Source organism: Muscardinus avellanarius (assembly GCF_963383645.1).
Source record: "Muscardinus avellanarius genome assembly, chromosome: 10".
Lineage (NCBI taxonomy): Eukaryota > Metazoa > Chordata > Mammalia > Rodentia > Gliridae > Muscardinus > Muscardinus avellanarius.
In genome coordinates, this window is record NC_137796.1 from 79461226 (window position 1) to 79602283 (window position 141058).

General features: G+C 50.2%; 8 protein-coding genes and 1 pseudogene across 9 annotated transcripts; 3 read left to right on the top strand and 6 right to left on the bottom strand.

Moving 5' to 3' along the window:
- Positions 1–8979: 8979 nt before the first annotated feature.
- Positions 8980–9582, top strand: LOC308268283 (integrin beta-1-binding protein 1-like; annotated as a pseudogene). The gene has a single exon. The product of its transcript is annotated as an integrin beta-1-binding protein 1-like (transcript).
- Positions 9583–15558: 5976 nt separating this feature from the next.
- AP1S1 (adaptor related protein complex 1 subunit sigma 1) lies at positions 15559–19369 on the top strand (the record flags this gene model as incomplete). Its single annotated transcript, XM_080704289.1, has 4 exons — positions 15559–15737; positions 16868–16976; positions 17905–18042; positions 19322–19369. 4 exons carry the CDS (start codon positions 15559–15561, stop codon positions 19367–19369), a joined length of 474 nt encoding a protein of 157 aa, XP_080560415.1.
- Positions 19370–21710: 2341 nt separating this feature from the next.
- Positions 21711–23540, bottom strand: VGF (VGF nerve growth factor inducible; the record flags this gene model as incomplete). Its single annotated transcript, XM_080704447.1, has 1 exon — positions 21711–23540. The coding sequence occupies one exon, from the start codon at positions 23538–23540 to the stop codon at positions 21711–21713; it is 1830 nt and encodes a 609-aa protein (XP_080560573.1).
- Positions 23541–51346: 27806 nt separating this feature from the next.
- Positions 51347–54360, bottom strand: MOGAT3 (monoacylglycerol O-acyltransferase 3; the record flags this gene model as incomplete). Its single annotated transcript, XM_080703869.1, has 7 exons — positions 51347–51501; positions 51586–51788; positions 53019–53193; positions 53469–53673; positions 53838–53908; positions 53995–54102; positions 54258–54360. The coding sequence occupies 7 exons, from the start codon at positions 54358–54360 to the stop codon at positions 51347–51349; spliced, it is 1020 nt and encodes a 339-aa protein (XP_080559995.1).
- Positions 54361–54906: 546 nt separating this feature from the next.
- Positions 54907–56702, bottom strand: LOC308268001 (2-acylglycerol O-acyltransferase 2-B-like; the record flags this gene model as incomplete). Its single annotated transcript, XM_080702993.1, has 6 exons — positions 54907–55061; positions 55269–55453; positions 55575–55749; positions 55916–56120; positions 56230–56408; positions 56624–56702. 6 exons carry the CDS (start codon positions 56700–56702, stop codon positions 54907–54909), a joined length of 978 nt encoding a protein of 325 aa, XP_080559119.1.
- Positions 56703–60309: 3607 nt separating this feature from the next.
- Positions 60310–67316, bottom strand: PLOD3 (procollagen-lysine,2-oxoglutarate 5-dioxygenase 3; the record flags this gene model as incomplete). Its single annotated transcript, XM_080704201.1, has 19 exons — positions 60310–60465; positions 60621–60746; positions 61053–61199; positions 61693–61797; positions 62907–62975; positions 63140–63253; positions 63339–63480; positions 63756–63881; positions 63979–64083; positions 64293–64414; positions 64524–64649; positions 64834–64935; positions 65120–65217; positions 65728–65791; positions 65962–66074; positions 66207–66370; positions 66476–66612; positions 66744–66835; positions 67202–67316. 19 exons carry the CDS (start codon positions 67314–67316, stop codon positions 60310–60312), a joined length of 2223 nt encoding a protein of 740 aa, XP_080560327.1.
- Positions 67317–68212: 896 nt separating this feature from the next.
- Positions 68213–72981, top strand: ZNHIT1 (zinc finger HIT-type containing 1; the record flags this gene model as incomplete). The annotated part of the gene is made up of 5 exons (XM_080704290.1): positions 68213–68234; positions 70013–70183; positions 72493–72572; positions 72698–72867; positions 72960–72981. 5 exons carry the CDS (start codon positions 68213–68215, stop codon positions 72979–72981), a joined length of 465 nt encoding a protein of 154 aa, XP_080560416.1.
- Positions 72982–77015: 4034 nt separating this feature from the next.
- Positions 77016–81996, bottom strand: CLDN15 (claudin 15; the record flags this gene model as incomplete). The annotated part of the gene is made up of 5 exons (XM_080704704.1): positions 77016–77112; positions 77194–77307; positions 77409–77490; positions 78398–78562; positions 81780–81996. 5 exons carry the CDS (start codon positions 81994–81996, stop codon positions 77016–77018), a joined length of 675 nt encoding a protein of 224 aa, XP_080560830.1.
- Positions 81997–84101: 2105 nt separating this feature from the next.
- FIS1 (fission, mitochondrial 1) lies at positions 84102–88340 on the bottom strand (the record flags this gene model as incomplete). The annotated part of the gene is made up of 5 exons (XM_080702107.1): positions 88239–88340; positions 87022–87154; positions 84961–85037; positions 84440–84545; positions 84102–84199 (listed from the first exon to the last, which is right to left on the bottom strand). The coding sequence occupies exons 1-5, from the start codon at positions 88281–88283 to the stop codon at positions 84102–84104; spliced, it is 459 nt and encodes a 152-aa protein (XP_080558233.1). The 5' UTR covers positions 88284–88340.
- Between the last annotated feature and the right edge of the window lie 52718 nt (positions 88341–141058).

The following is a 141058-nucleotide window of genomic DNA, read 5'->3' on the forward strand; positions in this document are numbered from 1 at the left end:
ATCTCCGGAGGCTGGCACTCCACCATCAAGCCCCTGTGGGCGCAGGCGTGATGGGGCGCACACTGCCACCTGGTGGCTGCCTGTGCCCCACGGCTCCTCTCCTTTCCATTTGATGGATTAAGGCCCCTGCCAAGGTGATCCAACTGCAGCCCACCTTAGGGGACCGAAAGGATGGGGTGGGTGAGAGCGACTTGATTGGGCGAGGACAGAGCGGTTTCAAATTTTTCCAATATATTTAGGAGCAGAAATGTGAGGGGCTACATGACCTACCAGGACAGAACTTTCCCCAATTACCGGGTGACTCACAGCCGCACTGGTGACTCACTTCAATGTGTCATTTCCGGCTGCTGTGTGCGAGCAGTGGACACGTGAGGGGGGGGGGTGAAGGAGCCAGCTCGGACTCAACCACCTTAGTTAGATAATCTTTTTGAAAACCTGCTGGCTGGGGGTAGGGCGTGAAGGTCCATTTACTAAGACTCGCACATGGGCGTGAAATGAATGTAATCCAGTAGTTGCCTCCGCCTCCCTCCATGCTGTTCCCTGAAAGAAAATCCTCATATTTTGTTTGTTTGTTTTTTCATTATGCACTGGACAGTGACATTTATAGTACTCATAGGGGTCCCTAAATGGGGGGCCAAATGTTTTTGAAATTGTGATGAATTATATGCTTTTTCACTTTTGATAGATAAATACATTTAAAAACTGTTTTGAAAAAAATAATAAAATGAATACAAAAAATGTGCCCAAATGGTCTCCGTATTCACTTTCAATGTTTCACATGGTTGAGGACTCAAAACCTTGTTGGTCTGTAGAGCTCCCCGCGGCAGGGGTCTCTGTGAAACACACCCACCTGCTTGTGGACCTGTAACCGCGAGTCCGAGAGGGATCACCACAGCTCCACAACAGGGCCCCAAAGACGTGTTGTGGGAGGGGTTGGTTTTCTCAGAAAGGAAAAGGGGGTCTGGAGGTGTGGCTCAGTGAGAAAGCACAGGTTTGACATGCACGAGGCCCTCAGTTTCATCCCCAGCAACCTAAAAAAGAAAAAAATTGCTACAATTGGGCTAGGATTGGGTCCATGACAGAGCACTTGCCTAGCACACGTGAGGCCCAGGGTTCAACCACCAGCCCAGGGAGAGAGACACTAAACACCTTTCGCCCACCCCAGGGGGCCTGGTCTCGTAGGTCAGCTCCTGTCATTTCCTTCTACCACCAAATGTCCCCAACCAGCTGCCCTCGCTCCCCATTGCTCCAGCCCCAGATGGAGTTCCACTTCTTCCACCTAGGAGAGCCCCTTGGATCCAGCCATCATCACCACTCTTAACTTGCTGGCCTGGCCTTTCCCTGGTGTGTAACAGTGCTTGCACACATGTGTGCTCTGTACATTTGTGTGTGCTTCCTATCTTCCCAACCACATCTAGAAATCAGATTCTGTGAAAACAAGACTCTTTTGATATATATACTCTTAATAGTCTCCTTAAAACAGCTTGCTGAAATACCTTTCATATTCTTCTTCTAGAGGGTGTGTGTGTGTGTGTGTGTGTGTGTGTGTGTGGTGCTGGGGATTGAACCCAGAGTCTCAACCATGATAGGCAAATCCTTTACCACTGAGCTACACCCCCAGCCCTATTTTGTGTGTGTGTGTGTGTGTGTGTGTGTGTGTGTGTGTGTGTTACTAGGGATTGAACCCAGAGGCATTCTACCTCTTGAGCTACACCCTTCAGTCCTATTTTTATTTGGAAACAGAGCCTCACTAGTTCCAGAGGTCCTCACAAAGTTGAAGCTGGCTTCAGACCTATGATCCTCCTGTCTCAGCCTTCCAAGTGTTGGAGTTACCGGCGTGTGCCACCATGCCCAGCTTTTGTTTTTTGTTTTTTGAAACAAGGTCTCCCTAGGTTTCTGAGGTTGTCCTCAAACCTGTGATTCTCCTGTCTCAGCCTCCCAAGTACTAGTATTATAGGCATGCCCCACCATGCCCAGCTTTATTTTTATTTTGAAACAGGGTCTCGCTAAACTGCTGAGGCTGGCCTGGAACCTGTGAGCCTCCTGTCCTGGCTTTCCAAGTACTGGGATTACTGGTATACCACACCCAGCAGATAACTTTAAAATATGACTAAAAGTCTCTGTGAAGAATCTTCCAGTTCTAAAATTGTGTAATTCTGATAACACAAACATTTTCAAATGGTACCAAACAATCAAAAGTGTTCATTTTGCCTGGTGAGAATCTTGCCTTTTCTCAAGCTTAAATAAGACTTCACAACTTTCCTACATAAGCCCACTGCTGTGAATAAAGATGGATTTTAAACTGTGAACTAAAAGAACCTCCACATTATCTTCTTCTCTTAGCCTTCCTTGGAGCGAATTCTGATTATAATGCTTTTGAGAATAAATTCAGAAAGGGTATTCATTCACTTATTCCTTAATCATCTCTACTTAAGGCCTCACCTCCCCACTCATTCCTGCTTCCCTCACAAGGGTCTTTGATGCTGCCAACATGATGTGTAAAGATGGTTAAAGGAGAAAAGGAGATACAGCCTGTGAATATCCCTCCTTAAGGAGTCCTATTTATTTATTTATTTATTTATTTATTTATTTTGCGGGGGGCACTGGAGATTGAATCCAGAGGTATTCCATCTCCAAGCTATACCCCTAGCCCTTTATTTATTTTAAGCAGTGTCTCACTTTTCTGAGGGTCTTGCTAAGTTGCTGAGGCTGTTCTCAAACCTATGATCCTCCTGTCTCAGCCTCTCAAGCACTGGGATTACAGGTATGTGCTATCAGGCCCAGCTGATTCCTCTTTCAATGTGTCTTAGTCGAGCTTTGTCTTCTCCCATTAGACTAATGTAGTAAGAAGGTTCCCCAAAGACCATTGTGGCCTGGAAGGGGTCTTCTCCCTTAGAAAGCCAGAGAGAACCAAGGCAAAAGGACTAGACTAGGTTGTTCCCTTAAGTAACTTCCAGCTTTAGTGAGAGATGTTGTCTCTTAACTTCATGAGTTTTCATCTTTCCTCTGTTACTTTCACTGTGCAAGTGGTAAGCTTCATAGGGCTAAGATATGATTGAAGAACTAGAAAATTGGAAGGCCATAAGGACCACAAAGCCTGCGTTTAGTTTAGCTCAGAGATGCAAACACTGGAAGTGGCCCAGTAGGTCCACAAGACAATTCTACACTGGGATTTGTGGCCCAAACTTCATCCAACACTGAACCTTTCCTCTTCTTGCCTACACTCCTATGCATATCCCCCTTTGGGCTCACAGTGGGTAGCTTGGGTCATGAAGGCCATAGTCTAAGAATTCAGGGACACTGACACCAGGTATATATTTTTACCTTCTTCTAGTCCTGAAAATACGACCATTTCTGGGCCTGGGGCCAATGGCTGCGAGTGACCCATTTGTAATGTATTTTCTTAGGATCCTAAAGAGACTCCTTTTGTACAAAATGCTCCAAAAAGCAGGACAAGTTAGCCCTAATTCTGTAGTATACAGTTCAAAAACTGTCCATGCACGCTGAGAAGGATCAAAAGAAATGAATTCTTCAAAGGGCCCCTCACCACAGAGGAAGTTTGCACCAGGAACTGCCCCATTTAAAAGCACTCTCGGCTTCCCTCAGAAACTGTGAGGATGAAGCTAACCGTGGAGCCTCACAGCAGAGGCCTGCCTGCCCTCTTTGACTCTGCCCTGGCCCCCTTCCTAGGCTGTTCAAAGTTTTTCTTCCTTTCTCTTTTTCTTTAGAGATGAAAAACTAACAAGCTCTGCCTCCAGCCACCATTTCTGCAGATTTCTTATAAACCTCACACAGTGAAATTATGTATCTGACCATGGGTGGGCAGGGAGGATGAATGTTGTAAATGCCTGATGGTAAAAATATTCTAGCACAATGAAATTGGTCGAAGAGATACTATTTGTCTTCCGAGTCTTTCTTCTCCCCCTTCCTTTCTTTCTTTCTCTTTTCTTTGCACTGGGGATTGAACCCAGGGTCATTCTACCTCTGAGCTACACACCCGGCCCTATTTTAATTTTTTTGAAACAGGGTCTCACTAAGTTATTGAGGGCTTCACTAAGTTGCTGATTCTAGCCTTAAACCTGCAATCTTCCTGTCTCAGCCTCCCAAGTCGGGGTTACAGGCATGCCCCACCACACCCAGCTTCCAACCCATTTTTAAAGTGGTTCCTCGAGAACATTTCCTCCGGATAGTGGCAAATATTGATATAAAGGTGAGGAAACCTAAGACGCAGTTTGAGTAACTTGATCTTTTTTTCTTATTTGACATAGGGTCTCACTATGTTGTCCAGGCTGGCCTCACCTCAAACTCTTGGGTTCAGGAGATCCTTTTGCTTCAGGCTCCGGAACACCTGGACCCCAGGTGTGTGCCGTTCCCCCATTCAGTGGGCTTCTCTCTGCTTCCTGCCAGTCCCTAGGGTTGCCTCTCTGTGTGGCATTTGTGAACAGAAACAAGTCTCCCTGAACACCAGGAAGGGCTCAGAGGTGTAACGACGCTGCCCTCACACGTCAGACCCCAGCACCTGGTGCATTTACACATCCGCCCCACGGGCCTCAACCCCGGCTTCCTGAATAGAGCCTTTTATCCCCCAACCACCAGATGTCGCTTTGACTCTAGTGGAAGGCTCTTCTCTAAAGGAAAGCACCTCTGGCTTCAGCCAACATCTTACCAAGTTTGAGCTCCTTTCAATTTAACAGGAATCTATTTAAAAGGTGAACTTTGTCTTGGGTAGTATGAAGAATTTTTTTTAAGTACATGTGATGCTTCTTTTGTGTGTGTGGGAGGCGGTTGCTGGGGATTGAACCCAAGGGCGTCCTACCTCTGAGCTACATACCCACACCCTTTTGATTTTTTTTTTTGTTTTGTTTTGTTTTAAAACTGGGTCTCACTAAGTTGCTGAGGCTAGTCTCCATCATGTGATCCTCCTGACTCAGTTTCCCATGTAGCAGGATTACAGGCATGCACCACCACGCCCAGTCAAGTTTTGCTTTGAACCAGGGTCCCATGAGGTTGCTAAGAGTCTTGCTACCTTGCTGAGGTGGTCCTCACACCTGCGATCCTCCTGTCTCAGCCTCCTAAGTACTGGTATTACAGGTGTGTGCCACCATGCCCAGCTCCAAGATGTTTCTTGATACCAAGGACCTAAGGAGAACAGAAAGCTGAAAGGCTAAGAGAATCACTGCAGGCGTGATTAAAAGGAACATTCTAGAAATAATTCCTGTAGTCTGGATTAGAACAGAAAGGCTCATCAGAAGAGCAGCTATTTGATTGAAGCCTTAAAAGATAAATGAGGTAGTTTGGGGTTTATCTGAGGGAGGGAGTGATGGAGCATTCTAGAAAACAGCATGAACCAAACGACAAAGAAGTAGGGTAGAGTGGCACATGCCTGTGATGCCATTACTTGGGAGGCTGAGGCCGGAGGATCACAGGCTGGAGACTAGCCTCAGGAACTCAGCAAGACCCTCCGCAACTTAGTGATACCTGTTCGAAGTAAAAAATGAATAAAGCTGGGTGTAACTTGGAGGTAGAACACTCCTGGGTTCTATTCCTACTACTACCAAAAGGGGGGAGCTGGGATGTCTCCAGGATTAAACCCCAGAAACCTACCCAAAAATTATCACAAAGGAAAAATTAGAGCAGAAGGCAGGTTCCAAGGATACATGGAAGATGAAGTTCCATGCTCCTGCGTTGGCTTCTACTGCTGCCCCCTCTCTGGCAATCCAGCCTGCGCCCTCCATCTCTCTAGCATACATCCTCTCTCCGTCTAGTTGTGCAAGTCTTACCCATGAGCCCTGCTTTCATCTATCTGTCACGTCCCGGGGTTAGAGCCTGCAAGTCTGGAAACAGGCAGTGAAATTAACCACAGTGGGAAGCCAAGAGGCAAGACGGTTTCACAGGAAGCCGGAAGGAAGTGATAGGTCATTGAGTGTGTGTGTGTGGGGGGGGGGTACTGGGGATGGAACCCAGGGGCATTCTACCTCTGAGCTACACTCCCACCCCTATTTTATTATTTTTTGTTGTAAAACAGGGTCTCACAAAGTTGCAGAGGGTCTTGCTAAGTTGCTGAGGCTGGCTGCAAACCTGTGATCCTCCCGTCTCAGCCTCCCAAGTACTGGGATTGTAGCTCATTTTTGACATGTGAAGTTTGAGATGACAAGGGACTTTTCAAATGGGGGAATCCAGGCCTGGTGTGGTGGTGCACACTTGTAATCCCAGTACTTGGGAGGCTGAGACAAGAGGATCGCACAGGTTTGAAGCCAGCTTCAGCTACTTAGTGAGACTCAGCAACTCAGTGAGCCCCTGGTTCAAAATAAAATATAAAATAGGTCTGGGGCCGGGCGTGGTGGCGCAGGCTTGTAATCCCCATGCTTGGGAGGCTGAGACAGGAGGATCGCGCAGGTTCGAAGCCAGCCTCAGCTGGCTTAAGAGACCCTGTCTCCAAATAAAATATAAAATAGGTCTGAGAGTGTAGCCCGGAGGTAGAAGGCCCCTGGGTTCCATCCCCAGTACCACCAAAAAATAAAATAAAATAAAATAAAATAAAATAAAATAGGTCTGGGAGTATAGCTCAGAGGTAGAAATCCCCTGGGTTCCATCCCAGTACCACCAAAAAAAAAAAAAAAAAAAAAAATGGTGGATCCAACATACAGTCAGACAACAAATGTTGGGTGCCAGTTTCATGTCAGGCCCTGTGCTAGGCCCAGCAGAAATAACAAAAGAAGGCTGTTTATCATCTACCAGGAAGAATAGATACGAAATGTGTCATATTAAATATGAAATTTGAATTTAGTATACACTAGGTAAGTAGTAAACAACTAGATTTTGTAACTGTCTTTGTCCCTTTTCTGTTGCTATAACCGAATTCTTAGGACTAGGTATTTTATAAAGAACAGAAGTTTATTTGGATCTGCAGTCCTGGAGGCCAGGAGGTCCAGGAGCATGGTCCTGGCATCTGTTTGGCTACTGGCCAGGGCCTTGTGCTGCTTCAACTCAGGGAGGGAAGCAGAAGGGCAAGCAGGCATGTGCTTGGTTTGAAGCAACTCACTCTCTCCATAACTAGTCCAGTCCCTCAAGAGTGAGAAAGGTGTTAGGCTGCCTAAAGACCTAATCACTGCTGAAGGGAGCCACTCCCAACACCGCCACAGTGAGGAGTTAAAGAGCCCATGCACAAACTTCTGCGGACACACTCAAACCCCAAGAGCAATCATCTACACAGAGCATATGAAGCTAATCAACAAACACTGCTGGGTGGTGGGAAGAAACTAAAGATGTGTTCACGACACAGTCCCAGAGAAGCCTGCTAGTCAGCTGAAGAAATAGGGCTGACTCACAGCTGAAGAAATGACGCGGATAATATGGCATGATACGGAGTTTGCTAGTCAGTTCTCATTTGCATGCAACAGAAAACAACTTTGGCTAACTAAAGCACAGAAGGAAATTAGGGAGCTCAGAGAAGTGCCAGGGAACCAAGTCTCATACTAGAGGCAGTGCCCCCCAAATCACACCTGCACCTCTTATTCATCCCCTCACTGGAAACAGGATACAGTCATCAGTGCCGTCCCACTGACAGCCTAGGAGCTTCCCCCAGCCCCTTGCCAGAGTCTAACCCACCCTCCAGTACCTCATTCCCTCCTAGACCAAAGCCCAGGCAGATGCAGGGATGGCTAGAGCCCAGCAGATATGCCCATTCTATGCCCACAAAGAAGGCTGCAAAATAGAGGACCTGGAAATTTCAAATGCTGTACTGAGATGGTGGTCTATGTCCCCCTAGACTCAAGATGGGAAACCCTCCAACTAACAAGTTAGGTTTAGAGCCTGGGAAGCGAAAACGGATAACAATGTCTACCACAGAAAGTATTCAGATGTTCAGGATGGCAGATGATAAGGTCCCATATGATTTCTCAGTTAAAAAATAAAAGTTAAGCCCGTGCAGTGGTGCACACCTATAATCCCAGTACTTGGGAGGCTCAGACAGGAAGATCATGGGTTCAAGGCCAGTGGGTGGTAACTTAGTGAGACCTTCAGTAACTTAGTGATTCCCTGTTTCAATATTTAAAACATTTTTAAAAAGGGCTAGGGGTGTCACTCAGAGGTAGAATGTCTTTGGGTTTAACCCCAGTACCAATAAATAAACAAATAAATGTTTAAAAAAAACTGCAAATGACATTGTCAAGGAACTACTCACTACTTCTTTGGTCTGAGTGATGGTATCCCCTCCAAAATTCATGCTAAAATTTAATCCTGAATGTAACCATATTAAGAGGTATGGCATCAGGGATGTGACTGAGTGATCCTCATGATAGGATTAGGAGCCCTTATAAAAGGGCCTGTTGGAGAGAATTTACCTATTTACCTATTTATTGTCCCTTTGATCTCTTTCACTATGTGAGGGCACAACTGTCAGTTCCCTCTAGAAGACACAGCAAGAAGGTGCCATCTTGGAAGCAAAGAGTAGTCTTCCTACACCAAACCCGCTAGCACCTTCATCTTCAACTTCCCAGCATCTAGGACTTTGAGAACTAAATTTCTGTTGCTTAAAAACTACTTGGTTTGAGGCATTTTGCTATAGCAGCATAAATGGAGTAAAACAACTACTTAAAGAATGGACCAGCCAAGCATGGTAGAACACCCTTGTAATCCCAGTACTTGGGAGGCCGAGACAGGAGGATCACAGGTTCAAGGCCAGCCTCAGCAACTTAGTGAGGCCCTCTGCAACTTAGTGAGACCCTGTTTCAAAGTAAAGGATAAAGACCTGGAGGAGCTGCTCGGGCGCGGGTGGCTCTGCGCTCAGATTCCCAGCTAGGCGCAGGCGGTTCGGGGATGGGCCCGCGGCTGCGAGCTACACTGCTCATCTGACAAGAATGGAGCACGTTGGAATGGAGGAGAGCCGCGGTGCAGACCGCCCTCGGGAGAGCCTCTGAAGACAAGAGGATAGTGTTCCATTCCACAGGGATCTTCTTTGGACCAAGCTATAGTGAAAAAATGTTTCGGAAAGGCAAAAAGCGACACAGTAGCAGCAGCTCCCAAAGTAGTGAGATCAGTACCAAGAGCAGGTCTGTCAATTCCAGCCTGGGCGGGCTCTTGTGGTCCAGCACGGTGGCCAACTTGAATACAGACTCCACCAAAAGCTCAGGACAAAGCAACAGCAATTCAGATACCTGCACAGAATTTTGGGTCAAGTATGTAGGTGCCATTGAGAAACTGAAACCCTCAGAGGGAAAGGTCTTGAAGGACCACTAGACCTGATAAATTATATAGATGTTGCCCAGCAAGATGGAAAGTTGCCTTTTGTTCCTCTGGAGGAAGAATTTATTATGGTAGTTTCCAAGTATGGTATAAAAGTGTCAACCTCAGATCAGTATGACGTTCTGCACAGGCGCGCCCTGTATCTCATCATCCGGATGGTGTTGCTATGATGACGGCCTGGGCGCAGGCAAGAGCTTGCTGGCCCTTAAGACCACGGACGCGAGCAACCAGGAGTTCAGCCTGTGGGTGTATCAGTGCAACAGCCCGGAGCAAGCACAGGCCATCTACAAAGTTTTATCCACCGCATCCGACTCCGTGTTGACCTCCAAGAAGCCCTGATTCTGTGACTGGTGGGTGCCAGCCTCCTCCGGGAGTCCTTATGAGGTGATGAATTATTCCAGAAGCAGGAAGTGACGTCCTGCTCCGATTTTCTGAAGAAAGTGCAATGTATAAAATATTGACCATTTATTTTTATATTAAAAGGTGTCATATTAAACAGCGAAAAAAATAAAGGATAAAATAAGGCTGAGGGTGGAGCTCAGAGGTAGAATGCCTCTGGGTTCAATCCCCAGTACTAAAAAAAAAAAAAAGAATGGACCAAAAAAGGGGGCTCAGAGGACTTGACAGGAGAAGACACGGATCACAGATCCATAAAGATACCAGGCTTCAGAAGCCATCCAAGTACACTCCCAAATACCACAGGAACCTCCTCTACAAGCACATGAGGGAGGGCCTGAGGAGGTGCCAGAGTAGTGTGGAAGACGACGATACCATCTCTGGCTATGAAGAATCTCACCTCTTCTATTTTTTCCAGTTAGTCAGAAGGAATCACTAATCCTCCAGGTTCATCTTTGATTCTTCACCTTTCTCTTTCCCATTCAAATGATCAACTTTGCCAGGCGGGGTGGCGCACGCTTGTAATCCCCACTCTTGGGAGGCGGAGACAGGAGGATTGCGCAGGTTCGAAGCCAGCCGCGCTGGCTTAAGAGACCCTGTTTCCAAAAATTAAAAAATAAGTCTGGGAGTGTAGCCCGGATATAGAAGGGCTTCCAGGAACCCCAGTACCACAAAAAATAAATAAATAAATAAAAATAAAAATAAGAATAAATGATCAACTTCGGTTGACTGGTCCATCATAAATATCTCTGATTTTTCCCTCTCCATTTCATCCTTGTGCCTGAATCCCCAAAATGGCTTCTTTGATGATCTTCCCGACTTCTTTTTTCTTTTCAAATTGTCTCACATATTACTACATGATTAATGTTCAGAACAGTTTTCACTAAGTGACTCACCGACTCAGACAAACATAATGACTCCTGACTGCCCACTGCATCGAGTCTGAAGTCACCTGTGTGCACCAGCTGCATCAGATCACTAACTCATAGAGTCTCTACATCCATCAGTCACTAACAAGGAAGAAACCCAGCCCACCATCTTGTAACTAGTCTCAGTCGTTGAATGCTATTATTGCATGAGCATAACCCATATTTCAAACAATTCTTTCATTAATTTTATCTTTTTTTCAATTAGACATATCACACTGAGGTGAGGAATCTAGAAGGTGTCAGCCATGCAAGTAGTAGGAATTTACCTCTCCAGGCGTCCAAACTTCAGCAGGCTCTCAGCTCTCTATCCACACCTCACTGCTCATTATTCCCTTACACGCAGCCTTCTCCTCTCTCCCAGGGGCACATTTCTTTTTACCTGTTATTCTATTTCTTCTTTTCACTCTATAGTGATTCATCCTTTCTAACTCTAGTAACTTGCTTTATTGATCTTATTTTTCACCTACTAAGTAATAATACCAAGATAATTCAGCCAACTATTTATGCCATTGGCAAGATATCCCATTGGTATATGCCATGTATGTTAGACTGTGTCATTAGCAAGCATAAGTATGTTTATGGATAAAAGAGAGAGGGGAATAAAAAATAAAAAAAAGAAGCCAGGCATACGGCGTGGTGGTGCAGGCCTGTAATCCCAGTACATGGGAGGCCGAGACAGGAGGATCGCTGGTTTGAAATCAAATGAGCAATTTAGAAAAGCTCTCAGGAATTTAGCAAGACCTTGCTTCCAAATTTAAAATAAACCAGGCATGGTGGCACACACTTGTAGTCCCAGTACTTGGGAGGCTGGGACAAGAAGATCAGAGGTTTGTGGTGAGCCTCTGATGCTTAATGAGGCCATCTACAACTTAGTGAGACCTTGTTTCAAAGTAAAGAAAAAAAATTTTAAAGGCTGAGGATGTAGCTCAGAGATAGAATGCCCCTAGGTTCAATTCCCAGTACTGAAAAAAAGAAAAAAAATCAAACATAAAATAGGGTTGGGAGCCAGGCATGGTGGCGCACGCTTGTAATTCCAGTTCTTGGAAGGCTGAGACGAGAGGATCACACAAGTTGGAAGCCAGCTTCAGCTACTTAGTGAGGCTCTCGGGAATGTAGTGAGACTATTTCCAAATAAAATATAAAATAGGTCTAGGCATGTAGCCTGGAGGTAGAAAGCCCCTGGGTTCCATCCCCGGTACCCCCACCCCCACACACATACACACACGAAAGAAAGAAAGAAAGAAAGAAAGAAAGAAAGAAAGAAAGAAAGAAAGAAAGAAAGAGAGAAAGGGTTGGAGTGTAGCTTGAAGGTAGAATGCCCCTGGGTTCAATCCCCACCACCACAAGAAAAGAAAGGAAAAGAGGAAGAAAAAGAAAAGGTGAGTTGAGAAGAGGAAATCTTGGATGCCATTATCAAGTGTTCACAGTATGTAGAGTATATACGTTACCCCTAATCTTTAAAACCACTTTGCAAGGTACCTACCACTGTCTTCATTGTTTAAATGAGGAGATGAAGGGAGGGTTCAATGGCTCACACAAGGTTACACATTTTAGTAAGGGCAGGAGATGAGATTCCATCCCAGAGTGAATTAGGCCAACCCTCTTGACACTAGAACATTCTCTACACACATTAATCACTAACAGGGTAGTAGTAAATGGTTATCAGACCAACTGTGGCAGTACCACAATGTTTGTACTCAAGTGACCCAACCAGTATTTTATTAAATAATTGCACCAAAGTGCAAGAGTAGTGATGCTGGCAATTTTATTATAGTATATTGCTATAATTGTCCCATTTTATTATTAGTCATTATTGTTAATCTCTTACTGTACCTAATTTATAAGTTGAACTTTGTCATAAGTAGGGATGAATGTATAGGAAAACAACATAGCTTATATAGGGTCTGCTAATGTCCCAGGTTTCAAGAATCAGTTAGGGTCTCGCATCCCTGAAGAAAAGGGTGGACTCTGGTTATTGATTTTTCAACATAACAAAATATAAGACTTTTCTCTTAAATCTATACTCCTTTTCTACATAGACACACAGAACTAAAAGCTCATATTACAATTTACATCCTCTTCATCCTTGCACTTAGGACTAGTTTAATCTGTCTCTATTCAGTTTTTTGTTTTATTTTGTTTTTGGTGCTAGAAACTGAACCAAGGGGCATGCTACCTCTGAGTTACACCCCTGGCCCCATTTTACTTTTTTATTTGTAAACAGGGTCTCACTAAGTGCTGAAAGCCTCACTAAATTGCTGAGGCTGGCTTCATCTATAATCCTCCTATTTTAGCCTCCCCAGTACTGATTGAGATTACAGGGTATAATCTACCAGATCTAGACCCTGTTTAGTTTTGACCTATGCCAACTTTTTGAGAGTCTTTTTTTCTTCCCCTTCATGACTCTCCCCATTTTTCTTACACCCCTTTTATACTGGCCCCTTCCTCTTCTATTTCTCAGTGTGTGTGTGTGTGTGTGTGTGTGTGTGTGTGTGTGTGTTTTGTGGAACTGGGGATTGAACCCAGGGAATTCTACCTCCAAGCTACACACCCAGCCCTATTTTTTTTTTTTATTCTTTTAGTTTGAAACAGGGTCTCACTAAGTTGTGGAGGGCCTAAGTAGCTGGGGCTGGCCACGAACCTGCGATCCTCCTGTCTCAGCCTCCCAAGCACTGGGATTACAAGCATGTGCCACCACACCGGGCTCCTCTTGCTTCTTACATATTTCGTTTACTTCGGTTCTCAATAAATACTTAAGCTCTCATTCCCCTCATGCCCCACCACTACTCTTTGTTTTCTTTTTCCCACATCATTTCACCTCTCCTACATCTAATTCTCACCTTGCTCCCTCTTACCGGCCCACCTCCTTGCTTAGTCCTCCCAGCTTCCTCGCAAACTCCAATGACATCTCTCACCCCTTTTCCCGCCTTTTTCCCCCCAAGGCTCCAAAGCGCGAGGACCTCATTGTCCTCTTCCCCCATCCTCCAACCAACCCACAAGACAGCCTTGTTACCATGACGACGAAGCCTCTCAAAGCAGAAGTCAAGGACCTGGTTGCCATGGCTTCCGCTTCTCCGCCTCCAGCCCCGCCCGCGCGCCCCGCAGCGTTGGCGCCTGCGCAGTTCGTCGCTCGCTGGGCCTCCCAGCCAGGGCGGAACGGGGCGGGGCTTCAGCCGAGAGGGAGGGAAGAGAAAGGATAAGAAAGGGAGTGGAGCTGGAGCCTACGGTGGCCGCTGAGGGACGCGCCGAGCCGAGACTGCAGGATGGTAGGCTGTGCGAAGAGGGAGGGGAGGGGGAACGAGGGGCGTGGGCTGCACCTGCGGGGGTCCTTGGGGGCCGCCCTCGGTGGGAGCTGCTCTCTCTTCCCTCTGGTCCGCAGAGGTCCCACTTTCCTGAGCCGGCCTCGGGAGGAAGAGCTGGAAATGGCACTCGGGAGAGGGGCGGGAAGGGGGCGCATTTGTGGGGCGAGAGGGGACTGACTAGAGGACGGCGGGACCGTCCCGAGTCCAGAAAAGCTTCTAGGTCTCGGGTCGCGGCCGAAGGGACCCTGGCCACTGCCGCAGGGAAGCCGCCCGGAGGACAGGGGCGCGGAGGTCTCTCCACCGAGGGAGGGAGCAGAGGTCGCGGGTCACGGAAACGCTCTTTGGTGCAGCCCAGACGCGAGCCGGGCCCCAGGGCGAGCGGGGTGTGGGAGAGGGTACTTTCTGGGCCTGAGGAGTCAGTGTCCTGCCCGGATTCCTGGCCATCTCCGCCCAGAGTCCGGGCTGAGGTGGGAAGGCAGAGTGGCCTCGAGGGCTTGCCCTCGGGAACCCAGGCTTTGGGATCGCTGGCTCCTGTGCCCTTCCCTCTCCGCCCCCATTCCATTCTCTTTCCGGAACTCAGGCCTTCCGTCTTCCTGCTGGCTCCCCACCTCCTTGTCTTAGGCGCCATGGGCTCTGCTTGGCACCTGTCCCTCGATTCTCTTTCCCCCCACAACCTCCCCCCCCCCAAAAAAAAGCACGTTTCTTGAATTTCAGTTTTATCCTACTATACTAGTACTGTTGCACACACCCAGGGATTCCAGCCCTGGTGATGTCCACTCCACAGACAGGAGAACTGCTGGGAACAGCTGAGTCCAGGATGTGGCCAGGGGCCCCTGGAACTGGAGAACCCGGGTGCACGGGGTAGTGATGGCTCTGCACCCCAGACCTCTTCACCCAGCTTGCTCTTTGTCCCACAGATATTCCCCAAGGGACCCACCCTGGGTGGCCATGTCCTGTAAGTGAGGGCCTGAAAGTGAGATGGGTCACCTGTTGTCTGGGGAGGAGTGGGTCTTAGCAGGAGGCACCCTAAAAGGAAGTAAACTTGAGAACACTGTAGGGACCAAATGCCTGGTTGCCTGGGGGAAAGAGGAAGGTGAAATTTGAGCACTCCAGTACCAAATGTGGTGTATATATGTGCAGAAGGATGCTTCTGGGCCTAGGACTATTAGTGGAGGACCTTTGTTAGGGACATCAGCAAGGGCTATGGCTAGGATGGTGTGGGAAATTGGGCTTGAGACAAAATACCCCATCTCAGCATAGTGGTGGATCGGAGCATCAAAAAGAACCGGCATCTCTTTGGCATTTGCTATGCACTGCTTGGCAACTATGCTAGGCACTTTACCTCCTTTGGAAAGCAGGGTTAGGAAACAGGAAGCCAGGGAATACTCATAACTAACATCTCCATCTTATCAGTAAGGAAACTGAGACTCCGAGACAGAAAGTAATTTGTTCCAGGTTACCCCCAACTAGTGGAGTCAGCATTTGAACCCAAACTACAGACAGAAGCTACAAGCCTTTCCCAGAAGGAAAAGGCACCTGCTGGTGGGAACGCTGATTTGATAGCAAGGGGCTGGATTTTGAAGAAAGTAGGAGCTATGAGTGGAGTAGGGTGGGGGTGAGCTTGTGGAATTTATAAAGACTCAGAACCAGATCTCTGACCCTCAGCTCTGGTCCTCCTTCTCTTCCAGATGCGTTTCATGCTGCTGTTCAGCCGGCAGGGAAAGCTGCGGCTGCAAAAATGGTACCTGGCCACATCAGACAAGGAGCGGAAGAAGATGGTTCGAGAGCTTATGCAGGTGGTTCTGGCTCGAAAGCCCAAGATGTGCAGCTTCCTGGAATGGAGGGACCTCAAAGTTGTCTATAAGAGGTGACTCCCCACCTGCTTTAAGCCTGGATCCTGCCAGATTAGAGTTTGGCAATGGGCTAAAACGGCTTAGAAATAAGTGCCTCTTGGGTCAGGGAGAGCTGGGAGCTAAGGACATCTGAAAGACAGCAAAGTACACCAGCTTCTTTATTTTCCAAACTCCTCTTGAAGAAATTCCTGTTCCCAGCTGGGCATGGTGGCAAATGCCTTAATCCCAATACTCGGGAGGCTAAGACAGGAGGATAACACAGGTCAGGTTTGAGGATAGCCTCAGCAGTGTGGCAAGACTCTCATCAGCAACCTAGCAAGGCCTGTGTGTGTGTGTGTGTGTGTGTGTGTGTGTGTGTGTGTTCCAGGAATTGAATACAGAGGCATTCTACCTGAGCTATATACCCTCAGGCCTATTTTATTCTTTATTTTGAAATAAGGTCTCACTAAGTTGCGGAGGGCCTCACAAGTTGCTGAGTCTGGCTGGGAACCTGTGATCCTCCTGTCTCAGCTTCCCAAGTACTATGATTACACCCTCTGAAGACTCTTTCAAACAAAAAAGTAAGAAAAAATAGAGTTGGAGGTAGAATGCCCCCTCAGTTCAGTCCCCAATACCACACCAAAAAGAAGAAAGAGAGAAAGAAACAAAGAAGGCAAGAAAGAAAGAAAGAAAGTTAGTTGCTGTTCCTTGGTTGGTTTTGCTCAAGCTTGACACTTCCCTCGTGTAAATATCTCTGTCCCTGTTGGCTCTGTCTTGAGCTGGAGGACCACAGGTGTAGATAAGGCCAGCAGGTGTCCCTTACAGCCTCTTGGTATTCAGTGGCCCTGCCCCACTTTTCCCAACACATATGCACACACCCACACACCCACACACACCCTCCAGTGTCTTCTCTGAGCAGGTGAATTAACTGGCTCAGGCTTTTGTTTAGTCGACCTGAGCAGGTCAGAGGGTGGGAAGAAAAGAGCAGGCATCTTTACTTTTTCAAGAGCACTAAGGGGCAGAGTGAGTTCCTCTTTGTATACCTTGGGGCCACCCTGCCTGTGACCAGTCGGGGCACAGACCTTGGGTCGGTAGGAGATTTGAGCTCAGAACACGTGGGTCCCGAAGCCAGCTCCCAGCTATGTCTCGTTTGCCCCCTCCTCAGATACGCCAGCCTCTATTTCTGCTGTGCCATAGAGGGCCAAGACAACGAGCTCATCACACTGGAGCTGATCCACCGATACGTGGAGCTCCTGGACAAATATTTTGGCAGCGTAAGTGTACCCCCACCCGGTCCAGTATCCATGCCGGGCAATCCCCTCTTTCTGCTGAACTTTAAGGCCACGAAGTCTGTGGCAGAAATGAAGTTGAAACAGTAAGAACAGTAATTAATCTCCTTTTTTTAAGCTCTAAGCCTATTAGCCACATCCCTTAATCAGCCTGTGGCTGAGGCGGGGTGGGGAGAGGGCAGAATCTGGCACGAAAACTCCACATGGAGCGCAGTTCAGGCTTCTCCTACAGGACAGAAACCAGGTGGATATTTTGTTAGTGGTTTTGATCTGGCTTTGTGTTGTAATCTTCTAGAGAGTTATTTAAAATAGTAATGCCCAGGCTCCCATCCCCAGAAACTCTGAGTTGGCTTATCTGGGGTATAGCCTGAGTTTTGGCAGACAGCTCAGATCTTAGATCTTAGATGAGGAACAGTAATGAGTCCATAATTTGTTTCCTGTTTAACAATTTACAAAGCCCTTTTGGGCTCACTTGTTTGCTCTTTATCCTATAAATGGGTTTTGGTATCTCTTTTTTCAGGTGAGAAAATTGAGGCTCAAAGATACTTTATGATGTATAGCCACCTGGGCATTGGGAGAGCCCTTCTTGGGATTCAAGTCTTCTACACCCTGACCAGGATCTCCTCCCATAATGCCTGGGGAAGGAGGCCAGGCCAGCCTGTGGTGGGAACAGCTGGCAGATTTTAAGGGGAAGGCGGTAGGAACCACAGACAAGGGTAAACAAAGGCAACTAATATTTCATGATCAGGGAGAAGAGGCAAGAAGAAGGGAAGAAAAAGCCAAAACAAGTCCTCAAGTTTGAGGATTGGGAGGAATGAGACCCAGAGCAAGGACCCAAGGTGGGAGGAGTGGTCAGAGGACTGCCAGGGGGCTGGGGAGCACCTCAGCGGTCAGCTCTGCCTTCTCCTCCCAGGTGTGTGAGCTGGACATCATCTTCAACTTTGAGAAGGCCTACTTCATCCTGGATGAGTTCTTGATGGGAGGGGATGTCCAGGACACCTCCAAGAAGAGTGTGCTAAAGGCTATTGAGCAAGCAGACCTGTTGCAGGAGGTAGGGGCCAGGGACAGTGAGGAGGAAGAAGAGCACCCTCCCTCCTCTGGATATGCATCCCACCGCCAAGGGGCCCCCCCTCCCGGGGCCCCCCCTCCCTGCGGCGTCTGGCCCCCAGCACACCCAGCTGTCCAGCTTGCCCACAAGCCCTGAGCCCTTGGGAGATAGGAGGACCCATCGCCCACTTGTGCCAATTGTTCCCTCACTCCAAGTGACTGGTCCTCATCCCATCACCCAAGGTGTCTTGTCCCAGCCAAATTCCCTTTGACTGCGTAATGCTTCTCTTGGCATTAAGGTTGCTCAGAGAATTGGAGAAGACACAAGGTAGATCAGTCTTCTCTTCCTATATTAGATTTCTTCTACAGTTTTTAAAACACACACACACACACACACACACACACACACACACACACACACACTCAGAAGCCTCTGCTTCTCAGGAGCAAAAGGCTGAGGGGGTTGGGGGCTGGGGCCAAGGGTGCATAGATGTTGGTTCTCCCTGCTAACCAGCGCCCCCGCCCTCACCCCACCCCACTCCTGCCTGCCCCCTCTCTGATGTGCCACTGCTGAGCTTTGGTGCAGGGAGATGAGTCACCGGAATCTGCAGTGACAAGCAAGCTGGCCTGAGCCGGCTCTGAGGAGGGGGAGAGATGGGGAGGGGCGGGGGAACTCATCCCTGCAGGAAGAAATATGGTAAAGCTGGGCTTGCCCCATTGCTCGTCCAACTTGTCCAACTCCCCTCTACACACATATACGAACACACACACACACACACACACACACACACACACCCTGGCACACACTCCCCCACCCTACTTACTAGTGCTCCGCACTCTACTCAGACCCCAGTGACTCATCTCTCTGCAGTCTGGCTCACCTTCCCTCAGGGACCTGGTACCAACACTGCCTCCCCTGCCCTAAAAAAAAGGACCCAACCATCTGTACCCCTAGCCACCCGGGAAAGCAGGTGTCCCATCCCCTGTCCCAGCTTCACTCCTCAGCCTCAGGTGCTAAGGCTGAGCCCCCTGCTCACCCAGCTCCTGGCTTTGGGTTCTCTGGGTGGTGATGGGCCCTTCCTTGCCACCATGGGTCCCAGGGGTGGTGCCGGGAGGCTGTAAGCTCCCTGAGGGGCTCTCAGCACTCCAGCCTTGGGCTCACGTTGGCTTCTCTCCCCTGCCCTGTGTCTCTGTGCCCCCATCACGCCTTCCTCGTGGTTGCCGTTGTCTTGCCCACCCTGTCTGCCTCCCCTGGTGTCTCATCTCATCTGTCTCTGCCTCAGGAGGATGAGTCGCCGCGCAGTGTGCTGGAAGAGATGGGTCTGGCATAGCCCCCGCTGGCCGGGCCCTGTGGAGACTGGGAGCTGGGGGAGAGGCAGGGCATGGTGGCTGCTTCTTCCGCATGTGCCCCTCCAGGGCCCTCCTCTTGGTGGGACCCATCTGCCCGTCCTCTGCCACCTCACCTTTTTGGAGGGAGCTGTGGGCCCCTAGCCCTTCAAACATTCCCTCTCTCCACCCCTTCCTTCCCCACCAAAGGATTTAGGAGCTAGGAGGCAGTAAAATGTGACCAAGATGGGGGTGCTATTTGGCTTCCATTCCCTGCCTTTAAAGAACCAATGTCGCCCCAGATGTTCTCCCTTCTCTTATCACTGTAAATATATAAATATGTCAGGTTAAAGGGAAAAGGTTTTCAGGGCTCTTTTCTCCCCCATGCCCCAAAACCTACCTCTACCCCTCCCCCTAGCCAGCCAGGACAGCTTCTCTACCTGGGAGGGGAGCATCTTTTCCTCACCTGCCCCACTTCCTCCTTGGCTGTGTGGAGCCAGGGGAGGAAGACATAGTTAATTTTTTTCTAACCTTGCCACTTAGAGAGAAGGAAGGGCTGGGGGAAGGGCGGGCTTTCTGGACACTGGCCCTTTCCCTCCTCTACTCTGCATTCTGGGAGGCAGGAGCTAAGGGGGCGGGTGGGCAAAGTCTCTGCCTTTATTTCCTTTCTTCTGAAATAAAAGGAAAAAGCATTTCTCGACTTGGCCTGCCTGGGCTCTGTGAAGGAAGGCTGTCTTCAGAAAAAGGCCAAGGGCACACTGCCTGTTAGCCTTTTCCCGGAACTGGAGTTGCCATACGTAGGAATTAAAAGTAGAGAGGATACCCAGTGAAATTTGGCCAGATAGACAATGCTTAATGTTTTAGAAGTGTATTTCATGCAGTGTTTGGAGACACGTTTATTCTACAACCATATCCAAATTGGCCTTGGTGGGCATGCCTGTATTCCCGGTACTTGAAAGGCTGAGGCAGGAAGATCGCAGGTTTGCAGCCAGCCTCAGAACTTGGTGAGGCCATCAGCAACTTAGTGAGACCTTGTTTCAAAATAAAAAGTAATATAGGGCTGAGAGTGTGGCTCAGAGAGAACACCTTTGGGTTGGATCCCCAAAACACACACACACACACACACACACACACACACACACATCTATCCATTATTGATCTGGAATTCAAATTTAAGTAGGTGTTCTGCATTTGATCTGGCAGGCCTACAGCTTCCTCTCTGCTGTCTTCACCTCGGGAGGAGCAGCTCCTGAACACACATCCATGCTACGATTTCTGTATGGAAGACTTCATTTGCCTGGTTTAGTTTTATTTCACAAGAGATCGGGAGTTCAAGGACATCTGTGCTTACAAAAGGGTTGAGAAATAGCCAAGAGGAAGGTATTTCTAGGCTGCCAACCTCTTCTACCCACACTTCTTGTGAAATACCTAGGACCAGGGAATTCAAGGAGCAGTTAGGGGAGAGGGTGGATGAGGTGAAGGGGCTGTGGGAAACCACCAGGACCACGGAAAGTGCTTCCCAAGAGCCCAGAGCTGTGGCACACCTGACGCCTTTTTCTTTTGAACCGGAAGCCCCCTGGACTAACCCCAGAAGACTGGCCCTTACCGCATTTCCACGCTTGTCTCTGCCAAGTCTTGGGGAGGGACGACTTTAACCCCACTTGTCAAGCTTGGAAGTGGAATGTAGCGTCTCAGTGGGTAAAACATTCCCCTCCAAGTACGAGTTTCACGAGTTCCCCTACTCAATCCTGGCTTTGGCCTGGGGGGTGGAGGGCAGGAGGTGACAAGTTTTGTGGGTGGCGCTTCCCTCACCGCCCCTTGGGAAGGACCACACGGGCCCAAGGGGACGGGTGAATAACGGAGAACAAAGTCCTAATAAAATAGTCACTTTTATTTCTTAGCAAAACTATTTCCTCCGTGAGGGGTATTTACAGTGAAGGGAGAAAAGGGGCAAATTCACAGCGATTTGGAGAGGGCGGAGAGGTTCCGGGAGGCCCGAAGGGCAGGCAGGAGACAGACACACTTTTTTACACAATTAGAACTGCTTTTTCCGGTTTCCACGGTGACGTCCCAAGAAAGACTAGATGGGGACGGGCCCCTCGGGAGGGAGGGAACTCGCACAAACCCCTGCCTGCCTGGGCTGGTCCCGGGTCGCCCGAGAGAGAGTTTTCGGAGTTCGGACCGGGAAGGAGATCCGGAGAGTCCCGGCACAGCCCGGAGGCGGGGCCGGGCGCGGCCGAGGGGCGGGGCCGGGGCGCATGCAAACACCGGGAGGGCGGAGGGGCGACACGGAGGGGGGAGTGGCGGCGCGCGCGGCGGGGGCGCGCGGGGGCGGGGCCGGGCGAGTCACGGGCGCCGGAGCAGCACGTGCTCGATGTAATTCTCCAGCTCCTCCTGCTCCTGCAGCCGGCGCTCCTCTGCCTCGGCCTCCTCCTGCGCGCGCTGCGCCTGGGCCTCCCCGCCGGGATAGTGGCGCGAAGGTTGCAGGGCGTGGTGGTAGTGGCGGCGGCGCGAGGCTGCAGGCGGCTGCAGTGTCCGCGGCCGAATGTAGTTGGGGAAAGGGTGGTAGGGCCCCGGGGGATACACCTCGTTCTCCTCCCGATCCCAGGGCGGGAGCACTTCGTTCCAGTCCGGCAGTTCGTCTCGGGCGGGGGCGGGGGCGGGAGGCGGGGGCTGCGGGGAGCGGACGTGGGCGGGGGCGGGGGCGGCCCGTGGGGGCGACACTGGCTCTGGAGGGGCGTTCTTCTTCCGCTTCCGCTTCTCCTCCACCTCCTCGATGATGCTGACCACATCGTTGGCTGGCAGGTGGAGTTTGGTGGACAGCTCAATGAGGCTATCGATCGTCTGCGGGTCCATCTCGTCGTCATCGTCCTCCTCCCCGCCCTCCTCTGCCCCCTCAGCCTCCTTCCGCCGGTGGCCTGGCGTCTCCTCCTGGGAGCGCTTGTCCTCGGCTCCGGCTTCCCCGTCCTCCTCCTCCGCGAACAGTAGCGCGTTCTGCCGCGCCCTCTCCGCCTCCTCCGCCTCCGCCTCCGCCTCCGCCGCCTCCTCATCCTCTTCCTCCACCCTCTCCTCCCCGCCGCGTCTCTCCTGCTCCGCCTCCTCCCTCTCGCTCTCACGGTCCTCCAGCGTCTCCTGCAGCCCCCGACCCCCTAGGCCGCGCTGCCGGGCCCCGCCCTGCAGCAAATACTGGAGCAGCAGGTCGGAGGCGAGGTCCGCCAGCCGCTCCTCCTGCGCCGCGGCCTGCCGGGTGGCCTCCGCCTGCCGCCGCCCGGCCTCTACCTGCGCCAGCCCTTGCTGTAGCAGGCGCTCCCCCGCCTCGGAGCCGCCCAGGAGTGCGCCCTCCGGCCGGCGCGCTTTGGGGAAGGGGGCGCCCAGGCCTTGGTACACCCTGGATAAGGGTGCCAGAGTCTCGCCCAGGTGTGTTTTGGGGGCGGACGCTACTTCCCCGAACTGGTGGGTTTCGGGAAGGGGCCCGCTGTCGGGCACACGCGCCGGGGCCGGGGCCGGGAGAGGCGCGCGCTCCGGCACGCGCGCCTGGAACTCTCCCCAGGACGCGCGCCACACGCGCTCCGGCCCGGGGCTCTCCAGATTGACTCGGGTCAGCGTGTGCGTGCGGGTTTCCGTCTCCGCGGCTGCCGTCTCCTGCTGGCGCTTGCCGCTGCTCGGACTGAAATCCCGAAGTTCCTGGAGCAGGGCCGCTAGCGTCTCGAGCTCCTCGGAGGGGTCCCCCGCCTCGGGACCACTCTCCTCGGTCTGAGGACGTGGAGGGGCCGCGGGCGCCTGGCTCTCTGGGGCCGGGAGACTGTGGGTCTGGCTGCGCACGGTCTCGGTCTGCAGAGCTTCGGCGTCTTCTGCTGGCCCCTGCTGGGAACCGCCCGGCGCAGGGGGCGAGGCCGGGCGGTCGAGAGCCTGCAGCAGCACCGCGGCCAGCGCCCGGGGATCCACGCCCTGGAAAAGCTCTCCCTCGTCCTGCGACTCGGAATCTCGAGCGGCACGGACCTCTGGGGCGCTGTCATCCTTTGCCCCGGGCATTGCGACCCCAGCTACTGGCTCTTTATGCTCAGAGCCCAGGGGAGGCGGCTGTGCCTCAGGACGCCCCGGGGGCGCTGCTCCTAACCCCTTGATCAGTAGAAGGAAGCAGAAGAGGGCGGAAGCCGGCAACCGAGGGGATTTCATGGCCAAGGGACTGCCGGAGACTGAAAAATAGAAAGAATCAAATAAAGAGGAGATTTCTGTAAGAATTCCCCGCTCTCTGATTCTACGTCCCCTTCCCCCGCCTTTAAACGGGAAACCCGGGGCATCCCTCGCCCCCCTATCCTTACCCTGGAGAGGAACGTTTAGGAGCAAAAGGAGGAAGATGTGCCGATCTCCGGAGTCGGGTAAATGGGAAAAGAACACCCGCAACCCTCGCTCACCCAGTGCCTACTCGCCCCCTTCCCTGAGCCATCTCACTGCCAGCGCCCACGTAATAAGCAGCAAGGATAAGAAAAAAATCTCCGCACCCTCCCCACAGGACTCCCCGGATGGTGCGTGGGCGACTTCAGCAGCAAGAGAAAAGCTGCGACTCCCCCATTTACCAGGGACCCTTACCAGGGGCTCCCCGCTGTATATTCACACCCCCATCTAGGAGGAAAGGGACCCTCCCTCACGCCCAAGGCTGCCAAGGGTTTGAGGGACAGACAGTGGAGTATTTACCAGTCGGTGCCACGACGCGGGAGGTGGAAAGGAGGACCAGGGCAGGGTAGGGACAGGGGAAGATCGGGACGCGTCCGCCTTGGCTCCGAGCGGTGGCTGAGGTAAGAGCGACGGTCGAGGTCTGGTGTCCAGTGGGCTGGGCTCAGCTCCGTCAGCACAGCTCCTGGCGACTCGCTCGCAAGGGCTTCAGCACGCTGGACAGCGCCCGCGCCTCCGCCGCCTTATAAAGGGGAGCGCGCGAGGTCACGTGGGCTCGCCCCGCCCCATTGACGTCAATGTTCATTCATGGGGAAGCGGGCGGGCGCCCGGTGACGGGAGGACGCTCAGCGATTGGAGGGTGCTCGCTTCTCCCGGTTTGCGCCTGCGCACTGGGGCCCTCAGCTGGAGGAGCGTGCGCTAGCCAAACTCCGGGAAATGAATGAATGAATGAATGAATGAAATGCTGAGGCGGGCGGGGCAGGGGGCTATGAATGAATGAAGGAGGGACGAGGAGAAAAGGATGAATGAATGAATGAATGGGGAAATGAATGGAAGGGTGGTTGCAGAAGCACTAGAAGGCGGGAGGGTGGGTTACAAAGCAACCTGCAGATGCAGAGCCCGCGTTGCTGAGCTGAACAGGAAGGGGGCACCCCCAGCGTCTGACTGGGCACCAGTAGGTGGTCAATACTGGGGAGGGAAAGATTAAGATTTGAAAGATGAGGAGGGGGCCGGGCTCCCTCCCTCGTCGGTCCATGGGGAACACGCCCAAGGACGGCATGAACCTGAGAGAGGAGGGGCGGATCTGCGCACCCGCGGGCGCTGTCCGCGGTTCTGTGGTGCAGGGTGCTGGCCCAGGGCCCCCGGCAGATGGGTTGATCCCCCGATTTGGGTAATCACAATGTAAAAGGGTCCGAGTCGAAGAGAAAGGGATGTGTGTGCCTCTGGGTCGTGTCTGTTCACGACCGACCGGTTCGTGTCTGGAGAAAAAGGTGTGTCTGTCCTTCTGTCCGCTGACTCTGCTCTGCATGTCCGGGGGGCCATGCTGAGCCCCTTTTCAGCCCACTCATCCCCACCCTCCTCCACTTTTCCCTCCCGCCGCTCCCCTCACCCAAGGACGTTTGGAGGGCGAGACTAGACCAGGTGGGGAGGGGGTTGCGCAGGTAGAGGGGGTGACTCAACTCCAGCTCTCTCCCCCCACTTAAAGGGATGGTTTGGACGTGACAGGAGGGAGCTGCAACGTCAGAGAGAGAGAGAGACCCTCTCGGCCACCAGACCCTTCGACCGTATCTCCTGCCAGAGGGGTTGGGGCTGGGGGCTCGGACAGCTAGAGGTTCCGGGAGTGGGGGTCGATGACGCACAGATTGCGCAGAGAGAATCCATCAGCGAGCCGGGTCCGGTGAAGGGAGACCAGGCGTGGGCGGGGGTGGGGGGAGGACGGAAATGGGGAGGGGGAGGGGGAGAGGAAGGTGGCCTGGGGAGCAGCCACTGCAGGAATGAAGGGGAGGGAGGAAGGGAGGGCGGCTGGAGGGGGCTGCGGCGCCTGCGGAGAGCAATGCGGGGGTGTGGGCAGGGAAAGGGGGGTGGCGATGACACACGGCAGACACACAGCAACTGCGGACCCAGGGGTGCTCCCGGACACACCCTGAGACTCAGGGGACCAGGATGGGGCTGTCTGTAGGGGTTCAGAGCCTCTTTCGGAGCCAGTCTCAGCCCCCCTCCTCACCTGTTCTTAGTGCTGACCCTTATTCTAAGCCCCTCTCCAAGCGCAAGCGCAAGCGCGCGCACACACACACACACACACACACACACACACACACACTGGCACACTCACGTGTTTTTCCTCTACAGCCAGCAGTGGCTTCTCGCTTCCATCAGTGGCTTGACTTTCCCAGAAGAAAGTCCATCAGCTCTGCGGGGAAAGAGGTGGGGGGCCAAATGGAGAGAGGAAAAGAGGAGAGATGGGGGAAGGGAAAAGAAGAAAAGAACCTGGAGCAGGTGGAAGGAGAGAGGGGGGGGGGAGGTGTGAATGAACAAACCAAGGTGACTGTGAAGATTCCAAAGAAAGGAGAGGGGCCCAGAGATCCCACCCCAGGAGAGTACCTCACACCCCCAAACCCAACTATGGGGCCTTCCCTGCCCCTCTGGGCTCCCCTCCTCCCTTTCATCTTCTCTGCCTGGCTACAGGGGAGCCGTGAAGTGGGGAGGGTCACGTTACCTTCCAGAGGAGGATGAATCAGAGCGGTGGTTCAGACATCTGGAGAGGGGGAGGGGAAGCCATCTGAGAGTGGAGGAGGCAGGAGGGAGCCACTGGGCTGATTGATGAGAATGAGCGTCCAAATGCAAGACGGGGAGACTGGCACCTAGAGACGCTCCCTATACCTGTGGGCTTGTGTATGCACAGGCACCTGTGTGTGCGTGCACATGCGTGTGCGCATGTGTTTGTATACATACAGAGATGAAGGAGACCCATAGTGGGGGATAAAAAGGAAGGACATGGAGGGCCACGTTGTGTATTTAATCAGATTGAGGCTGTATGGGCATGGTAGTGTTTCCCATTTAAGTAGAGAGCTTCTCTTCCAATCCATGTAACTGCTGTTTCCAGGAGTCTGTGTGGGTTCTGATCTCTTCTGAAAGCCTCTAGACCTGTGCAGCTGTGAGTCTTTAAGTGTACCCAGTTCTGGGCATCTGCTGGTGTCTGAAAAGCATGACTGGCTTGATGGTCCACAATAATGTGTGCATACGTGTATACATGTGCCTTTGTACATTTCTCTGGGTCCTTCCATGTCTACTGGTATATACGTGGACTCCATGAACCTCCATCTTACTTGCTCCTCCCCCTATTCACCTTGATTTCTGGATATCTGTGCAAATGATTCGTCTGAAGCCGCTAAATTCTGTGTTCTTGCCCCTGGTTTTCGGAGCTTTCCACATTCCTCTGTTTTTCCCCAACTCCCCACCCCTTCATTCATCCACTTCACTCAGAAGCTGATGGGAGCTTCTCAACCATCTATATTCCAAGAGCCTAGGTCATCATGGGGTGGGGCAGAGGAGGCCAGGGAGAAGCTCGGGACACCAAAGGCTTGGTGACTCCCTCAACATAGCTGAGTCCTGGCCCCTCGTGTTTGGGTGGTCTCTGTGTATCTGTTTCTGCCTCTTTCCACCCCAATTTCTACCTGGGTCATCTCATTCATGTTTCTGGACTTTTCTGGAGACAGGTTCTGGGATCAGGGAGAAGAAATGGATGGCAAGAATAAAAGAGGAAGAGAGAGAGAAAGAGGAGAGAGAGAGAGAGAGAGAGAGAGAGAGAGAGAGAGAGAGCACTTGAAAAAGCAGGGCTGAGATGGGGACCTGGAGAGGACTGGTATTTGCTCTGAGTTTGCAGGAATCCATCTCTCTTCATCTGTTTCTGAATCTCCCATGCTCTCCAGGAGGGTATCAGGAGAAGATGGGGTCTAGCAGAGTAGTGATCCGAGCTGAAGGTTTGAAAAATCAGGGGAGTGGGGAGAGCATTGGGTCTTTTCCCTGAAAAGTCTGGGAGGGAAAGAAAGGGCAGGGGCAAGGGCCCCAGCAGCTCACCGGCCCCTTCTTCCCTCCCCCTCCCCCAGCCGGTGACTCACCTCTGCAGCCTTTCATTGCGTCAGCCATATGGGGGTACAGGAAAGGAGGGGGCACTTAATGAGAGAGGCCAGAGTCTCCACTTTGAACTGAAAAAGGTGCTGAAGACCCCTAAAAATGGCCCCATTTAGAACACATTGCTGTCCTACTCCCTAGCCTCCCCAGGGATGGGGAGTCCTGGGAAGGGGACTGGGGAGAGGGCCGGTGGTCCACTGGAGGGTCCAGAATGATGAGAGATGGGAAGGGAGTGTTCATTCTGATTTTTGAACCCAGGGTCCCATTCCCTCGGACCCCCACCCACTGCTGAGTGGGGGAGGGGAGACCCAGCAAGCCGGGGGAGGACAACGCCGCAGAGATGAGTCACCAAGGAAAGGAAAGAAAGAAAGAGACAGAGATAGGGAGAGACACAAAGAGAGACAGCTACTGGAGAGAATGAGAAAGGGACGCATGCACACACACACACACACACACACACACACACACACACCCCACATCACACTGTGAAGGTGGTATCCACAAACTAACAAGAAGGAATTGTGCACTTACATCATCCTGATTAAGCCCCCTCCCAAGAACCACCTGTCACACTCAACAACACACTATCATACAGTTACACTAAGACTCTGAGACACACCCACTTAACAAAACACAATGTCATATCTAGCCCAGCAGTCATCCAGACTTATGCTGAGGTTTTGTCCATGGCAATAGAGATTTGCATTGACAGCCCTTGCCCCAAGTACAGGATGCGGGGAGGAGGATCAAACCCCTCAAAGAACGCGTCTTCAAAATTCCAAATTGCGATTTCAGGATTCACAGACTGCATTGTACACACGCGACAATATACACAAGTCGCCTGCTTCCCCATCCACACGTACATAGAGTAACATATCAAGCATTGTCTTCATTAAAAAGCCACTTGGGGTACCTGTTTCTGGGGCACACCAGGCATGTTGTCCCAAATACATCCCACCCAGACACCCTCTAACTCGTACACACATGTACAGAAACGCAAACACACAAAGACGCCCATGGACACACTCACACGGATGGAAACCACCTTGCGCTGCCTCGCCCGCGTCCGCGCTCGTTCTGGCGCCCCCGTGTGTTACTTTTCGGGATCGCAGTCTCCGTCGCTCCAGAGCTCCGCTCCGGGGGAGGGGGGGCGGTGCCCGGGCTCCTTCTACCTCGTCCCACCACCACGCGTTACTCACCCAGAAATGGGGACAGAGGGTCGGGATCCGGGAGTTAGGCACCTGGATCCTGGGATTGAGAGAAGCTGGTCCCGGATGCCAAGGTGAACCTGGGAGACGAACCCACAAAATTTAGGTAGCAGCTGACTCTCAGGTCCAGAGACAGGGAGGCCCTGGGCTAGCCAGGGTGCCGCACTGCTGCGCGCCGGGTACTGAGCAGCCGCTGCCTTCCTCCGCTTGGTGGAGGTGGGAGTGTACAAATGGCCAGCAGCCCTCCCCGGCCCCCACCCTAGGAAGTCATTAGCCCCACTGCCACCGGGCTTAGAGATCCTCTTTAATACAGGCTGCCCGGGAAGGGGGGAGATGATGTCTCATCCCTACCCACTGAGAAGAAGTGAAACACACACAGAAGGTAGTCAGAAGGTCTCTTTTATTGCCATACAGCCATGGTTGAAATGACAAGAAAGGGCAGCAGCATGGCAGGACTGGGAGAGTACTGAAGAAGTGGCTGCCCCCTTTGTCCACCTCTCTCCATCTCCTGGCACCCTCCCCTCCCCCATATCTCAGATTCCATCTCCCGTGGGACACCCCCCCACCCCGGTCAACATTCCCATAGCAACTGTCCATTACCCAACAAGAACTTCTAGCTAATACCATGGCAGAGAACAAGATTCCGGACATGTATTAGCCTTGGCCCACCTGTGTTCTAGACTCCCAGCTACTGAGAGGGACTTAGAGGAAGCCACTTGAATCTTTCGGAGCCTCGGTTTTCTACCTCCAACATTGATGTGGGATCCAGTATCATAGTGCCTTACGGATGCAGTGTTTGCTACTTGCACTCAAATAGGAGACTCCCAACGTTTAAAAAGCATACATAGCCAGGTGTGTTGGCACTCCCTTGTAGTCCTAGTACTGGAGAGGCTGAGACAGGAGGATCACAAGTTTGCAGCCAGCCTCGGCAATTTAGTGAGGCCCCTCCCAACCTAATGAGACCTTGTTTCAAAATAAAAGAATAAAATAAGGGTGGGGTTGTGGCTCAGAGGTAGAATGTCCCTGGGTTCCATTCTCAATACCACAAAAAGTGAAAATTAAAAAATAAGAAGCATATATGATCCAGAGGAAGGGAGCAGTGCGCAGAAATACCAGGAAGAGGGGTTCCCCCCCCCAAGAGGACAGCCTGGTTGGAGCCAGTAGACAGTCTCCATGTGGGGCTGAGGGATCTGTCTTTCATTGCACCAACGTCTCTAACCCAAACCCCCAGTTAGTTGGGGGCCTGAGGAAGGGGCCTTGAGAAACAACCTTGTGCAAAGTTGGAGGAAACCCCAGTCAGCAGGGCAGGGGCAGGAAAGTGAAGCACCACCAGTAAGCGTGGTCCCAAATGGGGCACATTATAAACACATTTCATCTCCAGGCCTCTCTCCATACTGCACAGTGGGCTGCTGATGAGAAGGTCCGGGAGCAAGGGGACCAGAAAAAAAAAGGGGGAGAGGCAGGAAACCCAGGACTAAAGGACTGTCAGGAGATCCAGGGAGGAGGAGGTGATGGGCAGAAGCTGAAAGAGCAAGAGAGAGAGGACACTGATCTAAGAGGCGCCCAAGGTTGAGGGCTCTGAAGCTCGAGGAAGAGGACGAGAAGTAAGGGTGTGGTTGACCCTGCTGCCTCGGGCCCCCTTCCTCCCTCCAAAGGACAGAGGAGGAAGCAGCTAGGAAGGGTGGGGTTCATTCGCAGGGAGGGCTAAGGGACGTCCTGTCCTGGGATCTGAAGGGACCGGTTCCTGGAAGGGGAGAGGCTGAATAATAGCACAAGGGGTTCCCTCCAATTGAGAGGTTCAGGTCTGGGAGTGGGCAAGGGTGTCTGGGGTTCTAGAAGCAAGGTGGCGGAGTTAGAGAAGGGAAGGTGGGGACCTATACCCGTTAAAGGAGGAGCCAGAGCCCACTTCACAAGGGGGCAGAACCTGGAGGTGGGGGCGGAGCTGACCAACATTCTGTGCAAGGGAACAAGTCCAAAGTACTTCGAGCTCTGCGAGGAGAGGCCTCCGGGATCAGCTCCCAGCGGGCACTGTTCAGTGTAACCCGTGCCCAGCCCAAGCCCCAGGCTGGCCTGGCAGAAACCAGCCAGCTGTGACTACGGCCGGGGCGCCAGGAAGAGCTGGCACGCGACCTCGAGGTGGGCGAGGCGGGTGGCCGGCGCTGCAGACGCTGGGCAGCTGGCTCCGCACCTGGGCGTGGACGTTGAGGGTCGGGGAAGGGGCTCGTGCGCTGCACGCGTGCGCACGCTACTCCAGGCCCTGGTCGCCAACAGGTTGCAGGTTGCTCTCGCTCAGAAGGCAGCGCTGACAGCTTTGAATGAACGGAGAGAAAGCCCCTTACCCAAGTCTCTCCCGGAAGCACGTCGCGCTGCACCGAGGCGGCCAACAGGAGGCGTGCTGGGAGGCCTCCTCCCTCGGACACGTCCTCGGTGAGGGCGGCGAGAAGGTCCTGGAGGTCTGCCGCCGCCAGTAGCGCTGGGGCGTGGAATTGGGCCGCAGGGATGCCCTGAGGCGTGGGGGAGGGGAGGAGAGCGCGGGGCGGGATGGCTGCCGAGCCCAGCACCTCTCGGTGTCTGCACAGCCACACCACGCTCTCGCCGGGGCCCCTCGGGAGGACTGACTGCGAGGGACCCGAGAGCAGCGGGGCCCGTTAAAGCCTGGGTCCCCGAAAGGCCTTCCAAGGGGCCTCGATTTCCAAGGGGAGTCAAACTGAGGGAGGCGGATCAGTCGTAGATGGAGGAGGCGGAAAGGGAGGCGAAGGCACTGCTTAGGATGCTTGGGTCCTGTGCAAGGGAGTTGGAGTCGCGGTAATAAGTGCTACCTAAGGAGGGATGGAGGCCGAGAGGAGGGCGTTGACTACTGGGGACCAAGCTCAAAAGCCGCCCGACTCCGCAGAACCCAGACGGAAGGCAAGCCTGTGGGTGGCTGGGCGTGGGGATGCACAGTGGAGGCCTCCGTGGAGGCCCGGCCAGCCGAGCTCCCACGGCCTCCTCACCTGAGCGGCGATGAAGCCCCCGGGTGCTGCCGCCTGGCTAGCTTCGAGATGAAGCAGCCGCGCCGCGCCCAAGCCTTTCGCCAGGCTGTCTCCCCGGCGTCCACTAGTCACCGGCCTCAGGGAGGTCTGCGGGAGGCGGCGGTTCTGGGGACTCCTTCGCGCCTCCGCCCCTGCCAGGGATCTTCGGCTCGCAGGGCTCGCATGCCCGGCACTCTGTCGTCACCACCCGGGAACCGGGCCAGACCCTGGGCGGCCCCAGGGAGCGCTCCTCAGCACTGGAACCTGATTCCAGAGTCCGCAGAAACGTCGCTTGCCCAGAGCTCTTCCACCTCTGCAGAAGCGCCAGTTTTTCCGCTCTTCCAGCCGGGATCGCTTACCACGCCTTCTTTCCTTGGCTCCACCCCCAAAATCTAACCCCGCCCCACTTCCTTTTAGCTCCTCCCCTGTCCCAACTCCGCCGGTCCAGCTCTGGGCTCCCAGGTGGGTCCTTTGGGAAGAGTTCCGTCTGCTCACCGGTCCTGGCCCCTCTCTAGTGGCTCCTACTTCTAGCCTACCTCCTCTCGCCTGCTCCCCTCTTTTCATGCTCTTGCCCCAGAAATTCTCATTGGATCCTCAAACTCCTCAAACTCACCAATTCCTCCTGTTCCTGGGATGTTTTTGAAATCCTCTGCATACCCTACGCCACCTCACTGGCCTGTCTCCTAGATCGCGCGGCCTATACTTCGGTCTCAAAGCAGGCTCTATATCCTCCATATCCGGATGAGAGACTGGGAGGGGCTGACCTCCTCACTTTCCTAAGACCCATGACCCCAAACCTGGCCTCACTCCTTTTCGCCTGGGCTCTCACCACCCCTCCATTGTGCATGGCCAGCACCATGGTGTGGTAGCAGCGGGGAAGGTTGTCCAGGCCACTGTAGGTCCCCCTCCGGCCCTAGCCAGCACCTCTTCAGTCTTGTGTTCTGTTGCTACCATAAAGTCCAGCAGCAAGGTCTCCACCTCCGGTCCTGATCCTGAGCCAGGCTCGGCCCCTCAGGACTCAGCCTGGGCTTCAGGTCCTGGTGGCGGCCCTCTTGGCTTAATCTCTGCTCTGATCCAGACCTGGAGTTGGGTCTTCTGTAGATGAGTTTTGAAGCCCAGATCCACACCTGGGCCAGCCTCCTTTTCTGGCTTAGGGACCCTTAAGGTGGGAACCGCACAACTGGCTCCCAGCTTCATTGCCCTGCAGAGAAGACAGAATGCAGCACTGATCAGAGGCCCTTATTTCCATATCTGAGTTCCTACATGACAGTCCTCACAACCCTTCCTCTACAAACACCCTTTCTTTTCTGCTTCTCATACTGACCCTGGCCACTGAGGGTTCCCAGCTCCTTCTCCCATTAGTCCAAGAAACTCCAGCTCTACTCCTACCAAGATGTCCTCAAACTCAGAAACCCAGAGAATACTTCCACTTCCCCTCCATGTTCAGCCAGCTCCCAGGGACCAAACAGGAGAAAAGGCTCTGGGGTGGGGGTGAAAATGGAGGAAAATCCCTTGAAGGGGCCCACCCCCTTTCCCATAGCGCCACAAAGACAACATGAAGAACTACCACCACCATTCTGCCTGTGAGAGAGAGCGCTCCCCAGGGAGGACTGAACACCGCTCTCCCTTTCCTGACACTCACCGTTGCACACCAGGGCAAAAGGAGGAGGACGCAGACCCCAGACCCCCTCCGTGTTACTTCACCAGTTTGCCACCCCACCCCTGACATACATGGGCAAACATAAGCAAAAGAAATATATAGTTGGACAGCTCCACTATAAGATGTCCTGCCATTTCTCCTAGGCCAATAAAAAACCCCCGTGTCCTTTCCCTGCTTGAGATTTCCCCCTCTTTCCATAGGGAGACTCGGGCTCACTCCAGGGGTAGGTGGTAACTTGGAAAAAAGCACTGTTGGCCCAGCAATCCAAGTGTCCACCATGATCACACAATGCCCCTCTCCTCATCTACTCCCCTCCAAAGATGGAATCCCTCCCCTCCTCTCTCTCTCTCTCTCTCTCTCTCTCTCTCTCTCTCTCTCTCCCTCTCCCTCTCCCTCTCCCTCTCCCTCTCCCTCTCCCTCTCGTTCTTCTTTAAAAAAAAAAAAAAAGCAAAGACAGCAGGGCATGATGGACCACGCTTGTAATCCCAGCATTTGGGAGTCTGAGACAGGAGGAGGATTGCTGGTCACAGACAGCCTCAGCTACTTAGTGAGGCCCTCTGCAACTCAGTGAGACCCTGTTTCAAAATAAAGAATAGCTCAGAGGTAGAATGCCCCTGGGTTCCATCCTTAGTACAAAAAAAAAAAAAAAAAAGCAAAAACAACAACCAAAAAACCTCTCCCTGGAATCCTCCCACAATCCTCTACTCAGTCGTTTTTGTTTTGTTTTGTGTGTTGTGGTAGTTGTTGCTTGTGATACTGGGGATTGAAGGGAGGGGTAATTTTACTGCTGAGCTATACCACTAGCCCTTTGTATGTGTGTGTGTGCACATATGTGTGTGGTGCTAAAGATTGAACCAAGGGGCATTCTACCTCTGATCTACACCCCCAGTTGTTTTTTTTTTTTTTTTTTTTTTTTTTTTTTTTGGTGGTGGTACTGGGGTTCCTGGAAGCCCTTCTACCTCCGAGCTGCTACACTCCCAGACCTATTTTTACATTTTTATTTTGGAAACAGGGTCTCCTGAGCCAGCGCCCGCGGCTGGCTTCAAACCTGCGCGATCCTCCTGTCTCTACCTCCCAAGCGCAGGGATTACAAGCGTGCGCCACCACGCCCGGCCTACACCCCCAGTTTTATTTGGAAACAGAGTCTCACTATGTTGCTGTGTACCTTGCTCAGTTGCTGAGGCTGGCTGCAAACCTTCCACCCTCCTGTCTCAGCCTTCTAAGCACTGGGATGACAGGTATGTGTCACCATGACCAATCTTTTTTATTTTGTTTTGTTTTTAAATAGTCTCATACGTTAAGGAGGGCCTCGATAAATTGCTGGAGCTGGCCTTGAACCTGGCATGCTCCTATCTCACCCTCCCACGCACTGGGATTACAGGCCTGGCTCATCACTGCCTGGCTGATTATTGTTTTGCCCTTTTCATTCCTCAAAGTCTTTCTTTTGGGTCAGTTCTCTATGGACTCAATAACCCACTGGGTGCCATCTCTTCTATTTTTCCTGCCTAGAGACAGAGCCAAAGAAAAAGCCCCTTTACCCAAGTCCTGATGTCTCCTAATTCCAGACCTGTCTCTTCCAAACCAATCTAATCAACCAATCAAATTGTTTCATCTTTTTTCTTTCAGGCAATTATAATGTTCCCTCACATAACTTACATCAAACCCTCCTTAACCAATAGCCCAAAGGACACAGACCAGCTACTGGAGTGATAAATCTTGGCTGAATTTTTTTTAATATAACAACACCATAACCCATATTTGGGTAGGGGACCAGCCGTGGCACCAAGGGGTACTTGGGGAATGGTTTTAAGTTTCTATGCCATAAACACAGCTTATGTAAACACAAAGCTTCAAAACAAGAGCTCCATCTCCCCCCCCTTTTTTTTTGTTTCTAATTCTTTCTAATCTGATTCAAATGCTTCCTTCAGACTCTCCCAGGTAAACCCAAGGAGAGGCAGAAGAGCATTAGGCCAGCCTCATCAGAGTAAAGAGGAATTTAGAGCCCCTGCAGGGACCATTAAAGACCAAAGGTACTGTTAAATTTCCTTTAACAGAAAGGAAATTGAGGTTTGAGGTTAAAAGCTGAAGTGGCTTGCCTTGGGCAGAGATGGACTAAGTTACATTTCCCTGACTCCTAGGCCAGCAGAGATCTCTTTTGGGTGTGTCTGGGTCACCCAATCTAGCCAGGAACTTTTTCCTAGGACAGGAACTACTGGATCTCTGGTGGGCTAAATTGATCCAGAACCAGAGATGAATTGCTAGGGAAACATCCCCTTTGTCCTACCTGCTGCCAGTAATCTCTAGGCCAATACACAGACCAGGGACCAATACACAGACCAGGGCCAATGCACAGGCCTGGGACCAGCCCAAGTGCCAGGCTGGGGTGGGGGGATGAGGGGTTCTGGAGATGAGCAGATCAGCTCTTGGCTCTCCTTTGCATTTTAGACAACCTGAACCAGCCATTCTTGGATCCTGGGTAGTTCAGTGGTGACTCCAGCAATATCCCACTGTTTCCACGGGGGCAAAGCCTGTACCTGATTCAATGTAGTCGGCCATGGTGGCCAAAGCCTGTAATCCTAGTACTTGGGAGGCTGAGCTAGGAGGATTCCTCTCAGCAAGTTAGCCAGATCCTCAGGGACTTTTTTTTTTTTTCCAAAATAAAAAGGTCTGAGAGGTATAGCTCAGAGGTAGAATCTTCTGGGTTCAATTCTCAGTACCCAAAAAAGAAAAGAGATGGTAGACTCCTGTTTCAGGATAGGGAGACTCCAAAGGGCATTTCTACATCTCAGGTGAGTTTGTTTAGGCTGAGGGAGGGAGAAGTGGGAATAGGGAGTTTCTGGGGTCATGGGGAAGAACTTTCCAATTCATTCCTCATTTTTTCCCCCAGGGGTCCCCTCTATCCCTGTCCCTTTTGGAGAACATAAACAAAGGTTCCAAGGTCCCCAAACCCCAGAGGAGGTGAGTCCTGGGAGCAAGGTAGGTAAGGGGTTCCAGGACAAGCCAAAGCGGTGGGCTGGCCCCATAAATCTTGTTCCAACACTATTCCCAGACTCCAACCTGGTACCTTAGAACTAATTCCCACAAAATATCTAGGTAGCAGCAGACACCCCCCACACACACACACCATGCCTCTAGAGCACTGTGGGAGATGTAGTTCAGGGATGTCCTGGACCAAGCTCCGGGAAGGGGGGCATTCTCCCATCCCCATATAATTGGGGCCATACTTTTAATCTCATAAACATAAATGATTGCCCCAGGGAAGGGATGATGACAGTCATCATTAGGCAAGCTGGAAGCCCACCCACTCCACTCACAGAACCCCTGCACACTTGAAATATTGAGGCCCCGGAGGCTGACAGCTTCTCAGAACTGGGGGAGGGAGGAGAGGAAGGGAAGGGAGTAGAGATGCAGCAGGCCAGGGACAAAGAAAGCAGCTACACAAAGAACCCAGAGAGGAGAGCGGGACAGGAACAGAGGCAGAGGAGACAAAGGCGGACAGGAGACGTGGGCCAGGAAGGGCTGAGAGAGGGGAGCTGGAGGAGGTACCCATCCCATCGAATCACAGACACTACACCTCCTGACTCCCCAAGCCAGCAGATGGGAAAAAAATCCTAGCAAGTACCCCCTCCCCAGGGGAACCATAAATAGAAGTAGCATGACACACCCCCTTCTTCCAGGGTGTCAGAGGGGCGGGTAGGGGTCAAGGGAAGGATAAAGTCAGAAAAGAGGCTGAAGAGGAAATCCTGAAAACAGAGACAGAAGGGGGCAGGACGGCTGGAAGCCCAGGCAGAGGCAAGGGACCCGGAAGATGGCCCAGCTGGAGTGCGGAGTTGTCCCAGAGGGCCACCATTAGGGAGGAGCAGGGCTGTACTGGAGGGTCTCTCCTCCCTCTGGGCCCTTTCCAAGACGGAAGACTTGACGACTTGACAGGAGCAGGTGGGAGGAAGATTCCGAAGGAAGCTGTCTACTTGGTGGGGGTCCCCCGACCCCCACCCCGGCTTGGGATCGTGAGGACAGGTGGGAGCGAAATGGCCATGCAGAGGCTGGGAGGGATAGAGTGAAGGACCTGTGGACACCTGAGGCGAAGTCTCGGTCTGGTTATCTAGGTCACTGGGCTGGGAGGATTGAGCCCTAGGGGGCGCGGTCGCTTTGTCCCCAGGGGGTGGGGGCGGTGGCTTTCTGCTGGCCCCATTCCGCGGTCTGGAGCAGGCCAGCCCCTCGCCCCCCCCCCCCCGGCTCGGTGCCCTCCCCCTACCTAGCGGGAGCCGGAGCCCGGACGCTGAGAAGCAGAGCTCGCCGGGCGTGCGCAGGTAGCGAACCGAGACCCAAAGGGACCGCGGAGCAGCCCCGAGGGCCGAGGAAGGCGCTGCGCGGGGACGGCGCTGCGTGCCGGGTCCGACCCGGTCTTGGAACGCAGACGTGGGCCCGCGCCCCAGCTCAGCTCCGGATTCGAATCCGGTGCCCGGCTGTTCTGGGGATCAGGTGCAGCGGGCGGTTCCCAGAGTGTAGCTCCTCGGCGACCCGGTGGCGGCTCCGAGGGGCGGAGACCCCATTGACGCGGAGGAAACCCGGGACGGATCTGGAGCGGACTCCGGCCCCGCTGGAGGCTTGCACGAGCCGGCCGGGGCGGGGGCAGTACCGGGGACAGAGGACGCAGGGGGGGACCTGGGAACGAGCCCCCAGACCCTGCCCCTTGTCCCGACTGGGGAGCTGGACGGGGCTGGGGGTGGCGTGGGAACCTCTCAGATTTGGGGAGGGGGTAGTTGCTGGCTTAGGGATCCCTGTCTGGGAGTCCCCACTGCCCCAAGTCTCGCTCCTTCTGGGGCCCAACAAACTGACCGAGGAGACCCGGAAACCCGAGACCGGAAAGGAAGAGACCAGAAGAGGCTGAAGCTGAGCCAGGCGCAGAAGTCTGCGTCCTCCAGCCACTTCCCCAGGGGGCCCAGAGCAGCACAGTTCCTGTGCGTGTGGCCCTAGCAGACGCACTGACCGCCCTTCTCTCCCCGGCTCAGGCCTCAGGTCCCCTGGGACAGCACGCCCAAGACTGAAGAAGGACCTTGTACACTTGTACACTGGAGCACACGCACTGCACACAAGGCCCTGCACTCACTGCTAACCTGGGTGGGGTGGGAGCGGGAGAAGAAGAAAACGAGGCATGGACCTATGACCTGACCCCGACTAATAAACTGGGACTCCAGGTTAACTCCTAAGGGTTTCCCAAAGCAGCCCATAAAGGGAGATAAGCGTCCCATTCGGAGCCAGGAAAGTGATGGACAAGGCCTTTCCTAAGAGTAAAGAGCTCTAGAAATGTTGAGACCTGCTAGAGGAGGTCCTCCCTCCCCACCGCTGGTCTCTCAAGCTCCACCCCCTTCCATCAAAGTTTATTGCTCACCTGTCTCATTCCATTTTTGCACTTTGCCAGGACAAACTGATGCCATTGGATGTGCTAATATGATCAGATCGGGGATCATGTTCCCAGAGGCTCACAGGCATCGTCACAGCAAGGGCTAAAGGGATGGAATTCCAGGCCCAGGTCGGCCTCAAAGTGACTGAGAAGTCATTCAACATGTGTAGGTGTGTATATGTGTGTGGTACCAGGGATTGAGCCCAAGGGTGTTCTACCACTGAGTTACACTCTCTTTTTACTTTTTGTTTTGAAGCAAGGTGTTCCTAAGTTATCCTGCTGGTCTTGAACCTCAGATCCTCCTGTCTCAGGTTCCCAAGTACTGGGGTTACAGATGTGGCTTCATTCAGCCTTTTTACTTTTATTTTTTGTAGTTTTAGGAATTGAACCCAGAAAACATTCTATCTCTGATCTATACATCCAGCCCCCCCCCCTTTTTGTGGCACTAGGGGTAGAACCCAGGAGCTTTCTACCTCTGGGCTATACTCCCAGACCTATTTTATATTTTATTTGGAAACAGGGTCTCACTAAGTTGCTGAGAGCCTCACTAAGTAGCAGAGGCTGGCTTCGAACCTGTGCGATCCTCCTATCTTAGTCTCCCAAGCCCTGGGATTACAAGCGTGCACCACCTCGCCTGGCTCCAGCCTCCCTTTAAAAAAAAAAAAAAAAAATTGAAACAAGGTCTCTCTAAATTGTTGAGACTGCCCTCCAACTCTCAGCCCTCCCAGTACTGGGACTACAGGAGTGGGCCACTAGGCCCAGTAGACCATATTCTAATCCTGTCAGATCCCATTGCCCACTCACCCCTTAGAAGTCCCACAAGATGGGCGGGCGTGGTGGTGCACGCTTGTAATCCAGCATTTAGGAGGCTGAGAAAGGGGAATCTCGATTCATGGACAACCTCAGTTAATTAGTGAGGCCCTTTGCAACACAATGAGACCCTGTTTCAAAGTAAAGAATAAAAAATAGGGCTGGGGGTCAGAGGCAGAATGCCCCTGGGTTCCATTCCCAGTACTGCAAAATGAGAGAGAGAGAGAGAGAGAGAGAGAGAGAGAGAGAGAGAGAAGAGAAGGGGGGGGGAGCTACTTTGAAACTTCTAGCACCAAGTAAGCATCAGTGCTATTGATAACTAGAGATGTTCTGGAGCCATTCTGAATTTTTATTTTTTTTCAGAACTGGGGATTAAACCCAGGGCATTTTATCTCTGAGCTACTGAGCTACACCCCCAGACCTAAGTTTTATTCTTTTGAAACAGGGTCTCACTAAGCTGTGGAGGGCCTCACTAAGTAACTGAGGCTGGCAGCGAACCTGCACTCCTCTTATCTCAGCCTCCCCACCATGCCCGGACTCTTTGAATTTTGTAAAGGCAGTCATACACATTTACCTCTGAGTCTCCTGTGTTGAATTCTACCCTTAGTTTGTTTATTTCAGGTTTTTATTTGAGAGCACCAGTAGTCAGCAGATGGTGCAATTGAGCCCTATCATTCAGCGCTCCTTCTCTCTCTCTTTCTCTCTCTCTCTCTCTCTCTCTCTCTCTCTCTCTCTCTCTCTCTCTCTCCTGACCATGAACCTGCGATCCTCCTGTCTCAGCCTCCCAAGTACTGGGATTACAAATGTGCGCACCATGCCTGGCTCTCTCTTCTTTTTCTTTTTTATTTTTATTTTTTTAAGTTCTGGGGATTGACACAGCTGGGCAAGCGCTCTACCACTGAATGGTATCTCCAGCACCAGCCCTGTCATTTTGATTCGCCCTGCCCTCTGCTGAAGTGTGCTCCTCATCCCCCACCTTCTTTCTCATTGCTTCCCCAAAATGGGCCACTTTGAATCTTCATTCCCATTATCTAGGGTTTCTTTGTCCAGAGTGTATGTGTGTGCTTGTGCATGTATTAGCGGGGATTCAACTCAAGAGCATTCTATTCTGAGCTATACTCCAGCCCCACTTTATTTCTCATTTTAAAGCAGGGTCTCTTACTGGGCATGGTGGCACACGCTTGTAATCCCAGCGCTTGGAAGGCTGAGACAGGAGGATCGCGCAGGTTCGAAGCCAGCCTCAGCTACTTAGTGAGGCTCTCAGCAACTTAGTGAGACCCTGTCTCCAAGCAAATTATAAAAAATAGGGCCGGATCCCGAGTATTGCAAAAAAAAAAAAAAAAAAAAAAAGAAAAGCAAAAACAAAAACAAAATAAAACAGGGCCTTACTAGGTTGTGAGAGTTTTTGCTAAATTGCCGAGGCTGGTCTCGGACCTGCAATCTTCCTGTCTCAGCCTCCCAAGTACTGGTGTTACAGGCACGCACCTCCATGCCTGGCTCCTTTTCCAGATTTTTGGTTGTGAGTATTCCCTCTCTGCTCTCTCCACGCCTCAGCTGAACCCTTCTGCCTTATCTCTCTTCATCTAGTGACCCCACATCTGGGCAATTCCCCCATCCACAAGTCGAGTCTTGACTTTTGAGCCATCTCCAGCTCCCTGTGAAACACATGTACTTGGGTTAGGGGTTAGGGGTTAGGGTTAGGGTTAGGGTTAGGGTTAGGGTTAGGGTTAGGTTAACGGTGAAATAAAAGATGGGGACGCATCACAGGAAGCGAGCTGGGTACCTTTTATGGTTTGCAGCCTTCACAACCAGCTCATTTTGCAGCTCTGGAAGGAGACTAAAAATCAAAGGGTTAAGTTAATGGCCCAAAGTCACAGAGTCAGCGAGTGCCTAATAGCCTTACTCAGAATTACAGCATTTAAAGGAATCATCCAGATTATCCCAGAAGGCAGGGTATCACAAATGCCACACACTCATAGTGAGTCATGGTGGCACAGTCTCCCTATCTGCAAAGAGGACATAGCGCCTGACTTCCAGTAAGAGCGGAATAAGATAGTGTATGTGAAGTGCACAGCGTTTCTGGCACAGAAATTCAGTTAATGATAGGAATTGTGTTCTAGCCAGCTGGAGCAGCAGTTCTCAAAGGGGATGCATTATAGCTTATACATTGGGATTCAGTCCTGTGGGATGCATCGTCACGTTTATTCTGCAGTCGGGACCATCAGGTTCTAGGAACACCCGCGGCAGCTTGGCCAATCAGGGACAGAGAGAAGGGAAACCATGGCGCTGGACCAAGAACTCTTTGAGAACAGAACGATGTCACACTTCTCCATGGCTTGGGTGCTTCAGGCCCTAGCACATAGTCGGTTCTCACCAGGTTAGATAAAGATGAGTGACTACAGTCTATTTTTGAAGCTAGGGAGAGTAGGACCAGAGTTATCATTTATTTAAGGTCACTCAAAGAAGCAGAGAGAAAATCAGCCCTAACAATGATTAGCTCATTAGCAATACTGTTTGTGGATTGTGTGTGTGTGTGGGGGGGTGTACTGGGGATGAAACCAGGAGCATCCTACCTCTGAGCTATACTCCCAGCCCTATTTTATTTTTTCATTTTGAAATAGGGTCTCACTAAGTTGCAGAGGGCCCCATAAGTTGCTCTCTCATAACAGTATCCCAAAGTTGCCAAGGCTGAAGCCAGGCGTGGTGGCGCACGCTTGTAATCCCAGCATTTGGGAGGCTGAGACAGGAAGATCACGGTTCGAAGACAGCCTGAGCTACTTAGTGAGGCCCTTTGCAACTCAGTGAGACCTTATTTCAAAATAAAGAATAAAAAATAGGGCTGGGGGTGTAGCTCGGAGGTAGAATGCCCCTAGATTCCATCCCCAGTACCTCAAAAAAGAAAGGAAGGAAGGAAGGAAGGGAGAGAGAGAGAGAGAGAGAGAGAGAGAGAGAGAGGAAGAAAGAAGGAAGGAAGGAAAGAAAGAAAGAAGAGAGAAAGAGTCTATCCTGACATGGTGGCACACACTTGTCATTCCAGTATTTGGGAGACTGAGACAGGAGGATCACAGGTTCTAGGATAGCCTCAGCAATTTAGTGAGGCCTTCTGCAACTTAATGAGATTCTGTTTCAAAAAGAGAAAAGAAATAAGGCTGGGGTTGTAGCTCAGAGGTAGAATGCCCCTGGGTTCAATTCCCAGTACTACCACCACCAAAACAAAACAACAACAACAAAATGTCTCTTTGTATCAGGATACAAATAAGACTCAACATTGTGATTGAGTGATGTGGTAGCTAGCCTCTGAGATGGCCCTCATGACCTTACCCTCCACATCTATGCCCTTGTGTTGTCCCCTCCCTCACCATACCAATGTAAATGTGACACTATGCCATTTCTTTTTCTTTTTCTTTTCTTTTTTTTTTTTTTTTTTTGCACTACTGGGGAAAAAACCCAGGATCATTCTACCTCTGAGCTAAACCCAAGCCCTATTTTTTATTCTTTATTTTGAAACCGGGTCTCACTGAGCTGCAGAGGGCCTCACTAAGTAGCTGAGGCTAGCTGCGAACTGTGATCCTCCGGTCTCAGCCTCCCGAATGCTGGGATCACAAGCGTGCGCCACCACAGCCGGCGCCATGTCATTTCTTAAATGAAAGGCTGTAGCAGGCACAGTGACACATACCTGTAATTCTAGTATGTGGGAGGCTGAGACAGGAGGATCTCAGGTTTGAACCTCAGCGAGTAATGAGACTTTCAGCAACCTAGAGAGACCCAGTTTCAAAATCAAAACAAAATTGTTAAGCATGGTGGTGTATGCTTGTAATTTCAGTACTTGGGAGGCTGAGATAGGAAGATCATAGCTTTGAGGCCAGCCTCAGCTACTTAAACCCTCTGTAACTTAGTGAGACCCTGTTTCAAAATAAAGAATACAAAATAGGCCTGGAGGTGTAGCTCGGAGGCAGAATACCCCTGGGTTCAATCCTCTGTACCACAATCAACAAAATAAAAAATAGGGCTGGGGGGATAGCTTGGAGGTAGAATACACTTGGGTTTAATCCCCAGTAACACACACACACACACACACACACACACACACACACACACACACATACACACTCACACAGCATATTATTAAAGTTAATTCTACCTGTTTCTTCTTTCTTTCTCTCTTTCTTTCTTTCTTTCTTTCTTTCTTTCTTTCTTTCTTTCTTTCTTTCTTTCTTTCTTTTTTGCTGTACTGGGGATGGAACCCCCAGGGGCATTCTACCTCCAACCTACACCCCAGCCCTACTGTTTATTCTTTATTTTGAAATAGGGTCTCACTGAATTGCAAAGGGCCTCACTAAGTAGTAGCTGAGCTATTCTCGAACTGCGATCTTCCTGTCTCAACCTTCCAAATGCTGGGATTACAAGTGTGCGCCACCACGCCCGGCTCTTAGTTTAGTTTAGTTTTTTTTTTTTTTTTTTTTTTTAAGTAGTTACTACCAGAAAAGTTTAAATTACATGCATGGCTCACATTAATTTTTTTTTTTTTTTTTTGCGGGTCTGGGGATGGAACCCAAGGGCATTCGACCTCCAAGCTACAGCCCCTGCCCTACTTTTTATTCTTTATTTTGAAACTGGGTCTCACTGAGTTGCAGAGGGCCTCACTAAGTAGCTGAGGATCCGCGAACCGCGATCCCCCGGTCTCAGCCTCCCAAATGCTGGGATTACAAGCGTATGCCACCAAGTCCGGCTTCACATTAAATTTTTTTAAAAGAATCAGGTCCTACTTTTTTGGGAAAGCTTTCATAGATGATGTTGTGTTTTCCATCAGAGACCCAAATCCAGTTGCCTCGTTTGAATCTTATCAGACCTTAAGATCTGAATTCAACAGGATGGAATCCCAGAGCCTCTACCACCAAGCAACACCCTTAGCCTTTTTTTTTTTTTATTTGAAACAGGGTCTTGGTAAGTTGCCCAGGCTGGCCTAGAACTTTTGATCCTCCTGTCTCAGCCTCCTAAGAAGTAGTCGGGATTATAATTGTGCATCACAAGGCTTAGGGGTAAAATTCTTTTTTTTCTGGTTTTTTTTTTTTTTTTTTTTTTGTCATTGAGGATTGAACCCAGGGGTATTCTACTTCTGAGACACACCTCCAGTCATTTTAATTTAATTTAATTTTTTTTTACTTGAAACAGGGTCTTCCTAAGTTGCTGAAGCTGACCTTGAACCTGTGATTTCCTTGGAAGACTGTCTCGACCTTCCAAGTATTGGGACTATAGGTGTGTGATACCACACCCAGCTTTGGGACATAGTTTAAAAACACAGGATATGGTGTATTCATTTCGAGTCACCCCCCCCCATGCCATTTTGGCATGGGGCTGTATTTCTATTTTCTGTATTTCTATCTTTCTAATAAACTTCTTTAAATCTTAAAAAAAAAAACAGGATAAAAGCTTAAGTTTTCCCTTTATTACTTCTCAAAATCATGAGCTGATTATTCAGCACCCTTTAATGGTGATTAGTTAATTCTTTTTAGTAGCACAATCCAGTGTAGTTACCGCTCTTACTGATGCTCGAGTTATCCAATTTCGGGGTAAACTGGTGTTTGAAAGCAACACAGAAGGGTCATGAGCCATCTTTAGGAAGAGCTATGGGAATTTTAAGGAGAGCTCTGAAGCACCTGGCAGGTGGGCAGGTCAGGAAAGGTGTCCTGGATCTGAAGCCTGAAAGTTTTCCCCGCAAGTGATGCAGAGGGGCAGGGTCTCTCAGAACAGTCTTAGCAAGGCCCAGGGCTACGCCACAGCCTGCTCTGCAAAACCCAGCAGCTCCAGTTGCCTGCTTCCGGTGGGGCTACACTTTGGACTGGTTGGGTGAGTGGAGACTGGTCAAGTCCAAGTGGCTTGAGGACAGATTTGCCTTGTTAATAGAGACCACCCTCTGGTGGCCACATGGGGGATGGCAGGCAAAGAACAAGCCTGAGAGGGGGTGACAAGCTGGGCTCATGATGCTTAATTCACATAATTTAGGCTCTTAGAGGTTGCAAGGAGAAATTATTTTTGGTGAGGTTTTTTTTTTGTGGTGCTGGGGATGGAACCCAGAGGCCTTCTATCATCGGGCTAAACTCCCAGACCTATTTTGTATTTTATTTGGAAACAGGGTCTCACTAAGTTGCTGAGGGCCTCACTAAGTAGCTGAGGCTGGCTTCGAACCTGCGCGATCCCCCTGTCTCAGCCTCTGAAGCGAGGGGATTACAAGCGTGCGCCACCACGCCCAGTGCAAGGAGAATTTGTACAGTATTGAGACTTACTGTCCAGGTGCGTGGGAGGAGAGATGGTGTGAGGAAGCTCCTAAGCACCCCTGAACCCTGGGACCCAGGCTTTGGGAAGAGAAGAGAAAGGAAAGGAAGAGAAAGTCAGTACTCTTTGGAGCAGCCTAGATTATATCCCTTTTGTTGTATTAGGGATTGAACCCAGGGGTGTTGTACAATTTTATTTTATTTTATTTGTATGTGGTACCGAGGATTGAAACAAGGGACATTCTACCTCCCAACCCTATTTTACCTTTTTTTTTTTTTTTTGTACTGGGGATTGAACCCAAGGACATTCTACCTTTGGCCTATACCCCCAGCCCTGTTTTATTTTTATTTTGAAACAGGGTTTCACTAGGCTGATGAGAGCCTCACTACTTGCCGAGGCTGGTCTCCAACCTGTGACCCTCCTATCTCAGCCTCCCAAGTACTGGGATTGCAGGTATGTGCCGCCTGTAATCTCCAGGTGTTCTAGACTTTATTAACCCACCCTCTCTCTGCGCACCTGGCATTGCCGTTCCCCAGAGGGAAGATCCTGTGGGGAATGTTTGCCACCACCCAACACATGGGTGCGAGCACCAAAGTCCATATGCTTAGTATTTCTGTGTGGTGGAACTTTTGAGAGGTAGAGCTTGGCGGGAGGTCCTTAGCCCTGCGGAACGTACCCTTGAAGAGGACTGTAGGACCCCAGTTCCTCTTCTTCTCTTCCACCTCCTGGCCACAAGGTAAGCAGCTTCACTCCACCACGTGTTCCTGCCATGATGTGCTGCATGACCCCTGCAAAGCCACAGGGCCACTGGATCATGGGCTGGAACCTCCACAACCATAAAACTGAACTGTGAGCCAAAATAAGCTGTTTCTCTCTCTTCTCTCTTCTCTCTTCTCCTCTCTTATCTCCCTCTCCCTCTCCCTCTCCTTCTCTCTGTGTGCTGGAAATTGAACCCAGGGGCATTCTTCTTCCGAGCTACACCCCCAGTCCTTTTCATTTTTTGGTTGGAGACAGGATCTCCCTAGGTTGCTAAGAGTCTCTTGCTCCATGCTGAGGCCGACCTCGAATCTGTGATCTTCTTGTCTCAGCCTCCAGCTGTGCACCACCACAGCCAGCTAAAACGCTCTCTTTAGAAGCTTATCACCTCCCCTTGAGGTCTGTGCCTTCCACTTCACTGTCTGGTTTCTTTTTCCAATAAACAGCCATGTCACAACACCAGGACAGCCACCGGGCTCATTTCTAGGTAACAAGCCAAGCCTGGGCTTGAGCCCCTTGGGGTCTTGTCCTGATTCCTGATGGGGCCTCCTCCCGCAATGGCCAGGATCTAAGGCTTGACCCTGTCCACCAAGCACAGCTCCATGGCCTGGGTGACAGTTGATCTGTCACCCAGATCAACTGTCCCAGGTTGGAACCCTGAGGACGGCAGCTGAGGGGGACGTGGACATATGATGTGCGTTTTGTTCCTGTTTTCTCCCGGTGCTGACACGCACTGTAGGCTGTCTCTCGGTGCTGACATTGTACTCTGCAACCTAAACAAACAGGTAGGAGCTGCAGGACCTGGACCTGACACTTGGACTTTCCATTCTACTCTGAGGCTCCCCTCAGACTAATCCCACTCAAGACAGATGCTGATAAGGGAGGCTTAAGAAAGCCAGAGGAATGCTGGGGCATGGTGGCGCACGCTTGTAATCCCAGCATTCGGGAGGCTGAGACAGGAGGATCACAGTTCGTGGACAGCCTCAGCTACTTAGTGAGGGCCTCTGCAACTCAGTGAGACCCTGTTGCAAAATAAAGAATAAAAACTAGAGCTGGGGGTGTAGCTTGGAGGTAGAATGCCCCTAGATTTCATCCCCAGACTGGAAAGAGAAAGAAAGAAAGAAAGAAAGAAAGAAAGAAGAAAGAAAGAAAGAAAGAAAGAAAGAAAAAAAGAGAGAGAAAGAAAGAAAGAAAGAAAGAGAAAAAAGAGAGAGAAAGAAAGAAAGAAAGAAGAAAGAAAGAAAGAAAGAAAGAAAGAAAGAAAGAAAGAAAGAAAGAAAGAAAGAAAGAAAGAGAAAGAGAGAAAAAAAGAAAGCCAGCCAGCCCGAGGACAGGGAGCAAATGGGGACCAGGCGACCTTTATCTACAACCAGGCTGGGATCAGAGCACACTTAGGGAAATGCAGGGAGGTGCAGGAGATCCCCCCCCAAAAAAACCCTGAAGCTTTTTCCCAATCTGAGATGGCTTCTTAGAGAGGGTCACAAAATCAGAAGTTTGCCAGTGTGGGGGAGAGGCCAGGGGCAAGCTGTCACAGTGCACTGGAAGAATGTCAAGCTGGCATAGTAAACAGAAACACGACACTGTGTGTGTGTGTGTGTGTGTGTGTGTGTGTGTGTGTGTGTGTGTGTGTGTTTTATACTGGGGATCGAACCCAGATGTACCTCTCAGCTACATTCCCAGCCCATTTTTTTTTTTTTTTTTTTTTTTTTTTGGTGGTACTGGGGGTGGAACCCAGAGGCTTTCTACCTCCGGGCTATACTCCCAGACATATATATATATATATATATATATATATATATATATATATATATATATTTTTTTTTTTTTTTTTTGAAACAGGGTCTCACTAAGTTGCTGAAAGCCTCACTAAGTAGCTGAGGCTGGCTTCGAACCCGTGTGATCCTCTTGTCTCAGCCTCCCAAGTGCGGTGATTACAAGCATGCGCCACCACGCCCTGCTCCATTTTTTATTTTTTATTTTGAAACAGGGTCTCACTAAGTTTCTGACGACCTTGCTAAGTTGCCGAGACCGGCCTCGAACCTACGACCCTCCTGTCTCAGCCTCCCACGTGCTGGGATCACAGGCGTGCACCGCCACACTCAGAGCATGGCACTCATCTTGCTCCCCTGGACCTGGGAGAATCCTCATGGCAGTCACACCTGTGATCGTCCAGGAGTACTGCTCCCAACTCCCTGTGCCCCTGGACAGTCTCCCCAATTCCCCCCCCCAGCAGTGGCAGAACACACTCCATTTTCCGCACTACCTCTTGACATCCCCATGTGAACACCACGTCAAGCCGGTGCCTCCTGATCGTGACCTATGGAGGTCTTTCTGCTTCTCCCTTCTCCCAGCGTTTCCACATGGAGGAGCAGCTCTCTCCCCTTTCTTCCTTTCTACTTGACCAGACCTGGCTTCTTTCCTGATAAACTCACCCAACTGGCTTCTCAGCTACTCGGAGTACTTTCCAGGCACTTCTCCCTTATGAACATATCAACTGGACAGTCTTGTCTTCTGGTTCTCGGCTGGACTACCTGGTTTCTTTCTTTACTTTCCTTCTTTCTTTCTTTTTTCTTTCTTTCTTTTTTTGCTGTACTGGGGATGGAACCCAGGGGCATTCTATCTCTAAGCCCTATTTTTTATTCTTTATTTTGAAACAGGGTCTCACTGAGTTGCAAAGGGCCTCACTAAGCAGCTGAGGCTGGCCCTGAACTGTAATCCTCCTGTCTCAACCTCCCAAATGCTGGGATTATTATTATTTGGGGGGGGGGGTCTGAGGACAGAACCCAGGGGCATCCAACCTCTGAGATACACCCCCTGCCATATTTTTTTTTTTATTCTTTATTTGAAACAGGATCTCACTAAGTTGCAGAGGGCCCTCACTAAGTAGCTGAGGCTGGCCACGAACCACGATCCTCCTGTCTCAGCCTCCCAAATGCTGGGATTACAAACATGTGCCACCACGCCTGGCCCACCTGGCTTTTTGAATCCCTCTCCTACCTCAGGCCATACCCTCCCCACACCCTACACCCCACACCCCATACCCAGGCCTCCTTGGCATTGGATTTGAGAGAGAGAGAGAGAGAGAGAGAGAGAGAGAGAGAGAGGCCTGATGGGGATTGAAACCCTTTCCACTCTCCCCTCAGTCCCACACAAGGATCCCATGCTTCACCTACCCCCTGCCATCTGCCTGGAGAGAGGCCCCCCACGCACAGGGAGAGGAGAGGGCCGGGGCTTGGAGGAAGATACTGTGGCTCCTGTGGTATCTGATCCCCGCAGTCCTCAGTCCTTGCTCTGTCCCTCATGAAAAGGACCATATGCATAACGCTAACACTGAAGCTCGCACGGAGCTGTGGTATGAAATACTGGGTGAACAGCCCTGGTCTAAGATGCTTAGAATATGAGGTGTTTTGAACTTCAGATTTCTTTGGATTCGGGAATATTTATCACGTATGGCACACGTTTGTAAGTAGTTGAGGCTGGCCTTGAACCTGTGATCCTCCTGTCTCAGCCTCCCAAGTACTGGGATTGCAGGCATATGACAACACATTGGCTTTTTTTTTTGTGGTAGTGGGGATTGACTGCAGGGGCAGTCTACCTCCAAGTTACACCCTCCTGGCCCATTTATTTATTTATTTATTTATTTATTTATTTATTTATTTATTTATTTGTAATGCTAGGGATTGACCAGGGGCTTTCTACCTCCAAGCTACATCCTCAGCCCTATTTTATCTTTTATTTGGAAACAGAGGCTCACTAAATTGCTGAATGCCTTGCTAAGTTCAAATCTACAATCCTCCTGTCTCAGCCTCCCAAGTACTAGGTATTTATTTTGAGACAGGATGTTGCTAAATTACCTCTCCATTACTGGGATTACAAGTGTTGGGGCTTGACCCCAGGAGCAGTCTACCCCTGAGTTGCACCCCCCCGCCCTTTTCATTTATGTTTGTATTTATTTTCTTTTTTGCGATACGGGGGATGGAACCCAGGGGCATTCTACCTCTGAGCTATACTCCCAGCCCTATTTTTTATTCTTTATTTTGAAGCAGGGACTCAGACTCACTAAGTTGCAGAGGGTGTGAGTAGCTGAGGCTGGCCACGAACCTGCCATCCTCCTGTCTCAGCCACCCAAATACTGGGATTACAAGCGTGTGTCACCACACCCAGCTTTTGTTTGTATTTATTTTGAGACAGAGTCTTGTTAAGTTGTTGAGAGTTTTGCTAAGTTGCTGAAGCTGTCCTCGAACCTGCAATCCTCCTGTCTCAGCCTCCCAAGCACTGGCATGCGTCACTGCACCCAGGTAGCAGATGCTCTTCCTTACAGAGGAAGAAGGGGCTCAGCAAAGACAGAGACCTCTCCAAGGTCACATGCAGTTAAGCCTCACAGAGAATTCAGAGTCCTGAGACCCTGTCTTAGGATGCAGCTTCATGGTACATCAGGATGGAACAAGTAAGGACATACTTCCAGAACTGGCCTTTACTGAGGGATGGAGCATGGTGGGCAACAGAGGTGTCCATGTCCTAGGCTTGGAGACTCTTTGGGGAGCCCAAGGCCAGGTCTAGAGGAAGGTGAGGCAGGTGGATGCAGGGATGCCATAGCTTTCCTTGTGGTCCTCGAATAGTTGCTCCAGGGCCTTCATGTAGAGCCTGTGATAGTGGTCCACTTGCTCCTCGGTGGGTCTGAGGCTCTGGGGCACAGGGATGGGGCGGCCCACTACAGGGAGGAGGAGACACGGTGAGCGAGAGGCCTCTGCCCATGCAGCTGGCAGCAGATTTCTTCCTGGAGATGAGCACTTACCCACAGTGGTGATGGGCATGGCAAATGGCACTAGGCCCCAGGAGTCGGCCGAGAAGAGGCCATGGCCCCAGAAGATGCAAGGAGAAAAGCCCATGAGCCTCTTGAAGGTGACCTGGCACAGATACTGCCAGGAGCCTTCCACAAAGGTCTTCAATCTGAAGATATCGTTCTCCCCAAAGGAGTACACAGGGACCAGGGAGGCCCTGGGAAGGGAGACCAGAGAGAAGAGGGTATGGTATGGTTTGGAGAGGTGTCTCCCAAAGGCCCAAGTATGGAAGGCTTGATCCCCAGAGCGCTGCTACTGGGAGATGGGGGAACCCTTAGGAGGCAGGGCCTAGTGGGATGTCAGTGTTGGGGGGCGTGCCCTCAAATAGATAAGAGGACCTCGGTCTCTTCTTCCCCTCTCTCCGGCATCTTGGCTACGAGGTGAGTGGTTTTGCTTCTCCACACTTTTCTGCCATGATGTTCTGCCTCAGCACCGGGCCAAAGCAACAGGGCCAGCTAGACATGAACCCCAAACTCCAAAACTGAGCCTAAATGAACCTTTTCTCTTTGTAAGTTGATTGCTCTGGATCTTTGTCACAGTGATGGAAATCTGACTAGCACAGGGGTTCCCCAAGGCAGGCACCTTGAGGGACCGACTTCCAGTCGCCTCATGCTGCCGCTGCTCAGGGCCTTTTGAAGCACAAGATCATGACTGCAAAGAAAGAGCAGGACGAAAGGCCACAGTCCTCATTCCTTCCTTTTTTCTCACTAGGAATCAAATTCAGGGGCATTCTACCTCTGAACCGCATGCCCAGCCCTATTTTATTTTTAATTTTTATCTATTTGTTTTGGTAATGGGGATTGAACCCAGGGGCATTCTACCTCCAAGCGATATCCCCAGCCCTTTATAAAAATTTTTCTAGTTTGAAACAGGGTCTTGCTAAATTGCTGAGGGTCCAGCTAAGTTGCTGAGGCTGGTCTTGGAATCTGCAATCCTGTCCCGGCCTCCCAAGTACTGAGCTGGCAGGCCTGCACCAGCACATCTGGCTGACACATGATTGTGCAGGGGGCCTCTCCATAGTAAGTGTTCTTATTAGGTCTTTACATCTACAGCCTGTTGCAAGGGAAGCAGTATCCCTGTTCGCAGATAAGAACCAAGCCCAACATCTTGCTTTGAAGAGAGGGTCAGGGCTTCCGGGCCCCAGGGCCCTGCCATTGGCCCGATGACCCTGTTCCATTTGGGGTGAGAGGAAGCCATCGGGGGAGGGGCCGGCATAGTGCTGGGCTCAGAGTAAAGTACTCAAGGGCTGACAGGAGGCTCCAGGTGTGGGACATGAATCCCAATTGCAGGGACTCGGATGTCAGGGGCCCAGAAAGCAAGTCTACAGAGAACTGACCCCCGGGCAAGCTGTGTGTCTCCAGCTCTTAGGATCCACACGTGTAGTTACCCGTGCTTCAGCGCCAGGCGCACAAAGCCTTTGCGCTTCCTAAGTATGACGCAGTTTTGTCCTGGGACTGCGTACAAGGCCTCCTGGGCACCCCCGACCAGGATCACCACCGCCTGTCCAAGCTGGGGCCGTGACAGGATAAAGTCCAGGCTCCGGCGGCTCACAGGACACACGCCTAAGCACAGGAGCAGGAAGAGAGCAGTCACCCATCCACAGCTCCCGGCCCCCTCCGCCACCTTTAGCACAGGAAGGGTGAGTCTCAGGTCCTGTTCCCTCTAGCCCTTCACCTCCTCATCACATGCCAGGTGCCCAGCAGTGAAGCTGCTGACTGGTGCCACGGCCTGCCTACCATTGTTCGGGGGGAGGTCCATGTGTGTCTGTGGGGGAGTCCTGATGGGGACGGGGTGCTTGGGCCCATGGGGGCTTCCTCCCAATCAGCTGGAGGCTCACCATTGAACATGATGTAGTCTCGAAAGATTGGAAGGCGGAAGAGGCCAGCCAGAGACGCAGTCCAGGGCTGAAGCCCGGGGAAGAGCCGGGAGAAGCCATTGCTCTCGGTGGAGAAATTACAGAAGACACTGGTGCTCATGATCCCGTGTGGGTGGGCGCCCAGCACATAGTTCCGATCCGCGGGCAACTCCGCTGTTTTCACCAGCTTCATGGTGTGGCGCAGGATAAGAGGAGGGGGGGTACAGAAGGTAAGACACCAGCTGAAAAGAATTTCCTCTCCCTCAACGCACTTGAGGTCCTAGGTGAGGTCAAGGACACAGGGAGCCCCCTCTCGTATATCACTCTGACCCAGCCCCGCTGACCCATCACCTTGATGGGAAAGTAATCTCGCTGGAGTTTCCAAATGGTCCAGGTCCTTGTCCACCGACAGCGCCTTCCACCTGTGGGCAGAGAGGCCGAGGTGGGAGAGTCCCTGGGAGCCTCCTTTCCCCATCTCTCACTGCCTGGGCCCCTGTCCAAAGCTCACCTTGGTTGGGTGTGTCCCAGTCCAGGTAGAGCCACACAAAGTAGAGAACAGAGAAGGACCAGAGTGATGTGAAGAGGAGGAAGAAGACAAGGAGGGTGGAGAAGAAGCCTGGATGGAAGGCAAGAAAGAAAAATAAATTCACGTCTGCAATTCAGTCATTCAGTCCAGCCTCTTCCCCTCCCCCACAGCCCCACCAACAACCCCAGCATCCAACATCCAGCCCCTCCAGCCCTTCTCCCCCGGGGCCCTCCTGGTCCTCTCACCCATGAAGAGGAAAGTCAACACATATTGGTAAGCACCCACAACTTCTAGCCAATGCTTCTGCAGGCGTTGCCCCTGGAGCGAGGGCGGGGGTTCAGGGGCCATGGAGATGCTCATCTCAGTAGCTCCCCAGGGCCAGAAGGGCTCCGGGACCCAGAGGACAGATGGTGAAGGTTTGGGCGGGCTCTGAGGGGTCACAGGTCACCTCCAGAGTGTCCAGGGGTGTGGGTGGAGAGATCGTTGGACCTGGAACTCCAGAAATCTCCAGGCTCCGGCTCAGACTGATCTTTGAACTTCCTGGGTTAGTTGGTCTGGGCAGGCCACTGGGCAAGGATGTCGGGGTGTGCCTCAGAGGGGTGGCACCCTAGTGCCTGAAGAACTGCTGCAAGGGGAAGAAGCTGGCCAGCCTGCCCACTGGGTCCCAGGCACTGGCCAGGGGGCCCGGAGCCCAACTGAGACTTTGATCTCCAGCGCAGCCCAGCAGGAGGCCCCGATAAGATCTGTTTGCAGGTCCCTGGGAGTGTCAAGGCTACCCACCTCCCCCACATGCACAAACACACAAAAGCCGCGGGTCAGTTCCCATCTTTAATGTCACTCTCCCCCTTGCAGTCTCCGAGGGGACTGGGAGGGGCAGGAAGGAGACAGCTGCGCCTAGGTGAGGACAAGGTGCCTGTCGGCAGGGACCCCGTAGCGAGTCTTGTGCTCCTCGAACAACTGGGTGAGCCGCTGCACGTACAGCGCGTGCAGCGCGTCCACCTGCTCCTGGCTGGGCCTCGGACTTCGTGGCACGGGAATCGCCATGCCCACTGTGGGGGAAACCCAAGGCAGGGTCTGGTCGCTGAGATCTGCTGGTGCAACCCCACCTAGCCGCCCGCAGGGTTCAGGACAGAGTTCAGGCCTGGGGAGGTTGCAAAAGCCAGCCTACAGGGATAAGGTGGACGTGCAGGACACGTGGCCCAGAGCCGGGAAGCCAGGCCCCAGGCAGAATGGACGCGGAGGACCGCGGGGCTCACCGACGGTGTGGATGGGCGCACGGAAGGGAATCAGCAGGCCCAGGCGTCCGTGGAACAGCGGCAGGGCCACGCTCAGCAGCCGCTGCAGCGCTTCCTGTGCCTTCCGCACCCGCGAACCCGGTGGGTTCGGGAACTGCTGGAAAAGCTCATTCTCCCCAAACGAGAAGACCGGAACGAGGGAGGCCCTGGAGGGACAGATGTGCGGCTGACTCCCTGCGGTGGCAGCCGGCAGGGCACACGGGGCTCCTTCCCCATGGAGCACCCTGGGGGACCCTCCTCCTCCCGCCAATGGCCGCCTCTCCTCACCCGTGCTCCAGCGCCAACTTAACAAATCCCTTCTGATTCCGGATCCGCAAGTTCAGTGCCCCGGGCTTTGCCTCTAGTGCCTCCAGGGGTCCTCCCACGGGCAGGACTGCCACCTGGCCGCCCCCAGAATGGGACAGCAGGTGGGCAGCGCTGGCCTTGTCAGAAGAGACCAAACCTAGGGGAAGGCAGAGGCTGGGGGACCCGGTGCCCAGGCCTTCAAGAGAAGAACACAGAAGGCGCCAGGAAGGTAGAACTGGGCCTAGGCACCCAGACAGGAGGGGAGCAGAGCAAGAGGGGGCAGCAGGGGTTGGGGGTCCTGAGGCCGACCTCCCCCTCCTCACCACTAGTCATGATGTAGTCCCGAAAGATAGGGACATGGAACCAACAGGGCAGCATGAGCAGGTGCGGCCGGAGGCCCGGGAAGAGGCGGGAGAAGCCGGTGGCCTCCGTGCAGAAGTTGCTGAAGGCCCCAACCACCAGGACCCCATGAGGGTGGAAGCCGAAGAGGTAGTTCTGGGAGGGGTCCAACTCTGCGGTTTTGACCAGCTGAGGGCAGACGGGCATCCCATCCACCAGTGAGACTGGGCTTCGGGGGATGACTGTCCCAGGAGTCTTCTAAAGCCCCACCTAGTACGCCATGGGGAGGGGGGCTCACCGAGACCGGGAAGTAGTTACAGAAATGTCTCCAGATGGCCCAGTCCCGGACCCAGGCAGAGCGGCGGCCTCCAGTCCTGGGTGTGTTTCTGTCTCCATAGAGCCAGACCAGGTAGAGGACCACCAGGATCCAGGCTGGGCTTAGGGAAGCCAGGGACAAGGCCACCAGGCAGGTGGGGCCTGGGGAGTGGGGTGGGGGAAACACACTCAGAGCCCACGTGCTTAAGCCTGAGCCCCACTTAGCCCGGCTTCCCTACTTCCAGCACCTTCCATCGCCCTGCTCCTTGGGCTTCTTGGAGGAAGCCCGGAGATCCCTAACTTGCCTCCCTCTGTGTAACAGGGAAGCAGAGCACCGGCACCATGTCTGCCTACATCGTTGCGCTTTGGGGACTCACCAAGTCCCAAGAAGGAGAAGACCCATTGCAGGACAGCAAACACTTGCAGACTCCTGCAAAGATGGGAGGAGGCCTCCATCTGTGGAAGGGAGCTGCACCAGGGAATCCACAGCTTTAACACTCCCCCTTTTGGGCAATCCACTGGCCTTGACCCCTGGCCCTAGTCCCTCCCCAGGCTCCACCTCTATCTAGGGCTTCAGGAGCATCAGATAATCACTCCCAGAGCTCACAGGTATGACCAATAGGATCCAAGTAAATGGCAGGGGGCAGGGCCAGCGGCCTGGGGAGGAAGGTATTTGAACTTTGTGGCAATCACAGCCTTAGGCCTCTGCTAGGGCCACAGCTGGAGGAGGTCCCCATGGAAGGCAGGTCTTTCTACACCAGCTAGGACAACTGGAAAACCCTCTATTCGCTGGCCCTGGTCCCTGGTATCCAAGATGTAAGAGGGTTTATTCCCTTGGGAGCAGCTCAGGCCTCTGTGAGGGGAGATATGCTGGAGAGGAGGGCCTGTGGGAAAGGCTGAAGATTGGTGTGTTAGGGTGAGTCCTCAACTGCAGGGTGTTTGGCTAACATGACAGAAATGAATTTTTAGCACATGCCAGTCAAAGACATAGACGTTTATTTGGGGAAAAGGGAAGAAATACATATTCAAGAGAGAATGTGAGCCGGGTGTGGTGGCGCATGCTTATAATCCCCGTGCTTGGGAGGCTGAGACAGGAGGATCGTGCAGGTTCGAAGCCAGCCTCAGCTGGCTTAAGAGACCGTTTCCAAATAAAATATAAAATAGGTCTGGGAGTGTAGCCCGGAGGTAGAAGGCCCCTGGGTTCCATTCCTAGTACCAAAAAAAAAAAAAAAAAAAAAAAAAGAATGCGGGCCACCTCAAGCTGAGAAAGGCATTTTGGGGAGCTTAGGGCTTTCTTATGGGGCACTTTTGTAAGGGGTGGGCTACAAATACTACTGAATACTACAAATACTACTGAATTGTCCCTGAGGCGGCTCCTGGTGGTCTTGGGGGTCTGGTCAACCTTAGGGTCCTCAGGCTGTTTGGGGTTTTCATTATCTGGTTGACAGATAAGCTGGAGAGTGTCTTAAATTATAGGTTTCTCAAAATATTGTACCTGTCTTATCAATGCACAGGGCAATTACTTTTTTTTTTTTGTTTTGTTTTGTTTTGTTTTGTTAACTCTAGGATCTACAGATTTCCCAGGAATTTGGGAGAGTCAAGCTTGGGAAAGATAACTGGTTTGGGGAGTAAGACTGAAGCACTTCACCTCCAGATTCTTATATTAAAGTTATATTTTACTTTCCTTCTTGTCTGTCTCCTCTTCCTTTCTTTTCTTTTTTCTTTCTTTTCTTTTATTTATTTATTTATTTATTTATTTATTTATTTTTTTTGCAGTACTGGGGATGGAATCCAGGAGTGTTCTACCTCTGAGCTATACCCCCAGGCCTATTTTTTAGACAGGGTCTCGCTGAGTTGCAAAGGGCCTAAGTGCTGAGGCTGTCCTTGAATCATGATCCTCCTGTCTCAGCCTCCCAAATGCTGGGATTACAAGCATGTGCTACCATGCCTGGCTTTTTAAATTTTTTTAATTAATTAGTTAATTAAAGCTGGGTGTGTTGGTGCACACTTGTAATCCCAGCATTTGGGAGGCTGAGACCTGGAGAATCACAGTTCGCGGACAGCCTCAGCTACTTAGTGAGGTCCTCTGCAATTCAGTGAGACCCGGTTTCAAAATAAAGAATAAAAAAAAATAGGGCAGGGGGTGTAGCTCGGAGGTAGAATGCCCCTGGGTTCCATCCCCAGACCCGCAAAAAAAAAAAAAAAAATTAATTTTGGTACTGGGGATTGAACCCATAGAATTCTACCTCCAAGTTATACTCCCAGCCCAATTTTATTTCTTATTTGGAAATAGGAGCTAAGTTACAGAGGGCCTCACTCAGTTGCTGAGGTTGGCTTTGAACTGTGATCCTCCTATCTCAGCCTCTTAAATACTGGGACTACAAACCTTGTGCCACCACGCCCACCGACATTCCAGTTTTGAGGCCTCCAAAAGAAAGCAGTCGAGGTAGGTGTGGTGGCACATACTTGTATTCCCAGCATTTGGGAGGTTGAGACTGGAAGAGTACAGTTTACAGTCTCGGCTACTTAGTGAGGCCCTTTGCAACTAAGTGAGACCCTGTTTCAAAAATAAAGAACCGGGTGTGGTGGCACAGGCTTGTAATCCCGCGCTTGGGATCATGCGGGTTCGAAGCCAGCCTTGCTGGCTTAAGAGACCCTGTTTCCAAATAAAAATATAAAAAATAGGTGTCTGGGAGTGTAGCCTGGAGGTAGGATCGCAGTTTGCAGACAGCCTTAGCTACCTGTGAGGCCCTCCACAACTCAGTGAGACCCTGTTTGAAAATAAAGAATAAAAAATTGGGCAGGGGGTGTAGCTCGGAGGTCAAATGCCTCTGGGTTCCATCCCCAGACAAAGAAGGAAGGAAGGAAGGAAGGAAAGAAGGAAGGAAGGAAGGAAGGAAGGAAGGAAGGAAGGAAGGAAGGAAGGACGGACGAACAAGCCAGGTGTGGTGGCACGCGCTTGTAATCCCAGCATATGGGAAGCTGAGACAGGAAGATTGCAGTTCACAGCCAGCCTCAGCTACTTAGTGAGGCCCTTTGCAACTCAGTGAGACCCTGTTTCAAAATAAAGAATAAAAAATAGGGCAGGGGGTGTAGCTTGAAGGTAGAATGCCCCTGGGTTCCATTCCCAGTACCAAAAAAAAAAAAAAAAAAAAGCAGTTGAGAGAGAAACTCAAGACTTTAGCGTACAGCTGGGAAGGACCAAGCTAAAGGGGAGTGGCCTTCTGTCCCCAGCTAGCCTCAGGGGTCTTGGGCAAGGGCTCATTTGTCCCCCAGAGGCTGGAAGCCAGGCCCACCCTCTGGAGGATTTTTCCCTCCGGAGGCTGCTCCATAGTCCCCTCTTCCAGGAGGCTTCCTGGGGTTGACCCTCTGGAGTGTCCCTTTTCCAGAACCAACCAGACTGAAAGCTTGGTCCAAGCTGGCTGTAGAGCACTGTCAGGCTCTACCCTGTCCTCTCATCAGAGCACAGGCCTCCAGGGGGCCCTCCCTCCCCTGCACTGTCCCTGGAGCCTCTCAGGGCTGGCACCCCTCCTGTGCAGTCCATCTGCACCTGGCCCGGCCTCCTCCCTTTGCTCAGTCCTCCTCATGCACTTGCCAGCCCAGGAAGCAAAGGAAAGGAGGAGATGGGCCCAGGAAGCTGCCAGGGTGGTCCCAGGGCTAACACCCTGCTTCTCCCTTTTCCTCCTTCAGTGTAAAGCAGGCCCTTCTCCACTCTGGGTGGCAGGAAGGGGGACTGGGTCAACAGAGATCAAAGATGACACACAGACTCGAGATTTACAAATCCTCCTTTACTGGGAGGGAGGCTGAGAAACCTTAATAACTTATCACATGGGGAACCCCCAGAGCTCTTTCCTCATGACCCCTGGGGGGCCGCGGGGAGGGGCAGGGGACTCCAGGAGCTTCCTGAGAGGGTTGTGAGTTGAGGGTGAGGTGACATCTAGTCCCACGCACATGGGACATACACTCAGGAAGAAGGGATGGGCGGAGCCCCTTCTCCAAGGATGGGGGGCCAGGCCCCCCAAGAAGGCACAATGGCAGAAAAGGTCTGGCAGAGTGGTCGGTGTCAGGGGTCAACAAAGGACACCATGATGTAGCGAGTGCCCCGAGTTGTGGGCAGCCCCTCGTGGTAATGGGTGAGGCGGCCAGGGTGCAGGAGCCCCCATCCCTTTCTGGGGGACGAAACCACACAGTCATAGCGCAGGAAGCGGCAGCCACCTCCCTGGGGAGAGAAGGAAACAGGAAAAAAAAAGAGGGTGAGCAGATACTGGGATTGGGGGGCAGCCAGACATGAGAGGAGGGCTTCCAGGGTTGAGGAAGGTTCCAAGGTAGAGTGTGTGTCCCCGCTGTGCCTGAAGCGGGAGGGGCGGGACTCACCTCATAGTCGAGCCCCTTGTGGTTGAGAGCAACATTGAGGGTGAAGGTGGACGAGTCGTGATGTGGCCGCAGAGAGGGCTGTTCATCTGGCCGGTAGCGGACCACAAAGTTCATCACCGCCCGGGTCTGTGGGGACACAAGGGAGACGATGCAGGAGGGACAGGCGGGTCCAAGGGTCTTCTATGGAGATGCCATGCCCCCCCGCCCCAGAGGAGCTACAGGGGAGGGGGCTCCTGCTAATTGGCATTAGAGCTGGCCGTAGGGCTTGGCCTTGCAGCTCCCTCCCCGGGCTGCCCTCCTGTGGCAGCTGGTTCCTGGGCCCCCTTCTGTGGAGCCCCAGGTGTTGCAGGAGCCCAGAGGGCTCTGTGCAGACCTCCACCCTGGGCTGGGTGTGGAGAGTACCAGAGGATGGGGGCAGGTGTGGTGGCCTACCTTGGTGTGGTAGCCAGGGAACAGGCTCTCTGTCATGGGCCCCACATACGTCCTTAGCAGCTGTAGCCACTGGTCCTCGTAGCCCACCTGCTTCATGTGGATGTCCACGGTGGGCACGTTCTCATAGCCTCCAGCCAGCCTCGAGTCCTGCGGGCCAGGGGCACTCAGCCACCTACCTCTTTTGAGCACAGTCCCCCTGGAGGAGTGCCAGCCTCCTTCCTCCTCCTCCTAGGCCTTAACACCTGGGTTCCTCCATCCAGAACAGTTCTCTCTTGCTTGGCTTGGCTCAATGCTGCTGGGCCTTTAAGTCTCAGAAAGGTGTCACCTCTCCTGGGAAACACCCTGTTCCTCCTACATCTGGGCCAAGGGCTCCTGCTTGGCTCCTGCCTGTGGGATTCCCCACCGTGATCTGCACTACCTAAGCCAGCAGCAAGGTGAGTATTCCTTGAATGGATGGATGGATGGATAGATGGATGGATGGATAGATGGATAGATGGATGGATGGGTGCAGCTGGACCTCTGGGGGCTCCCCCCCGCCCCCAGCTGGGTCCCTCTCTCAGTTCCCACTTGCCTGATTCCACTGTCCCTCCATCAGACCCAGCATCCCCCTCCGGCAGCCCTCCTCCCTCCCTGCCCTCACCTCGTGCCGGCCTCCTGACCACTGGCCGAAGCTCTCCATTTCCTCCACCAGCTCATCACACATTTGCTCGGACAGCAGCGGGAACCAGTACACGTCTGGGCATGGCTAGGGAACAGGAGTAGAGCTGGGTGAGCTGGACGAGGCTCACAGAAGAGGGGAAGGTGGCAAGCAGCAAACCAGAGGCAGGTACAGGGGAGGGCAGGGCAAAGTCAGGGCCCTCAGGCCCAGCAGAGAGGGATAGTGGTTTTCAAACCCTTTTCCAGCAGTGCATCCTTGTACTCCAGGCCCTTTTTATTTGTTTATTGTTAAACAGGGTCTTACCGAGTTGCTGAGGCTGGTTTTGAACCTAAAATTGCCCTGACTCAGCTTTCTGAGTACTGGGATTACAGGTGTGCCCAGCTAGCGCATCCCTCCATAAAGGTACAAGTTCACGCTTAACAGCAGTACCTATGGTCCTCAACTCAACTTACAACTTGGGGCTTTTTTCTTTTTTTTGGTACTGGAGATGGAATCCAGAGGCATTCTACCTCTGAGCTATACCCCCAGCCTGATTTTTTGTTTGTTTGTTTTTGAAACAGGCTCTTCTAGGTTGAAGAGAGTCTCACTACTTGCTGAGGCTGTCCTGGAACCTGTGTTCCTACTGTCTCAGCCTCTGAGGTACTGGGATTACAAGTGTGCACCACCATGACCAACTACAATTTGGGGCTGTACAAGGTGTTTATCAGGAGGTAGCACAATTGTAAACTGACAACTATCTATATACTCAACAGAACACATGTCACTCTGAGGAATGCCTGAGTTGGGAATTGGAGCCCCATCTGCTCAGCCTTGGCCTCCCTCTTGCCTGAACAGAAAACTGCTGGGAATTCAGTTTGAAAACCATCAATCCATAGCCGGGCGCGGTGACACACACTTGTAATCTCAGCACTTGGGAGGCTTAAACGGCTACTTAGTGAGGCCCTCCAAAACTTAGTGAGACCCTGTTTCAAATTAAAATTAAAAAACAGGGCTCAAAGTGTAACTTGGAGGTGTAACTTGGAGGCCTCTAGGTTTAATCCCCAGTACTGCAAGAAAGAAAAAAGAAAAGAAAAGAAAAAAAGAAAGAAAGAAAGAGAGAGTAAAATAAATTAATTTTACAAAAAGAAAGAAAATCACCAATTCCCATAAAAGGTCCAAGAGGCTTGGCCTCCCAGTGGGTCGGTCCGGCAGCTCACCTGTTCTACCAGCCCCTCCCCGTCCAGAGCACGGCTGTAGTTCTCATGAATGTACTGCTCCCTCCAGTCCTGTGGGGAGGGGGGCACCTGAGTAGGGCCTTCTTTCTTCCTACCCCTGGGCTACCCCTCCCCAGACAGTATAAGGCCCTGCGTGGGGGCACCCTCAGGCAGAGCATGCTCCTTATCAGAGGGCAGGGAAAGGGCATTCTCTGGGCAAGGGATCCCCCACTCACCACAGGGTTGTCGAAGATCTGCCAGAGGTCAGGGTGCAGGTGGTCCGTGTCATACCGGGAAGTGGCCAGGAGCCGGCCAAATTCATGCTGATTGCTAAGGTGGAGGAAGATGCCCTGGCGCAGGGGGTGGGCACGTGTGTTAGGGGCGGATGTGACACTAGGTGGCTGCCCCTTACCTCCCGGCCGGCTAACTGCTCACCTTGTCCCGCAGGCTCTTACAGAAGGCCATGTCTGGATCAGCATCGCTGCCTGAAAACACCTCCCTCTGGGGCAGCTCCGTCCTCAGGGTTTCCCCTCGGATCACGTAGGCCTGGGATATGTAGGGCACATTCCACACGCCCCTGCAGGCACCAATGCCAGGGTCAGCTAGGTGGGCGGCCCCCCACCTTCTGCCTAGATCATCTCAGGGGCTCCTTCCTTCAGGGCACCTCAGTCCCCAAGCCCAAAGGGGCTTCACGTCCCCCTCCAAGCCCCGCTGGTCATGACCACCTGATCCACACCCCATAGTTGTGACACATCTGAATGGTGACCCCACAGGACCCCCGAGCGCAGGGGCATGGAGAGGGAACGGCCTCTATGTGGCAGGGGGAGGGGCTGCAGCCGAGGCAAGACTCACACTCGCTTCCGCTGCACCAGTTCCACGTAGTCCTCGGAGCGGGCGTAGTATTCGTCGGGGCTCAGGGCGCCCCAGAAGTTGGACCACAGTTTGCCATGGCGGGACAGCATGGGTGCTATCACCTTCCTGTGGAGGAGGCAGGGGTGAGGGCTGGGCAGAGGGCTAGGGCCTCGGGGAGCCCACGCCCCGGGGAAGGGCGCGGTGGCTGAGCTGGGCCAGCGACCTGTTCTGTTCAATGAGGATGCGCAGGGTCTGGGGGTTGGTGAGGACAGCATCAGCGTCCAGGCTGAAGTAGAATTCACACTCGGGGTCCTGCCGGCAGCTATCCCTGGAGGTGACAGACCCACAAATGAACAGGTGAGTCAAAATGGAGAGCAGGCAGGACAGGGGACCATGGGTGGCAGAACCCCCATCCCTGCCTGGGGAAGAGGTGGCTGGTCTTCCCTCCCCCAGGCTTTCCACCGTCTGGCAGGTGTTAAGGAAGGGGTATGGAAGCCCGGGGTGGCAGCCCACACCCCTCTGCCCAAGCTCACTCACATGGCCATGTCCCTGGCCTCGCCTGGGCTCAGGGCCTCCTCTGGCCCCACCAGCTTCACAGCTGAGAAGTGGTCCTGCAGCTGCGGCCAGGCGTCTGCGATGTGAGGCTCGTGGAACACCTCCTGGAGGAAGGGGCAGCGGGACGGGATGAGATATCAGGGGAGGTGGGAAGCAGAGTGGGGTATAGGGCAGGAAAGGGGGTCTGCGGGGAGAGGCTGCAGGCTGGCTCACGTTGTTGTGCAGGAAAAGGGTGATCCGGTCAGGGGGGTAGTCCAGGAGCAGCAGCCGCTGCAGGAAGCGGGGCAGAAACGGGGTGGGCTGTTCCACGAACACGGCCAGAAGCACCCGGGGGGGAGGCTGAAGGATGCAACGGGGGAGCGGACAGCGCTCAGGGGAGAGCCTGGGCCTCCCTGACTCCCACCACCCACCCAGCCGCCGTCCTCCTGCCGGGTCTGGGTACCCAGAAGCTTTGCCCTGTGCCTGCCTACCATGCATCCCTGCTTCAGTGTGTCCTCAAGGCCACCCCAAAACCCCTCCTTACCTGCCCCCCCGGGAGTGTCCTCCGGTCCCGGTCACAAAACCCACAGCCTCCCTGGGGAGTCCAGCCGTTGGGGACATAGTTTCCCAGGTAGTTCAGCTGGAGCTGTCAGGGAGAGATGGAGAGAGGCTGAAGCCACGGAGCCAGGCAGATGCAAGGGGTTAGGTCCCCAGGTGGCAGGGCGTGGAGGAAGCCCTTCCAGCGTCCATGTTGCTCAGGGGGTTAGGAGAGTTGGGAAAATCCAGGGCTCGGGGTGGGCAGGGTCAGAAGCCAAGGCCGCTGGGGGCACCTTAGTGGGACCATTTCCATGGACCACAACAGGGAGTGTGTCGTAGGCCACGTTCCGGATACGCACACGATTCCGATCAAACTTTAGAACCACCTCATCTGGGAAAGAAAGGCCAGGTTTTAGAGTTCCTTTCTCTGGACGCTGCCAAGCAACAGGTGCCTCTAAATGTGGGATCCCCACTTCTCTAAGGGGTAAAGAGGTGCCTGGGCCATAAGGCCCTGTGCTGTGGCTCTGTCAGGGCAGGAACTTTTGCTTTTCTCAGGGATCTGGCCAGACTGCTGCCACCCATGACACCTGGGCTGAGTCAGTGGCCCTCAGGGAGCCAGCTTCCTTATCTGTCCAAGTAAGAAAGCCAGAGACCCTCACCTCATGGGTCTGTTGTGTTAAATGAAGCCATAGAGGTAAAGCCCTGACACCTTGGCACATGCTCGACAGATGTCAGGGACCCCAACCTCCACCTTCACGACTATTGCTAGCATAGTAAAATTTACTCGGGTTAACAACAGGTGAGCTGTAGACCAGCCCATTTCTATCAGAAGTCCCTCCCAATCCAGGAGCCCCGCAGCGAGGGTCCCTCATCGCCCACCTCTGATTGTCTTTCCCCTCACCTAAAGCCCCATTGAGATTCTGGAAGATCCGGGATTTATGATCCAGATTAAGGCTGAGTTTCTCCTGGATGGGATGAGATGGGGAGGTGAATTGAGGGGGGCTGGCGCCATTTCAGGCTCTCTTCTCCTTCCATCTTCCCCAAACCCCTTCTCACACTCTCTCTCTCTCTCATTGAGCCTGAGGCCTCCCACCCCACCCAGGCTGTCGGGCTGCCCCATCCTCTGCCCTCCTACCCTCAGCCCCGGATCCAGGTAGAGTCTCGTGTAGAAAAGTTGATCGTCGTCGTCATCCTTGTACTTCCACTGCCGGACGATTTGGTGGATGGTGGGGGCAAAGCCGATGAATCCTGGGGGGCAAGGGAGGATTCTACCTAAGATTCCCAGGGTCCCATGGACCTGACCCCATTCCCTCTCCAGTTCTCAGGAACTGCCTGCCCCACCACTCTTGGCCTCTCTGCCTGGGGCACTCCGCCACTCACCACCAGAGTTGAGGAAGCGCTTCCCCGTGTCCACCTCAGGGTACTGCTCTGCCAGTGCCCACTCAGGCCAGCAGAAGCCCTCTGCAGAGAAGAGCAGGCGGCTGCCACTCTGCACAAACTTCTTCAGCAGCTCCGAGGGGCTGGCGGCCAGAATCACATCATAGCTGGACAAGGACGAGGAAGATGAGCAGGGAAACCGCTAGACACCCCAGCAGCTTATCCCTCCCCACATTCTCCCTCTCCTTTCTCCCGGTCCCCAGCCCCTTTACCTGTCCACAAACATGATGACCATGTCCTCCCGGTCTGCATATTTCTCCATTTCCTTCTTTAGCCACCTGACCTTCTGTCCTCCACCGACTGTTCGAGCCACATCACCCCCTCGCCACTCCTCTCCCAGGCCTAGGGTCTGTGGGAGAGCCCCGCCATACCAAGGAGGGATTTAGTCCTCAAGGGCTGACCAGGCTCACCACGGGACCCAGGCGCCCGGCTCCACCCCACTCCTCCTACGGGAGCCCTCTCCCAGAGGCCCCTCCTCACCCGCACAGTGTAGTTGAAGAACTCTGCAGACCGCAGGAAACGCCGGTATCCCTCGGTCTCCTCAGTGGCCACGGTGATCACCAGCAACTTCTCTGTCACCAGCCAGGAATTGGCACTTGAGACTCATGGGGACTCCGTGCCCCACGTGCTTGGCTGTCTGCAGGCTCCCACCCCTTCCTCCTCCCAACTCCATTACTGTTCTTTCCAAACTGCTTTTAAACTCTTCACGCCCAGACACCTTTCGACCCCAGCAAGAGTCAGGCAGGAGTGACATCCAGGAATCTGGGACCAGCTGGCCCTGGGGAAGCTAGAAACCCCACTTCAAGGTGGAGAGTGGGCAAGGGGTCTCGTAATTGGGCCCGTGGGAGCGCGCTGGGCCGGGGAGAGGCTGGACACACTCTGGAGCCCCCGACCCCGGGCGAGCCAACACGTCAGCCCAGCGCCCACCCGGCTCTCACCTGGGTTGACCGGCTTGCTGCCTCGGGGCCGGTCCGAAGCCGAGGCCGCAGGAGGCGGCGGCAGCAGGAGCAAAAGCAGAAGCAGGAGCCGGGGTCCCGGGCAGGTCGAGGCCATGGCTGGGCTTAGGCCCGCGCGGCACAGAGGCCCGCAGGCTGGGCGGCGCGCCTGGCTTCCAACTCGAGAGAAGATTCTGGGAAGGAGGAATCCGGGCGCTTGAGTCGCCCACTGCGAGGAGGAGCGGGCCCGGGGCTCCGCCCTGAAAAAAAAAGGCGTAACCCGAGGCGACAGAAAGCTGGAGATGCAGGCGCGCAGACAAGGCGAGGATTGTGCGGGGCGCGGGGTGCGGGCCGGCCGGGCGAGCGCAGGGGGCTGCCGGGGAGGAGCCGGGGCTGTGGTCAGAGGCTGCCTGCTCCACACACGAGGAAACCCGGGAAGGGAAGTGACCCCTCGCGGAGAGTCCGGCGGGACGCGGGGGCGGGCCCTGGCCACGGCGGGGTCCCGAGCGGCGGGGCGGAAGCCGGGGAGCCGCGGTGGGGCGGCGGGGGAAGAAGACGGGGAGCCCGCCGGGAGCTGGAGGCCCAGCATTCGGCCGAGGGCTTCCAGGGACTCCTGGGCTGCCCTCTCAAACCTGCCCACTTTACTAGTCCTGCTCACCCTTTCTACTATCGGGGCAAAAGCTCCACGGGCTGCCCCTGTGGTGATAGGACTTTCAGAGAGGCCCAAGGAGAATGATGTTTCTCGAAAGACGTCCGCCACCACTTCTGTAAAATGCCCCATTTCGAAGCTCTCGCAAAATTTGCACTACACCCAGACCGGAAGTAGGTTTGCCCCGATTAAACATGGCGGAAAGCTTTCTTGTCTCCAAGGGAACACCACGTAACGACTCCAAGAGGTGGGAATGGTTCTGCGCACGCGCATAAGTATTCGCCGCCGGAAGTGGCGGTACCTCTAGCCCAGCGGGAGTTTAGTACGCATGCGCAGTAGGTTCTTCCGGCAGCTGTGTTGCGCAAATGGTGGAGAAGAAAACTTCGGGTAGGTGATCCCCGGGCAGTTGTCTCCTTGCGCCTTTCACTGCCAGACCCCGTCCAGGATTTCCTTACCCGGTTATTCGTCTCAAATCTCTTCATCAGCCCTTGGGTCTTAGCATTAGGAAGTCCCTAAGCTACGCATTCACGGTATTTTATTGATGTCTGCTCCAAGCCAGGCGCTGGGAATGGAAAGGAGAAAGAACCCAGTTAACCCACGGGCTAGCGTTTTGCAAAGGAGACGCACTACCAGCCTTGCTGTTGCGTTTCAGAGTGATATGTGCCGTGTGCCATGGCAGAGAGGGGCGCGGCGCCTGGGCTGCAGTGACATCCAACCCAGCTTCTGGGAAGGAAGGGACAGGGAAGGCTTGGAAGGAAACAAACAGAAACGCTTGGATTGAGTCTTAAAAGAGTTACGGGTTTGCATAGTGGAGGAACTCTAGGATCAAAGGCAGTAAAGCAAGAAAAAGCTAGTCGTTTATGAAGACAAATTCATAGTTGCAGCTTGTAGACAAATGGTAACAGAAGCCAGAGGTATGGGACAAAATTACCTTTTGAAAGGCATTGTATACACAGCCGAGGAGTTTGAACTCATGGGGAGGAAGTGGATAGCCAATAAAAGCTTTTAAGGCAGGGGAGTAATGAAGCAGAGGTGTGTGTGTGTGTGTGTGTGTGTGTGTGTGTGTGTGTGTGTGTCTGTCTGTCTGTCTGTCTTAGGGGAATTCTACCTCCAAACTGTACTCCAGCCCTTTTATTTTTTATTTTGAAACAGGGTCTTGCATAGTTGCTGAGAGTCTTATTAAGCTGCTGAGCTGGCCTTTAACTTGTGATCCTCCTGCCTCAGCCTCCCAAGCACTGGGATTATAGGCATGAGCCACCACACCCAGCTCAATATCTTAACTAGCCTTCCAGCCTCTTGGCCTTCTTTATAAAATAAGAAAAAACATTAGTGTGTTTCTTTAAATTTATTTATGGGAGCCGGGTGTAGTGGCACGCTTATAATCACAGCATTTGGGAGGCTGAGACAGGAGGATCTGGGTTTGCGGCCAGCCTCAACTAAAATCAGTTTTGGGAGTGTGACTTGGCAGTAGAATTCCTCTGGGTTCAATCCCAGTACCAAATTAAAACACATACACACACACACACACACACACACACACACACACACACACGTTGAGAGTGCCTTGGACTTTGGTGGACTCATGAGAGGCTAGCAGGCTTTTCTTCTGAAGGGAGTGTTCAGTTGAGGTGGAGTTGTGGAAGATGCCAAGGGCGGGATAGACTTCAGCTGGAGGCAAAGGGCCATCTTCAGCAGCAGGCTTGGAGAGGCGTTAATTTACTTGGCATGGAGAAGATGGGTGCCGAGCAGTTTTGTTTGAGGATGAGCTGAAAGGGGAGTTTGTCTGCACGTGGCTTTCCCTATCTCCCTGGAGGTGGCAAGTGAGATTGCTGAGCATGAAGACTGAGTGAGAGGCTCAGTGGGGCCGGGAGCCCTGGGTGCCTAGTGCCTCCACCCTGGGCGCAGCGGTGTGACTTATGCAGCAGTGGGAGGCCTTCAGGAGGGGCTTCATTGATTGGGCCCAGAGGTTCAGAAAACAGATATGCGGGACTGAAATTGTCCTAGCTAGCTGGGAGGAAGCAGTGCCAGAAGGCTGACACAGTGGGAGGAAATCTGGGCCGGGGCATGGTGACTGGAATGAGACCAGAGGACCGTCACTCCTGCCCCCTCTGCAAGGCTGCCCCAGCATTCCTCTTTGCCATTAATTTTTGTCCTGCCCCATCTAGTTCGCTCCCAGGACCCTGGACAGCGGCGGGTGCTGGACCGGGCTGCCCGCCAGCGTCGCATCAACAGGCAGCTCGAGGCCTTGGAGAATGACAACTTCCAAGATGACCCCCACGCAGGCCTGCCCCAGCTCGGCAAGAGGCTGCCTCAGTTTGACGATGACGCAGACACTGGTGAGGCAGAGGGAGGGACTGGGCTGCGGAGACAGGACTTGCAAGGGGAGCGGGCACAGCTCAGGGCTTGTGGAAGGACGGTGGGCGGGGAGGCAGATGACCCTGGAGCTCCTTCTGGCTCAGCCAAGGACTGGCTCCTATGACTGGGAGCTGCTGCTTGCTTTCTTCTCTTTTCGTTTTGTGCAGTACTGGAGAGTGAATCCAGGGGCTTTCTACCTCTGAGCTACACCCCAGCCCTATTTTATTTATTTTATTTTTGTGGTACTGAGGTTTGAAAACAAGGGCATCCTACTTCTGAGCTACAGCCCCAACCCTGTTTTATTTCTTATTTTGAAATAAGGTCTCATTAAGTTTTAAAGGGCATTACTAAGTTGTCAAGGCTAGCTGTGGACCTGCAATCTTTCTGTCGCAGCCTCCCAAGTACCAGGATTACAAGTGTGTACCACCACACCCAGCCTCTATTTTATTTTTATTATTTATTTATTAGTTTTGTGGATTGAACTCAGGGGCACTCTAAGCTATCTGCAGCCCTATATTTATTCATTCGTTTGTTTGTTTATTTATTTATTTTGAGGGTCTGGGGATGGAACCCAGGGGCATTTGACCTCCAAGCTACACCCTTGCCCTATTTTTTTTTTTTTGTGTGTGTGTGGGGGGGGCTTGGGGATGGAACCCAGGGGCATTCAACCTCTGAGCTACACTCCCTGCCCTATTTTTATTCTTTATTTTGAGACAGGGTCTCACTAAATTGCAGAGGGCCTTACTAAGTACCTGAGGCTGTCTGCTGCAAACCATGGTCCTCCAGTCTCAGCCTCTGAATGTTGGGATTACAAGCGTGCACCGCCACCACACCCGGCTCCCTTTTTTTTTTTTTTTTTTTTTTTGGTGGTACTGGGGGTGGAACCCAGAGGCTTTCTACCTCCGGGCTATACTCCCAGACCCTTTTTTAATATTTTATTTGGAAACAGGGTCTCACTAAGTTGCTGAGAGCCTCACTAAGTAGCTGAGGCTGGCTTCGAACCCGTGTGATCCTCCTGTCTCAGCCTCCCAAGCGCGGGGATTACAAGCGTGCGCCACCACGCCCGGCCGGCTCCTATTTTTTATTCTTTATTTTGAAACAGGGTCTCACTAAGTTGCATAGGGCCTCACTAAGTAGCTGAGGCTGTCTGTAAACTGAATCTTCCGGTCTCAGCCTCCTGAGTGCTGGGATTACAAGCCTGTGTCACCACACCCGGCTTCTTGTTTTATTTTTTATTTTGAAAGAGGTTCTCACTAAGTTGCTAAGGGTCTCTCTAAGTTCTTTTTTTTTTTTTTTTTTTTTTTTTTGTGGTACTAGGGGTGGAACCCAGAGGCTTTCTATCTCCAGGCTATACTCCCAGACCTTTTTTATATTTTACTTGGAAACAGGGTCTCACTAAGTTGCTGAGAGCCTCACTAAGTAGCTGAGGCTGGCTTCGAACCTGTGCGATCCTCCTGTCTCAGCCTCCCAAGCGCGGGGATTACAAGCGTGTGCCACCACGCCCGGCTCTCTGTAAATTCTTGAGGCTGGCTTTGAACCTGTGATCCTCCTGTCTCTGCTTCCCAAGTACTGGGATTACAGGCATGTACCACCACACCCAGTGTTATTTTGGTCGTATTGGAAATTGAACCCAGGGGCATTCTACCTCCAAGCTACAGCCCCAGCTATTTAAATTTTTTTTTTTTCTTTTTTGGCTGTACTGGAGATTAAGCCCAGGGGCATTCTACCTCTGAGCTACACCACAGCCCTATTTTTTATTCTTTATTTTGAAACAGGGTCTCACTAAGTTGTGGAGGGTCTCACTAAGTAGCTGTGGCCGTCTGCGAACCTCGATCCTCTGGTCTCAGCCTCCTCATACCAGGATTACAAGTGTGTGCCACAGTATTTTGTTTTGAAACAGGGTCTCGCTAGTTTGCTGAGAATCTTGCTAAGCTGCTGAGGCAGACCTTGAGCCCTGTGATCCTCCTGTCTCAGCCTCCACGTACTGGGATTACAGGCATGCTCCTGTGCCTTCCTTTCCCCTTACACCTGTGTCATTCCTCATGTATGTAGAATACAGGACATGGAGAAGATGCACTGACATAGGCCGTATGCATTTGGAGATGGTGGTGGGCTAGGATTGGAGAAGTGGGGGTAAAAGGCAAAAGCTGGTCAGTAGGGGCAGGTTCAGACCCCAGGTGCATGAGTGCCTGGGCAGGGACTGGACCTTTGGGTCTCAGGAGCCATAAGCCAGAAAAAGGTGGTGTCCTTCTTGGCAGAGATCAAGCAACTCATTGCTTTCGCACCCTAGGAAAGAAAAAGAAGAAAACTCGAGGTGATCACTTTAAACTCCGCTTCCGCAAAAACTTCCAGGCCTTGCTGGAGGAGCAGGTGAGACAGGGGCCATCCTGGGAGAGCCACTGGGAAGGAGGAGCCAGCTGAGATCCTGGGCCCTGGTGGTGTTGGTTGTGTGGGTGGGTGGAGGAGTGGGCTGCCCACCGTGTGTGTCTCCGCAGAACCTGAGTGTGGCTGAGGGCCCCAACTACCTGACAGCCTGCGCAGGCCCCCCAGCCCGGCCCCAGCGCCCCTTCTGTGCCGTGTGCGGCTTCCCTTCCCCGTACACCTGTGTCAGCTGTGGCGCGCGCTACTGCACCGTGCGCTGTCTGGGCACACACCAGGAGACCAGGTGAGCCTGGGGCCTCACCCCTCTGCACCCCGCCTCCTCCCCACGGCCTCCTTAGACCCCTCTCCTCCTCTGGGACTCCTTTCTGCCGACAGGTGTCTGAAGTGGACCGTGTGAGCCTGGGCGCCTCCAGAGAGGGAGGTCCTTCACAGATCACCAGAGAGGGTGTGTCCCCTGGACGGAGGGAGGAGTCACTCGTGGCCGGCAAAGCTGTGTCTTACTCCAGGGACTATTGTCGGGCGGGCCCGGCCCGAAGAGTGCTGTGGTAATAAAACGCCTGGTGCGAGAAGCCTGCTTGCTTGGTCGCAGGGTGTGTGAGGTGAGGGTCACAAGCCACCTGTTGTTCCTGCTCACCGCCCTGTCTCTCTTCTTCTGACCTGCTACTCACCCCTCCCGTTGTCTGCCTTTCTGTGTTCCTGACCATAAAAGTCCATCCCATTCTCCTGCAACCCCCATGTCTCCGGTCTCTGCCTTTCTTGGTGGCTTTTTTAGGTCTTTTCTTGGTTATTGATTTAGTTTGGTTTTGCTTTCTATTTCTCTAGTTCCTGTTAGTGTTTTTGAAGTACAGCTAGGTTCGAGGGCCGGGGAAGGGGCAGAATGATACCGCGGGAGTCAGCCCCTTGTAATCTGGAACCTAACCAAATGGGAGCAGCCAGGTGGGCCTTGTCTTGGCGCTGCCGGCCTGAGGAAGCAATCGTCCTCAGGAGGCCCCTGTCGTCGGTACGTGTGAAATTACTAGCAGCACAGGATGCCAGAAGTCCCTGGGAAACACAGGGTAGGGGTTCCTCCCGTGTCGGGGCTGCTGTCCTTGGTGGCCCTTCGTGCTCCGACTCATGTGGTACCAGACCTTCTCAGACCCTCACCCTGTCTAAGTGGATTGCAATCTAAGCTCCTAAGCTCCTTGGAGTAGCCTTGTTAAGCACAGAGCAAAGCAGGGGCTTTGTGAGTATTTAAGTGAATGACCTTATAAAGTTATTAATGAGGTGCAGAGTCAGTGCTTTAGCACCTTCCTAGGCTCTTCCTCCCATTTCTTGGGGCAGTTTCCCCCCCCCCCCTGAGGATTTGCTTTCCCTTTCTCTGAAAGGAACATTTTCAGCAGGGCAAGGGCAAGTGATGGTAACAGCTTCCCATTGGACAGTGGCGACAATAAGGCTTAGAGAATAGCCAAGTATGGTAGTATAAAAATGGTTTAAAAAGTTTTGGTATGTGTGGTACTGGGGATTGAACCCAGGGGCATTCCTACCTTTGAGCTAATCCTCCCCAGCCCCGCAGCCTTTTTTATTTTTTGTTTTGAAACGGGTCTCGCTAGGTTGCTGAGCCTGGTCTTGAACCTGTGATCCTCCTATCTCAGATTACAAGTGTGCACTACCATGTCTGGCTATGGCTCTTAAATTCTTTATCCTTCTATCAAAGGGTGTGCTCTCTGTCCCCTTCTGCAGTCTGGGCAGGCTTATGACTGCGCCAGCCGCAGAGGATGTGAGGAAGTGTGACGCCCATACTGTCATTAAGGCAGTGTAGTTCCTGTCTTGTGGCCAGGTCACTTACTTATGGCTCCCTGAACCACCATGTGGGAAATCCAGCTATCTTGAGGCTGACATCACCATACTAAGAGGAAGCCCAAGCTACAGAGGGGCCACAGGTGACGGGCTCAGGTGAACGAAGCCCTCAAGCCCTCCGGCCCAGGATTCTGTGGCAGGGGTGGGCATGCATCTAGGTGATTCCAGCCCTGACAACAGCAGTCACCTTCAGCCTTGAGTCTCCCCACCTGTGACTTCAGAGAAGCCCTCTTGCTGTGCCTTAAACACGTGGATTCCTGAGCTACAAAATCTATGTAGATAGTGTACTCGGGCATCTGGGAATGGTTTGTTAGTGCAGTGATAGTGGGGACACCAGGAATCCAGTTTGCTAGCTGCAGCTCGTGTCCCTCCTAAGAAAGGGAGTTCTGAGATCTGAAGCCTTCCCCCCTTCCCTTTGTCTTTCACTCTACACCAGGAAGTACACTCAAGCCAGAAACATATAGGAAAGGCTGTGTCTTGACTGAGAAACATTGTCTTCACAGATTTTCTGTGTCGGGGTCTCCTTTTGGTTCATTTCCATATGAACCTTCATGGGCATTTTTTCATATTTTGTTGGTGGTGAGTCACGCGGGTTCTGCTGGGTGTAAGATCTCCCTCCTCAGTGGTGCACAACGCCTTCCCAAATGACCTTGAGAGGACAGATTCTGAGCCCAGCGGTCCCCCATTGCTCTGATGCTGATTAGCTCCGTAGGTCATCCACAAACATTAGGAAGTTGACCCCACCTAAGATCAGGACTCCCAGCCAGGTGCGGTGGTGCACGCCTGTAATCCAGGTACTTGGGAGGTTGAGACGGAAGGATTGCAGGTTCGAGGACAGCCTCATCAAGCATGAGACTGTCATCAACGTGAGACCCTGTTTCAAAATAAAAATAAAAAATAGGGTTGGGGGTTTAGCTCAGAGGTAGAATGCACCTGGGTTCAATCCACAGTACCATGAATAAATATGTAAATAATTAAATAATGAAACCTGAACTCCCCAAGGAAAGCCCTGGACAGTTTCTGTCAGGGAATGCTTGTTCCCCACAATGGGAGACATTGGGTCTTTGGAAAATCTATACTATGCTTCCAGAAAGCTAAACTTGCCATTGACGTTTCTCTTTGCGCTTAGCTTGAGTTTTTTTGAGGGCAGGGTTCATGTTTTGGTGTCCACCCTCTCCTCTAGCCAGAGGAACTCAGCAAGCTCAGCAATTGGTGACCAAGGGTCAGTGTGCCTACTGCCCTTTATAGACACATGGACGTGGGAAGGATGAAGACATGGAAAGTCTACCTAGTGACCATATTAAGGTGCACATAGACGTACTCGGTTGTGGAACTGAGTTTGGGTTCATTTCCTTGATAGGAAGGTGAGGATAAGAGAGTCGATGCAGGCAAATGGATAAGGGAAGGGGCCATCGCGGAGGTGTGGGGACATCAGGGGGACATGTTAAAGTCAGTGCTGCAGGGGTAGCCACTGGGCGAGGGCCCTGCCCCCTCTTCTGCCCTTGGATGTCTGGTGACCAGGTAGAGCTAGGCCTCTGTCAAGCTTGCCTGTAACTCATACTGGATCTGAGCTGGATACCACTGACACACAAACACACACACACACACACACACCCTTCAGAGCCTTTCTAAAAGCTATTGAGTCTCAGGTACCATACCCAGCTAGTTTGACACAGAAGTCCAGAAGGGCGACCTATTTCTAAAGTCCATGCTCAGGTCCAGGTAAGAAACCGCTCTAGACCAGTTCTCCCATCCTGCAGCTGTGAGAAAATGGGTGGAGAATCAAAGGAGGAACTTCTTACCTCCGGCTGGCAGGGGCATCTCTGCTGTTTCCAACTTCCTGGAGCTTGGGCTTCCCATGTCTGTCCTTGGTGATTCTTAGTAGTAATTATGTGCTGCTCTTTTTTTTTTTTTTTTTTTTTTTTTTTTTTTTTTTCTGTACTGAGGATGGAGCCCAAAGGCATTCTTCCTCTGAGCTGTATTGCCATCCCTATTTTTTATTCTTTATTTTGAAACAGGGTCTCACTTAGTTGCAGAGGGTCTCCCTAAGTAGCAGAGGCTGTCTTCAAACCACGATCCTCCTGTCTCAGCCTTTCAAATGCTGGGATTACAAGCTTGCACCACCATGTCTGGCAATGTGCCACTCTTGAAATCACTTGTAACACCTTTTTTTGCTGGAAAAAATGGCCTAGAAGTGGTGGCCAGATTGACAGTCTAGGATCTGAGGGCTGTATTGACCCCTGGTGCCACCTCCCCTCCCCTTGCTCAGCTGGCTGCTTCATGACACCTTCGACTTCTTAACAATCACAATACACATTTATTTATGCATGTATTTATATCGAATGCACACAAGGGGGACTCCTCCATCCCTCTGGAGTCTGGCCTGAGCCATGAGTTCTCAGTAGTGGTTCTTGGCTGGGAGGGCCTATAGGAGTGCAGGGGCGGGAGATATGGGACCTGAGGCTCGTCCAGAGCAGGGTGTGGCTTCCAGGCCTTGGGCAGAGCCTGACTCAGGTTCTTACAGGGAGGATGGGTTCACTGGTCCTTTCTATTGGAGGCAGTGGGAAGGGAAGTGGGGTCCACAGGCCAGGGCTCCTACACATAGGCATTTTTGCCATATTTGCCAAAGCTGCTGTCCCCTTCATCCGAGATGGGCATCACAACCGTGGGAGTCTTGTAAGGAAGCTGGGATCTGTAGGGAGAAGGGGGCTGGGTCACAGGGAGGTACAGCCCTTGCTCCCCTACTCCTCAGCCCGTTCACCCCATCCCTCACCTGGTGGTGGGGTCCTCCCTGGAGGAGCAGCAGTTTGAACAGAGGCAGATGCCGCCCAGGATGGAGAGCAAGGAGGCACTCCAACCCAGGTAGAGGGCGGGTCCCAGCTCATACCTGAGCGGAGAGAAAGGTGGGGGCAGGAGGTGAGCTGAGCCCGGAGGACTGGGCTGACCCTCCCTCCCCAGCTCCCTGCCCCGGGCAGGCTCCTCACTCACTTGGTTCCCATATACAAGGGGTTGAAGAAGTCCTGGGTGATGTTGGCCGCATACCAAGAGATGGCAGTCATTCCGCAGGCCCCTGGGGAGGCAGGAGCGCGCGCTAGTGCCCTAGCCCTCAGCTGCAGCACTGCCTGTGTGGCGATGGGGGACCGGGGAAGGGGCAGGCAGCGGCTGGCTGAGGCAGGACCTGAACACTGAGTCCAAGAGCAACAATTTCATTCACTTTCTAACTCCCAGTTCAGACTACAGATCTTCCTGCTCCTTCAATCAACTGGCAACTTCTCAACCTAACCCTCAGGACCCCAACCCCAGCCCACCTTCCATCTCCCACCTCTGGTGCCCGATCCCTGCCCCTTTTTTGACCAGCTCTGCCTCCTCCATTCCTACCTCTATGGCCTTGGTCATTGCTCTCCTCTCCTGGAACGTTCTGCCCCAGCCTACCCATGCTAGCAAGCCCGCCGCCCCGCAGGGCCTCCTGCCCAGCCCTGCCATCCCTTTCATTAGGAGCGCGGAGTCCTCAGGATCCTGGGCCAGGCCACTCTGCTCCCTCAGGCCCTACAGTCACCACCGGCCCTTTCTGAGCCTTTCGCATCTAGGAAACAGGACAGTTCCCGCCCTACCTCCAAGCCTATTGTGAGGTGATGTGTGTGGAAACATGCAAGCTGCGAAGTGGCGGCCTGTCTATGCATTGTGGGCACTGTGTGTGCGTGTGCACGTATGTGTGTGCACATCTTAACTGGTCTCCTGGCCAGGCTGTAAGCACTGGAAGAAGACGCTCTGCTTCAAAGTCCTCATACTGGCTCCGCGGGGCTGGAGAGACACGCTGCTAGGCAGCACGGGGAGAAGGAAGAGCTGAGCAGGGAGGGCAGGTGTCAATGCAAAGGGCAAGGCGAGGGAGGCCAGAAGCAGGGGACGGAGGTGAGGACAGAGAACCCAGCAGTCTGGCCAAGGAACATCCTGCCCCACCTGGCGCCTTCCCCAATTACCAGCCAGTATGTAGAGGGCTCCTGCGGTGATGGCCAGCTTGGCTTTCCTGGAGAGCTCCATGCCTCCGATGTTGGTACAGCGCAGTCCCAACATGCCTAGAAAGAGGCCCAGGAAGCCCAGGAGGATGGCGGTGATCATGAGTGCGCGGCAGCCCTGGACATATCCTGGGGAGGGGGCGCAGCCGTCAGCCTTTCCCTCCGTGTCCTCTCCCCTCAGCCACAGAGCTGCCCCTTACAGCCCCTGCTCAGCTTGGCTTCTTGCTGTCCTCAAGTCCTCCCTATCACCTTTGGGCTCCATCCAAGCCTCCCTCCTTGGGCTCTGGGCCCTTCCCACCCCGGGCCTTCCTCCTCCCCTGCTCAGGGCACACTTTGCCAATACCTTTATTAAAGGTGTGTGTGAGCCGGGCGTGGTGGCGCACGCTTGTAATCCCCGCGCTTGGGAGGCGGAGACAGGAGGATCACGCAGGTTCGAAGCCAGCCATGCTGGCGTAAGAGACCCTGTTTCAAAAATATAAAATAGGTCTGGGAGTGTAGCCCGGAGGAAGAAGGGCTTCCAGGAACCCCAGTACCACCAAAAAAAAAAAAAAAAAAAAGGTGTGTGTGTGTGTGTGTGTGTGTGTGTGTGTGTGTATGATTCTGAGGATAGAACCCAAGGGCATTCTACCTCCAAGCAACACCCTCAGCCCTATTTTTTATTCTTTATTTTGAAACAGGGTCTCACTGAGTTGCAAAGAACCTTACTAAGTATTAGCCGAGGCTGTCTACAAACTACAGTCCTCCTGCCTCAGCCTCGCAAATGCTGGGATTACAAGCATGCACCACCATGCCCGGCTTAATATAGGGCTTTATCGCTGACACTTTAGGCTGGATCATTAGTTCTGGGGAACTAACTTGTGCACTGAAGAGTGCGTAAGTGGCATGCTGGGCCTCTGCCCACCAGATGTCAATAGCATTCCCTACCCTCCCAAACCAAGGCAAAGTCACCCCTGGTGGAGACCCACCACTCTTATTAGCAGATCCTGCCCATGTCCTGTCACATATTACAGAAACTGCACCTCGGCACCTTATCCCCACATCTGACTCCAAGTCCCACCCAGTGACATCTCTAACTGCCTTAATTCCAGAGTAACCCATAGGGGGCAGCAGTGGCCTGTGGCAGAGGGTCTGGGCAATTTCTGTTCTGGAAGGTGGGATGCCTGGGTCCAGGAGGATCCAAGCAAGTCTAGCTGGTAGTCTTCTTGTGCCTCAGTTTCCCCCTTCTCCAAGGTGAGGGAGCCCACTGGCTCCCTTCCTGGCACCTTCCTCCCCTCTGTCTTTGATAGTTACGAAGCACTCCGAAGGACCTTGCACCCCTTTCCAGGGCGGGGCGGGAGCATGGGAGCTGAAGGCGAAGGGCTGTGTCCTACCAGGAACAGGTGACAGGGCCAGAGTTGGGCGGTTGGGAGGGGGAACAAAGTTCTCTGAAAGGACATCCTGACTCCCAGCCACTCCCCACCCCCAACTCTCAACCCTCAGGGAACCATGGTGGCCCAAGGACAGTCTCCTGTGGGGCCTGCAAGAGCTTGGGCCACGTGGCTAAAAAGGGGTTGATTAGTGACAGACAGGCTCCCTCTCAAGACCACAGTGGGCCATGAAGGGAGAAACTGGGCCCTGAGCTCAGACACAACGAGTCGGAATCCCAGCCCCCTCTACCACCTCTGTGACTCAAGGCAGGTTATTAAATCCTTCCGTTTTTTTCAGCTGCAGGGTTCCTGCAGACGCTACTGAAGTAGCATGAATGGAAGCAGAAGCCCAAGGCCTGGAGCAGGGGAGCCCTCTGCTCCCCTCCCCCCTCAGCCAGCTCCTGGCCCCATTCCTGCACTCAGGTCCTCTCGCAGATCAAGAGCATCAGTGCCACAAGGGGTCCCTCTCCGGACAGGCAGGGGCTGCTGAGCTGGCCACCCCCACTGCCCTCTGCCCACTCAGCACCCCAGGCTTCACTTCGACAGGGTATTCGGTGGCACTTGCCCCACACAGTCCTAGAGAGATGTCTGAAAGCACAAGGCCCCTGCAGCTGCCTCGGGAGAGTCTGGGAAGAGTGGGGTGAAGGAGACCCACACTGACCCCACACCGCTCAACAGCAGCATCTCCAACATCCTTGAATGGTCTTGTGGGCCTGCTTCCCGCCCAGTGCTGGCCACAGTTCTTTGCTGCCCACCCTTGACCTGCATGCAGTTCAGAGCCTGGAATAGCATAATGGCTCCCAGGGACTCAGCGCTGGAGGGGGGGCACCACAAAGGGTTCCTGTCCTCAACTCTTGTCTCCGGCCTGGGGCAGACTTAAAGGAGACTGCAAGGGAAGGTGATGGGTGGCCAATCGCACGGGGTGAGCAGGCGGCAGGAGGAGCTATGGCCATCAGAGGGAACTGGCAGGGCCTAAATTAGAGCTGTTGGCTTGTCAGCTGCAGCCCTGTGGGCACCTCAACACACACTGCTGAGAACCCCAAACACACAGGCATGTCCCTACCACCTCCTTACAGCGAATGCTCAGACGGCTGCAACTCATTCCCACCGCGGCCAAGCCTTGCATGAGGGCCTTTAGAGCTCAGCATGGCAGAGAGATCAGAGACTCAGCCATGAGCGCTTGGAGAGGCTACTGACACCAGCAGTGTGGCACGTGCCAGCAGCCCCAGCTGCGCCTCCACTGCCACCCCAGAATCGAATACTAAGACGCATCGAGTGCACGTACATGCCAACAGTGCATTGCTCTCTGCATGCTTTTTTGTGTGTGATACTGGGGACAAAACCTAGGGGCATTCCACTTGAGCTATACCCCAGCCCTATTTTATTAACATTTAAAACAGGGTCTCCCTGAGTTGCCGAGGCTGACCTTGAACCTGCAGTCCTCATCTCTCAGACTCCCAAGTGCTGGAGTTACAGGCATGTGCCACCGTGCCCAGCTACCCTCTCCCATGTTTTGTGGAATCTAATCCTCACAAGCACCTATGGACTGGCGCTATAGAGATCAGCGACTCGGCCATGAGCGCTTGGAGAGGCCTCTCAGTAAGCTATTATCCAAGCTTGTAGATGGCCAGGATGAAGCTCACGATCACTCCCTCAAGGCTCAGAGCTCAGAGGCAGGAGCTGCACTTGCCAGCTTGATTCAGTGGCTCTTATAACCACTGATGGAGGGTCACTAGGCCAAGGGGCCAGGCGTGCCGAGGTCTCACTCCAGTTCCACACCAGGCCCCACACCCAGCCACGACACCCCAGGACCCAGAGCTTGATTCCAGCCTCCTGGTTCCCTTACGGCGCCCAAGGCCAGGCCAAAGGCAGCCACCCTCGGCCCTTGGCGGCTCTCCTCCCACCTCCCTCTGCTCCCTGAAGCTCTCCTCACCCCGTACCAGAGAGGGCCAGCATGGACGGAAAGTCCCAGCAGTTGGACACTCCCATGGAATCAGTGGCACAGCTGTACCAGAGGTTCTCGAAGATGGTGTTGCTGGTGATGACATTCCCGTGCACGGTGGACACTCGCCAGTAGCTGTTGGGCAGGGTCACCCCCAGCATCAGCAGTCCTATGGCTGCCAGGAAGAAGCCGAAGGTCTCTACAGCTACCGACATCCTGGGACGCAGGCCCCCGAGGGGCTAGGGCCCCAGGGAACTTGAAGGGGATAGAAGTCTTAGAGCAGGCTGGGAGGCGGGCAGGGGAAGTCCAGCTGAAGCCTCCGCCTGCCTCCTCCCGCTCAGGTCTGTCCAGTTTCTGTCTCCCTCCTTTCTGGGTCTCTGCTTCCCCGCAGGTCAGAAGAATGAACTAAGCCTGTGCGGCAGCTGTTGATGAGATGGAGGGAATAAACGGCCAAAAGTCCACCCCCTCCCCCAGCCTGTCTGCTGCCTGGACTCCCCGCCCCATGAGGGTGGGGGGAGACTTATCCACGGAGGGGCCCCCATGGGAGGCATCAGCAGCCAAGGGGAAGTGGCTGTCTCTGACTCAGCTTTCATCAGGGGCCAGAGAACAGAACAAGAGGGACAAGGAGAGAAAAGGTGGCTGGGACACACGAGTGACGGAGACAAAATGAAGCCCAACAGACCCCCACAGCCTTCTGCGAGGACGGAGGAGACAGGACCGCCTCCTCTGCTCAGTGAGAACCACCCAGGGCACTCGAAGACCTGGCGGCTGGGACACTCGATCTCCAAAGGTGAGGGTGTGTAAGGGAAAGGCAGCGGGGAGAGACCAATGGCTCTGGAGTCCAGCCGACCTGGATTCAAACCCTATTCCATCGTTTTCCAAAGCAGTTCGGGCTGGACCTTTTAGCTTCACTGCGCTCTCCTGCTTGTCAACTAGTGGTTCTGCCTCTGGCTTCCCAGGTTGTAAGAGATGGGACCGCGGATCACAGCTTCCTCCCCACACAGATCGCTCCATCCGTGGGGACCATCCCAGATCTGGGTGTTGCAGGACTGAGCCTGCACCAGAGCCGCAAACTTCCTGAACTTGAATTTACCCCTCCTTGAGCTGACCTTTGACTCTCGGCATCAAGCTTGATCCTGATGCCAAGAGGCCCCCAGGGGTAAATCACAGGCCTGGGACATGATCCTGCGTCTAATCTCTCCAAGCAGTTCAGTTACCAGGAAATGTCACCACTCCATTAATTGATTATGATGGATTAGAAACTTCTGGTCCCTGCCCCAAGCCTGGCTGAGCACCTGTCCCAGTATAGCCACTCTCATTTTCTGCCCCAAGGCCAGAGCAGCTCCCAGTATCTCTAAGTGGCACTGGGGCTGTGCCGTCAGGTGATATCACTGCACTGAAGGTGTGACTTCCCCTCCCCCATCAGGCACTTCCATGCCCCCCTCAGGCCCTCTTCTCCATGCCCAGCTGCCTGGCAGGGCTGTGGAACGAGAGGTATGCAGTGAAGCAAAACAGCCAGGCCCACGCACAGCCTGGCACGAGAGGGTGTGGGCAAGCGGGGTGGGTGGAGCCTGGTCTCCCATCCCCTAAGCTGGAACTGGGACTTGCTGCACCCTTTACCCCCCTCGGCCCCCTGCCTCCTCCGTGCCAAATGGGCTTCTTCCTTCCCCTGCAAGGGCCCCCCTTCCTCTACGAAGGATGGGGCAGGAGGAAGGGGAGGGCGCAGGAGGACAAAGGGAGGGAAGGGCGGAGGTTTGGGAAAGAGCCCGGCGGGGGGCCCTAGTGTGGAAAACTCCATGTGCCAAGAGGCAGCTGAGTGGGTCAGAGGACACTGGAGTCGTAAATCCCAGGTTGTCCCCTTAGCTGCCTCCCCTCCTCCAGTCACTGCTCTCTCCCAGGATTCTGGGGCCATGGAAAAGCCATGTCCCGTGCTGTCTCAAGGACGTGGCTTCAGGGAAGGGGAGGGAGGAAGGAAGGGTGTGGGCTGGGCTGCTCCGTGGACAAATGGGACCCTCCACATCAGCTTGAAGGGCAGGAAAGGACCACAGGTGACCCCCCCATTGTACAGTGAGCCTACCCCACTCGCAACACAGACATGGAGGTTCCTAAGCCACGGCTGAATTTTATTTACACTTATCCCAAAGCACAAGACTGGGGGCTAAAGAACATGTCTCAGGGGAACAGAGGTTGAAAGCCATAGAAGACAACAATAAGGGTTCAGGGAAGAAAAGGGAAGGGCCTGCAAGGATGGATGGCCCTCTCTGAGCGTCCCCACAGGAGCTCCCAGGTGCCCCAGGCAGAGAGGCAGGGGCAGTCTCCTTCAGGATTTGGACTTGGACACAGCAAGTCCAATGAGTCCAGCCAGTCCTGCCACGCCCAGGGCCATGCCTCCAACGATGGCCATGCCCACCAGTCCATCTGGGGAACAGAAAAGAAAAGCTGTAAGGAGCATGGTCCAGCCTGGACGGGGAACCTGACCACAGCCAACCCCAGATCTGCCACTCCAAAGGAGGTGCACCTCTATCTGGAGTCTCAAGGTGTGGAATTCTAAGACAGAGGCTTCTAGAAGATGGGGTTTGCGTGACTGATTGGAAGGGGAAAGCATTCCAAAGGGCCCAGGCATGGGGGAAGGAAGAGAACAAAGGACTGAGGTTTCACCTTTCTTCATGGCCTTGTCAATGAGCCGCTCCAGTTCCTTGGCCTGGTTGTTCTGGGGCTCCGTCTGCAGCAGCCCTCGCACGTACTTTAGAGCCTTTTCATACTCCTGCACTCGGGGAAAATATACCCACACCTTGGGACCCCAGCACCCCTCCTGCCAACCCAGGGACCTTCCTTCACTAGCCCGGGGCTCCTTCCTCAGTATACCACCTCCCGCACCCTCACTCCAGCCCCACCCAATGGAGTAGAGTCCACAAACAGCCCAACTGTGTGGGTCTGATAAGCCAGGGAAGATAACAGCCCAAGCCTTGGGGCTATGCGCCAATCTTGACGTCACCTTGGCCCCACACCCGCAGCACCCTGATCCTCTCTCACCTTCCTCCAGTCCAGTCCTGATACCAGCCTGCACCTGTGACCCGGCACCACCCCTTCCTGCCTACTGCCCTTCTTCAGTCCTCCTGTTATCCAGGAAGGAGAGAAGGTGGCCCACTCAAGTGGGTGGAGTAGCCTTTGCTGCCTACCTTTAGCCGGTAGTTCCCCACTGCCAGGTAGAAGACATAATCCCGTTGCTCGTCTTTGCTTCCTTTGGGCAGTAGTTCTGGGGAGGGAAGAAGGAAGAGGGTGAATATTGCTTCTCTCTCTTCCTAGTACTATGCCCCCCAGACACTGCCACTTGCTCGACCCTCTACAACCCTAGACTGGGAGGCTGCTCTCCCGGGCCTCCACGTCAGTTCCTGTCACTCTCAGCTTCCTCATCAGAACTCTAGGGAAGGAGGAACGGAGGCCACAACATCCAGAGATAGGTATCCCAGAGTCAATACAATATTCAACTCTGGCGCATCCCTGTGAACTGACAAGAAATCAAGGGACAAGAAAAGCTGAAAGGCAGCGCTACATATGTCTAGCATCATCTGTGTATTTTATTGCAGTTAGGCGCATCCCTGTGAACTGACAGGAAATCAAGGGACAAGAAAAGCTGAAAGGCAGCACTACATATGTCTAGCATCATCTGTGTATTTTACTGCAGTTATCTGGTGTCCACTTATTGCTATAAGTTTGCACTCTCTATTTTTTTGCGGTACTGGGGATGGATCCCAGGGACATGATTTCCGAGCTACACCCCCAGCCCTATATTTTATTCTTTATTTTGAAACAGGGTCTCACTGAGTTGCAAAGGGCCTCACTAAGTAGCTGAGGCTGGCTGTGAACCGTGATCCTTCTCTCAGCCTCCTGAATGCTGGGATTATAAGCGTGTGCCACCATGCCAGCTCTTTCTTTCTTGTTTTTGGTACTAGGGATTCTACCTCTGAGCTAGACCCCCAGCCCAATTCATTTTATTTTTTTGTGGTACTGAGAATTGAACTCAGAGGCATCCTACTTCTGACCTGTATCTCCAGCTTGGTTTCCTTTTTTTTTTGTTTTGAAACAGGGTCTCACTAAATTGATAAGGCTGGTTTCAAACCTATGATACTCCCGTCTCAGCTTCTTAATTACAAGCATCCGCCACCAAGCCTTATTTTTATTTTGAAATAGGGCCTCACTAAATTGCTGAGACTGGCCTCGGACCTGTGATCTTTCTGTCTCAGCCTCCCAAGTCCTGAGATTACAGCTGTGCCACCACACCCAGCACACTCCCTCCTCTTAGCTCATCTTCCCTGAGTGACCCTAAATGACCCTTATTTCAGTGACTCTCCAGAGGCCCAGGAGCTCTCTGTGCTCAAAGCATCAGGATCTGTCACTAAGTAGTTGTGCAGGTGTGTAAACCTTCTCAAGTGTCTACTATCTCAACTACACTGGTAATGCCCAAAGAACACTTACACCACTGCACTATTGTGGAGTAAGCCTAAAATATCTGGACTGACAAAGAGTAGCATCTGCATTAAGAAATACTCTTATTTGTATAGACCTATAACAGGTATTGTTAGTACAGTTGTCCCTCTATATCCTTAGGGGTCTGTTCCAGGATACCTCACACTTGGGTTCCAAAATCCACAGATGCACAAGTATTTATAGTATTTGCATAGAACTTACACGTTCCCTCCCATAAACCTTAAATTATTCCCAGCTTACTTGTAAAAAGGTCTGTACGTGTTCAGGAGAAAACTTTTTTTTCCCTTAAAAAATTTTTTTTTGTGTGTGTGTGTGGCACTGGGGGTGGAACTCAGGGGCTTTTCTACCTCCGGGCTATACTCCCAGACCTATTTTATACTTTATTTGGAAACAGGGTCTCACTAAGTTGCTGAGAGCCTCACTAAGTAGCTGAGGCTGGCTTCAAATCTGTGTGATCCTCCTGTCTCAGCCTCCCAAGCGCTGGGATTACAAGCCTGCACCACCATGCCCGACTTTCCTCAAATATTTTCAAACTGAATGAATCCCCAGATGTGGGACCCGCAGATACAGATGGCCAGTGTAGTGCTTTGTTGCAGTGAATTTACTGGAAATTACTGAGGTACTGTGAAGTGATTATTCCATGTTGAAAGGAATGCCAGCACTTGAGACAAAGGGAGAAAAATGAGGCCAGCCGCAGTAGAGGACAGATCCAGTGGCAGCTGGGAAGGATGCTGGGTGGCCCCATGCCTCACCCTCTAGCAGTGTGATGCCCGTCCGGATGTCATCGTTGTACTTGCTCCGCACCAGGCACCAGGCGTATTCAAACTGCGTGCTCTTGGACACTGAGCCTGCTGCCTTCTCAGACTGAAATTTCTTTTCAAACTTCTGCCATAGGAGAGGAATCATTCAGAAATGAAGGATATTAACCATTCTCTATCCGGACCTGGTGCCCACGTACCAGCTACACTCCATCCTCCCGTCTTTGCCATTTATTTATTTATTTATTTATTTATTTATTTAGTGATACTGGGGATGGACTCCAGAAGCATTCTACCTCCGAGCTACACACCCAGTCCTATTTTTAGTCTTTATTTTGTAACAGGGTCTCACTGAGTTGCAAAGGGCCTCACTAAGTAGGAGCTGAGGCTGTCCGCAAACCTGGATCCTCCTGCCTCAGCCTCCCATATGCTGGGATTATAAGCATGCGCCACCACGCCCGAAGGCTTGTAATCCCAGCGCTTCGGAGGCTGAGACAGGAGGATCACACAGGTTCGAAGCCCCCGGTATCTGCTATGTCTATCTGTGACCCACACAGTCTGCTTTCTGTGCTGGTCGACTAGCTCTTTAGAAGGAACTCTCTTCGTCCTCCCCCTAGTGGTACCTAGCGGAGATGCCACCTGGTGGCAGCTCCAGGCACCGTTCTCGGAGCAGCTGACACTGACTGGCTGAACAGTAAACACACTGTCCAAACAGCTCAATAACAGCCCACGCGGTGCTCGCCTGAGGTTGCTGGCCCCATACTGACCCATCCTATGGGGCTGGACTTTACTTTTTGCAAAACGGGAATAAAAATATCGCCTACGTCCTAGAACTACAAAGACTGAGATGTGGCATACATTGTGCTGGACTCAATACTATGTGTAAGTTTATGATAGTAGCTATATTCCCCCAACACTGAAAGAGCGCCTTGTTCTTCCAACTGTTCACGAACCCCAAACCTGTCATCCTTTCCATCATCAGACTCCAGGCCTCCGGGCTGCGGTAGATTCCAAAACCCACCACTCCCACCAGCCTCCGGGGTAAAGCACGCGCCAGGCGGCAGGCGGGCGCCGCGGAGGCTGCCGGGAGCCGTAGTCCGGCCTCCTTCCACGAGCCCGAGCCGGGGAGAGGGTCTGGTCCCTGCCCGACTCTCCTGCTCAGGACCTGCCCTTCGCCTCTTCCCTTCGCCTCCCTCAGGGCCAGGCCTCACCTTCAGATCATCCACCGATACCAGCTCGTTCAGTACGGCCTCCATGGCCACCACCCGCAATCCTCGCACCACTGACTTAGAGTGCCACGGGATCCATGGTCTGATGGCCGGGGCGGAGAGGCACTTCCGGCGCCCGGCGGAAGCGGCCCCGGCGGGCCAGGCCCTGCCCCTCCCGGGCCGCCGCGCGGCAGCAGTGCGCATGCTCCGAGCCCCCCCCACCCCCGCGCAGTGAAAACCTGAGGAGGAGGGTTGGAGACTTGGGGGGGCGGGCGCGCAATTTTAGGGCTCAGTCTTAACGTCCCCCAGAAGTCCAAGGCTCTGGAAGCTACGTGACTTCACTACCCGCCCCCTCAAAAAAAAAAAATCACAACTAGTACCAGGGTTGAGAACTAGATCTGTGAGTCATACATCCAGAGACTGGGTACACAATCACAGGGGACACCAACAAGGGGCACTTAAAAAAATATTATTCACAGGATCTAGTCTTTCAAATATTATTTAGCTAAACCGTGTTCTGGGTGTACCTAAGGGGAAAGGCTTGCTACATGTGATCACAGCAAGGAGGAACTTAGCAGTGAGGGTAGGAGAGATGTTGCTGATGATAGGTTCTTTTCACCTAGACCCACAACTCTGCACAATGAAATGGAAGGTAAATTCCATGACAGCAGACTTTCTTGTGTATCCAGCAACGAGCACTTTCACATAGTGAATGCTCAATAAATATTTGTTGAATAAACACTAAATAATGTGTAAAGAGAGCTGGGCATTGTGGTGCATGCCTATAATCGCAGTACTTGGGAGGCTGAGACAAAATGGCAGGTTCAAAGCCAGCCTCCGCAATTTGGCGAAGCTCTCGGCAACTTAGACCCTGTTTCCAAATAAAAAATAAAATGGAGCTAGGCATGGTGGCACACACTTATAATCCCGGTACTTGGGAGGTCGAGACAGGAGGCTCTCACAGGTTCGAAGCCAGCCTCAGCTACTTAGTGAGGCTCTCAGCAACTTAGTGAGACCCTGTTTCCAATAAAATATAAAATAGGCCTGGGAGTGCAGCCTAGAAGTAGAAGTCCCTGAGTTCCATCCCCAGTACCATAAATAAATAAATAAATAAATAAATAGGCAGGCCTGGGGCTGTAGTTCAGAGGTAGAATGCCTCTGAATCCAATCTCCAGGAAAAGACAGACAGACAGACAGACAGACAGACACACACACACACACACACACACACACACACACACTGTGTGTGTGTGGGGGGGGGGGGAGTGCTGGGATATATCTCAGAGTAGAATCCCTCTAGGTTCAATCCCCAGTGCCAATCATCAGCATCATCAGCATCATAGTAAAGAGGTAGCACAAACTCAGATTATTATCCAAATACTTTTCATGTTTGCAAAACCCATTTAATATATATACTTATATGTGTGTACATATATTCTTCCCTAGTTGGCTAGAAGAGTTAAAATAACTATGATATAATGAGCTTAGTAAACTTTGGAAAAACCTCAGGTTGGGGAACTGGCTTCTTGAGGAGCACTAGCATAATACTGAAGGAGAAAATTCACATTCATTCAAAGGAGTATGGAGCACCGAACCTGGGCTGGCCCTTGGAACAAGCGGAGGGGATTCCAAGATGCGGAGCAGTGAAAACGATGTGGAAGACAGGAGACGACCACTGCCAGGCAGGGAGTATAGAAAGGCCAAAGGAACACTCTTTTCTTTAGGATGCTCCCTTTTTTGGGGGGAGGTAGCCTGAATCTTATTTCAGCTTTGTATTTGCTGTACCTCTTGACACAGGCCTGGTACATGGCAAAAGCTCCATCAGGATTTGCTGGATATATACATAGGGCAGAAAGAACACCTGACTTGGTCGGCTCAATTCTGTGCTCGTGAAGAGATCCCAAGTTTGTGACTGTGTTTCTTCCAGTCTAGTTAGCATAGCAAACCACCTTCGGTCACAGGGCGAGAAAGCAGTCCCAGTTAACTTTACATCCTCATCGCTTCTCCGTCTTCTGCAACCACACCTGAGTGCAAAGCATTATTCTCTCTGGATGACATCAACAATTGCCTCGCTGGTCCCCTGCTACCATTACCATCACTAGCCAGAGGAAAAACGTATCAAAATACATTTCTCAATTTACACTAAACTCTTTAATGATTTCTCATTGTCTTTAGAACAAAGGCCAAAAGACCAAAATCTTGTAGCACAGCCTATAAGGTCCTCTACTGTCTATTCCATAATTCTCTGTCTCATCTCTCTCTCTCACTACCCCTCCCTGCCTATCCCTCGCGCTGCAGCCTTCTTTCATTTCTGAAAGCCCCTGTACAAATCACCAGGCGTGATGGCACACACTTGTAGGGCGTGGTGGCACACACTTGTAATCCCTGCGCTTGGGAGGCGGAGACAGGAGGATCGCGCTGGTTCGAAGCCAGCCTCAGCTGGTTTAAGAGACCTGTTTCCAAATAAAATATAAAATAGGTCTGGGAGTGTAACCCGGAGATAGAAGGGTTACCACTAAAAAAAAAAAAAAAAAAAAAAAGGTGAAAGCCCCTGTACATGTAATCCCTGTTATTAGAACATCTGTTCCCCTCTTTTATTTGCTCATTAATTCATTCATGATTCAATTTACTCAACAAATACTTACTGAACACCTATTATGTGCCAAGTATCATTTAAGTTTAAAGATTCAGCGCTGATAAAATTCCTGTTTTCACATATAGCTACTAGCACTTTCTTTTTTGGGGGGTAAACAGGTAAAAATAAACACTAAACAATTAAAAAAAATCTGACAAAATGAGAAATATTTGGTCTCTGTCCCAGTTTCTGACACAGAGCTCCTAAAATCCTTGCATTATCCTGAGTGATAGGGTGTGATAGGGGCACCTTACACAGAGCTCTGAAAGCCCTTGAAACTTCCTGAGTGACAGAAGCATCTTCTGTTCTAGTGAGGTGATTCCTGGTGAGGTACTGAGTAGCTTCAGGATGGAGGCTGGTCACTGAAAGACCAAGCCATGACTAGAAGCTTGGCACTTTGAGCCCCACCTACCTCCAGGGGAGAGAAGGGCTGGAGACTGACTTAACGATTAATCACGCCTACATGATGGCCTCCGTAGAAATCCCTCAACTCAGGGTTCAGAGAGCTTCTGGACTGGTGATCACATGGAGGTGCTAGACGGGTGGTACATCCAGAGAGTGCATGGAAGCTTTGGCAACCACCCTCCACTCCTACACCTTGCCCTGTGCTTGCCTTCCACTTGGCTGCTCCCGAGTCGTGTCCTTTATAATAATGTTAAGTAAAGCTTCGGCCTGAGTTCTGTGAGTCATTATAGCACATCATCAACCCTGAGGAGGGGAGTCATGGGGACTCCCCATTTGTTGCCAGTCAGTCAGAAGTAACAGGTGCTGCTGGGCATGGTGGTACAGGCCTGTAATCCCAATACAAAATTAAAAAAAATAAATATTAAAGAAAAGAAGTGGAGGAGCTGGACTTTGAACCTGTGTCCTGCTCACTGCCTCTTTGGATCTGAGGAAAGAGATGAGGCTGAATGCTCAGAGAAGAGAACTCAAAAAGTAAGTAGAAAGAACAAGTTCTTAAGTACATTCTAGTTATTCATCTGTAAAAACATTAGGCTCAAGTTTATATGTTTTCTGTTGACTTATAGTACAGCCATCACCCACCACTTCCCTTAAGCAATAGGTGAACTGCAAAAGAGCCATTCAAAACCAAAAACCCAAGCAAGCAAAGTTATGCTGAGGAACCACTTTTTAACTAGAACCATAAGATTAAAAATGAAATCCCCAGAATACCACCAGTTCTGCTGAAATTGTCACAAAACTGATTTCAACCTCTTGGCTAGTGGCCTATATTTTCCCCTCCCCTCCTACTATTTCTCAGCGTGTAATTAATTAACACTCTTGTGTGATGATAGGGTTAAAGGTGGCCTCCTGCTCCAGACTGGAAGATACATGAAGGCCCAATCCATGTCCATTTTGCTCACAGCACAATTCAGTGCCTGGAACTAGTAGATATTTAATTCATAATTGTTGCACAAATAGATATGGTTGTTATCATTACTTGGAAACCATTGAGTTAATACACAATCAGTGCCATAAGTAATATGTGATATTATTTGGCTAAGTAATTTTCCTTTGGGAAAATATTCAATGAAGGGGGGAAAAGAGGGAAAGGAAGACATGAAGATATTAATTCCTGCCTTATCTGAAATGGTAAACAAACAACAAAATGGCCAGGTAATGGTTTTATTAAATAATACATCAATATACTGGAGTAATACACAGCCATAAAATCACAATCTTATGGATTCCATAAGCAAAACAAATCTCATGGATCTTATGGATTCAAAGCAAGACAAAAAAAAAAAAACTATATATTTCTCAAGTTCAGTCAGGAGGAAGGGCATAAAGGAAGCTGTCATTTTTGGTTGGTGAGATTGAAACCAAGAACTGGCATTTGCAGATCCTGGGCCCCCGGCTCCTCCCTCGCAGTCCATAAGCAGCCGCAGCCGGAGCCTCTTCTGCCTGTTGTCAGTGGGTAGTCCGAGGGAAGTGCTTAGCAAACCCCTACTGACCAGGATCCCACTATTTGTGTTCTTCCTATTTTCAGTTTTAAAAAAATCCCGAGTTTCACCCACTTTCCAATCGGGAAGTTCTAAAACGCACAAATGCATTTATTCATTCACTCATCCAATAGCCATTTGTTAAGGACCTACTATGTGACGGGTATTCTGAGTGCTGGGTAAGAGAAACGAAAAAAAAAACCAGTCATCTCACTCTCATAAGTTACTTTTTTGGGGGGTACTGGGAATGGAACCCAGGGCCATTCTACCTCGGAGCTCCACCCCCAGCCCTATTTTTTATTCTTTATTTTGAAACAGAGTCTCACCACCAAGTTGCGGAGGGCCTCACTAAGTAGCTGAGGCTGGCCGCGAATCTGCGATCCTCCCGTCTCAGCCTCCCAAATGCTGGGATTACAAGCGTGCGCCACCACGCCCGGCCTGTAAATTACATTTCAGGGGAAGAAAGTAGACTGCTAACGCGTAAATATTTGTCCCCGCCTCCATTCTATCACCAGACTTCAACAACCGGCCTGCCGATCTTTCCTTCTCAACCCAGCCTGGCCCCCAACTGTATTTCACAGTGAAAATGGGAGTTCCTATGTCTTGATTAAAAGGCCGTCTAGGTTCTCGGGATGCCGTTTACTTTCCTCACACGCACCCGAAGCCTTCAGGATCGCCCCCGCTCACCTTTCCAGCTTCCTCTCCGTGCACCCAGGCACCTGCACACGCAGACGCGTTCCCGGCGGCCGCCTCTCTTCTACTCCGAAGGCGTCCGGCGTCGGCCACGCCTCCGCCCGCCGAGCTCCGGGGGCCTACCGGGCCGCCACCGCGGGGCCAGGCCGCAGCCCCGGGAAAGCTCCTTCCAGCCGGCCCCTCGGGCTCCCCGGGGCACAGCGCGGCTCACCAGGGCTGCAGCCCTCGGTGCGGACGCGGCCTGCGCCTCGCCCATCGCGCCGCCAAAGGACAAGCACCCGAGAATCCCGCCGGGTGCGAGAGAGTAACGGCAGGCGCCCCGAGAACGCGCCCTCCGACCCCGGCGCCTGCACTTCCGGGTGGCGCCGGCGGGGCTGCTCTAGGAGGAGGACTCGGTGGTCTGGAGGACCTGGGGGGCGAGCGGGTGGGTCGGGATCTGAGTCTGCGCAGTGCTGTTCTCCGCGCGTGGCGCCTGGGCGGAGGGCAGCGCGCTGCGGGCCGCCTGGCGGAGAAGGGGGTGTGCATCACAGGCCAGGGGTCTCTGCGTCCAGAAGGGGGATGGTGGCCAAACAACCACAAGAACCCAGGAAGTTTTTTTTTTGTTGTTTTGTTTGGCCTTAAGCTAAAATTAATAAGCTCGCCATGCTTGATCTTGTCTCTCCCCTTCAACTTTTCGGAGCTGGCCACTGCTTAGTGCCGCAAGCCTCTGTTCAAAGGCGCTTCGCCTAAGCCATTTACCTTTGCACAGAAGTAAGATCATAGAGACCCAGGGTTAGATCCACCGCCCCTGGGAATGCCTGCCAATAGGCAAAGCTGCATATGACAACTGTATGAGACCTGGAGCCTGCTTTCAGAATATTTCATTCTGTTGTTCTTATTAATTATTATCTGGTACTGGGGACTGAGCTCAGAAACATTCTACCTATGGGATACACTCTCAAACCCTTTTCATTTTTTATTTTGAATCAAGGGTTCGCTTAAATTGCCGAGGCTGGCCTACAACCTGCCAACCTCCTGTCTCAGCCTCCCAAGTACTGGGATTACAGGTGTGCTCCATCATACAGTGTTTTTCTGTTTGTTTGTTTGTTTGTTTGTTTGTTTTGTTTTGACCAAAGTTTCACAAGAGTCCAGATGTATTCATCTACTCATTTGCATATTTATTTAGCAAATATTTATTATTGACAGAAAAGCATTGATTATTGATAGATGAAGCTGGCGATGGATTCGCACAGCTAAGGATAGCATTTGTGGTCTCTTCCTCCCCAGGATCTAACAGGTAATAGTTATAATGCAGTTATGATCATTATCTTTTGTTTTTGTGGTACTGGGAATTGAACCCAGGGGCATTCTACCTCCAAGCCACACCCCTAGACCTTTTTTTTCTTTTTTTTTTCTTTTGCAGGTCTAGGGATGGAACCCAGGGGCGTTCGACCTCTGAGCCCTATTTTTTATTCTTTATCTTGAAACCGGGTCTTACTGAGTTGCAGAGGGCCTCACTAAGTAGCTGAGGCTGTCCGCGAACCCCGATCCTCCGGTCTCAGCCTCCCGAATGCTGGGATTACAAGCGTGCATCACCACGCCTGGCTAGACTTTTTATTTAAAAAAAAAAATCTTTTGAGCCGGCGTGACACATGCTTGTAATCCCAGCATTCGGGAGGCTGAGACTGGAGGATCGGGGTTCGCAGACAGCCTCAGCTACTTGGTGAGGCCCTTTGCAACTCAGTGAGACCCTGTTTCAAGATAAAGAATAAAAAATAGGGCTGAGGGTGTAGCTCTGACGTAGAATGCCCTGGATTCCATCCCCAGTACCACATAATAATAATAATAATAATAATAATAATAATAATAATATAAATAAATCTTTTGTTTTGTTGAGATCAGCGCCCCGCGCGACAACCAAGGAGGACCCCAAGCCACTCTCTTCATGCTCAAGCAAAGGTTTTATTCTTCCAGCATGCTGGGGCTCAGAGCATGATCAGCAAAGCTGAACAGAGGCTGAGAGCCCCGAGCTTTGGGCGCAGGGGTTTTTATAGGTCTTACAAACAAAGGAATAAAGGTTTGGCAAACATTAGCAACCTTGTGGTTGTTTCAAGAATACAGTGATCCTTACACCGGATCCAGTTTCAAGCACGTCTGCATCCTTAGTTTAGTCTCAAGGCTATCTCCAGGTTGTAACTGTCGAGGTCAGCCGGCTATGCAGCTGGAGCACAGTTTTCCCTTTGTTAACCACAAGTGTGGTGTCAGCACAAGCAGGATAAGGGGAGAGAAGTGGGGGAGAAACGGGAAAGATCCTGTCTTGCTGTCTTAGTTTGATCTCCCCTATTTCTTAGTCTGATTTTCCCTTTCAGTTTGTCTTCAAAACAGGGTCTTGCTAGGTTGCTGAGTTCCGCTGAGTTACCGAGACTAGTCTTGAATCTGCAATCCTCCCATCTCAGCCTCCCAAGTACTGGAATTGCAATCATGTGCCATCATAGACTTTTAATGTCTAAAGCTACTGGTAATATTAAACTAATTATCCTCCACTTTACTTTTACAATAACACAAGAAAAATAACTAAAGCTTTTGCTTCTGAACCAGAATTTAAGTTATCATTGTGATGACGCAGAGTTTTTTCATTTAGCTCCCCACCATCATGTTAGACTCCCTTCCCAAACCACCCCAAGTAATAAAAATAATAATAATTATTATTATATTATTATTATTTTGCAGTACAGAGGATTGAACCCAGGGGCAATCTACCTCTGAGCTATACCCCTTTAGCCCTATTTTTATTGTTTATTTTATACTTTATTTGGAAACAGGGTCTCACTAAGTTGCTGAGAGCTTCACTAAGTAGCTGAGGCTGGCCTTGAACCTGCGTGATCCTCCTGTTTCAGCCTCCCAAGCGCGGGGATTACAAGCGTGCACCACCACGCCCGGCTATTATGTAGCTGTTCTAGAACTTCCACTTGTCCCTTCCACTTTTCCTCCATAGCAGCCTGGTCCCAAGTTCCTAGGCATCTGGTAGAGCCAGTATCAGTTGTCTCAAGGGATTCTTTTTTTTTTTTTTTTTTTTTTTTTTGCGGGTCTGGGGATGGAACCCAGGGGCATTTGACCTCCGAGCTACACCCCCTGCCCTATTTTTTATTCTTTATTTTGAAACCGGGTCTCACTGAGTTGCAGAGGGCCTCACTAAGTAGCTGAGGCTGTCTGCGAACCGCGATCCTCCAGGTCTCAGCCTCCCGAATGCTGGGATTACAAGCGTGCGCCACCACGCCCGGTTTCAAGGGATTCTTGAAGGAAACCCCGACTAGCTGCCATCAAGAACTAGGTCTGCAGTAAAGTTAACCTGCCACAAGGATATACATGATAAGCATATCTGTTATCTAGAAAACATAAAGCTCTTTTGTTAACATTTTTTGTGGTGTTGAACCTAGGGGTGTTCTCCTTCCAAGATATACCCTTTTTAATTTTTTATTTTGAACGGGATCTTACTTACTACACACTGGCCTTGAATCTGTGATCTTCCTGTCTCAGCCTCCCAAGTACTAGGATCACAGGTATGAGTCACCTTACCTGTCAAAATTTATTACCTTTGAGCCGGGCGTGTTGGCGCATGCTTGTAATCCCAGCACTGGGGAGGCTGAGATGGGAGGATCATGGTACGCGGACAGCCTCAGCTACTTAGTGAGGCCCTCTGCAACTTAGTGAGACCCTGTTTCAAATTAAGGAATAAAAAATTGGGCAGAGGGTGTAGCTCGGATGTCAAATGCCGCTGGGTTCCATCCCCAGACCCGCAAAAATAAAAAAAATTAAAAAATAAAAAAAATTATCACCTTATTTATTTTGTTTCCCCCTTTTGCAGGGCTGGGGTTGAACTCAGGTCCTCTGCACGTGCTAGGCAAGTGCTTTTCCACTCTGTCACACCCCCAGGTCTTATCCACAGAAGGATGTCTTCCCATCTATTTATTTTCAATTTACAGATATTTTTGGTTGTTTCCTGTGAGTAAAATTACAATCAGAGACAAATGCTATCATCCCATATTGATATTCAAAGCACTTAAACTTGTATCTAACACTCCATGGATGTCAGGGGTCGTGGCACCTGCCTCTAATCCCAGGAGTTGGGAGGTAGAGACAGGATGATTGTAGCTTTGAGGCCAGCCTCAGCAATTTAGGGAGACTCTGTTTCAAAAATAAAAAGTAAACAGGAATGGGAGTGTGTCTTGGAGGTAGAATGCCCCTGAGTGTAATCTCTAGTACCAAATAAAAAATAAATAAAAATTTAAAAGTCCATAGACATCATTCAATCCATACGTCCCCCGTTGCTTGAACAGGTATTGGTAATAGTTCCATTTTGTGCATGTTAGACTAGAAGCAAGAACAAAATGTCGGCTGAGAAGCAGAAGCGAAATCACCCTTTTGTACCCGGAGACATTGCTCACAGGCTGTTGCACGCAGCGCGGCCTGAGTCTGGGCGTGTGTGACGAGAAAAATCGCTCAGGGAAGCATTGGGGAAGCTCTGTGGGAGAGACTGCAGCCTGAGCTCAGTGATTACTGTACATTAGACACTTCTAATGAAAAAGAAACCCCATAAGTACTTAGCAGCGTTCAGAATCCAATCAACACTAGAGGATCCGAGCGAGATAAAATCTTGGAATGCAAGGAACCTGGGAAAGCTTTTACATCTTACCATTACAACAGAGAATTCGTGCTGGAGAAAAGCCATATGAATGCAAGAATTTTTTTTGTGTGTTTTACTGGGAATGAATCCCAGAGGACTACATCCTCAGACCGATTTTATTTCTTACTTGGAAACAGGGTCTCACTAGGTTGCTGAGAACCTCACTGAATTGCTGAGGCTGGTCTTGAACCTCTGACTCTCCAGTCTCAGCCTCCCAAGTACTAGGATTACAAGCATGTGACACCACACTGGTTTTTTTTCTGTTGTTGTTGTTGTTTTTTGTTTTGTTTTTTGGTGGTACTGGGGATGGAACCCTTCTACCTCTGGGCTATACTCCCAGGCCTATTTTATATTTTATTTGGAAACAGGGTCTCTTAAGCCAGCAAGGCTGGCTTTCAACTTGCGCAGTCTTCTTCTCATTGCCTCCCAAGCGCGGGGATTACGAGCCTGCGGGCACCACACTGGTTTTGAATTCGAGGAATGTGCAAAATCATTTTAGTGAAGCTCAGATCTTATCAGATGCAAGGATATTTGAGGTGAGAGAACTTGTAGGAAGGTGATAAATGTGGGAACTTCAACTGGAGTCTGAACCGTAAATAACATTATGTAAACAGGTATGGTGGTGCATGCCGGTAATTCCAGTACTTGGTAAGCTAAGTAGGAGGGTCACAGGTTTGAGGCCAGCCTCAGCAACTTAGGGAGACCCTATTTGAATATAAAAAATGAAATAGGGCCAGGCGTGGTGGCGCATGCTTGTAATCCCCGCGCTTGGGAGGCAGAGACAGGAGGATCGCGCAGGTTTGAAGCCAGCCTTGTGCGCTGCCTTAGGAGACCCTGTTTCCAAATTTTTAAAAAATGTAAAAATAGGTCTGGGAGTGTAGCCCGGAGGTAGAAGGGCTTCCAGGAACCCCAGTACCACACACACACACACACACACACACACACACACACACACACACACATCATCATCATCATCATCATCATCATCATCATCAATAAAATTAAAAAATAAAAAATAAAATAGGGATGAGAGTGTAACTTGGAGATAGAATGCCCCTGGGTTCATTCTCCACTACAATAATCATAACAACAACAACATTATGTAATTCATACGAGAGGAATGTAGTCAATGTGGAAAAACTTCCAGGGAAAAGGAAAACTCATTGAATATATGATAATTCATATTGGAGAGACAGCCCTCAAGTATTTTGAATAAGGGAAATATTTTTTTTGATCTTTCCATCTTCTTCCACATCAATCGGGATTTACACCAGAGAGAGAGCAGATGATTGTAAAGGGAGTGGCGAAGTCTTCCGGTGGCGGGTCCCAGAGAATTCAAGGAGGAGAGAGAGACCCTGTCGGTGTGATGTCTTTGGAGGCCCCCAGTTGCTGATCAAATGTGAGGTAGTAGCCGGGCGTGGTGGCGCACACTTGTAATCCCCGCGCTTGGGAGGCAGAGACAGGAGGATCGCGCAGGTTCGAAGCCAGCCGCGCGCGCTGGCTTAGGAGACCCTGTTTCCAAATAAAAATGTAAAAATAGGTCTAGGAGTATAGCCCGGAGGTAGAAGGGCTTCCAGGAACCCCAGTACCACCAAAAAAAAAAAAAAAAAAAAAAAAAGTGAGGTAATAGAGTCACTCCCAGAGAGAGACCGTGTATGGAAATGCATTCTGGGAAAGCAGGAAATTTACTCAGTGTCAAATAATTCAGACTGGAAAAGAAAAAAACTATTTGTGTGAAGCCCTCAGGAAATCGGAGGGAGTTGGACCCTCTGTTTCTCATCATCAAAATGTTCCTAGCGAAGCCCAGTGTGGTGGCACATGCCTGTAATTCCAGTATTTGGGAGGCTGAGACAGGAGGATTGCAGGTTCGAGGACAGCCTCAGCAACTTAGTGAGGTCTGTCAGCAGCTTAGCAAGACCCTTTTTCAAAATAAAGAATAAAAATAGGGCAGGGGGTGTAGCTCGGAGGTTGAATACCACTGGGTTCCATCCCCAGACCCACAAAATCAATCAATCAATCAATCCCAGAAGGACTGCAAAATCTATCTTTAAAAAAAAGTCTCTACTGAAGAAGAAAACTTACACATGCAAAGAATGTGTTAAAGTCTCCAACTGATGATCCAACCTGACTCATCATCTGAGAAATATTGGAAAAAAGCCTTAGGTATGAAGAACATGCAAGTGCGTTCAAGCTCAACTCTTATTAGTTATCAGAGACTTCATAGTGAAAAAATTAGTTGGGAAGCTGGGAGTGGTGGTACATGCCTGTAACCTCAGTATTTGGGAGGCTAAGATAGAAGGGTCGTGTAAGATAAAGAGTGAGTCCGGCGCAGTGTAAAACACAAGAGAGGTCCAGTACACGTGGAATCAGCTTTAATGGTACGGTTCTCCCGGGGATGGGGGCTGAGCAGTCCTGGAGCCTCGGGGTCCCATCCGAGGCTAGGAGGGCAGGGCCCTTCTTTTAAGGTATGCATCTTGGGGGGTGGCTTACTCGTGGGAACAAGCTTTTCTCGGGTGATACTGCCTCCAGGGTTCCGCCCCCTCTGCCGGTGCAGAGGGGACCTCAACTTATCAGGTCACAGGTTCAAAGCCAGACTCAGCAACTTAGCAACCTAGCGACCTTCTTGTTTCCAAATAAGACATAAAAGGGCTGGGATAGTGCCAGGTGTGGTGGCGAATGTCTGTAAGCCCAGTACTTTGCGGTCTGAGAAGAGACGATCTCAACTTTGAGGCTAGCCTCAGCAACTTAGTGAGACTCTGTTTCAAAATAAAAAGATAAAATAGGGCTGGAGATGTAGCTCAGAGGTAGAATGCCCCTAGATTAAATCCCCAGGAACACACACACACACACACACACACACACACACACACACACACGAGTTTGGAGAAGTTTTCTTACTATGTTAAAAGTTTACTAAACAACAGCATATTTATACTAAAGATTAGTTCTGAGGGACATAAGACTTTTTTTTTTTTTTTTTGTGGTACTAGGGGTGGAACCCAGAGGCTTTCTACCTCCGGGCTATACTCCCAGACCTTTTTTATATTTTATTTGGAAACAGGGTCTCACTAAGTAGCTGAGAGCCTCACTAAGTACCTGAGGCTGGCTTCGAACCCGTGCGATCCTCCTGTCTCAGCCTCCCAAGCGCGGGGATTACAAGCATGCGCCACCACGCCCGGCCATAAGATTTTTAATGTGTCCAGTTATACCCTCACTTCAAAGTAATTTTCTGCTTTCCAAAAGTTTCTTAGTACCTTATAATTCTATAATGCTGTTTAACACATTGTCTTACATTTTTACTTGTATGAGGTTTTCTCTTATATAATGGGGCATTTAGTACATATTAATTAAACCTAAGAAATAATAACTATAAGAAAACAGGAAGCCGAGCATGGTGGCACATGCTTATAACCCCAGTACTTGGGGGGCTGAGACAGGATCCTGGATCACAGGTTCATGGCCAGCCTCAACTACTTAGTGAGGCCCTGTTTGAAAAGAAACAGTAAAAATAGGGCTGAGATGAAAGCCAGATGTGGTGGCACACGCTTGTCATCCCAGCACTTGGGAGGCTGAGACAGGAGGATCGCGGTTTGTGGCCAGCCTCAGCTACTTAGTGAGGCCCTTTGCAACTCAGTGAGACCCTGTTTCAAAATAAAGAATAAAAAATAGGGCAGGAGGTGCAGCTCCGAGGTAGAATGCCCCTGGATTCTATCCCCAGTACCAATAAATAAATAAATAAATAAATAAATAAATAAATAAATAATAACAGGGCTGGAGGTGTAGCTTGGAGGTAGAATGCCCCTAGGTTCAATTCCTGGTAAGACACACACACACACACACACACACACGCACGCATGCACGCACGCACATGCACACACAACGGAAGGAAGGAAGGAAGGAAGGAAGGAAGGAAGGAAGGAAGGAAGGAGGGAGGGAGAAAGAAAGAAAACAGGGAATTTGTAAGTTCAGAACTCCATACGCCAAGTTCTGTGTGCAAGTGTATCACTGTCAACATGATTTACATTGTGATGTGAGACTATAATGCAACAATAAAAGCATGTAAAAAAAAAGAACTATAGGGAATGCACTCTTCTAATAAAGTTAAAAAAAAAAGAACTCTATAAACATTGAAGAAGCTTGAGGGCCAGGTCAGAAGAATGTGGCTTTTTTTTTTTTTTTTTTTTTTTTTTTGGTAGTACTGAGGGTGGAACCCAGGGACTTTCTACCTCTGGGCTATACTCCCAGACCTATTTTATACTTTATTTGGAAACAGGGTCTCACTAAGTTGCTGAGAGCCTCACTGAGTAGCTGAGGCTGGCTTTGAACCTGTGCGATCCTCCTGTCTCAGCCTCCCAAGCGCGGGGATTACAAGCGTGCGCCACCACGCCCGGCAGAAGAATGTGTTTTGAATGCTGTCAACAGTGGGCATGTGGTTTTTCTCCCAGAGGTTTATGTGCTGGAAGCTTGGTTCTCAAGGTTACTGCATTGGAAGATGGTGTGATCTTTAAAAAGTGGATCTAGTGGGAAGTGTTTGTGTCACTTTTGTATAGAGGATAATGCTGGTCTAACAGGAGGAGTTAGGTCTTGCAGCACTGAATTAAGTTCCCCGCAGGGTTATTAGCGTCATGGCCCCGCCTCACTCTCTTGCTTCTTCTCTTGCTGTGTGACCTACAGTCCTGCCATGTGATGCTCTTTGCCATATAAAAGGCCATCACCAAGGCCGGGCAGGGTGGCACATGCTTTTGGGAGCATTTGGGAGGCTGAGACAGGAAGATCATGGTTCTTGGACAGCCTCAGCTACTTTAGCCTTCTGCAACTCAGTGAGCCCCTGCTTCAAAATAAATAATAAAAATATAGGGCTGGGGGTGTAGCTCAGACGTATAATGCCCCTGGGCTCCATCCCCAGTACCACAATATAATAATAATAATAATAATAATAATAATAATAATAATAATATATATATTTTTGGTGATACTGGGGTTCCTGGAAGCCCTTCTACCTCCGGGCTACACTCCCAGACCTATTTTTACATCTTTTTAAAATTTGGAAACAGGGTCTCTTAAGCCAGCTAAGGCTGGCTTTGAACCTGCGCGATCCTCCTGTCTCTGCCTCCCAAGCGCGGGGATTCCAAGCGTGCGCCACCACGCCCGGCTAATAATAAATAATTTTAATAATAGGTCAGGTCATCACCAGAGGCTGAGCAGATGGAGCCAAACCGATCTTGGACTTTCAGCCTCCAAAACTGTGAACTCAATCAAGCTCTTTATAAATCACCCAGCCTCAGCTATTTTGTTATAGCAACACAGAATAGACAAAGTCAAATAGACTAAGATCTCTGTTGAAGATTTCATGGCAGAATTGTGTCCGCTAACTCTAATATCACTGCGGCTCATTCATACCCTATGCATCTAGTCATTCCCAGGAGCTACGTTTCTACATCACCGAGGATTGCTTCAGCAGGTAAATGGCTGGATGATTGTGCTTAAGTCTGAAGTTTAATGAAATATTCTTCATTATGGGGATAAATTAGGAAGATGCCAGCACGATGAGAGCTATGCCTTTGTTTTTTACTAGAACCTTAGAATTTACAGCAGGAAGTCATCAAAGATCCTTAATTCAGCTCTTCCTTTTCTAACTGATGGAACATGGTCCAATGGTTGGGTAATTTTCTCAAGATTTACTAGCCAGCAATGAAAGCCCTCCAAGGTCTCTTGACTCTCAGCCCACAGCCATTTCCCTATGCATCATCATCTCTTTTGATCAACCTTTTAGAAGAGTAATTCTGATGCAAACTCATCTATTTCTGGCAAAAAGTCAGGTAGCTCAGTCTTTCATGAGGAGGTATGCCTTTAGGGCCTCAGCACTCAAAATGTCTTCGAATATAAAAGACATCTCCTCCCACCACTTGGAAGTGCTCAAATGCTAGAAAGGATGTTCCAGAAAGCCAGCTGTGACTAAGAGCTGAGTAGAGGCTTCTTTCTCTGGGGGAAAAAAAATCAGATCTTATCAAGCTGGGCAAATCGGAGAGCATGCTAAGGCACTGAACCTCCCTAAATGTCAAAATTGTTAAGGTATTTTTAAAATGCTGAGACTTTTAATTTCACAGCTGAGATAGGATGAAAGCGGAGGAAAAGTGTGAAGAAAGCTCTCACTTAGATCGGTTTTACGTATTTGGAAAGTGTTTTGTTCAGTGTTGAACAAAGAAGCCTGAGCTTTAAGTGTGCTGTGGGCTGAATTTCGTCCCCCTCCATCCCCAAATCATACACTGAAGTCCTGACCTCCAGAGTCTCGGAATAGAACGTATTCAGAAATAGGGTCTTTAAATAGAAAATTAAGTTAAAATTAGGTCATCTGAGTGGAACTTCTAAGAAGACCGGTGTCCTTAGAAAAAGAGATTAGGGCATGGACACACACGAGAGACAGGGGCACCTGATGATGCAGTGGGACTGGGCCTTCTCTAAGCCCAGGGAAGACGCCTCAGAAGGAGCCAACCGCCAGTGCCGGGCTCTGGGGCTTCCAGCCTCTAGAACTTTAAAGAATTAAATTTCTCTTGTTTAAGACACCCAGGCTAGTGTCCTTTGTTATGGTGGCCTTAGCAAACCAACACAACATGCAAAAGTCCTCTCTCTCTCTCTCTCTCTCTCTCTCTCTCTCTCTCTATCTCTCTCTCATCCTCTCTTGGGCCTAGGGATTGAACCCAGGGCATTTTACCTCTCAGGTATATCCCCAGCTCTTTTTTTTTTTTTTTTTGAAACATAGTCTCACTAAATTGTTCAGGATCTCACCAAGTTTCCAAGGCTGGCCTCAAACTCAAGATCCCCCGGCCTCAAACGCAAGATCTTCCTGTCTCAGCCTCCCAAGTACTGAGATTACAGGCGTGTACCAGCACACCCAGCTTATACAGAAACATCTTGCCCTAGTCCTTGTGAGTTCTCAGTGCAGTTTCTTTGCATTCTTCTACACTGTTCCAGAGCTTTCTGAGCCTGGTGCATTCCTGGCTCCTTTGTTTCTGCCATTTCTCTGAGCCTGAGGTGCAGAAAGCTTTTCAGATATGAGGCGGAGCTCCCCAAAGGTCTTGCTCATGGAGGCTCTAAGGGCCCTGCCGTTCCTTACTAGTCTAAGAACACGCTTAACATTCTGGGGTGGGGTATGGGGAGCCAGCCTTCCTTTGCAGCCTGGAGAAGAGATGGGAGTGAGCACAGACCCGAGCTCCTTGCACCTCACACTTGAGAAGCTCAGCGAAGGGCTGGACTCAGAGACCTGTGAGCCCCGAACACACTTTCCTCCCCTTCTCTGCTCAGGCCTGGGTTGCCCACATTCCCTCGGCATTCAGCATCCAACCACTCGGACCCGTCAAGAAGATCCGGTAAGCCGGGCGTAGTGTCACACGCTTTCATCCCAGCATCTGGGAGGCTGGGACAGGAGGGTCTGTGTTCCCAGCCAGCCTCAGCTGCTTAGTGAGGCCCTTCACAATTTAGTGAGACCCTGTTCAAAATAAAGACTAAGAAATTGGGCTGGGGATGTAGCTTGAATGTAGAATGCCTCTGTGTCCCATAAGAAGAAGAAGAGGAGAAGAAGGAAAAGGAAAAGGAAAAGGAGAAGGAGAAGGAGAAAAAGAAGAAGGAGAAGGAGAAGAAGGAGAAGGAGGAGAAGGAGAAGGAGAAGGAGAAGGAGAAGGAGAAGGAGAAGGAGAAGGAGAAGGAGAAGATGATGATCCTGGTGAGCTGGACATGGTGGCGCACACTTGTAATCCCAGCACTTGGGAGGCTGAGGCAGGAGGATCATGGTTCACAGCCAGTTTCAGCTACTTAGTGAGGCCCTTTGCAACTCTGTGAGACCCTGTTTCAAAACGAAGAATAAAAAAGTAGGGCTGGGGGTGTAGCTCGGCGGTGGAATGCCCCTGGGTTCCATCCCCAGTACTGTAAAAACAAAAATGAAAACAAAAGATCCAGGTGAGCCGGGCGTGGTGGCGCACACCTGTGATCCCAGCACTTGAGAGGCTGAGACAGGAAGATCCAGGTTTGTGGGCACCCTCTGCAACTTAGTGAGACCTTGTTTCAAACTAAAAAAAAATAACATAGGGCCGAGGGTCTATAGCTCAGCGGTAGAATGCCCCTGAGTTCAATCAACATACAGGCATGGGGAGGAATGGATCTTAGTGAGAGCCTCTTTTATTATGCTCAGATACCTGCAGCTCACCGAACTGGAGCCAGGTCCCAGCTGATCCTGATGAAAAGTTTAATAAAGCTGTTTAGTCCATGCATCTGGGTGCTGCAATGAACACCTATAACCCCAGTACTCTGGAAACTGAGACAGGAGGATCATAAGATCAAGGCCAGCACACAGTAGCACAGTAACTGAGTGAGCACCCACATACACACCGTACTAGAGATTGAAGCCAGAGGCATTCTACCTCTGAACTATACCCCCAGCCCCCCCCCTTTTTAACTTTTATTTTGACACAGAGTCTCACTGGGTTGCTGAGGTTCTGCTGAATTGTTGAGGTTGGCCTCAAACCTGTGATCCTTCCATTTCATCTTCCCAAGTTCTGAGGTTACAGGCATGCACCACCACGCCCAGCTTCCAGCCTTTACGAACATGAATAAGCACCACGTGTTTAGCACTTCCTGTACGCCAGCATGGAGATCTGCAGACAGACTCAGAGGAGAAAATTGAGGCCCAAAGAAGTGAAATGAATTGCCTAAATTTACATGAACTAGTAAATAGCAAATCTAGGAATTTAATGTACAAATAAAGCTTTATTCAAGATCCTGCCATATATCTGAGTCATAGGTTAAGTGCGAGAACTACAGAGATAAAGTAAGCTGAGCCTCTCCCCAGCACAAGCTCATTGCCCAGGGACAGAAAACTGTTAAGTGAAGCAAGTTGTACAATAGTATGGTGCTATGGCTTGGATCTGGTTTGACCCCGAGGGCTCATGCTTTGGGGTGCTCAGCATGGCCAGTGCACAGGTGCTGGGACCTTTAAAAGGCGGAGCCTGTTGGGCCTCACTGGGGACACTCTCCTGGGAAGAGATTAAGGGAGTTCTTCTGGGACTCCTGAGATAGTTCTCGCAAGAGAGTTGTTATAAAAAGAGCAAGTCTAAGAAGAAGATGATGATGATCCCGGTGAGCTGGACGTGGTGGCGCACACTTGTAATCCCAGCATTTGGGAGGCCGAGACTGGAGGATCGCGATTCGCAGACAGCCTCAGCTACTACTTAGTGAGGCCCTGTGTAACTCAGTGAAACCCTGTTTTAAAATAAAGAATAATGAGCCGGGCGTGGTGGCGCACGCTTGTAATCCCCGCTCTTGGGAGGTGGAGACAGGAGAATCGCGCAGGTTCGAAGCCAGCCGCACGCGCTGGCTTAGGAGACCTTGTTTCCAAATAAAAATATAAGCCGGGCGTGGTGGTGCACGCTTGTAATTCCCGCGCTTGGGAGGCTGAGACAGGAGGATTTCGCAGGTTCGAAGCCAGCCTCAGCTGGCCTAAGAGACCCTGTTTCTAAGTAAAATATAAAATAGGTTTGGGAGTGTAGCCCGGAGGTAGAAGGCCCCTGGGTTCCATCCCCAGTACCACCAAAAAAATAAAATAAAAATATAAAATAGGTCTGGGAGTGTAGCCTGGAGGTAGAAGGGTTTTCAGGAACCCCAGTACCACCAAAAAAAAAAAAAAAAAAGAAGAAGAAGAAGAAGAAGAAAAAAAGAATAAAAAATAGGGTTGGTGTGTAGGTTGGAGGTAGAATGCCCCTGGGTTCCATCCCTGGTACTGAAAACAAAACAAAACAAAACAAAACAAAACAAAACAAGGCAAGTACAGTTCTACCCATCCTTTTGGCGCTAGGGGTTGAACCCAGAAGCATTCTACCTCTGAGCTAATCCTCCAGCCTGATTTTTAAAAAATTGTTATTTGGAAACAGGATCTCCGCGAGTTGCAAAGGGCCTCACTAAGTTGTGGAGGATGTCTTTGAATCTGTTATCCTCCTGTCTCAGCCTCCCAAGTACTGGAATTACAACCAAGCATCGCCTCGCCCAGCTCCTACCAAGCCTTTTGGCTTCCTGTCTTGTGATGAGATTTTTCACTTCAGAAGGCAGTCCTAATAAAAATGTTCCCAGACACTGACAAATGTCCTCTGTGGGTAAAATCACCCTTTATTGAGAACCACTAGGCTAGTCTCAGGTCCTAAAGATTTTCTCATAAAAGGTAAATATAGAGCTAGGTGTGGTGGCACACACTTGTAATCCCAGTATTTGAGAGGCTGAGACAGGAGGATCGCAGGTTCACAGCCAGCCTCAGAAACTTAGTGAAGCCCTCTGCAGCTTAGCAAGACCCTGTTTCCAAATAAAAAAATAAACTAGGGCTGGGGGTATAGCCTGGAGGTAGACTGCCCCTTGGTTCAATTCCCAATACCACAAAATAAATAATTAAATGAAGGTAAATATATAAAATATAAAAAATAAAAGGAACTGGTATAGCACACACACACACACACACACACACACACACACACACACATATATTCCATTCTGATTTAATTTTGGTATAAGGGTTAAGGCTTAGGTTGAGGTATTTTTTTAACCTATGGATGTCAAATAATTGCTCCAATTCCATTTGTTGAAAAGACTATCCTTTCTTTATTGAATTTCTTTTGCCTCTTTATAAAAAAAAACGAGTTGGGTCTATTTGTATGGGTCTATTTCTGGGTTCTTTATTCTCTTCTATTGATTCCTGTGTCTGTCTTTCCACATTGTCTTGATTATTATAGCTAGATAGTAAGACTTGAAGTGAGGTAGAATAGTACCTCCTGCTTTAACATTTTTTTCTGCTTTAACATTTTTTTAAAAGTCGCTCTTGGCTATTCTAGTTCCTTTGCCTTTTCATGATTATTTTAGAGTAAGTTGGCCAATATCTACAAAAATTCTTCCTGGGATTTTGATAGGAATGATGTCAAGTCTCTAGGTCAGTTTGGGAACTGACATATTCATTCTATGAAGCCTTCCAATACATGAACATGGTATGTCTCCTTCATTTATTTAGAGATTCCTCATTACCCTTTTAAAAATTTTAGCAAACAAATCTTAGATATGTTTTGTCATATTAATAGACAAATAATTAATTGCTTATAAATTTTGTTTTGTTACAGTTTCCATATGTTTTAGTCTTTTTAAGTACAATTCATTTTGTATATTGATCATATTTTGGGGGAGTCTGGGGATGGAACCCAGGGGCATTTGATCTCCATGCTACACCCCCTGCCCTATTATTTATTCTTTATTTTGAAACAGCATCTTACTAAGTTGTGGAGGCCCTAATTAAGTAGCTGAGGCTGTCTGCGAACCGTGATCCTCTGGTCTCAGCCTCCCAAACGCGTGTGCTACCATGCCCTGAGAACTACTGATCAAAAAATTTTTAATGATATTGAGACCTTACTGAACTCATTAATTCTAAACTTTATTAGTTCTAGGAGGTTTTCTTCCTTCCCTTTCTTTCTTTCTTTCTTTCTTTCTTTCTTTCTTTCTTTCTTTCTTTCTTTCGTGTGGTCCTGGGGATTGAACCCAGGGGAGTTCTTCCTCTGAGTTACACCCCCAGCCCTATGTTTCAGGGTCTCACTAGGTTGATGAGTCTCACTACTTGCTGAGGCTGTCCTTGAACCTGCAATCCTCCTGTCTCAGCCTCCCAAATACTGGGATTACAAGTGTGTGCCACCAGACCTGGCTTCCCAGACTCCCTTTTTTTTTTTTTGCGGTACCGGGGATGGAACCCAGGGGCATTCTACCTCTGAACTACACCTCCTGCTCTATTTTTTAAATCGTTTTATTTTTGAAACAGGGTCTCACTGAGTTACGAAGGGCCTTGCTAAGTAGCTGAGGCTGTACACGAACTGTGATCCTCCAGTCTCAGCCTCTCGAATGCTGAGATTACAAGCATGTGCCACCATGCCCGGCCTCCTTTTTAATTTTTATTTATGTAATTTTGGCGGTGCTGGGGATTGAACCCAGAGGCATTCAACCTCTGAGCTCCACCCCCAGCCCTAATTTGTTGATTATTTGGAAACAGGGTCTTACTAAATTGTGGAGGGCCTCACTAAGTAACTGAGGCTGGCTTTGAACCTGCAATCCTCTTTTATCAGCCTCTCAAGTACTGGGATTACTAGCATGTGCCTTAATTTTTAAATTTGAAACAGGGTCTCACTAAATTGCCCATGGTCTTACTAAGTTTCTGAGACTGTCCTCAAAATTGTGATTCTCCCGGGAGGCTGAGACCGGAGGATCACGGTTTGCGGATAGCCTTAGCTACTTAGGCCCTCTGCAACTCAGTGAGACCCGGTTTCAAAATAAAGAATAAAAAATAGGGCAGGGGGTGTATCTCGGAGGTCGAATGCCCCTGGATTTCATCCCCAGACCCTCAAAAAAAAAAATTGTGATCCTCCAAGCTCGGAAGTCTCAGCCTTCCAATTGGGATTATAGGTGTGTGTTTCCATGTCTGGCTCTACAATATTTTTGGAGTCACCCCCCATTAAGTTAAAGACCTCCCACGAGGTGACTACCTCTCAAAGGTCCCACCACCTTCCAAGAGCACTTTCCTTGGTCTAAGGCCTTTAATACAAGGGCATTTGAGAACACTCAAAATCTAAAATATAATAGAGGAAAGAATTCAGCCTTCACCATTAAGAATGATAAATGCCAGCTGGGCATGGTGGTGCACGCTTGTAATCTCAGCTTTTGGGAGGATGAGACAGGAGGATCAAGGTTCGTGAACAGTCTCAGCTACTACTTAGCGGGGCCCTTTGCAATTCAGTGAGACCGTTTCAAAAAAGGATTAAAAAGTAGGGCTGGGTGTGTAGCTCGGAGGTAGAATGTCCCGGGGTTCCATCCCCAGTGCTGCCACACACACACACACACACACACACACACAAAAAAAAAAAAGATAAATGCCAGTTGTACATATGATTATATACAGCAAAATTTAGATTTAAAATAAATGTTAAGATATTTTTGTAGATGTTCTTTATAGGTTGAGGAAGTCCTTTTCTATTTCAAGTTTGCTGAGAGGTCTTTTTAAAAAATCATAAATGAGTGCTGAATTTTTAAAAAGATTTCTCTGCCTCAACAAACGTGGTTTTTCTTCTTTAACTTATTAATATTGTGGATTACATTGCTCTTTGTGTGTTACTAGGCATTGAGCCCAAGGACATTCACCTCAGAGCTACACCCCCAGCCCCTTTAAAATTATTTTGTTTGTTTTGAAACAGGGTCTTGCTAGGTTGCTGAGAATTCCACTAAGTTGCTGAGGCTGGCCTTGAGCCTGCAATCCTCCTGTCTCAGCCTTCCAAGTACTGAGATTACAGGTATGCACCACCATGTCTAGCTCACATTTCCTGAGTTTTGAATATGGAAGCAGCCTTGTATTGTTGGGATAAACCCCACTTGAATGTTATGTAAAATTTTCATGTAGTGATGGATTTGACTTGATAGTATTTTGTTGAAGAATTCTGAATCCATATTTATAAGTGACATTGAACAGCTGGTCTGGGGATGTGGCTAAGTGGCAGAGTGCTTGCCTAGGTTCATGAAGCCCTGGGTTTGGGCCCCAGAACTGAAAAATAAAAGAAAATTCTACAGCCATGATGAATATTTGTTTCTAGTTTTTGTCTGATTTTAATGTCACAGTAATACTAACCTCATAAGTTAGGACATTTTATTTCTGGACATTTTATAGAATTGGTCTTAATATTTCTTCTTTCCTTCCTTCCTTCCTTTCTTCCTTCCTCCCTCCCTCCCTCCCTTCTTTCCTTCCTCCTTTTGTACTGGGTATTGTACCCAGGGATATTCTACTTCTGGACTATGCCTCTACTTCTTTTATTTATTTACCTTTTTTGTGTGGTGCTAGGGATGGAACCCAGGGGCTTTCTACCTCTGAGCTATACCCCCAGCCCTATTTTTTATTCTTTATTTTGAAACAGGGTCTCACTGAGTTGCAAAGGGCCTCACTAAGTAGTGGAGACTGTCCGCGAACCGCGATCCTCCAGTCTCAGCCTCTCGAATGCTGGAATTACAAGTGTGTGCCACCATGCCTGGCTCCCCTACTTCTTTACTTTTTAATTTGCACCTGGGTCTCCCTAAGTGACCTCATGTTGGCCTTGAACTTGTAATCCTCCTGTGTCAGCCTCCCTAGTACTGGGATTACAGCCATGTGCTACTATGCCCAGTTATTCCTTTAAATATGAATAAAATCACCAGTGAAACTCTCTGGGTCTGGAGATTTCCTGTCTGAGAGTGTGAGGAAAGAGTTAAAACAGCAGGTCAATGTCTGGTTCTCCTGTATCTCGGTAGCCATGGCGACAACCTTTGCTCAAGTCTCAGCACTCCTGGAATATTTGAATTAGCTACTGGGAAAACGTTATTCTCTCTGCCCAAACGATGGGTCCAGATGAACCAGGTTGTTGGCATGTGTAAATTAAACATAAAAATTCGTGATGCCCAATTGATGCCTATGTTGCACAGAAGGCAGGTACATCACCAACTTCTGTTAAGAATTTGACTCTAATCTGTTTAATTAAAATGAAACATCGCGAAGGCCAAACCAAACCAAACAATTTTGATTCTAGGACTCAAGTGGGATTTCTCAGCCAAGGACATCTCACACATGTCCCTGCAGCTTGTTCCTGGAAAAGATATGTTCGTGCTCGCCCCACAGAGAGAGGACAAGAACGTGTGCACTGACCCCCCGGCCCTTGGCTATTTATATCTTTCCCTGCTGTTTCTGCATTGTGTCCTTTTGCCATTAGAAATCTTAACCTAGAATATAACTTTGTGTGAAATCATGTGGGTCCTTTCAATAAATCACCAAGCTGGCTGTGCGGGGCCTCTGAGACAGAAAGCTGACTTTTTAAGAAATATGAATTCAGTGCTCACTTTTGGCAGCACATATACTAAAATTGCCGTGATACAGAGAAAATGAGATGGTCCCTGTGCAAGGATGAAATGCAAATGCATGAAGTTTCTCGTGTTTTTATGAACCATCTTTCTTTCAGCTTAATAAATGACATCATAAAGATTGAAAAAGAGAAATATAAATTCATTTTTAAAAATTGTTACTTTCCAACTGGGCGTGGTGGCACACCCTTGTAATCCCAGTGTTTGGGAGGCTGAGACAGGAGGATCACACAGGTTCGAAGCCAGCCTCAGCTACTGAGTGAGGCTCTCAGCAACTTAGTGAGACCCTGTTTCCAAATAAAATATAAAATAGGTCTGGGAGTATAGCCCGGAGGTAGAAAGCCTCTGGGTTCCACCCCTAGTACCACACACACAAAAAAAAGAACACATAGAGTATAAAATAAGTCTGGGAGTATACCCCAGAAGTAGAAAAGCCCCTGGGTTCCACCCCCTGTACCACCAAAAAAAAAAAAAAAAAATTGTTACTTTTCAAGTTATCTGTTTTATAGTGAGTCATTTTGTATTTTTTTTTCCCCAGGAACTGGTATATTTGATCTAAGGTTTTGAACACAATTATTTGGGTAGTATTATGGTGGGAGACTGTTATGGGGCCCTGTTGGGCTCCCAAAACTGTTCCACTGAGATGTAGCCACAGGTTTTGTTCTGAGCTCTGTATAGAAAACAGTAGTTGCTGAGGGCCTTGCTAAGGTGTTGAGGCTGGACTTGAACCTGTGTGATCTTCCTTTCTCAGCCTCCTCAGTATGGAATTAAGGCGTCTCTTTCAATAGGCTCCTGCTAACACCACACTGGTAGGGCACAGTAGATGCCGCCCCATTACCTCAGGATAGGGGTGAGTTTGGCTCCCCCACTTGGTGACACAGTGGGGATGGAGAGGAACGCCACACTTGTGCTAGAGGCAAGGCCATTTATTTAGTGTCTGCCTCCCCCCCCCACACACCATTTAGAACGCCCAGCTATATTTTCTTTTTGTATACTTTTTTAATTTTTTTTTTTCAGTACTAGGGATGGAACCCAGGGGTATTCCACCTCCAAGCTACACCCTTAGCTCTATTTTTTATTCTTTATTTTGAAACAGGGTCTCACTGAGTTGCAAAGGGGCCTCACTAAGTAACTGAGGCTGTCTGCGAACTGCAATTCTCCTGTCTCAGCCTCCCGAATGCTGTGACTACAAGTGTGCGCCACCAAGCCTGGCTTCAGATCCTTTTTTTTTCTTTTTTCTCTTATACAGGTCTTGTTTTCCTCAAGTAAATTCTGACTTGGAGGAATTAATTTTTACTGAGTCTGTATTTTCTAGATATTTCATTTTTGTGCTCATTATAATATTTGGAACATTTATGCAGCAAAGATAAAAATGGATGACTCAAGAGACAAGTTCTGAGTAGTTTCATGCACTCAAAACTATAGTCCCAATGCGGCCTTTAAGTACTACCTTGACAGCCATGTTTTGAGAAAGCCTAAAATTAAATGCAGCTATAAGATCAATGGAATTATTCTAAATGCTTCTGTTTCAGGGGAAATTATCAGATGAAAGAGAAAGGATCATTTCCATTTTCTCTGAAAAGATTATTTAAAAAGGAAACCTGCATCTTTCACATAACTTCCTCATGATTCTCATGAATTCCAAAAAGAGAAGCATAATTGCTAATGTTATATTCGGGTTTTGTCATAGGGTTATTTTTAGCCTGGAGAGAATGGCAGGGTGGCTTTGCTTTGTGTAGACTTCACAGCACATTGAGGCTTGTATAATCACCGATCTGGACATAATGTCTGTCTATCCGTCTTTCTGCCTCTCTCTCCGTGTAATAGGACTTGAAGCATAAAATTACTCTTTTAGGATGAATTGATTATAACTGGAATCTGTTTGGTGCTGAGTTTCTAGATATGAGCAATTATTAAGGGAAAAAAAATAAGACCTTTTTTTTTTTACAAGATGGTTCCAGGAATACAGTGTAGAGCAAAAGGATGACTATTAAAATGATGGCAGTGTTAAATTGTCTATATTAAGGAACATTTGTGCAATCACTGACCTCATAGTGAACCGAATATTTTATGATGATGTTCCATTATTTTTTCATTTTTATAAAAACGTATCTAATATCTTGTCCATGTAGACAACTGGCCACATTTAACATTTCTCAAAGATAGTTTTAAATCTGAGCAATTCTCACCAACTCCAATCTATCTGCCGCTTTGTCACTATGAACATCTTGAAAAATAAGAATAATGAGCTGGATGTAGAGGCCTGTGTCTATAATACCAGTACTTGAGGGACTGAGACCAGAGGATTGCAGGTTTGAGGCCAGCCACCTCCAATTTAGCAAGACCCTCAGCAACTTAGCAAGATCTTGTTTCAAAATAAAACATAAAAAGTACTGGATATGGAGCTCAGAGGTAGAATGCCTCTGGACTCAATCCTAGTACAAGGAAAAAGAAAGAAAGAAAAGAATAACAAGGGAACTAATCTTAGCTATTAAAGAAAATCACTAAGTAAAGTAATTAAAATAATCAGGTACTGGAGAAGATTGAGAAAGATAAATGAAATAGTGATTCAAGAAAAGACCTAATCCAAATTAGAATTTAACAATAAAGGTAGCATTTCAAAGAGTTGGGAAAAGAGTATTCACTAGATAGTGTTGGGAAGGCTAGTGGGTCATGGATGGGAGGGGAAAGCTGGCTCTTCTGCTTGGACCCAAGACTTAAACATAAAAATTAGCCGGGTGTGGTGGTGCACACTTGTAGTCCCCACGCTTGGGAGGTGGAGACAGGAGGATCACGCAGGTTCAAAGCCAGATGCGCTGGCTTAAGAGACCCTGTTTTCAAATAAAAAAAAGTATAAAATTAGGTCTGGGAACATAGCCCAGAGGTAGAAGGGTTTCCAGGAACCCCAGTACCACACACACAAAAAAATTAAATTATGAAAGTCCTGTTTAAAAAAGGACTAGCATGAGCCGGGCGTGGTGGCGCACGCTTGTAATCCCAGCACTTGGGAGGCTGAGACACAAGGATCGCACAGGTTCGAAGCCAGCCTCAGCTACTTAGTGAGGCTCTCAGCAACTTAGTGAGATCCTGTTTCCAAATAAAATATAAAATAGGTCTGGGAGTGTAGCACGGAGGTAGGAGGCCCCTGGGTTTCACCCTAAGCACCATACACACAGAAAGAAAGAAAGAAAGAAAGAAAGAAAGAAAGAAAGAAAGAAAGAAAGAAAGAAAGAAAGAAGCATGTCAGGCACCATGGCATGCACCTGTATTCCCAGGTTTCAGGAGTCTGAGGCAGAAGGACTGCTTGAACATTTGAGTTCAAAACTGGCCTTAGAGTGAGATCTCCATGTCTGAGATAGAGAGCGGGGGGTGGGAAGGGAAGGGAAGGGAAGGGAAGGGAAGAGAAGAGAAGAGAAGAGAAGAGAAGAGAGAGAGAGAGAGAGAGAGAGAGAGAGAGAGATGTGTGTGTGTGTGTGTGTGTGTGTGTGTGTGTGTGTACTGGGAATTGGACCCAGGAGCATTCTACCTCTGAGCTATACCCATAGCACACCCATAGCCCTTTTTATTTTTGTGTGTGTTTGTTTTTGAAACAGGGTCTCATTTGGTTGCTGACAGTCTCACTACATTGCTGAGCCTGTCCTCAAACCCGTGATCCTATCTCAGCCTCCCAAGTACCATGTGCCATGGCATCCAGCCCAAAGAAATTTTCAACATTTTAACAATTCTGAACTAGGAATGGTATGAACATTATATAAAACTTAGCACAAAATAAAAACAGAAGCATCTCCGATCAGTTTCTCACACACACACACACACACACACACACACACACACACACACTATGACAAATCCGACAGGATATACAAACATTTTTTACTTCTAAAGGGCTACAATTTTTAGTTAATATGGAACTTTTACAAATCAGGGGGAAACCAACAGAAAATAAAACATAAGGAAATATGCCTAATCGTACAATTAAATGTAAATCATTTCATCCCCTAGACGAAAACAAGTGAACACTCCAGAGATCCACAGTTGGCTGCCATCAGGAGTGGGGTGCCACCTTTGTGTCCACAGTGCCACCGTTTTCTCCTGGCTTCCTCCAGCTGGCCACAAGCACCACCAGGGATGGCAGAGCCAGGGAGGAGGAGGAACAAGGCTCGTTACCCATAGGCCTCTCCCAGTAAAAAGCTTCCTTGGAAGTCCAAATTCTGCTTGTCTCTTATTTGCCAGAACTGCCCCCATCGCTGTAGGGGACTATGCGGAAGTAGGGGTTTTTGTTTTATTTTGACTTTTTATTGTATAAAGAGTATATCAATCCTTAGTATATAACCTGATGGATTTTTCACAAGGTGAACATGCCCACCTGATACAGAGCCTTAATAGCCTTCTCAGAGCTCCCTGCATGCTCCTTCCAGTTACTAAAGTATTTTACTTATTTAATTTTGGAACTAGGGATTGAACTCAGGGGCATTCTACCTCCAAGCTACACCCCCAACCCCAATTTTATTTATTTATTTATTTTGCAGTACTGGGGATGGAACCCAGGGGCATTCTACCGCCAAGCTACACCCCCAGCCTTATTTTTTATTCTTTATTTTGAAACAGGGTCTCGAGTTGCAAAGGGCCTCACTAATTAGCTGAGGCTGTCTGTGAACCATGATCCTCAGGTCTCAGCCTTCCAAATTCTGGGATTACAAGCATATGTCACCATGCCTGGCTCCAATTTTATTTTATTGTTTTGAAACAGGGTCTCACAAAGTTGGAGCGGGCCTTACTAAGTTCCTGAGTCTGGCCTTGAACCTGTGATTCTCCTGTTTCAGCCTCCCAAATACCAGAATTATAAGCATGTGCCACCATACCTGGCTGAGGAGGTAATTTTTTTTTGTGGTACTGGGGATGTAACCCAGGGGCATTCTACCTCCAAGCTAAACCCACAGCCCTAAACAGGGTCTCACTGAGTTGCAAAGGGCCTAAGTAGCTGAGGCTGTCCTTGAACCGTGATCCTCCTGTCTCAGCCTCCCAAATGCTGGGATGACAAGCACGTGCCACCATGCCTGGCTCAAGGAGGTAATTTTATTAGGCATATTTTCACTGTAACCAAAATTGAGTTCATTAAGGAAAAGAGAACTAAGAAATCAGCAGTCTGTGAACAACCCTCATTTTACATATTGCCGAAAGGCACTCTGAACTTTTAATCCTTATTCCAAAATCTTACATTCCTAGTCCAAGAAATTTTCTTGTCTTTCAAGAGAGAACTATTAATTATTTACATGTCTGGAATTTTATATTGTGAGACTGGTACCAAGAGCAATAAATGGACCCCAAAGCCGCAGCTTCCCGCAGCAGGAGAACAGAAGGGGGCTACAAGGGGCAGGACCTCGTGGGATGCTGGCCGGGGTCCTGCACTTGGAGAGGTCTGTGAACAGGGAGACATCCTAGCACATCACTTCAGGAACCACATCCCGTAAGTGTGGTGAATGTGGCAGAAATCTGCAATTCAACTTGCATTTTCTTGAAATGAGATTAAATCCCCCAAAAGATATGTGTGGCCAAGTCTTGGATCAGGATTCCGAATTTATTCAGCGTTACAGTATTTATATCAGAGAGAACAGCTTTGACTGTTGTGAATCTAGGCAATTTTCCTTGGGGGCTCCCATCTAGCGAACTTTTAATATTCATCCTGCAGAGAATCCCTGGGGACGGGGGAGGCATTTGTCAGCATTCCAACGCAGCTAACACAGCATCGGCCACTTCGAGCGCGATAGAAACCCTACGAATGCAATAAATGTGTGAGGGCTTTCAGAAAAGTAAAGCTCATTCAGCGCCAGAGAATTCACACTGGAGAGAAACCATATGCATGCAGTGGATGTAAAAAAAAATGTCTTTAGCGACTGCTCAGAGCTCATTAGACATCTGGGAATTTGGAGCAGAGAGGGATCCTGGGAGTATCATGGATGAGGAAGAGCCTTTAACCAGAGTTCCACCCTTAGATGGTATCAGCAGATTCATTTGGGACTTAACTGGTCATACGTGATGAATATGGAAAGCCATCTAGAGGAAGCGAGAAGGATACTGGACATTAGGTCATTCATCCTGAGGAGAAGGCTCTGGAGAGAATCGGTGGGAAAACTGGAGGTTGGCTGGCTCTTTTCCATCACTGTGGGGTAGCTCAGAGCCAGCCACCAGGCCATTGCGGCCTGGAGACATGTCTTGATGACAAGCAAGGGGAAATGCCTTCAATTTTTCTTTACCAGAATTCAGAGAATCCTTAGTGATATACAGGAAAACTTTCAAGGGGAAAATCAGGGTTTATTAAATATCACACTAAAATTGAATCAGGAGTTTAAGCTTTTTGCTTCTTTTTCCCCAGCTGGAGCTTTCATTTCTTTCTATTATCACACAGGATTTTATTTTTATGTCTAGTGACCTAGCTTCCTAACTCCTTTGAGAGGCTTTAAGCTCGTCCAACCAGGTATTCAATACATTTCTATCGAACCCATAGAATATGCAAACAGCAGAGTCATGCTGGGCTTGGCGCTTGGGGGAAGCACTACATACAATATGTAGGGTGCATGAGACCGCACTGAGAGGGGCCAGGCTTCGTGACAAAATCTGTGGCCACAACTTCTATTATTATCATCACAACACATCTGTGAGTGGGCCCCACAGATCGGCTGAATGTCTGCGGGTCCCGTCCCTGTCCTGCTGAACTTAGTTCTGAGATGGGAAATGGGGTGGGTGACTTTTCTCAGGGTCTGAATATAGTGGAATAATTTATCAGATTCATTAGGAAAATGCCAGTCTAATCTTTGTTTTATATTTAAAATAAAGAGAGAGAGTTTCAAAGAGGAAGGGCTAGGGCTTCCGAGTTTGGCTTTCCTATTTTGTAAAGGAAGCATAGTCGTATTTTCTGGTGTCAAAGGAACACAAAAGAACATGAAATTGGACCAGAAGAAAGCTTTCTCCAGTCCTCATTTACCAATTGCTTTCTCTCCTTGCAATTGAATTCTTCTAAGACCAATTTCTTTGTCTCCCCACATGCACCCTTGCCTCCCAGTATCTCAGCTGCCCAATTGCATTAGCAGTGACTCTGGTCTTGTGCATTTCTGGCTCCTGACTTTGCTTGGAGAAGGCAGAAAGAAAAAGTAGAGAAAAAAAAGGGAAGAGGTGGAGAAGAGATGAGCAATGAAGAAAACGGGGAGTGCCCATACACAGGGAACGGCAACGGAGGGCCACAATTCAGGGCACAGACTCCCAAGAGGAACTTCTGAAACATCATTAAGACGGCAGAGTAAGGCCGAGGCTCCCACCAGCTGCCCCAAACTGCTTCCAACACGTGTGCTCATGACGTCCACCTGTGGATGCAGGCCTCTCTCTAGAATTTATTCAACCTTCCTATCATTTGTTCAGTCCAATTTCTTGTGCCTTCCCTGGCATCCTGGCCCTTCTTAGGCTCCAGATCTCAGACAGTAACCCCCCACCCCACTGAACTTGTTTTTCCTAAAAGTCATCGCTGAGCCCTATTTTAGAAGACTTGTGCTCATTGAGCTGGAAATTTCCTTAATATTTTTCTTCCCTTATCTGTATCATGTAGGCCCTGCAGAGTTGGGACTAAAAGCTGGGTTTGCTTGGTAGGCTGTGACAAACCCTGATTTTTATTCTCTTATCATCAGAGCCTGTCAATGCATAGGTTGATTTTCTACTTGGAGCTATAGCAAGAGCCACAGGGCTCTAGGTAGTAGAGGACAGAGAGGTTTATGAGAAGAGGCTAGAAATGCTTCAGGCTGCAAGTAGCAGAGATCTGCTTAGAAATATAGACACTGGACATACATAGCAATAAGCTTGGAAGGAGGTGGTTCCAGAATAGGTACAGTGGCTCAGCGGTGTCATGGAGGACCCGGGCTCCTCTTGTCTTTGTTGTCCATGCATGCTGGCTTCCCCGTTGGGCTTGTGCCTCGTGAGGTTTATTGGTGGCACCAGTCACACGGCCATTTCTAAAGCCAACTGAGAGCAAAGGGAACACGTAAGGAGTTTGCTGCAGTGAAGCTCAGAAGTGAGGCCCAGCCCAAGGAGCCACCGGCAGCAGGGTGGCTATGGGGCTCGTTCTTCTTTCTGCCTGTTCTTGCTAAAAGCAACCTGGTTTTCCTCTCCAGTTTCCTCCATGCCATAGCTTATTTTGGTTTTCTTCACTGTCTTTCTTCTTGGTGTAATTCTGGCCAGCACACCAGTCCACCCAGACCCTGCACGCTTTTATGACATCTTGTCACACACCACCTAAACTGATTTTTGGTTCAAATTTCCAAAAGGGGAAACATAATTGGTCTGAGTGGCTTTTCTTTTCTTCCATTTCGAGTCAGGTGACTTGGAAGTCACTGACCAGCTTACATCAGATCCTGGAGCAATGACTCATCTGCCTGCACAGAGGCAGGGACTGAGGCTGGCTTGGCTTCTGGGCTTGGGGATTCAGAGGCAGGTGACATGATACAGCCACCTGGGCATCAGGGCTGGGGTAGGACACAGAGAGTGGAGAACAGTGAGGAGGAGCAAGACCATAGTTCTGAGGACAGGCTGTGCTCCTGGAGAAGACCTGCAGAACATGGAGGAGCCAGGGATGTGAATGAAAAACTGCCTTGGCATCCAGTGGATATCACGAGGAGAGGAGAGGAGAGGAGGAACACACCTGACAGAAAGAACCAAGGCCCCAGGCCCAGGGCCCCACTCAGACCATGCCAGCCATTTCAGCCATTCCAGTGGATGTCCCAGATACAGTGGGAAAGAAAGAAATTGTAATGCTTGCCTTGCAGAGCTGAGAGTGCTGGACAGCCCCCAGCCTCCAGCAGAGGTTCCGGTGACCACCGTTAGCGGAGAGCTTGATGCAGCTCATGAGCACTGCTTTCCTAGGGACTCAAAGTGTTGGCTACCTATGAGGCTTGGTCTCCCAGAGACATTTTTTGCCTCTGAAGAGGAGATTTTGGAAGCAGGTCTATTTCAAGATGGCTCATAACTCACAAAGAAAATGGGCCAATTATTCTAGCAAAAGAAATTAAAAATCCTGCAATGGAAAAAAATAAATAAATAAAACACCCTGGAACTTTTAACAGCACAGGCACTGGGCAGACCTGGACTTGAATCCAAGTTCCTCTGCTTATTAGTTGCATGACCTTGAGCAAGTGACTTAACCTCCCTACATCTCATTTCCTTCATCTGTAACACGAGGAGAGAAACACACCCACTATAGAGGGTTGTTGAGAAGATTAAATGAGATGCCGCACGTGGCGTGGTGGCGCCCAGGGCCTGCGCATTACTGTCCTGCTGGGGTCTCGCACACTCAGTGAGTGAGGGTCAGACGCCCAGCGAGGGGAAGCCACTTGTGGCAGCCTGCGGCTGGCCTGGCTGTGCGCAGGAACTGTGCACGTGCCTGAGGCCGTGCTGGGAGCTGTGCGCGGGAACACGAGGCTGTGCTGGGAACTCAAATGGCGTCCTCATGGTAGGGAGTGGAGGGTGGGAGTGGGTTGGGGCCTCTTTACTGCTTCCCGTCTACAGCCAGCTTCTTGAGCAACTTCCCAAAAGCCATGTACTGTCTCTGGAGTGGTCTTTGCCAGCTCCATGGGAAGGCCTGGTTTAGGGACACGCATCCCCCCACCTTTGCTCCTTCAGCAATCTTCACTTGATTATCCACTTGTCTCCTCTGCATGGTTTTATAATGTCTTATTCAGTACAGCCTTGGGACAGTTATTACAAGAGCTATTTGAAAGAATATTCTGGAGACTCACTGTAAACAACATCCCAGCTATAAACTCCCAGGACTGGAGTACCTAAAAGTGGTGACCCACAGTCTCCTCTGGCCCAGAGAAAAGCAGGTGAGCAGGTGACCTCTGGCCAGCCTACTAAGAGGCAGCTGGTCGGTGCTCCCATCCCTCCTCTCCCCGAAGCTGGATGACCCGCTGCCGCAAGCGCCAAGTCAAAGGCTCAGGTGAAGACGTGGGTTTCTAGGAAATGCAGCTGCCAGCACCAAGAACTCACTCTTACCATTACCACCACGAGCACTTCTTACTTGCTTTCCAAGAAAGTTAGAAGAGAGCTCCAAGGTGCTCTACAGCCCTGGATTTAGACACAGCATATGTCCCACCCATTCCTCCCCCCCCAAGGGGAGATAGAGATTCTGCAACTAAGAAAAGGTCAGGGGCCTTTTCTGTCCTTTGTGCATGGGACCCAGAATTTCCCCATATCCCGAGGGATTGATGTACTCACAGTGGGGCGCGGAGAGGCAGGTGGACAGTTCAGTACGTTCTCCTCATTACCTCCATAAGCTACCTGGTTGCCTGGTAACTATGGAGCATTCAGTCATTTGGTAGACACTCTGAGATAGCTAGCTGGTGCCAGATGCTAAGCTAGGCACTGTGAAAACGGAGATAGGCTTAATACAGGAGCCCTGCACCCAGAGAGTTCCAGGTCCCCCCTGAGGGTGGTCTCTGAGCCAGTCTTACTTAAGTTAGTCAGAGACAGCTCTGCAACAGCGCTCACTGTTGCTTGTTCCCTGCCTGCTCACTCCCCAAGGCTTAGTGCGGAGCATGGCAACTAGCCACATGTCCCGGCAGAGCTGAGGACACGAAGCATCTGCCACGCTGTGGGCCTTCGGGGCTGACTTGCCTGGTCATGTGGGCTGGGGGGAAGGAGTGGCAGTAAGTACACGCCCCCTTCCTCCCTGCGTGACCTGAAGAGAACGGAGCCAGGCTCTGACTTCGGTCAAAGGCAGGTGCCCTGAACCAGATTCAGAGACCGCGGCCTTCGCAGCTGTACACGGCTGCCAGGCCGCGCCACATTCCTGAGTGTCTGTGCTCAAAGGTGCCAAGGAGAACCCGAAGGACATGACGTGGTTCTTCTTCAAAGAGATTGAAGTCTGCTGAAAAAGAAAAAGACATAAATAGATCATGGATCTATTTATGGGTAAAGAGCATAACATGAGCATCAAATAGGCTTGATAGGCAGTGAATTCACACAGAAATGTGGGGGAGTCAAACCGCAGGCCTACAGGGTCCCTGGAAGGCTTCAGGGAAGACGAGAGACCTAGGAAGGACTGCAAGGTGGGAAGGCGTGTGGGGTGAGGGCGCCTTCCACGGACACCACTGTGCGTGCCCTTATCACAGATGCTCAGGGCCGAAGGTTGGACCAGTGCCATCTCTCCCTGGCTGCTGCAGGCACAGAGGAAACGGCCGGAGGCCAGAGTGTTCGTGCACACCTGCGGAGACTCATGTTCCAGAAGCGGAGGTTTATGACACTCATTTCCTACGATGCCGTCACAGCGTGAGGCCAGGGCCAAGCACATGTTGTCAACACAAATGCTCAGCCTTCCTGCCAAAAGTAGAACAATTGGGGCCACTTGGGAGAAAGGCTACTCCTCAGAGGCCAGGATTTGCAGGGACTTTTAGCTGAGAAAGAGAAGTCTGCTTTGAGAGAAATGCAGACTCTAAGCCCAAACCTCACTCTACTGGCATGATGCACATGGCCCAACATATGGACTGGCTTCTGGCAGGAAATCAAATAATTCATTCAGCAGAGAAAATCTTTGAATATGATGAATGAGAGAAAATTTCCATTCATCTCATAATTCATACTAGAGAGACTCCTCATGAATGGCACCGATGGAGGAAGATCCTCAGATAGAGGTGAGCGGTAATGGAGAGGAGAAAATCACTGGGTGGATACAGTACAGAATAAACTGGAACCCACGTCAGAGCGCACGCCTGACAGCATCACAGGGGAGAAAATACACATCTTCGACCAACAGACGATGCAATGTTCCCAGATAGCACAGCCTCACCCAGCTTCGGGCCAGCCATTTGGAATGCAGTCTTTTGAATGGAATGAATTGGGGGTGGTGATCATCCGAGGAGAAATCAGCCCTTATTCATCAGCGGAAGGTTCCGGCTGGAGAGAGGGCGGATGCTCGTCATGGATGACGAAGCTCTGGGGGCGCTCCCATCTCACGAGACAGGGAGACCAAGGAGGGCGCCTTAGAGCACTCGTGACCTAAAAATGTTCACGCAAGAGAAAAACATGACCAATGGGACCAATTTAGAAAGTGGTATTGTGCTTTTAGTAACAGAAATGGGGGAAAAAATGGACTTTGGTTCTAAGGAATGCATCTACCCTTGGGACAGAGCTGGCCAGATGACACACAGCCCTGTCCATGCGACCTTTGGGATCCTGAGGGGCGCCCAAGGATGTGCAGAGAGTCCAAGCCCTTGAAGTTTCTTTTTCACACAGGGCTATGAGTTCTCTTCATCTTCCCTCCTCCCTCTTGGCTCCTCAGAAGAGCCCAGGATCATTTCTGTGGTTCCTTGTCTTGGCCTTCTGAGGGTGTCCTGGCACCTGAGTCTTCACATGGGTTCTGCTTGGCCATTCATCTGCCCCTCCATGGGCTGGTGAATGCTAGTCAGCATGGGCCAGGGTCTGCTGCTGTGACTGGCTTGTCCATTCATTCATCCATTCATTCAACAAGTATGCTTGGAGCATCTATATTATTCAGCCTATTACTGGTTCTGGGCTACAGGACAGGGAAGGAGGCATCATTAACAAGTGGCTTGGGCAACCTTGGGGAGAAGAGAAGGGATGAGGAAACTAATAGCAGCCTTCAAAGTGTGGGGGTGTCTGTGTTGGAAGGCTCCAGAGGGCGCTTGGCTTAGGGAGTAGCAGCGCTGGGAGGGAAGGAGGGAAGTCCTGTCTCCCCTGTCAGGCTGGGTATGACTTCTCATTGCAGCCCTGCAAGTTTGGTCCCATTGCCTCTTTGTAAATACAAAATAAGGTGCCTGCACAGCTCATCAGTGGCAGCGCTGGTAATTGAGGTTAGATCCGTCCCACGGCAGATCCCACTCTCTTTCCACAGCCAGGAGGGAAAGATGGGTCCTGTAGAGATGCTGTTCCTTGGGGCATGCTCCCAAAGACTGAGTGGATCCTGAGGGTCAGCTGGTTAACTGGGGACAGGGAGAGGGAAGGAGAGAAAAGGGCCAGCGCTTGGAGACTCGCTGGCTCCTTCACACCTCTAATCACTCGCTCACGCATCCATGCAGTTGATTTTCACGGAGGGAGCGCCAGGCACTGTGCCGAGGAACTGGGGAGATGAGCAAATAAGACTGCCACAGTCCCTGCCCTCACAGAATTTCCAGTCTCTAAAGGAAGCAGACGCTCAGCGAGCCAAGTGTTTTGAAAGGGGAAGCCCTGGGCCCCCGGGAAGCTCAGAGGAGAACTACATAACCTTAACTCTGGGGTTTAGCGGGACTTCTGCGAAGAGGGTGACATCTTGTGCAATAGCAGGAGAAGCTTCCGGAAAGAAGCAACTTGGAAGATCTGCTGCTGACAGAGCAGAGTGAGAGCGCAGCGGGGAGGCGGGGACCAGGGCCTGGGGCCTGGTGGGCTTAGTATGGAGTTCAGACTCAATGGACAGGCAGGGGAAGTGACACGCTGGGTGAAAGGAAAGGCCCGAGCAGATTTGTTGCTTATCTTTCTCTTTGAAGCCCAGAGCTGTAAAACAAGGAGAGATCTGTATGAAGGGTCCTCAAATTCAGACAGATATAATCTAAGAGTGAGTTTATGAGTTCTGTCATTTTCTACAAACCAACGGTTTCCAACAGGCGCAGTGAGTAGGATGAACAGTAAAGCCAGGAGTGACTAGGGGTGATAAAATCGCTAGCTTCTGGCGCACCCCTGCAGACATCTGCCTGGGCAAGAAGGGCCAGTGTTTCCAACCGCCTTTGTGGCTGCCGTTCGTGGATAAACATCCCCCTCTTGTGGTCAGAAGCGGTATTGCCCCGAGGAGCACCGAGGGTCGGGGCAGCTTGCAAGCTCCGGCAGGGACCTAGGTTTGGGTCTGGTCTCCGGGTGAATTAGGAGAGGTGGCAAGCAGCATGTGGCCCCGAGGAAATTCCCCACCTTCCTCTTTTAAAAAAGCGTAATTGTCAAAATGTATACTCATACAAATGTGCACACATAGACAAATAGTGATTGAAATGTATTCAAATTTTACCAATGAGTCCAGTCAAGTGACTAAAATTTTTCACTTTATTGTGCATTTAAAAATTCTCTGCTGTGCCGGGCGTGGTGGCACGCTTGTAATCCCCGCGCTTGGGAGGCTGAGACAGGAGGATCGCGCGGGTTCGAAGCCAGCCTCAGCTACTTAGTGAGGCTCTCAGCAACTTAGTAAGACCCTGTTTCCAAATAAAATATAAAATGGGCTGGGAGTATAGCCCGGAAGTAGAAAGCCTCTGGGTTCCACCCCCAGTACCACCACCAAAAAAAAAAAAAAAAAAAAAAAAAAGAAAAGAAAAAAAAAAGGAAAAATTTTCTGCTGTAAATGTAAAATTTTTTTGTGGCGCGGGGATTGAACTTGAGCATTCTCTCTGACCTATACTCTCAGTCCTATTTTATTTTTATTTGGAAACAAGGTCTTGCTAAGTTGCTGAGTGTCATGCCTAGATATGTTATTTTTAAAAAGAGAAGAAGTCCAAAGAGGAGACCCAGGTCGAGGCCAAGTGGCTGACATGTGAGCTGAGGGGCTCGGGCTACCTGAGCTCCTGCTGCCCTTCCAAACCTGGATGGTCACAGAGCCCCACAGAGAGGGCCTATGCCTGGGACTGGGCCCTCCCCTGCTCACTGTACCTCCCTGTCTGTGTGCTTTAGCTCACACACTTAGGGCCTCTCCTGCATTCGATATGTGGTCCTGCAAATTCTTCTGAACCTCTCTGAGTATCTGATGTGTTATATAAAAATATCTTCAGTTAGCAGAAAGATTCAAATATAAGCTATAAAAATGTGCTTTGTGGAATGCTCCATACGTGCACACATCATTGGTTTAGAGATGTGTGAACTGGGGCTAAAGGAAATGAAATCACGCAGGCTCACCTGCCAGCTGGGGCTCAATCTAGGTCAGGCGGATGAACCGGGGCCGCCCTGATGCACCTGCTGCCTCTTGGTACTGGGGCTGGACTTCTCTGTCTAACCCATATTAGTCCCCATCAGCAAATCACTGGGTGATAGCCTCAGCTCAGCCTTCAGAGGGTGTCCTAAGTGTCACTTCCTTATTAGGGAAGTGCAGACGACCCAGGGTCAACCCTCTTCCAACAGGGCAGACCGCTAGTGGCCCTGAGACAGGAATAGTAAAAAGAAAGGGAATGACAACCAGGGCATCGACTCCCAGTGCTTGCTGTTCCCTTGCCATCAGACAGGGTGGCTGAGGGGATGGTGTTTGGTGCTACGCCAGCAACCCAAAGCCCGGAAAAAAGTCACTGCAGTTCATACTGCAGGATGATCACAGCCTCCTTTCTAAGGCGCTGGCTTATGGCGTCTGCCTGTCTGTCTGTCTGTCTTTGCAGTACTGGAGATTGAACCCTGGGGCATTCTACCTCCGAGCTATACCCCCAGCTCCATTTTTAATTTTGAAACAGGGTCTCACTAAGTTGCAGAGTGCTTCACTAAGTAGCTGAGGCTGGCTGCAAACCTGCGATCCTCCTGTCCTAGCCTCCCAAGTACAGAGAATACAAGTGTCCTCCACCACGCCCGGCTTTATGGTGTCTCTTTATGGTGTCTCAGTTTCTGAACCTCAAGGCAAAATGGGTGAAGCTAAGAAGTCAAGGCTGTGTTGAGCCTGGATTTCCCCTGCAGGTTCCAAATGTAGTGCTTTCGGGGACTGAAGGGGGCTTCTGCAGAGTGACTTCCTGGGGTCACTCCTGTGGGATTTTCTGATGGCTCAGATGCTGGGCCCCATCAAAGCTTTCCCACAATCCGCGGAATCGCTGCTTCTCTACCTGAGTGAGTGGGGGACATCCCTGGAAGGCACGGCGTCTCCCCTGTCCAATGGCAGCAGGCCTGTGCATCAGAGCCAATGCTTACACTTGGGGGCTTCTCTCCCCTGAAGGCCCTCTGACATCTGCTAAGGGCAGGGTCTGCTGGGATACTGGCCATGTGTTCCTACATTTCGGACCTCAGCAGGGACTCACCTGGCCGTGGGCTGGCTCACTCTGGCCCCCTTCACAGTTCCTTCCTCTTCTGTCCTGCCTTAAGTGCCCCTCTTGGAGGGGGGTTGGCTTGGCTTCTCCTCTGGGAGGTTCCCTAATGCCAGCTGACGGACCTGGAACGTTCTGAGGCATTTCCTAGTTTGGGCACCTATGGAGTGTCCCTAGAGGGTCTGCCTGAAGTCAATCATAGGAGCTTCTTTCACAAAGTCCCAGAGGGAAGGTGAACACCTTGTTCTCAGTCCTGAAAACAGAAAATTCAGTCTAACCTTATTAATTTGGTACTGTGAAAGGGGTGTGTGTGTGTGTGTGTGTGTGTGTGTGTGTGTGTGTTTTACTGGAAATTGAACCCAGGGGCATTCTGCCTCTGAGCTACAACCCCGCTCTTTTTGTTTTTTGAAACAGGGTCTCTCTAGGTTGCTGAGGGTCTTGTTACATTGCTGAGGCTAGCCTTGAACCTCTGACCCTCCTGTCTCAGCCTCCTGAGTGCTGAGATTACAGAACTCAGGAGTACTGTACCTGGTGGAACTGGGAATTGAACTGAGGGCCATTTTACCTCTGAGCTACACCTCCCAACATTTTTTTTTAAATGTAGAAATAGGGTCTCACTAAGTTTCTGAGGGTGGCCTCAAACCTGTGATCCTCCTGCCTCAGCCTTCCAAGCACTGGGATGACAGGTGTGTGCTACCATGCTCGTCTCAGTCTAACTTTATTTTTTAAATGTTAATGTTTATATTTTGAGGTAGGTTCTATATCGCCCAGGGTGGTCTCAAATTCATAAGCTCAAGCAATCCTTATGCTTCACCCTCCTGAGGAACTGAAACCATGGGTGTGCAGCAATTTGCCCATTAGAAAATTCAAACACAAGCCAGGCATGGCGGTGCACACCTGTAATCCTAGCACTTGGGAGGCTCAGACAGGATTGTAGGTTTGAAGATAGCCTTAGCAATGTAATGAGGGCCTCAGCAATCTAGTAAGACCCTGTTTCAAAATAAAAAATAAAAAAGGGCTGAGGGTATAACTTGGAGGTAAAATGTCTCCGGGTTCAATCCCCAATACCACAGAAAAAGAAGAAAAGGAGGAGGAGGAGGAGATTCAAATATGATCTGCCTCTTGTGCAAAATAGGCCATGTAAATAAAAGCCATACTATCAGAGATATGAGGTAAACTATAACATATGGTACAACACTGAAAAATGAGGTTGAGGCTGGGTGCAGTGGTGCACCCTATAGTCCTGGCTACTCGGGAGACTGAGGCAGGAGGATCACAAGTTCAAGGCCAAACTGAGAAACTCAGCAAGAACCTGTCTCACAATAAAAAAAAATCCAGGTGTGGTGGTGCCCACCTGTAATCCCAGTCCTTGGGAGGCTGAGACCGTAGGCTCACAGGTCCAAGATAAGTCTCAGCAATTTAGCAAGATCCTCAGCAACTTAGATCCTGTTTCAAAATAAAATATAGTAATAAAAAGGGATTTGGGGGAAATAGTCCAGAGGGAGAATGCCTCCAGGTTCAATCTCAAGCACCAAAACATATTAAAAATTAAAAAAGGCCAGAGTTAGGATTCAATTCCCAGTACTGATAAAAAAAATTTAAAGATACTTAATTGTCATACTTTTTTAAAAAGCAGGTTGTAAAATATATGCAGTGAGATTAGTTATTTTCATTTTCTTTAGGCATATCTATTTTCTAGACACAAGGAAAATCTTTCAAATTATATTTCACAAATCTGGCGCGAGGACAAGGAAAATGTGGGGGACTGAAGTGGCAGGTGGGGGACAGGCAGGGAGGTGTAAGAGGTCTGGGAGGAATAACTGACCATGCAGGTGGGGGTGTGTGGCCAGGGGTGCTAGGTCACCCAAAGGGTTCCAGCTAGTGGCCTCCCAGGGCAGGTCCTGGGCACCTCCCTCTTCAGAACAGAGAGGAAGGCAGGAGACGCAGCTTCTCCAGGGAAGGCTGGAAGCTGCCCCAAACTTATAAGGCTTTTGGTGACAGGTGGACTGAGGCCTGAAGTAACTACAGGAAGGTCAAGGAAAGGGGGCGCAGGAAGCAGAGGAGAGAGAGCTGGCTACGGTCCTTCTCTGTACACAGAACACATATAACGTAATGAAAACTAACTTCCATAGGTTAGCACTCTGTAATTCACAAAGTACATGTTTCATCTGTATTTTATTTGGTGCTTGTAAGGGTGGAGACAGAGGTCAGGGAAATTAAGGGCGTTGCCCGACTGCACAGCCAGTCCCTGGCAAGCCGGGAGCCGATTCCAGTGGGCTGTGGCGGCCATGTGGCTGCACTTTGCTGGGTAGTGAGGGTGTAGAAGGGCTTAAGCCAAGGATATAAAATCTTAACTAGGGGGCCCCAAACACCCACTGGTTAGCACAGATGCTAGTCCCAGCACTGGAGCAGAGGCACAGAGACCTCTTGGGGACCAAGTGATCACCATTAGGTGCTGGTCTCTTTGGTTGAGGGGTTAAGGTGGAGAGCAGCTGAGATGGTCAAGGTGCTGGGAGGGCACGAAACATCAGCTGCTTACCAACCAGCCCAAAAGACTCAAAATGCAACACATCCATCTATTCTGGTGGGCACAGGATGAGTATCATTCTGCCTCTGATACCCCTATCTTTGTGTCCACAGACCCTAATATTGAAGGGAGATTCTAGAACTTGTCCAATAGGTCAGTTTTTTCAGTGTGGTAACTTCTCAGTCAAACTACACCCCAAGGAGCTTGATGCCCCCGGATGTGGGCTTCTATGGACAGAGTCAAATCTGTGGAGTCGCTCTTGGTTTCTTATGCTCTTGTGGAGATGAGTGGGGGCTGCTAATATAAAACAGGGAGCCTGTAGTGTTTCTCTTTGGCTTCTCAATGAGTGTTTATAGTCTGCTTATGAAGGAATGGAATGAGTTCTGAAGATTTATAGCAAGGAGAGTTAGGGATGCAATGAATCCTTTGTGGAGGAAGAGAGGAAGCGTGCTCAGCCCCTCCCCACTCTCCTCTCCTGGGTTGGGTGGATACCTAACTGGGTCTGTTTTCTTCCTTCTCAACCCCCCTGCCTTTTCCTGGAGCAGGATCCCTCCGTACACCCCATAAAGGGGCTTGATATCCCACAGGGACTCCCTTCAAATTCTGAGCACAGAATTTATGAAGGAGAGAGAGATTTTTTTTGGGGGGGGGCGGAGGTTACTGAGAATTAAACACAGAGGCATTCTTCCACTGAGCTCTACCCCTAGCCCTTTTTACTTTTTATTTTTGAAAAAGGGTCACTAAGTTGCTAAGGGCCTCGCTAAGTTGCTAAGGGTGACCTTGAACCTGAAATCCCTCTGTCTCAGCCTTCCAGGTACTGGGATTGCAGGTGTGTCACCGCACCCAGCAAGAGAAATGTTATCAATGAGAGTTTTGGTAAACCACATCTTGGATTGACTAAGAAGCTACCAGACAGCAATTCCCAAAAGCCCGATGTTGTGCACAGAATAACTCTTCAGGGAACAGAGGACACTCAGGGGTCTGTGGATAACTGAGGAGAGGGTCTGCGTTCTCTCTGCAGTCCTCCAAGGATATCAGTGCCTCCCTGAGTTGGAAACCTAAGACCTTATGCTAACTTTATGATCATACTTGGCTCTGGTACAGAGCTGTAAGCTGTGATGCTCTGGCCTGCTTTTTGACACAGGAGGGCTCAGGAAAGGGGACAAAGATCCCATTGTGAATCTGAATATGTTCATGTGTTCTTGTGCCATTTGTCCCAGAAAACTTCCTGCTCCGGAGATAATGAAGAACATTGATAGTCTAAAGAAAATAAGGGCAGTTTCTTCTTCTTCTTTCCTCCTCCTCCTCCTCCTCCTCCTCCTCCTCCTCCTCCTCCTCCTTCTCCCTCTGAGCTACACCCACAGCTCAGTCCCCCACCCCCACCCCCCTTTTTTTTCCGGTACTGGGGTTAGAACCCAGGGGCATTCTACCTCCAAGCTACATTCCAGTCCTATTTTTTATTCTTTGTTTTGAAACAGGGTCTCTCTGAGTTGCAAAGGGCCTCACGAAGTAGCTGAGGCTGTCTGCGAACTGCGATCCTCCTGTCTCAGTCTCCCAAATGTTGGGATTTCAAGCGTGTGTCATCACACCCAGTTCCCACAGCCCTTTTTATTTTGAAACAGGGTCTTGCTGCCTGCAATCCTTCTGTCTCAGCCTCCTACTGCACCCAGATGTTTTCTTATTTTTTTAGAAATTTTGTTGTATGCTTGTAATCCCAGTACTTGGGAGGCTGAGACAGGAGGATTGCACAGGTTCAAAGCCAGTCTCAACTACTTAGTGAGGCTCTCAGCAACTTAGTGAGACCCTGTTTCCAAATAAAAATGTGAAAAATAGGTCTGGGAGTGTAGCCTAGAGGTAGAAGTCCCCTGGGTTCCATCCCCAGTACCACACACACACAAAAATGTTGTTAGACTCTCACTATCCAATGTATTTTTAAAAATTATTTTCTGGCTAGAAATCAACATCTATTAATTGTAAAAATAATTAAATTCTACATCCTTATAAATATAAACAAGGATCCAGGTGTGGTGGTGCAAGTTTGTAATCCCAGCACTCAGGAAGCTGAGACAGAAAGACTGTGGTTCGTAAGTACAAAGGGAAAGGCTTTCATAATCCTATTTCTCTTTCTTCCTTCCTTCCTTTTTTATTTTTTTTTTGGGGGGGTACTGGGGATTGAATCCAGAGGCATTCTACCTCTGAGATACCACCCCCAGCCCTCTTTTTTTATTCAGTTTGAAACAGGATCTCACTAATTTGCAGAGGGCCTCACTAAGTAGCTGAACCTGTGATCCTCCTGACTCAGCCTCCCAAGTCCTGGAATTACAAGCCTGTGCCACCATACCCAGCTCATAATCCTATATCTAAGAGATAACCTAAACTAATTCTTTTTTTTTATTCTTTTTTTTTTTTCAGTACTGGGGATGGAACCCAGGGGCATTCTACCTCCGAGCGATACCCCCAGCCCTATTTTTTATTCTTTATTTTGAAACAGGGTCTCACTGAGTTGCAAAGGGCCTCACTAAGTAGCTGAGGCTGTCCATGAACTGCAATCCTCCTGGCTTCTAAACTAATTATTGATTAAACTTTTGATAAAACCATACTTATAAAAATGAAATAGCTAGCCGGGCGTGGTGGCACACACTTGTAATCCCAGCATTTGGGAGGCTGAGATAGGAGGATTGCAGTTCATGGACAGCCTCAGTTACTTAGTGAGGCCCTTTGCAACTCAGTGAGACCCTGTTTCAAAATAAAGAATAAAAATAGGGCTGTGGGTGTAGCTCGGAAGTCGAATGCTTCTGGGTTCATTCCCCAGTACCGGGAAAAAAAAAAAAAAAAAAAAAGCTGTGTGTGTGTGTGTGTGTGTGTGTGTGTGTGTGTGTTATAGTACTGAAGACTGAACTCGGGAGCATTCTATCTCTAAGCTACATCCCTAGCTCTATATTCTATTCCCCATTTTGAAACAGTGTCTTACTAAATTGCAGAAGGCCTAAGTAGCTGAAGCTGGCCACAAACCTGTTATTCTCCTGTCTCAGCCTCCCAAGTACTGAGATTACAAGTGTGTGCCACCACACCTGGCTAAAATAGCTTTATCTGAAAGGAAATGTTATCTGGATATATTGATTTGATGACCATATGCACTCTATTTTTCCATAAATGTCTCAATATTGAATATTCTAGTTGTTTTAAAGGGATATCAAAACAGTCCAGGAATCTCAGTTTTGCTAAACCCAACTTCCTTCTCAACAGCTTCTAAGCCTGAAAACATCATGCACATTCGGTTAGACCACTTATATGTTATTGATTGCTGTGTAACAGAATGTCCCAAAGCATTGCAGCTTAAAGCAATAAACATTATCTTGCAGTTTCTGAGGAGTGGCAGAGTTGGGCGGTTCTAGCTCAGGGTTTCTTAGGAGGTTGAGACCAAGATGTCTGCTGAGGCAGAGCATTTTTTTAAACCTTGGATCTGTGTCACCACAGATCACAAGTTTGCTAAGAACACAGTGTGAAAAGATAACGAACCTCAGGGCCTCAGAGCTATTATTTCTGTAAGAAGTTATGCAGAAGGTATAGAAAGTCAAAGCCCTTATTTCTAAAAGTTTCAAGAAGAGAATGGATAAGAAGCCATAGCATAGAGCCCAGCAAAAAAAAAAAAAACAAAAAAAAAACAAAAAACAAAAAAAAACCCCACAAAACCTACAAAGTTAATTCTGTGTTGAGAAAGATTATGTGTTTTTGTTTCTGTCGAGATAGTCTAAATGACTTAAGGAAGCCGCCTTAGATAAGCATGAAGTCCAGGGCCAAAGTTGAACTTATGCCGGAGAAGGTAAAAATAGAAGAGCTAAGAATAGAGGAAAGGTGTTGGATCAAAATAGATTTGGAGGTGGGGCCTGCCTGGAATCCCAGTACTTGGGAGGCAGAGAGAAGAGGATTGAAGGTTCAAGGACAGCCTCAGCAATGTAGCAAGACTCTGGGGTAGTATAGTTCAGAGGCAGAATGCCCATGGGCTCACTCTCTGATACCTAAATAAATGTTAGCTTTCTAGGAGGGCCAATTGCTGTTTTCACAAATTAGTTCTTTCTTCACGAAGTTCTCACTCCCACATCCCACCCTCAAGCATGAATTCTTATTTATTTATTTATTTATTTATTTTTATTTTTATTTTTTGGTGGTACTGGGGTGGAACCCAGAGGCTTTCTACCTCTGGGCTATACTCCTAGACCTATTTTTTATACTTTATTTGGAAACAGGGTGTCACTAAGTTGCTGAGAGCCTCCCTAAGTAGCTGAGGCTGGCTTCGAACCTCTGTGATCCTCCTGTCTCAGTCTCTCAAGCGCAGGGATTACAAGCGTGTGCCACCACGCCCGGCTCAAGCATGAATTCTACTCCTTCCACTGGGCAGGATCCGCTGTGCCTGGGGCAGAGTGGTCAGAAGTCCTCCAGCACCAGCAGCTCCATGATGGGCGCCTTGTTGTGCCGCTCCAGCCTCGGCCATTGGGATAGAGCACAGCTTCCTGGGCATTGCGACTGTCTACAATTATCTGGCGTGTGCTGACCTGTCAGGTCCTAGCCGCATGGATGATTCCTAGGCAGAGCGCCACCTTGCCACCGCCCCCCTCCCCAGTCCTTTTCCTTCACCATCAAAATTCTATCTTGTGCTGGGCCTGGTGGCGCACCTTTGTAATCCCCGCACTTGGGAGGCGGAGACAGGAGGATCGCGCAGGTTCGAAGCCAGCCGCGCTGGCTTAAAAGACCCTGTTTTCAAATAAAAATATAAAATAGGTCTGGGAGAGTAGCCCGGAGGTAGAAGGGCTTCCAGGAACCCCAGCACCACACACACAAAAAATTCTATCTTGCTTTTGAGGAGCCTCGGGGTGGGCAAGAACATACCTCCCCATTGCTGTGCCCACTCTTGAGAGGAAAAGTCCCCAAAGGGCCTCACTTGTGCCATGGGAGGTCAAGTTTCAGAGAAACTCCTCATGAGCTCCTTTATTTTTCAGAGACTTCCTGAAAAACATAAAATTCATTTTTAAAAAGAAAAGGCCATTGATTATGGAACTCTTCAATCCCTATAAAGTCTGGAAAATACAGTAATACAAGGAACTCTCCTGTACACCCACCTACAATAATCCTTCATTTTCTGCTATCCTTCCCTTTCTTTTTTCTTTCTTTCTTTTTTTTTTTTTTTTTGTGGGTCTGGAGATGGAACCCAGGGGCATTCGACCTCCACGCTAACCCCCATGCCCTATTTCTTATTTTTTATTTTGAAACAGGGCCTCACTAAGTAGCTGAGGCGGTCTACAAACCGCAATCCTCCAGTCTCAGCCTCCCAAATGCTGGGATTACAAGCCTGCACCACCATGCCCGGCTTTATCCTTCCTTCTTCTGTGATAAACCCTGGTTTGCATAGTTTTTTTTTTTTTAATTGGTAATGGGGATTGAACCCAGGGGCATTCTACCTCTGAGCCACACCCCAAACCCCATTTTTTATTCTTTATTTTGAAACAGAGTCTAAGTTGTGGAGGATCTCACTAAGTAGCTGAGGCTGGCCTCAAAACTGTGATCCTCCGGTCTCTGCCTCCCTGGGATTACAAAAGTGTGTGCTGCCACGTCCAGCTCCGTGCAGTCTTTTAAAGCAAATTCCAGACTTTATACTTTTTTCCCCTGATAAATACCTCAGTATGCATCTCTAGCACACAGGATTATACTTCATATTAAAAGAATTTGAATGAATCTGACTAGAAAAATACCTTAGTGTATGAAGGCCAGCTCTATCAATGATCAACATCTAGACAATTCCCTATTATGAAGCAAATCTGACATTAAATTGGTAAATTCTGTAGTGTGTCTCTAAGGCTAATTTTTTGTCTTTAAAGCATAACCCCCAAAGCATTATCATAACTAATATATTTAAGCAATAATAACTTGGGCACTTACAATCAACAACGTTCCAAGTTCCTGAATTTAAAAAATCTCACAGCTGAAAAATTTTTTTTCAGAGTTGGCTACTTAGGATCTATGATCTGAATAAAATCTACAAGTTGCATTTGGCTAGTAACTCTTTCCATCTACAGGTCCACTTCCCTCTTTTTTAAAAACTCGTAATTTATTTGAAGTAGTTCAGTTATTTATTCTTGGAATGAAATGACATTTCACAAGGACGTGAGCGCTCGTTCTGTGCCAGGCACAGTGCTTTGTGCAGCCGAGGTTCGAGCAGACGGACGGCGGCCTCTGGATACTGGATTTGAAGCAAATCACTGCCTTCCTCTAGCCTGTTCCCCGTCTTAACTCAAGAGGACTGGGCGAGACGCTGTCGGGAAGCTCTGGGGACCCTTCTCCTCACTCTGCGACGCGACACCCGCCGCCCCGCCCTGCCTCCAGCGCCGAGGAGCGGAGCCGAGGTAACTAAGGACGAGTCCTGGACGCCGGCAAATCCTCACCCACCGAAGGTGCGTCGGCGCGGGTCCCGAGGCTCGCTGGCATCGCGGTGCCAGCCTCTGGCCGGTAGCGGCAGGTGCCTAACGCCGACAGCAACGGCGCGGGGCTCCCGGCTCCCGCCCAACTACAGTTCCCAGAATCCCCAGCGGCGAAGCGGTTACCACGGAGACGAGTCCGCGCGGCCACCGATGGCGGCCTGGCGTACCGGTGGCGGTATGCAACCCGTCCCAACCCCGTGGCTTCAGCGCGGGCTGTCCACGTGCCCCGCCTCCAGGCCCTCAGGTCTGGTGCCCGAGGAGGCCCGGCGATTTAGGGGCCGTGGCCCGTGGGCAGGCTGGACTACACCTCCCAGAATGCCCCGGGTCGGGTCACTTCCGGCTCCGGGTCGTGGAAGCCGCGGCGTGTTGCCACGGAGACCAGCCCCGGATTATCTGGGCCCCTCAAGTAAGAGATTTGATAAGTAGGAGCCAGGGATAGAGGACAAAATGGGGGACTTGGTTGTAATGTTGACGAGCACTCTACCTGCATTTTGTTTCCACGGACGCACAACAGGGCCAGAGAAACCGAGCACAACCCGAATAAAGTGCAGGCGACGCTGTCCCCAAGAACCATGAGGAATGTAGTTGTTGATTACTGGCCACCACGCTGGGTAGGAGATGAAACTTTCCACCTCCCCTCCTTACCACTTAGATTTGCCGCCTACTTATTTAGAGAGCCTGTCCCTTTCTCTTCACGACAGTCTTCATTGCTGTTTCAGATATTCTGCGTTTCTGAAGTGTAGCACATACCTTGTTAGCTTATTCTGTCTTGTTTGTTTTTGTTTTCGGTACTGGGGATGGAACTCAAGGACATTCTACCTCTGAGCTACACCCCCAGCCCTATTTTTTAATTCTTTATTTTGAAACAGGGTCTCACTGAGTTGCAAAGGGCCTAAGTAGTTGCTGAGGCTGGTCTCGGACCCAGATCCTCCCAAATGCTGGGATTACAAGCGTGCGCCACCACATCAGGCTTCCTCCTCAGTTTTATTCTGTCACCTTCCACCAAAAAATCAGCCCCTGTATCAAGTCTGCGCTACTAGACTAGCGTGCGTATTCGACCTCACCAATGGTCTCCTTTTCTCCTCATATAGAAGAGTCTTATTTTGATTGTTCTTCATCCGATTCATGACTTTAAAGCCATTGCCATTTTTTTTTAATACAGAGCTTAACTTTCTGCCTTTTTTTTTTTTTTTTTTTGAGGGTCTGGAGATGGAACCCAGGGGCATTCGACCTCCGAGCCACACCCCCTGCCCTATTTTTTAAATTATTTTGAAAAAGGGTCTCACTAAGTTGTGGAGGGCCTCACTAAAGAGGTGAGGCTGTCTGAGAACTACTATCTCCGGTCTCAGCCTCCTGAATGCTGGGATTACAAGCATGCGCCACCACACCCGGCAACTTCCTGCTTTTAACAGTTGCACCCCCAAAAGGATGGTAAATTAAATGCAGTTAGATTTGAAAAATAGATATGTTCTTGAGAAGTGCTTGGAATAGGTTTCTATGAGTAGAAACCAAGTTCCACATTTAATATAAATCAGCATGACTAGCATTTTATTCCTCTGAACAACAACAAAAATGTTATTGCATGATAGTTAACTCACACCTAGGTGTTTCCTGGGCATTTAACATCACACAGAAGAAGTAAGGATTGTTCCTTATGAATAAAATGCTTACAACAAAACTCTAGTAAGACTATACATATAAAAAGAGATAGGTTCTTTTTACTTCATACAAAACCTTGAATGTCTAAGATCTACAATTAGGCCTGATCCAAAGAGTAAATCTGCACTGTGGCTTTAGAGACCAGAGGCATATTTTTAAAGCTTACCCAAAGCCTAGATAAAAGTGTAAAAAGATAAATGATGTTGCTCACTTCAAAGCACCAAGAACTTTCCTTTTGAAGTGGGAATAGTTAGCAGATACATTTCCATTGGCTTTTAACTTCAGTAGGAAGAAGGACCCATATCATAAATGTAGGGATTTAACTGATAAAGTAGTTTAGAAGTCATATCAAAACTATGTAACCTATTCTTAACCTTCAAAAACAGTTTCCTCCCCCTCATTTATTTCTTTGTTTTTTAAGACATGGAATTATTTCTTGTCTAAGGAAAGGGTGTATTTGTTGAGAAAACATCATCAAGGCCAGGATATTCATGTAATTCCCAATATTCAGTTAGGGAAGGCTAAAGTCAAGATCTAGAACCGTATTTTAGAGTAATTTTCTTAAGTGGTACATATATACCTAGTTAACTTTCCAGCAGGCACCAGGAGTACTGCTTTTAAAATCAACTCCTAGCTGGCTGTGGTGGTGCACCCTTGTAATCCCAGCATTTGGGAGGCTGAGACAGGAGGATCGCAATTCATGGACAGCCCTTTGCAACTCAGTGAGACCCTATTTCAAAATAAAGAATAAAAAATAAGGCTGGGGTTGTAGCTCGGAGTTAAAAGCCACTGGGTTCCAACCCCAGTACCAGAAAACAAATCAACTCCTATACATCCTTGGTTACCAGCAAAACTATTCTTATAATAATTTAGTCTACCTTGCAGATCTCCCAGTGTTCCACACATACTATAAGGATCTCCAGAGACTTTGCCTGGACAATTTTGAGATGTGGATACCTAAATTACAATGTAAGTCAGTCTTCATAGTAGAGCTTCAGAACACTGCTGGCCATTTGATGGACTCAAAGAAATATGGTGCTATTTCTACCTGCAACATACTTGAAAACCATCTTCAGAGTGGTTCTGCTTGTAATATGGTTAGTGTGTCTCTTATTTGCTCTGTTTTTGCAAAGTGTGTTACTCAGCTTTCCATTCTGTAGCAAAATACCTGAGATAATCAACTCATGGTGTCAGGTTTTGGCCCGTGATCACTTGACTCTGTTGCTTTTGGGCCTGTGGCTCACTTACGGTAGGAGCCAGTGGTGGTGCAAATCCCTTCACCTCATGGCAGT